Source organism: Schistocerca cancellata, chromosome 5, assembly GCF_023864275.1.
Source record: "Schistocerca cancellata isolate TAMUIC-IGC-003103 chromosome 5, iqSchCanc2.1, whole genome shotgun sequence".
Classification (NCBI taxonomy): domain Eukaryota; kingdom Metazoa; phylum Arthropoda; class Insecta; order Orthoptera; family Acrididae; genus Schistocerca; species Schistocerca cancellata.
The window spans coordinates 224120194-224264372 of NC_064630.1; positions in this window are offsets into that span (position 1 = coordinate 224120194).

The following is a 144179-nucleotide window of genomic DNA, read 5'->3' on the forward strand; positions in this document are numbered from 1 at the left end:
TGCCACCTGGATATTCGGCCCCACGACACGTTTTGCAAGAACACATATTCCATACCATGGTCGCAAAGAGAGGCGGTAGCTCAGGAGATAAAAATGATGTTGTCTTGGAATATTATTGAGACCTCGTTATCAACATACAGCCCGCTGCTCACGGCAAAACGCATATAACACAGTGAGGCTCATCCTAGACGCCAGGGAAATTAACAAAATTGTCCCAGTAACCACCCGGCCTGAAAATTTAGAGGAACAATTGCAACGACTTCATGGTGCGCAATATCTGTCCAGTGTTGACCTCCGGAGTTCTTACTGGCAGATCGCACTGTCACTTGAAAGCAGAAAGTACCCAGCCTTTATTTTTGCAGGCGGGTCTTTATAACTGCACTTTACACTGTATTAGGCCCAGATGTCCTAGATAATCTCACTGAGTACATTGATAATATATTAATCGCAACATCCGCCTGGGATTTAGAACTATCAGAGAGAATGTTACAGAGATTTTCGGCAGCTGGGGTAACGGCGAATCTAAAGAAATCAATGTCTGTTAGGAACAACATTTAATTTTTAAGTCACATAATTTCACCTGCTGGAATAAAGACCGACCTTGAAAAATAGCTGGCGATTAAGAATTTTCCTGTACCTTGCATAAAACGGCAGCTAAAAGCGTTGATGGGTTTGTGTTCTTTTTTTCCGCCGTTTTGTACTTAATCAGCTGCTAAATAATACCGCCTTGTTAGGATTGTTAAAGGACAAGCAGTGGATTTGAACACAACAGTGCCAAGCCGATTTCGAGGACATAAAACATGCTCTGTTAAACTCTAACATTCTTGGCCACCCGCACATGAGCCAGACTTTGGTATCGCTACCGATGCATCATTTTACGGTTTAGGTGCCTGCCTCTTTCAGATGACTGAATGTGGGGCCACCGAAGATTTGAAGTGATCAGTTTCGCTAGCAAGACACTTACTGAATGTGAACGCAGGTATTCAGCAAGACAGTTGGAGGCTGTCTCTATTGTGTGGGCAATTACGAAATTCCATTGTTATCTGTTAGGTACGCATATGCGAGTATACAGCGATCATCAGGCACTAAGTTTTCCCCTCACCTGTAGGTTGTTACACAATCGGACTGCAAGATGAACACTGTTCTTACAAGCCAGTGATTTTGAAATTATACATGTGAACGGTAAAGACACAGTAATTGCTGACACCTTATCACGATTGCCTCAAGGTTTACCTGAATCCGAGGAATTGGTGGAACACGATACTGAGTTTAGGATTATGCTTATAAAGGATACTAAGTTTCGAAAATATTTTTTGGATGTGTGTAATAACATGGCTAAAATTCAAGAGGAGGTTCGCCGGTGAAAAAAGTAAGATTTCAGTTAAGCAACAATCCACAGGTACCTGTGCGGCAGCACTACCAACTGTAACACGATGTGTTATTTTATAGGAGAAACCCAGACAGCGGTTTGTGGCGTGTTTGTATTCCCAAAGCGAGTGAAGAGAATTTAATTTGGCACACTCATTTTACATGGGGACACAAAAAATGGTTCAAATGGCTCTGAACACTATGGGACTAAACATCTGTGGTTATCAGTCCCCTAGAACTTAGAACTACTTAAACCTAACTAACCTAAGGACATCACACACATCCATGCCCGAGGCAGGATTCGAACCTGCGACCGTAGTAGTCGCGCGGTTCCGGACTGAGCGCCTAGAACCACTAGACCGCCGCGGCCGGCATGGGGACACAACGGTGCCTGTAAGTGGTATAAGAAGTTAAACGTTTACTGCTATTTTCCTAATATGCTCAGACACACCCAGCAAGTTTAAAAACGTATTGCTTGCCAGAAGGCTAAGCCTTCCAATCACAACTGTGAAACAGTACTTCGTCCTATACTGCCAAATAATCCACTAGAACTAGTTTGAATTGATGCTACAGGACTCCTGCCCTCTGCTCGAGATGGTGTTAAGTACATAATAGGCGTATATGATGTATTTTCCAAATATGTGAAACTGTATGTCACAAAATCTACGGCAAGCTAAGCCTATCATCAAACGTATGCTAAATGACTATTTTCCCTCTGTTTGGAAACCTGAAGTGATTTTATCTGCCAATGCAACAAAATTTACCTGCCAGGCTTCGAAATAATTTTTAAGGGAGAAGCAGATCCAGCAAATTTTTATATCAAAGCGTAGCCAGCAATTTAATCCCAGTGAAAGAAAGCTTCGTAAGCTACATAGATTGTTGAGAACGTATGTGGCCGGTAAGCAGTCAACATGGATCGAGTACTTAAACGTCTTTGAACAGTTGGTAAACACTCTACCGATACACAATACAACAGTTACACCGTCCGATCTAATTCATAACAAGAAGGACAACGAGTGGGAAAAACCCATCTGTTCCAAGAGAACAAGTAAATTTATATGATAAGGCGAGACAAGTGCTAGTTTCTATTCCAGAGAATGCCAATCGTAGGAAGAAACATTTAGACAGGAAATTACATGGTATAATCAGATTTGTTATTGGAGAGAAGATTTTGCTTAAAAATCATGTTAAATCATCTTTATTAGCTAAGAGAAACGCTAAGTGGCAAATTAAATATACTGGCCCTTATACCACTGTACATATTCCACACGACGGATGTTACCTAATTGCGTACACTCACAATGGCAAAGTCAAAGGGCTTTCCGCACATCGAGACTTAAAGAAATTTTACCATGTTTATAATCACACGTTACACTTGTTTATGCGTGTAAATACACTATGTACTCGATGATAAGAGAAAGAAAGTATGACCAAGGTAAGTTATGTTTCTACTATGCAGCAAAGCGAACTGTCAGAGTAATGCCAATTTTGTTTTCACCGTAAGTGAATGTGGACACGATACGTAATTAACGTACGACACACAGGCAGGAATTAGTGGCTAGTGAAATAATCACGGAATGTAGTTGTAAGGTTTTGATTGAATGATTTTTTTTATCACGTTGGTTTTAGTTTTAAGTTTATGAATACAGGTTCTTGGAGCGAATAGTTAGCACAGGCCTGGTATTAAATTAAAGTAGTTGTAAGTTACTTTTTTCCAACACTTGAGTATCAGGATAATAAGGATCTGGGTAAGTTACCTAAAGAAGCCGGGCCCCCTGTACATGTACATGTCCATGTCATGGTGCATAGAAACTTTAGCGACGTATCCATACCACTATTGCGACGGAACTTTGATTAGAAGTGAAGTAATTATAGCTTAATGTGTTTTACGAGTACTAAGTGATTTCGAGCTGCTGAAGAAAGTCTCTCGTGCCATCTACTATTTACTCTGCAACTAGCCCAAGTTAGGTGCATCAAGAGATAATACTTATGATAAAGGAATGGTGTGAACTGGCAAGGATACATGTGACAGGATAACTGCACTAATGAGGTACGATTTGTAAACAAGAAATAAGGTAAATACGACACCGTCTACAAATAAGTACAAGGAAAGTAACAAACGCAAATCTGGGGAGAAATACTAGCTAACACGGAATCATACACAATTATTTACGGGTGGTGTCTGTCAAAATTCTACAAGACCTCAAACGTTGAGAAAAGCGGTAAATTTATACAAACGCCACAACTATTTCAGGCAATGTTGTAAAGTTTACCACAAGCATTGGCTGCACATGCCGCTCAGTGACGCCAGTGGAAACATGAGTTTTACGTCATGAAAACATGATATGAATACTATTAATAAAAAGAAACATGTACATACTTTAAATTTTCTTATATTTTCAATATTTTACTCAACATAGGTGGGAGATATTTTATGTGGGATGAGAGTTGAGAGGTGATTCGTATTACTTGTCAGGTTAATCTTGTTTGTTTTGTATTTATATGTGATCTTAGGTCTAGAGATTTGTTCTACACTCCTGGAAATTGAAATAAGAACACCGTGAATTCATTGTCCCAGGGAGGGGAAACTTTATTGACACATTCCTGGGGTCAGATACATCACATGATCACACTGACAGAACCACAGACACATAGACGCAGGCAACAGAGCATGCACAATGTCGGCACTAGTATAGTGTATATCCACCTTTCGCAGCAATGCAGGCTGCTATTCTCCCATGGAGACGATCGTAGAGATGCTGGATGTAGTCCTGTGGAACGGCTAGCCATGCCATTTCCACCTGGCGCCTCAGTTGGACCAGCGTTCGTGCTGGACGTGCGGACCACGTGAGACGACGCTTCATCCAGTCCCAAACATGCTCAATGGGGGACAGATCCGGAGATCTTGCTGGCCAGGGTAGTTGACTTACACCTTCTAGAGCACGTTGGGTGGCACGGGATACATGCGGACGTGCATTGTCCTGTTGGAACAGCAAGTTCCCTTGCCGGTCTAGGAATGGTAGAACGATGGGTTCGATGACGGTTTGGATGTACCGTGCACTATTCAGTGTCCCCTCGACGATCACCAGTGGTGTACGGCCAGTGTAGGAGATCGCTCCCCACACCATGATGCCGGGTGTTGGCCCTGTGTGCCTCGGTCGTATGCAGTCCTGATTGTGGCGCTCACCTGCACGGCGCCAAACACGCATACGACCATCATTGGCACCAAGGCAGAAGCGACTCTCATCGCTGAAGACGACACGTCTCCATTCGTCCCTCCATTCACGCCTGTCGCGACACCACTGGAGGCGGGCTGCACGATGTTGGGGCGTGAGCGGAAGACGGCCTAACGGTGTGCGGGACCGTAGCCCAGCTTCATGGAGACGGTTGCGAATGGTCCTCGCCGATACCCCAGGAGCAACAGTGTCCCTAATTTGCTGGGAAGTGGCGGTGCGGTCCCCTACGGCACTGCGTAGGATCCTACGGTCTTGGCGTGCATCCGTGCGTCGCTGCGGTCCGGTCCCAGGTCGACGGGCACGTGCACCTTCCGCCGACCACTGGCGACAACATCGATGTACTGTGGAGACCTCACGCCCCACGTGTTGAGCAATTCGGCGGTACGTCCACCCGGCCTCCCGCATGCCCACTATACGCCCTCGCTCAAAGTCCGTCAACTGCACATACGGTTCACGTCCACGCTGTCGCGGCATGCTACCAGTGTTAAAGACTGCGATGGAGCTCCGTATGCCACGGCAAACTGGCTGACACTGACGGCGGCGGTGCACAAATGCTGCGCAGCTAGCGCCATTCGACGGCCAACACCGCGGTTCCTGGTGTGTCCGCTGTGCCGTGCGTGTGATCATTGCTTGTACAGCCCTCTCGCAGTGTCCGGAGCAAGTATGGTGGGTCTGACACACCGGTGTCAATGTGTTCTTTTTTCCATTTCCAGGAGTGTATTTGTGTGTTATTTATTATTTTCTTTCTTTGGTCCTTGTATCGTGCGTTGTTACGTAAGTTTGGGTGACGTAAACATGAGACTTACCCCACAGTAAATCACAGATTTTGCATCATTTGAAGACAATTTCTATAAGAGCTTTAGGTGCATTTATTTTATGTGTAGTCGTTTCGATGTATAAGTGCATCTGTAGCACAATTTTAAGGTTCTCGTAAAGGTGTTCTCTTATGCCCTGTGAGATGTAACATAGTATTGTGATCGGGAACTGTAGCACTAGAGGCACGCATTTTCTGAAAGCACATTTACTACCAACTTGTGTAATGAAATATTTTGAGCAATATGAATACAGATAAAGTTTTGAAAGGAGATACAGGAGCAAATAACGAACGTGGGCATAAACTACTAAAACCTAGCCAGTGGTTCCATGGGCTACAATTTTTTTGAACGGTAGAAATGAACGGAACAGTGTATAGTTACCCAATGACAGTGAGTTATTCGGTGACAGTAATTTATTTAGTGACATGTGAGTGGCAAATGAGAACACGTTTTATACCACGAGAAATAAATGAGACTTAGTGAATCGAGGGAGCCTGCTACGGTACGGGTTTTTTGTGCACTAGGACAGCGTGCCGTTGACTAGCTAAATAACAAAGTGCAGTACCTACCTTCATGCAGTGAACGTAGGAGGTGAACTGTGGTCCCTTCTTACAGCCAAGGTGTACGACGAATTGCAGCAGATGCAGCTGTTTCGTAAATGCTGCGAACGCTGCACAAAACATTTCATAAATACGCACTAACTGGCACGCTGGGTATAGCCACCCGGCGGTGGTGTGCGGCTACTGGACTCCAAACTATGCATCATGTGCTCTCAGACTAATTGTTGCGTGTGTGGTAACTTGCAACTGACGCATTATTGACTGACGGCGTGATGCAGGACAATTTGAATGGAAAGCAAAATCTATCTTCAAATGGACGCTCACCATAGCGCAAAGAGATGTAGAGACACGATATCCTGAGCCACTAATTAAAGTCTTCCCACTACAGCTCATGATCTATGTCCCATGTTACGAAATAAAGACACCCATGTTGATTGAACTTAAGGCAGAACAGTACCTGTGTTTACGTACATGTTAGTGCTAAGTTTGACTTAGCACTAATTTCTGTGAATTTTATTTGTTAGATGTGTATCTTGCCGATGATGAGACAACTATAAAACCCAGAAAAGAGATATACTGAGACGTAATGGAATAGACTCTGGTGTTAGGCGGTGGAGTGCATAAGCAAATATAAGGCAGAATTTATCACACTTTCCACTCCAGATACCCTTGTTAACCCTACAGCCTGGATCGGCACACCAAGATATACGACTTTCTTGTGAAATTTCTTTTATTTCCAAGAAAAATGTAATTGTAGAATCATAGAAAAGACTTGTAAAACGTAATTTTGTTGCCAACGTGCACTGAAAACGTTATTCCTACGCAGGAAAAATTACGCCGCAAACCAATCATAAAGAACTGAGCTATGGACTTCTATAAAATGTAATATAATATTCATGTATTTGATGTAAAGGACGATGCAGTAATCTTTGTGTGTAGTATGTAAGTTACTGTATATTTTGTGTACCCTAGTATGTATGTTTTCATTGCTAAAAAACGATAATTGTACAGTATACGAATGTTACAATAAGTGATTAGCTAAGTGCGAGGGTCGGCACCAAAACTATTTAAGCAAAGGGGTGGTGAGAAATCTCTTAAAAATGCAATTCAAATACGTGTCTAAAGTAGTAAAAGAACTACCAGTGTGTAATGTGGTTGGACTCATTGCTCGGAATTTGACATTTGTTCGGACAATTCGCCCAAGGGGTCAATGTAAAAAAACTTAATAATGTTTTCTTACTGATAAATGTATAGATAATTATTCGACTCTCATTTCAAAGTTATTTAACACTGACGGTAAAAAGAAGATTACGCTCTTCGTTTATTAGTTTTAATAATAGGTACCTTTCGTTGTACTTATATCGTGGTGATAAGACGTACAAACGAAGCGCTCTGTAATTTCAAGCGAAAGTGTGCTAAACAATGAAAGCAATTTCTGAAAAAATACGATTTTCTCATTTACGATACCATGGATCGCAGCTCCTGTAACTTTGGAAGAATATTATTATTTTTATTTTGTATGGACAATTTGGATGGAGGCGACGTACGATCTTCACGACGGCGCTGCTCAACAATAGAGGTACGTCTATGACTCTATGTGTTCATCTCGTTCCTTCATGGCCGCCAATGTCGGTTTTATTATTTATATCATATTTGCCGCGACATTCAGACCTTCACTCTTTCTTTTCATTTAATTCCGAAGTCCGATTACTTTCTTTCTCAGATGAATAAATGCATTTCAACCACAATCCTTTTTACCCAGGCCACGTGCAATGATGGTAGTATATCCCGATCGTACGGGATGACTCATTTCCCTTAAAGTATTAATTCTTATTATGAACCTCTCACTCGCGAATGCACGTGTCCTCCTGTTTTGTGTAGTCAGTCGGGTGTAACCCTTATTAACGTTACTTTTAATATTCAGTGGCTTAGTTTCCACAACTGATCTTTGCATCTGTCGCAAAGACGCTTCAAGCGAAATATTTGTTACGCGACATTCATACTAACTCTCATTTCAAAATTATGACACCAGCTGACTGAGTTTTTAACAATTTGACAAGGCGGTTACCCTGCAATTAAAACGCCGTCTTTGGTTCGTCTTCCCCACAACATTTTTTGTGTGTTCTTTCCAACTTAAGTAGTTCTTAATTGTAATTTCTAAGTATTTTTTCTTTAAATTTGCAGTCTTTAGAAGTGATTGATTTATCTCATAACCGAAGTGTAGCGGATTCCTTTTAGCAGTCATATGAATGACCTCACACTTTTCATTATTTAGGAACAATTGCCAACTTTCGCACCATACATATACCTTTTCTAAAACTTTTAGCAATTTGTGTTGATGTTCTGATGATTTTCCTAGACGATAAACGATACCACCATTGCAAACAACCTAGGACGGGTGCTCAGTTGTCTCATAAATAGTCTGTATAGATAAGGAATAACAGAGGGCCTGTAACATTACCATGGGGACCGCCGGAAATCATGTGTGTTTTACCCTGCCTTTCTGTCAGCTACTGCGAACTGTAACTGCTCTGACAGGAAATCACGAATTCAGTCGCATAACTGAAATGATATTCCATAAGTACACAATTGGATTACAATCCACTTCTCAGCCAAAGAGTCAAAAGCTTTCTAGAAATCTAGAAATACGAAGTCAATTTTAAATCCCTTGTCGATAGCACTCGACACTTCGTGTGAATAAAGAGCTAGTCGTGTTTCACAAGAACGATGTTTTCTAAATCGGTGTTGACTGCGGTCAATAGACCGTTGTATGTTCCAACTTAATGTATGTTCCATAAATCTGCTGCATATCGACGTTAATGATATGGGCTTGTAATTTGGTGGATTACTCGTATTGCCTTTCTTGAACATTTGTTGATAAGTGCAACTTTCCAGTCACTTGGTACGGATCTTTCGTCGAGCGAGCGGTTGTTTATGATTGTTAAGAATGGAGCTATTGCATCAGCGCACTCTCTGATAGGGCCCTAATTGGTACACAGTTTGGACCGCAAGACTTGCTTCTATGAAGCGATTTAAGTTGCTTCACTACTTCGACGATATCTACTTCTAAGTTACTCACATTGGCAGCTATTCATGATTCGAATTCTGGAATATTTACTTCGTCTTCTTTTGTGAAGGAATTTCGGAAGGCTGTGTTTAGTAATTCTGCTTTAGCGCCACTGTCATCGATAATATTTCCATTGCTATTGCGCAGAGAAAGCATTGTCTGTGTATTCCCGGTAGCATACTGTGAATTCGACCAGAATCTCTCTGGATTTTCTGCCAGGTTTCGAGACAAATATTATAATCGTCTCGCACTGAAGTCCCCGCTAAATTTCGAGCTTTTTTTAAAGATCGCCAGTCTTGGGGATTTTGTGTCCGTTTACATTTGGCAGGCTTTTTGCGTTGTTCTGACTTGTTTTGTGCACCGTGGGGGATCAGCTACGTCGTTTGTTAATTTATTTGGTACAAGTCTCTCAATTGCTGTCGGTACCACTTCTTTCAATTCCAGTTACATCTGGTCTACGTTTACATTGTTAATTTGGAAGGAGTGGACAGCGGAGATTGTCTCTCAGGAATGCGGCAAGTGAATTTTAATCTGCTTTTTTAAATAGATATACTTTAGTTTATTTTTGGAGGATTTGAGGGTTACGGTTTCAGTCTCGCTACGACAACCCTGTGTTCACTAATCCCTGTATTCGTTTTGCTGCTCGTTATTATCTGAGGATTATTTGTTGCTAAGAGGTCGAGCGTGTTTTCACAACCGTTTACTATTCGAGTAGTCTTATGTAGTAATTGTTCAAAATCACTTACAGAGAATGCGTTTAGCACAGGTTTGGATGATGTTTTATGTGTACCTCCCGATTTTAAACATATATTTTCCCCAACATATCGAGGGTAGATTGAAGTCGCCACCAAATATAATTTAGTGACTCGGGTATATGTTTGAAATCAGTCTCAATTTTTCTTTGAATATGTCAGTAATTGTATCATCTGCATTTGGAGATCGGTAAAAGTATCCAGTTATTATTTTATTCCAGTTGCCAAGAATACCCTCTACCCATACTAACTCACAGGAATTATCTACTTCAATTTCGCTATAAGATAACGACAAACACACCACCCCATCAATATTTAGACTATTCTTTTTAAATACCCTTAAGTTCTTCGCAAAAATTTCGGCTGAACTTATCTGCAGCTTTATCCAGCTTTCAGTGCCTATAACGATTTGAACATCACTGCTTTCTATTAGCGCTTGGGGCTCTGTACTTTCCAAACACAGCTACGACAGTTTACAACTATTATATCGATGGTTCCTTGATCTACGTTCTTCCTGTGTTCAACCATTGGATCTCTTTTTGTGTGTCTCCGAGATCATGTAACCTAAAAAATCATACCCATTGTTTATTGCGATACTTTTGATACTTCCTATTTCTTGTTGAGTTCTGTGTACTGAAGCGGAAATTTCTGGACTCTGTATAGCACTGTGTAGTGCTTGACGGAACTTTACTTCACAACAATAATTGCGAATTTCTACCTTTTCCATTCGGCTGTTGAGTAACGAAAAATGTTCACGTGTTTCTGCGTGTGTTAATTTTCTTTACACTAGTCTCGTAACAACTACACGAGATATACGATGCTAGCAGCTAAATGATTACATGACCTTCTTCGAATAACAGTTTTCTTAATTTACTCGACTATGTGAATGGGTTTGTCTTTCTAAAATCCTCAAGCATCTCTCTTATCGGTACAGTTTCGTATGGTCCACACTGACCTGATGCGATCGTAGCAACTCATCAATGAGTTCATATGGCGTCTGCTGTCATGTCTATCTGATACTAGCGATTTCCTTTAGAAATACTTACTACTGATTTCATTTGTTCATCCTATTTCATATTGCTCCTGAATAGCATTGTTAAATATGATCTAGGGGTAGCGTCTTTGACTACTAATGAAAACGTCTTCAATGCCGGAGTTGAATCTCGCCACTGCGTCGTAACTGCCGTCTACTTCACGTCTGCTTTGCAGCGAAATACCTTAATTTAAGTATTAACAGTATTTCTCTTACTTGTCACTTCTTCTTCCGTGTGTATTTGCTTTTAGGAAGCTTTAATTGTCGGGTGCTATTAATAGTGTTCCATAGATTTCGTGTTTGTTTTGAATACAGTCAGAGAGAGTCCCTTTAGTCAGCCATAGTGCCAGTAGAGTCAGTGTCGTCGTAACTGCCGTCTGCTTCACGTCTGCTGTGCAGCGAGCTACCTTAATTTAAGTATTAACTGTATTTTTCTTACTTGTCACTTCTTCTTCCGTGTGTATTTGCATTTAGGAAGCTTTAATTGTCGAGTGCTATTAATAGTTCCATAGATTTCGTGTTTGTTTTGAATACAGTCAGAGAGAGTCCCTTTAGTCAACCATAGTGCCAGTAGTGCTAGTGTTTGTTTTCAACACAGTCCAGAGATAGGTAGTGCTATTTTCATTGTTTTCTACAAGAAGTGGCTAGCAACCACAGTTTAGTGAATAAACAGCCGCCTTTAGTGAATTAGCAGTCTAGTTAAAGATTGATTAACTCTCTTCAGTAAATTGATTCCTTAGGATGGATAGGATGTGTGACTGCTGTGTACGGACGCAGGAGGAGCTGGCCACTGTTCGCGAACAGCTGAGCGTGTTGATGGCCGCAGTCAGCCGTCTTCAGGCTGCTGCCTCGGAGTGTAGCGGCAGTGGGGAGTCTGGTGCGTCGCAAGGTACACCCCAGGTGTTACATGCTTCACCCACTGTCCCTGCTGTCGAGACATCTTCGCGTGTACTGGGCGCGGTTGGGCCACCCTCCCCTCAGGGGAGTGGCGGGTTCAGCGGCGTTCGCGGCGCACGAGGCGGAGGGTCAATGTGGAGGCTGGCCGTGTGGCATCGCCCGCTCTGCCTGTGAGTGGACATGTGGCTGCTCCTTCAGCAAGGTCCGAGCAGGCACACGGGGGGAGGGGTTTATTAGTTATTGGGAGCTCCAACGTTAGGCGGGTGATGGAGCCCCTTAGGGAAATAGCGGGAAGGTCGGGGAAGAAGGCCAGTGTTCACTCTGTCTGCTTGCCGAGATGTGGAGGAGGCCCTACCGGCGGCGATAGAGAGCACTGGGTGCACCCGACTGCAAATTGTTGCTCATGTCGGCACCAATGACTCCTGCCGTCTGGGTTCAGAGGTCATCCTCAGTTCGTACAGGCGGTTGGCGGAATTGGTGAAGGCGGAAAGCCTCGCTCGCGGGGTGAAATCAGAGCTAACTATTTGTAGTATCGTTCCCAGAACCGATCGCGGTCCTCTGGTTTGGAGCCGAGTGGAAGGCTTAAACCAGAGGCTCAGACGATTCTGCGGAGATCTGGGGTGCAAATTTCTCGACCTCCGCTATCGGGTGGAGAAATGTAGGGTCCCCCTGAATAGGTCAGGCGTGCACTACACGCCGGAAGCGGCTACAAGGGTAGCGGAGTACGTGTGGAGTGCACATGGGGGTTTTTTAGGTTAGAGAATCCCCTCCCTAGGCCCGACAAGACGCCTCCTGAGACGCGGCAAGGTAGGAGTAGGCAAAATGCGACAGGGAATAACAATATTAATGTGCTAATAGTAAACTGCAGGAGCGTCTACAGAAAGGTCCCAGAACTGCTCTCATTAGTAAACGGTCACAACGCTCATATAGTACTAGGGACAGAAAGTTGGCTGAAACCAGACGTAAACAGTAATGAAATCCTAAACTCAGATTGGAATGTATACCGCAGAGACAGGCTGGACAGTGAAGGGGGAGGCGTGTTTATAGCGATAAGAAGTGCAATAGTATCGAAGGAAATTGACGGAGATCCGAAATGTGAAATGATTTGGGTGAATGTCACGGTTAAAGCAGGCTCAGACATGGTAATTGGATGTCTCTATAGGCCCCCTGGCTCAGCAGCTGTTGTGGCTGAGCACCTGAAGGATAATTTGGAAAATATTTCGAGTAGATTTCCCCACCATGTTATAGTTCTGGGTGGAGATTTTAATTTGCCGGATATAGACTGGGAGACTCAAACGTTCACAACGGGTGGCAGGGACAAAGAATCCAGTGAAATTTTTTTAAGTGCTTTATCTGAAAACTACCTTGAGCAGTTAAACAGAGAACCGACTCGTGGCGATAACATATTAGACCTTCTGGTGACAAACAGACCCGAACTATTTGAAAAAGTTAACGCAGAACAGGGAATCAGCGATCATAAAGCGGTTACGGCATCGATGATTTCAGCCGTAAATAGGAATATTAAAAAGGGTAGGAAGATTTTACTCTTTAGAAAAAGTGACAAAAAGCAGATTTCAGAGTACCTGTTGGCTCAACACAAAAGTTTTGTGTCAAGTACAGATAGTGTTGAGGATCAGTGGACAAAGTTCAAAACCGTCGTACATAATGCGTTAGATGAGTATGTGCCAAGCAAGATCGTAAGACATGGAAAAGAGCCACCGTGGTACAACAACCGAATTAGAAAACTGCTGCGGAAGCAAAGGGAACTTCACAGCAAACATAAACATAGCCAAAGCCTTGCAGACAAACAAAAATTACGAGAAGCGAAATGTAGTGTGAGGAGGGCTATGCGAGAGGCGTTCAATGAATCCGAAAGTAAAGTTCTATGTACTGACTTGGCAGAAAATCCTAAGAAATTTTGGTCTTATGTCAAAGCGGTAGGTGGATCAAAACAAAATGTCCAGACACTCTGTGACCAAAATGGTACTGAAACAGAGGATGACAGACTAAAGGCCGAAACACTAAATGTCTTTTTCCAAAGTTGTTTCACAGAGGAAGATTGCACTGTAGTTCCTTCTCTAGATTGTCGCACAGATGACAAAATGGTAGATATCGAAATAGACTACAGAGGGATAGAGAAAAAATTAAAATCGCTCAAAAGAGGAAAGGCCTCTGGACCTGATGGGATACCAGTTCAATTTTACACAGAGTACGCGAAGGAACTTGCCCCCCTTCTTGCAGCGGTGTACCGTAGGTCTCTAGAAGATCGTAGCGTCCCAAAGGATTGGAAAAGGGCACAGGTCATCTCCGTTTTCAAAAAAAATGGTTCAAATGGCTCTGAGCACTATGGGACTCAACTGCTGTGGTCATAAGTCCCCTAGAACTTAGAACTACTTAAACCTAACTAACCTAAGGACATCACACACATCCATGCCCGAGGCAGGATTCGAACCTGCGACCGTAGCGGTCGTGCGGTTCCAGACTGTAGCGCCTTTAACCGCTCGGCCACTCCGGCCTGCTCCGTTTTCAAGAAGGGACGTCGAACAGATGTGCAGAACCATAGACCTATATCTCTAACGTCGATCAGTTGTAGAATTTTGGAACACGTATTGTGTTCGAGTATAATGACTTTTCTGGAGACTAGAAATCTACTCTGTAGGAATCAGCATGGGTTTCGAAAAAGACGGTCATGTGAAACCCAACTCGCGCTATTCGTCCACGAGACTCAGAGGGCCATAGACACGGGTTCACAGGTAGATGCCGTGTTTCTTGACTTCCGCAAGGCGTTCGATACAGTTCCCCATAGTCGTTTAATGTACAAAGTAAGAGCATATGGACTATCAGACCAATTGTGTGATTGGATTGAGGAGTTCCTAGATAACAGGACGCAGCATGTCATGTTCAATGGAGAGAACTCTTCCGAAGTAAGAGTGATTTCAGGTGTGCCGCAGGGGAGTGTCATAGGACCATTGCTATTCACAATATACATAAATGACCTTGTGGATGACATCGGAAGTTCACTGAGGCTTTTTGCAGATGATGCTGTGGTGTATCGAGAGGTTGTAACAATGGAAAATTGTATTGAAATGCAGGAGGATCTGCAGCGAATTGACGCATGGTGCAGGGAATGGCAATTGAATCTCAATGTAGACAAGTGTAATGTGCTGCGAATACACAGAAAGATAGATCCTTTATCATTTAGCTACAAAATAGCAGGTCAGCAACTGGAAGCAGTTAATACCATAAATTATCTGGGAGTACGCATTAGGAGTGATTTAAAATGGAATGATCATATAAAGTTGATCGTCGGTAAAGCAGATGCCAGATTGAGATTCATTGGAAGAATCCTAAGGAAATGCAATCCGAAAACAAAGGAAGTAGGTTACAGTACGCTTGTTCGCCCACTGCTTGAATACTGCTCAGCAGTGTGGGATCCGTACCAGATAGGGTTGATAGAGGATATAGAGAAGATCCAACGGAGAGCATCGCGCTTCGTCACAGGATCATTTAGTAATCGCGAAAGCGTTACGGAGATGATAGATAAACTCCAGTGGAAGACTCTGCAGGAGAGACGCTCAGTAGCTCGGTACGGGCTTTTGACAAAGTTTCGAGAACATACCTTCACCGAAGAGTCAAGCAGTATATTGCTCCCTCCTACGTATATCTCGCGAAGAGACCATGAGGATAAAATCAGAGAGATTAGAGCCCACACAGAGGCATACCGACAATCCTTCTTTCCACGAACAATACGAGACTGGAATAGAAGGGAGAACCGATAGAGGTACTCAAGGTACCCTCCGCCACACACCGTCAGGTGGCTTGCGGAGTATGGATGTAGATGTAGATGTAGATGCTAAAATTTTGAATAAAAATCATTAGCAGTGGCGTCCGCAGACTTCCGGTATTAGAAGTCACCCTCGTTCTGCTAACGGCCTCGTCAACGGTGGTGGAGGAGCGGACAGAAATACAGTGCATTCTCTTGTCCTTGAGGCGGGAAACTGGTCCTAAAAGGCAGAAGAATCAGGAATGATCAACGGATGAGGATGCAGAAGGCACTGGAAACCACTGCATTAAAGACAAATAATGTGTATCCACAGGACATGTGGCGTGCAATTGATAAACTATCATGATGATCTCTCCATTGGCATTTATTCCGGACTAACCCCCATTCGGATTACTGGGAGGAGTTGACCCTTAGAGAGAGATTGAATAACCAAATAAAGGGTAACATTCCGTGAAATGGAGCGTGAAGTATCAGAATTCAGAACGTAGTAGGGAAGCTAGAAAATCTGAAAAGGGAAATGGTAAGGTTCAGTCTAGATATAGTGGGGGGCAGTGAGGTGAAATGGAAAGAAGAAAGGATTTCTGGTCAAACGAATATAGGGTAATATCAACAACAGTAGAAAATGGTAAAACAGGATAGAATTCGTTATGAATGAGAAGGGAGGGCAGAGAGTGAGCTACTATGAATAGTTCAGTAATAGGATCGTCCTCATCAAAATCGACAGCAAGCCAACACCGACAGCAATAGGTCAGGTACACATGCCACATGCCGACCAGGCAAGCAGAAGACGAAGAAATAGAAAAAGTATGCGAGGATATTAAAACGATAATTTAGAACATAAAGGGAGAGGAAAATCTAATAGTCATGGGAGACTGAAATGTGGTTGTAGGAGAAAGAACAGGAGAAAGGGTTACGGAGAATACGGGCTTGGTAATAAGAATGATAGAGAAGAAATACTGATTTAGTTCAGCAATAAATTTCAACTAGTAATAGCGAATACTCTGTTCAAGAATCACAAGAGAAAGAGGTATTCTTGGAAAAGTCCAGGAGGAAAAACATCATCCTCGCAATTGCGGAGATAGCAAGAGCCGATAAGTGCGATAATTATAGCGCAAATAGCTTAACAGCTCAAGCATCCAAGTTACCGACAATAATAATATACAGAAATAATACAACATTCGGAAAACTGAGCATATGTTAGATGACGATCAGTTTGGCTTTAGGAAAGGTAAAGACTCCAGAGAGGCAGTTCTGACGTTGCGGTGATGATGAAAGCTAGAGTCAAGAAAAATCGAGACACGTTCGTAGGATCTGTCGACCTGTAAAAAGCGTTCGATAGTGAAAAATACTGCAAGGTGTTCGAAATTCCGAGAAAAATAGGAGTAAGTTATAGGGAAAGACGCGTAATATGCAACTGTACAAGAACTAAGAAGAAAATAATATTAGAAGACCAAGGGCGAAGTACTCAGTTTAAAAGGGTGTGAGACTGGTTTGTAATCTTTCACCTCTACTTTTCTATCTATACACTGACGAAGCAATGACGAAAATAAAAAAAAGTTTCGAGAGTGGGATTGAAATTTATAGTGAAAAGATTTAAATGATAAGATTCGCTGATGACTTTGCTATCCTCGGTGAAAGTGAAGAAGAATTACAGAATGTGTTCAATGAAATGAACAATCTGCTGAGTACATAATATGGACTGAAAGTAAATAGAAAAAGGCGAAAGTAATAAGAATTAGCAAAAATGAGAACAGCGAGAAACTTAACATCAGAGCTGGGGATCACGAAGTCCGCGCGCGAAGGTAAGGAATTCTGCTACCTAGGCAGAAAATAACCCATGATGAACGGAGCAAGGTGGAAAAAAAACCAGATTAGCACTGGCAAAGAGAGAATTCATGGCCAAGAGATTACTTAATTTGAAGACTGGAGCACATCACTGTATGGTAGTGAAATATGGATTGTGGGAAAAGGGGAACAGAAGAAAATCGAAGCATTTGAGATGTGGTGCTACAGAAGAATGTAGAAACTTAAGTGGACTGATATGGTAAGAAATGGGGAGGTACTCCGCGAAACCGGCGAAGAAAGGAATGTATGTAAAACACTGACAAGAAGAATAGGCAGGATGATAGGACATCTGTTAAGACATCAGGGAATAACTTCCATGGTACTAGAGAGACTGCAGAGGGTAAAAACTGTAGAGCGAGACAGAGATTGGAATACATCTGCCAAATAATTGAGGACGTAAATTGCAAGCGATGTACTGAGATGTAAAGGTTGGCACAGGAGAGGAATTCATGGCGGTCCGCATCAAACCAGTCAGAAGACAGAGGTCTCGAACAACAACAAATATTTATGATACGTGACAAGAGTGTCCATAATCTTATGAACGAATGCTATTACGATCTTACTCTTTGTTATCGACATTACTTTGCATTTTTCATTTATCAGCTTCAAAGCGTGATGCCACTCTGACGCCGAATGGAATGTTTTTCCAAGCCTTTCTGCGCTTCCTTACGACCGTTTAACGGCGACAGCTTCTCGTAGATACCAACAGCGAACAATCATATGGTACCTTCGACCCTATTTGATAAATAGTTTATAGGCTCTGAAATCAACAGATTGTTATGCTTCTTTGGGAACACCGGAAGGTTTTCTCGTTTATGCTGAACATTTCAGCTTACCAAATAACGCACTAGGTTCTGTTACTTCAAATTTCGACTAGCCAGTTACATATCTGTGAAGATACGCTGTTGTTGCGGTTTTCAGTCGATGACTGGTTTAATACAGGTCTTCACGCTGCTTTATCCCGTGCAGGCTCCTTCATTTCTGAGCAGCTACAGCAATCCAATCAACTTGAATCTTCTTCTGTACTCGTCTCTTGGTCTCCCTCTGCAGTTTTTACCCAACGCACTCCCCCCCCTCCCCCCACCCCCCAGTTCTAAACTGACGACAAGCTGATGTCACAGAATGTGTCATCAATCGATCTCTTCTTTTAGTTATGCCACAAATTTCTTTTTTCCCTAATTTTGTTCAGTATCTCCTCTGTAGTTACACTATCTACTTATGTAATCTTCAGCATTCGTCCTAGCATCACATTTCAGAAGTTTTATTGTCTTCTTGTCTGCATTGCTTCTCGTTCAATTTTAACTTCCATGAAAGGCTACATTCCAGCCACAAAAAAGTAATACTTAAATTTAATAACAACCAAAATACTAATATACAGCGTATCTTCCGTAAGTGTTAGGAGTATGCCCTACACAGTCGTATTTTGATTATCAATCGATGGTGTGGTATAGTGTCAAACGCCTTGCCGAAATCTGGGAAATACCTGTCATGCTATGAGTTTCAGAAGTGATTAGACTGAAAGGGAAGCTATGTAAGGCGTGTCTGTGGCAGATTTATTGACTTGTTTTGGAATGGAAAGAGCGCGTGTGTCATAAGAGCTGAATGGCTATTTTCGTAGCGTATCTGCCGTTGTTTGAAAGTACGACAATCTGGGCCGGTTGTCTGAAACCTCTTGTGGCTGAGTCTGCTGTAGCTGAGTCTCAAGATTGCAGTTACTATAACGCGATAAATTTGCACTTGTTTTCTTTTTCCACAAATTTTTACGTTATGTGCGATGGAATATCTCGGCATTTTAGCCTTCATGAAATATTTGTATCATGCAGACAAAACGTCTTGTGAATTATCAAAAAATACGTAAAATTCTAGACTTTGTCCTAAAATTCCGCCTGATTCAAATGCAATGAAAATTAATTATACTTGAATGCTTTAATTTATATTTTTCTTGTAGACAAAAGGAACACTTATTCAGTATCTGCTGCTCCACAAATGAATTTTTGCACATGTAATAAACCGAAAGTGAGAGACTATATGTATAGGTATGGCAAAATCAGAATTCGGAGACGTTCACTAACTTCCGTCTCGGTATTCACGAACGGACACTCCATTTTTTTTCTCGTCGCCTTTTCCTGACGTAGTAGTATTCTTAGCACAGGGAAATGCCCCAAAATATGATACCATAGGACTTAACAGGATGTAAGTAAGCAAAGCAAACAGGTTTTAGTGTTTGTTTCAGTGGCGGTAGGGTTTCGTCTTATGGTGCAGACAGCAAGACTCGAATTTTGCTTAATCTCCTGAGTATGATACTTCCAAGAAAACTTTCTGTCTATACTCGTGGACGTTTCAAAAGTTCACCTTCATCGTAAATTTGATCATCATGAGATCCTGAAATGTCACTTTTAGAAGATTTTTCCCCATAAAATCTATCCACTGTACTTCGTGCTCCCACTCATAGGTATGATCGCTTCGCTTGTGGTCTATGTTTCTTCACGCACTGCGTAACTATTTTTATGATTGCTTCCTACACAAATTACGAACTTTCGCAACTTCACTTGACTGCCTCCACATTTAATTATAAAATATATTGTTGCATGAATTGACTCAGTGCATTCCATAAACGACCATTCCTTTACGTTGCTATAACTTCTAAGACTATTAAGTTATAACGTTTCTGTAGTTTAGCTACATACTAGTTTTCCCATTGATTCATTATCTCTAAATATTCCACCGCATAAACTTGTTTGCTTTCCTGTTTAAACAATCAGTTTCGTATATTTTCTTTTATCTAGTTCATACATAACTTCATACTAAAATATACGCCTTTTTTTAAAGTACTACAGATATTTATGCACTCTACAATCGGTTGTTAGGATTGTCGCTTCATCAGGGATGGCAGGTTCGGCGCTTGTGGCGGTGTAAAGATGTGCAGATTTCATACTGGTCAAGGTAGTTTCACCCTGAGTGATGCAGTGACTATAACTCTTTTCCACAACGCAAACTGCCCAGAGCAACCCTGGTGTTACGTAACCTGATGTACCGAGAGAAGGCAGAGAACGATTTAACGACCTGATGGCGACAAAGGCCCTACAGGCTATCGAGCTTACGATGATAGATTCTTAGCATACTGGCAGCTGAAACACCCAGTAACTCTGGGATAGAATGTACCATGGGGATAGATCTCCAGCCGGCCTCTGTGATCGAGCGGTTCTAGGCGCTTCAGTCCGGAACCGCGCGGCTGCTACGGTCGCAGGTTCGAATCTTGCCTCGGACATGGCTTTGAGTGATGTCCTTAGGTTAGCTAGGTTTAAGTAGTTCTAGGTCGATGGGACTGATGACTTCAGATGTTAAGTTCCATAGTGCTTAGTGCCATTAGAACCATTTGAAAGATCTCCTCATTTGTTCATCCAATTCGCATTTGTCACTTCGTGAGTCCAAGATAAGAATATATCACCCTCGCCTAACTATCCGAAGTGTTCCATTCGTAGACGTGACACGAGACTTTCCTCTGAAATATGGCAGTTATCTCCTCTTACTTGCCGATCCTTGTTGTTTTCTCTGTTGTAGAACACTAATCAGATGCGTAGGAATAAAGAGTCGACTGTTTTGCAGTCCTACAAGACGTTGGACGTGGCACCGCACTGCCGCCTAATGAACAAAAGCCGATCGTACGGACTATCAGGCCACCTGTGTGATTGGATTGAAAGGTTCGTAACAAATGGAACACTGCATATCATTCTTAACAGAGATAAATTTTCAGGCGTAGGAGTAATTCGGGCGGGCCCCGACGGAGTATTACAGACAAGTAGATATTAAAATAAATGTAAATAACCAAGAGAGTAAACGTCAGAAGGTCAACGACGCTGTTCGAGGATGATTATGTTGTATACAGAGAAGCGGCAGTGCGATAAAACTGTAGCGAAATGCAGGAAGACCTGCAGAGGTTTGACGCTGCTGCCGTGTTTGATAGCCGATTCTTATGTCCATGTAACGTATTATGCGTATACAGTGATCAGCCAGAACATTATGACAGCCTGCCTAATGGCCGGATGTCCACCTTTGGCACGGATAACAGCGGCGACGCGTCGTGGCATGAAAGCAATGAGGCCCTGGTAGGTCAACGGAGGGAGTTGACACCACATCTGCACACAAGTCGCCTAATTCCTGTAAATTCAGGGGGAGGAGGGAGCAATGAGCATTATGTTGGTGAAAAATGCGACTGCCACTGGCGTCGGGAGAAATGGTCGTCATGAAGGGTTGTACGTGGTCTACAACCAGTATGATGCTCCTTGGTCTTCATGGTGACTTGCACGAACTCACTGGACCCATGGATGCCAACGCGAATGTTCTCCAGAGCATAATGGAGCCTCCGACAGCTTGTCTCCGTCCCGCAGTACAGGTATCAAGGAACAGTTCCACTGGAAGGCGACGGATTCATGCTCTCCCAGCGGCATAATGAGGAAAGTATCGGGATTCATCAGACCATACAACGCTCTGCCACTGCGCCAACGTCCATGTGCACACTTCAATCACAGTTCCAGATGCCGTGGTTTTATCATTGGCACATGCATTGGTCGTCGGCTGCAGAGACCCATCCCTAGGAGTGGTCGGTGCACTGTGTTCACACACACTTGTACTCGCCAGCATTAAAGTCTGATGTTAGTCCCGCCACAGCTCGCCGCCTGTCCTTTTCTTACCAATTTGCCTATCGTGTGAAGTCCGACGTCTGTAATGAGGGGTGGCCGCCCAACCCCACGACGTCTGGACGCGGTTTCACCTCGGTTTCGCCACGTGTTGAAAACACTCACTACAGTACCCCTCGAACACCCAAGTCGCGCAGTTTCCGAAATGCTCTTGAGGAGCCTCCGCATTCTGCATACGGACAACGCGCTCACTGATACTGCATGCACCGTGCGTGTGTGTGACCAGCAGTCATTCCTCTCCAGGTGACACTGCTGTCTCCTGGACGAATTTATATCGATAATAGGTCTGGTTGATCAGAGCATAGACGGAAAGTCTACTTAATGGCTGATTACACGATTGAAGAACAATCACATGAGCCGACACCACGATTAAATACCTGGGACTACATTTGATTAAATGCCTGGGTGTACGTGTGCGGGAGCATTTAAAGTTCAAATGGCTCTGAGCACTATGGGACTCAACTGCTGAGGTTGTTAGTCCCCTAGAACTTAGAACTAGTTAAACCTAACTAACCTAAGGACATCACACACACCCATGCCCGAGACAGGATTCGAACCTACGACTGTAGCAGTCTCGCGGTTCCAGACTGCAGCGCCTAGAACCGCACGGCCACTTCGGCCGGCCGCATTTAAAGTGCAAGGTGCAAATACATTAACTGTAGAAAAGGCAGGTGCCGGGATAAAAATCATTTGAAGACTCTCTGGGCCCGCATCTCGTGGTCGTGCGGTAGCGTTCTCGCTTCCCACGCCCGGGTTCCCGGGTTCGATTCCCGGCGGGGTCAGGGATTTTCTCTGCCTCGTGATGGCTGGGTGTTGTGTGCTGTCCTTAGGTTAGTTAGGTTTAAGTAGTTCTAAGTTCTAGGGGACTGATGACCAAAGATGTTAAGTCCCATAGTGCTCAGAGCCATTTGAGCCAAGACTCTCTGGAAGTGTAGTCTACCTGTGAAGGAGGTATTTTGTTGTTGTTGTTGTTGTTGTGGTCTTCAGTCCTGAGACTGGTTTGATGCAGCACTCCATGCTACTCTATCCTGTGCAAGCTTCTTCATCTCCCAATACGAACTGCAACCTACATCCTTCTGAATCTGTTTAGTGTATTCATCTCTTGGTCTCCCTCTACGATTTTTACCCTCCACGCTGCCCTCCACTACTAAACTGGTGATCCCTTGATGCCTCAGAACATGCCCTACCAACCGATCCCTTCTTCTTGTCAAGTTGTGCCACAAACTCCTCCCCAATCCTATTCAATACTTCCTCATTAGTTACGTGATCTACCCATCTAATCTTCAGCATTCTTCTGTAGCACCACATTTCAAAGGCTTCTATTCCCTTCTTGTCCAAACTATTTATCGTCCATGTTTCACTTCCATACATGGCTACACTCCATACAAATACTTTCAGAAACGACTGCCTGACATTTAAATCTATACTCGATGTTAACAAATTTCTCTTGTTCAGAAACGCTTTCCTTTCCATTGCCAGTCTACATTCTATATTCTCTCTACTTCGACCATCATCATTTACTTTGCTCCCCAAATAGCAAAACTCCTTTACTACTTTAAGTGTCTCATTTCCTAAACTAATTCCCTCAGCATCACCCGACTTAATTCGACAACATTCCATTATCCTCGTTTTGCTTTTGTTGATGTTCATTTTATATCCTCCCTTCAAGACACTGTTCATTCCGTTCAGCTGCTCTTCCAAGTCCTTCGCTGTATCTGACAGAATTACAATGTCATCGGCGAACCTTAAAGTTTTTATCTCTTCTCCACGGATTTTAATACCTACTCCGAATTTTTCTTTTGTTTCCTTTACTGCTTGCTCAATATACAGATTGAATAACATCGGGGAGAGGCTACAACCCTGTCTCACTCCCTTCCCAGCCACTGCTTCCCTTTCATGTCCCTCGACTCTTATAACTGCCATCTGGTTACTGTACAAATTGTAAATAGCCTTTCGCTCCCTGTATTTTACCCCTGCCACCTACAGAATTTGAAAGAGATTATTCCAGTCAACATTGTCAAAAGCTTTCTCCAAGTCTACAAATGCTAGAAACGTAGGTTTGGCTTTTCTTAATCTAGCTTCTAAGATAAGTCGTAGGGTCAGTATTGCCTCACGTGTTCCCACATTTCTACGGAAGCCAAACAGATCTTCCCCAAGGTCGGCTTCTACCAGTTTTTCCATTCGTCTGTACAGAATTCGCGTTAGTATTCTGCAGCCGTGACTTATTAAACTGATAGTTCTGTAATTTTCACATCTGTCAACGCCTGCTTTCTTTGGGATTGGAATTATTATATTCTTCTTGAAGTCTGAGGGTATTTCGCCTGTCTCATACATTTTGCTCACCAGATGGTAGAGTTTTGTCAGGACTGGCTCTCCCAAGGCTGTCAGTAGTTCTAATGGAATGTTGTCTACTCCCGGGGCCTTGTTTCGACTTAGGTCTTTCAGTGCTGGAGGTATTTTATAAAACTAGAGTAGCGCTTCATAGTCTGAACCAGAACCAGATAGCACTGATAGAAGAGATAGAGCTCATCAAAGAAGCGTAACGGAGAAGATCATCAAATTCCAGTGGCAGACGCTACAAGAGAGGCATCGCGCATAGCCGTTTGGTTTACTGTCAAATTTCCGAGAGAGGACGCTACTAGATGAGAGTATATTGCTTCATCCTGCGTACACCTCGCAAAGAAATCATGAAGGGTAAGTGAGAGGGACAGAATTCTAACGGACCCTTACCAACAACTTGCGCGGACCGTTCTTCACTGATTCAAGAAACGGGAAGTGTGAGTGGTACAGAAAGTTCCCTTCCCCACACACTATAAGGCATCAGATATAGAAGTTTAAACAACAAATTATTCATCATAAACGATCTAGAATTCGCGTCACAATTTGTAGAACACCAGAGTTCACTCTCTGCATTACTACTAGAGAAATAAAACATAATTCTTCTCTTCATTGCCGTTGGACATGTATTATCGCTTAAGCCATGGAATATTTGTCGTGTCCCACTCATCACCTAACGCGTTTACATGAGTACAGTTTGGTCCTAGAACATCGATGACAATGAACAAGCTCTGTCTGATTTACATATCTAGTGGCTGTCGAGGACGGCTACGGCACACAGCAACTAGAGGCTGAGTACCAAGTGTTGTACCAAGTGATGTCGACAAGTTTGATCGCGCTTGTGTTGCTGATGGTTTCGCTCTCTTGTAGCACACTGCAGATTAGAGACCTGTCACAATTTGAAGGTAAACAGTCTATGCATTTTACAAGTACGGTGTGTCGATAGTTAAAATGGAGCTACTCACAGAGATCAAGTCTGCGCTGTAATTATCGTATGGCAACAATGAAATAATCTTTCCTAGTGTTGTCATTACTTACGGTTACATCATCGTCACTGTAAATGACGTCATCTTCATTATCTTCCTCTTCCATTACATCACTGTCTTTATCCTCTTCACTATCTGAGGGCAATCATTCAGGTTAGAACTACTTTCATTATCGACATCAGCATCACACCACATCTGCAAAATAATCTTATCAGCTTCATCAGCCCAAACAAGTTTTCTATCAACCCTTAACAAAAAATTAATCCTATATTTAAATTCTAACGTAGATTATAAGAAAATAGTTTTTCCTACAGTTCCAACAGTTTTCATAATTTTGAGTTACTTATGCTACAATTAACAGTCATTTCTTTCTTTTTATGAATAATATCATACATGTATGCAAAACTGTTAAGATTTGAAAACAAACGCAGTGCTTACCTATCAGAGCCAGCCATTGCCCACTTACCTCACATCAACAATGCTGTCTGAGGCTTAACAACTGAGTAACCTTCATTTACAGCAAATAAACAATGTTTTCAGCCTTCAGTTGTTTATTTGCTGTACATTTCACAGTTGCTGACACGCTGCAATATGTTAAAGATTTGTAAACCTTCATTTAAATAAGTTTTGCCAACTTCAGTCATTTTCTGGCAACACTGAGTCAGTTAAATCAGCTGAGATCTTTGAAGACCCGAAGTGCACATTTCCATTGATTCCTAAACTGTCATCATATATTAAAGAAATAGTTAATTAATGGTATTTCTGCATAGTAGTCATTTAGATCGTAACTACGAGAGATATGTCAGAGAACATGAGCATTGCAGGTTCAGTAAATAATTAAATGCAAGAAGTGTAAGTGTAAGTGCCCAGTGGACGGTTAAAAATATTTCAAACTTATGAACAACCAGTAAAAGTATTCATTTAGTTTAATCGTTATGATATCTTCCACAGTGTCTCGTTGTCTGTCTCCTATTTCATAGTATCCCATACGGTTTTAATCTTATTATTGGCATTATTAATTTCTGTTATGGTGCACATATTTCTGAATATTTTAATGGCTTCTCTTAGGATATTACAGTATTTATTATAGAATGCAAGAAACGTAAGATATCTACTTATTCTGGTTTTTATATAAAATTCCTTTTTCTCTTGTCAAGTTTTAACCCCTTTACTTACACATAGGTTACCAGTTTCTGTGATGGACTTTTTGGATAACTTATTAGCAAAGTTAACACCGTAGCTAATAGGGCTTCCTGTTTCCGATGAACGAAAGTGAAGAATTTTGAATAGATTTTTCATGGAACATCCAGTATTCAGTGTTTTCCAGTGGTTTCTTCTAAAGGTCCTCACATATTTTGAAAATGTATTAATAATATAAGAAAGGAAGTGAGATTTGAATATAACTTCAGACCTATGCCATTGTAGTTTCAGAATAAACGTTTCAATCCTAAGAAGCCTAATTGGAGAGCGATCCTAAGGAGCCTAATTGGAGAGCACTGCCGTCTCAGCTCCTACCAGCTACAAATGTTAGATGTCAAAGGACATGATAGTCATGTCTACTTTTGCTTGAAGGAGATAGCGTGGAAGACTCTAACCAGTTTCTTCCCTAATTGAGACATTGCTGGAGGTTTTCGTAATGCATTACATACCTGTATTTGCCCACCCCTTCCCCCTCTCCAGTGTCGTCATCAGCTTAGGGATGGAACCTTTGCATGGGATTAAGCACTCCAGATATAATGGTAAATTGCTGTGTCCATCATGCAGACTGTCAGAATATGCCAATTCTTCTCCCATGACATGTCTATCAGAATTACCAGAAACATCCAAAAAATTACCCAACCTTGCAGTTTCCTTACTGAATAACTATCAAAACCCTCCAATCAGCAGAGATTTTTGCATTGCATGCCGGTATAAGTTATACAGGGTGTTACAAAAAGGTACGGCCAAACTTTCAGGAAACATTCCTCACACACAAAGAAAGAAAATATGTTATGTGGACATGCTTCCGGAAACGCTTACTTTCCATGTTAGAGCTCACTTTATTACTTCTCTTCAAATCACCTTAATCATGGAATGGAAACACACAGCAACAGAACGTACCAGCGTGACTTCAAACACTTTGTTACAGGAAATGTTCAAAATGTCCTCCGTTAGCGAGGTTACATGCATCCACCCTCCGTCGCATGGAATCCCTGATGCGCTGATGCAGCCCTGGAGAATGGCGTATTGTATCACAGCCGTCCACAATACGAGCACGAAGAGTCTCTGCATTTGTTACCGGGGTTGCGTAGACAAGAGCTTTCAAATGCCCCCCATAAATGAAAGTCAAGAGGGTTGAGGTCAGGAGAGCGTGGAGGCCATGGAATTGGTCCGCCTCTACCAATCCATCGGTCACCGAATCTGTTGTTGAGAAGCGTGAGAACACTTAGACTGAAATGTGCAGGAGCTCCATCGTGCATGAACCACATGTTGTGTCGTACTTGTAAAGCCACATGTTCCAGCAGCACAGGTAGAGTATCCCGTATGAAATCATGATAACGTGCTCCATTGAGCGTAGGTGGAAGAACATGGGGCCCAATCAAGACATCACCAATACCTGCCCAAACGTTCACAGAAAATCTGTGTTGATGACGTGATTGTACAATTGCGTGCGGATTCTCGCCAGCCCACACATGTTGATTGTGAATATTTACAATTTGATCACGTTGGAATGAAGCCTCATCCGTAAAGGGAACATTTGCACAGAAATGAGGATTGACACATTGTTGGATGAACCATTCGCAGAAGTGTACCCGTGGAGGCCAATCAGCTGCTGATAGTGCCTGCACACGCTGTACACGGTACGGAAACAGCTGGTTCTCCTGTAGCACCCTCCATACAGTGACGTGGTCAACGTTACCTTGTACAGCAGCAACTTCTCTGACGCTGACATTAGGGTTATCGTCAACTGCACGAAGAATTGCCTCGTCCATTGCAGGTGTCCTCGTCGTTCTAGTCTTCCCCAGTCGCGAGTCATAGGCTGGGAAGTTCTGTGCTCCCTAAGACACCTACCATTTGCTTCGAACGTCTTCCTGTCGGGACACCTTCGTTCTGGAAATCTGACTCGATACAAATGTACCGTGCCACGGCTATTGCCCCGTGCTAATCCATACATCAAATGGGCATCTGCCAACTCCGCATTTGTAAACATTGCACTGACTGCAAAACCACGTTCGTGATTAACACTAACCTGTTGATGCTACGTACTGATGTGCTTGATGCTAGTACTGTAGAGCAATGAGTCGCATGTCAACACAAGCGCCAAAGTAAACATTACCTTCCTTCAATTTGGCCAACTGGCGGTGAATCGAGGAAGTACAGTACATACTGACGAAACTGAAATGAGCTCTAACATGGAAATTAAGCGTTTCCGGACACATGTCCACATAACATCTTTTCTTTATTTGTGTGTGAGGAATGATTCCTGAAAGTTTGGCCGTACCTTTTTGTAACACCCTGTATATGCACCCTGCGTGTGTCTGACAAGCAGTCATTCCTCTCCAGGTGAAACTGCTGTCTCCTGGACGGGTTTATATCGATAGTAGGTCGGTGACAATAATGTTCTCGTTGATCAGAGTATAGGCGGAAAGTCTACTTAATGGCTGATTACACGATTGAAGAACAATCACATGAGCCGACACCTCGATTAAATACCTGGGACTACGCTCGATTAAATACCTGGAAGTACCCGTGTGGAAGCATTTAAAGTGCAGCGTGCAAGTAAATTCATTTGAAGAATCTCTGGTAGGGTAGTCTACCTGTGAAGGAGGTATTTTACAAAACTGTAATATCGCTTCATAGTCTGGAACCAGAACTAGATAGCACTGATAGAAGAGATAGAACTCATCAAAGAAGCATAACGGAGATGCTCATCAAATTCCGGTGGGATACGCCACAAGAAAGCCATCGCGCATAGCCGTTTGGTTTACTGTCAGAATTCCGGGAGAAGACGCTGCTAGATGAGAGTATATGGCTTCATCCTGCGCACACCTCGCAACGAAATTATGAAGGGTAAGTGAGAGGGACAGAATTCTAACGGACCCTTACTAACAACTTCCGCGGACCGTTCTTGACTGTATCAGGAACCGGGAAGTGTGAGTGGTACAGAAAGTACCCTTCCCCACACACTATAAGGCATCAGATATAGAGGTTTAAACAACAAATTATTCATCATAAACGATCTAGAATTCGCGTCACAATTTGTAGAACACCAGAGTTCACTCTCTGTATTACTTCTTCAGAGAAATAAAACATAATTCTTCTATCCATTGCCGTTGGACATGTATTATCGCTTAATCCGTGGAATATTTGTCGTCTCCCACTCATCACCTACCGCGCTTACATGAGTACAGGTTGGTCCTAGAAAATCGATGGCAGTGATAAGCTCTGTTTGATTTATGTATCTAGTGGCTGTCGAGAACAACTACGGCATACAGCAACTAGAGGCTGAGTACCAAGTGCTGTATCACGTGACATCGACAAGATTAATCGCGCCTGTGTTGCAGATGGTTTCGCTCTCGTGTAGCATACTGCAGATTAGAGACCTGTCATAGTTTGAAGGCCAACAGTCTATGCATTTTAGAAGTACGAGGTGTCGATAATTAAAACGCAGCTACTCGCAGAGGTCAAGTCTGCGCTGCAATTATCGTATGGCAACAAAACTTGTTGGGTATTGTAATGCATTGATGCGTATCCGGTTTACAACGGAAAAAATTAGTTCCAAGTTTGGCCAGCAGAAGCAAATCTGGCGTTGTGATTGCAAGAAGGATGAATAGAAATATTTCCATGTGTAATGCATTAGGAACGGGATGTGGGCAGGCCAGGTAAAAAATGTGAGAAAGGTATAATGTTGATTTTATTATTTACCGGCGCTTACACAGTTTGTGCAACATGAGTAGTCAACGAAATGTTGCGTCCGTAAAACGATGTGAGAAATAGTTGCTCGCAGCGGTTACAGTGGAATGTGAGCAACATCTTCCTTTGTACTGACCTTTAGATGAGGCTGATACCGAACATGTCCCTGTAAACGGGTTCTTTTAGGCACCCGCAGTGCCAGCGTCACATGTATTCAGATCAGCTGATTTTGCAGGTCACGCACATTAAAAAAATCTGGATGTAACACAGTCGTGGAAAGTTGCTCTGAGTATATTTTTCACTAGGTGAGCGTCAAGAGGTGTTGTCCCGTCTTGCATTAAAATAGTGGTTTTCACGCAGTTGAGCTTTTCCAAAGTAGGGATCACATGCTGTACAAGAAGGTCTCGATAGTGCGGCGACGTCACTGTACACCTCATAGGCCCTCTGGTGTATTCCCTTAAAGAAGAACGGATCAAGAACAAAAGTGCTTGTTCAAAATGGTTCAAATGGCTCTGAGCACTATGGGACTTAACATCTGAGGTCATAAGTCCCCTAGACTTAGAACTACTTAAAACTAACTAACCTAAGGACATCACACACACCCATGCCCGAGGCAGGATTCGAACCTGCGACCGTAGCGGTCGCGCGGTTCCAGACTGAAGCGCCTAGAACCGCTCGACCACACCGGCCGGCAAAAGTGCTTGTTAATTCACACCACATAGTCACATACACTATGTGATCAAAAGTATCCGGACAATCCCAACACATACGTTTTTCTTAGTAGGAGCACTGTGCTGCCACCTACTGCCAGGTACTCCATATCAGCGACCTCAGTAGTCAGTAGACATCGTGAGAGAGCAGAATACGGCGCTCCGCGGAACTCACGGACTTCGAACGTGGTCAGGTGATTGGGTGTCACTCGTGTCATACGTCTGTACGCGAGATTTCCAAACTCATAAACATCCCTGAGTCCACTGTTTCCGATGTGATGGTGAAGTGGAAACGTGAAGGGACACGTACAGCACAGCACAAAATCGTACAGACCGACCTCAAAAAATGGTTCAAATGGCTCTGAGTACTAGGCGACTTAACTTCTGAGGTCATCAGTCGCCTAGAACTTAGAACTAATTAAACCTAACTAACCTAAGGACATCACACACATCAATGCCCGAGGCAGGATTCGAACCTGCGACAGTAGCGGTCGCTCGGTTCCAGACTGTAGCGCCTAGAACCGCACGGCCACTGCGGCCGGCACAGACCGACCTGTTGACTGACAGAGACCGCCGACAGTTGAAGAGAGTCGTAATGTGTAATAAGCAGACATCTATCCAGACCATCACACAGGGATTCCAAACTGCATCAGGATCCACTGCAAGTACTATGACAGTTAGGTGGGACGTGAGAAAACTTGGATTTCATGGTCGAGCGGCTGCTCATAAGCCACACATAACGCCGGTCAATGCCAAACGACGCCTCGCTTGGTGTAAGGAGCGTAAACATTGGACGGTTAAACAGTGTAAAAACGTTGTGTGGAGAGATGAATCACGGTACACAATGTGGCGATCCGATGGCAGGTTGTGGGTATGGCGAATTCCCGGTGAACGTCATCTGCCAGCGTGTGTAGTGCCAATAGTAAAATTCGGAGGCGGTGATGTTATGGTGTGGTCATGTTTTTCATGGAGGGAACTTGCACCCTTTTTTTGCATGGCACTATCGCAGCACAGGCCTACATTGATATTTTAAGTACCTTCTTGCTTCCCACTGTTGAAGAGTGATTGGGGGATGGCGATTGCATCTTTCAACACGATCGAGCATCTGTTCATAATGCGCGGCCCGTGGCAGACAATAACATTCTTGTAATGGACTGGTCTGCACAGAGTGCTGAGCTGAATCTTATAGAACACCTTTGGGATGTTTTAGAATGTCGACTTCGTAACAGGCTTCACCGACCGACATCGGTACCTCTCCTCAGTGCAGCACTTCGTGAAGAATGGGCTGCCATTCCCCAAGAAACCTTCCAGAACCTGACTGAACATATGCCTACGAGAGTGGAAGCCGTCATCAAGGGTAAGGGTGGGCCAACACAATATTGAATTATAGCATTTCCGATGGAGGGTCCCACGATTTTGTAAGTCATTTTCAGCCAGGTGTCCGGATACTTTTGATCACATAGTGTACGACGAGTGCAATCGTTCGTGCACAGCACGTGGTTTAACACTATACCAAATTAGGTAGTTTTGTGTATTCACTGTCCCATGCAGTACAAAACGTGCCTCGTCACTCCATAGAATATTGCCCAGTCACATGTCTTTAGCTTCAGTCCATGCCAGATACTGAACAGCAAGTTCAGAACTTGGCTGCAGATCGTAAGGTTTCAGATGCCGCACCGTCATGATCTTGTATGGGTACCAGTGTAAAACAGAGCGCAAAACTTTTCGTGATGTTGACCGTGGGATGAACAACTCCCGTGACGCTGCACTTGCACTTCTCGGCACGTCCTGCATGGTCAGTTACAGCAATAACTTCCTCCGGGATAGGACGCCTTCGTCTCCCAGGTACCACACCAAGCTTACCTGTGTTTTGTAATTTCATTATCATCTTCTTTAAAACATTTAATGACATTGAGCCTCTCCCCAGATATTTCAGTCGGTGGTACTCTCTCAATGTAGCACTGTAATTGGTGCCGTTCACGTAACACAATTTCACTAAAAGCCCACGGCCTTCTTCTCGATAGCCATACTGTTCACTCACATTATGCATTATCAAGTAACAGCGTAGATGTCATACCGTCATACAGGGTACAGCGCCAGATTTGCACCTAAAGGCCACAACTAGAACTAATTTTTTTCCATCGTAAATCAGTTTCGCCTAAATACATTAGCATGTCTACCAAGTTTCGCTACCATGCGCCGATTACAGAGCATAGTGGACCTCCATGAATAACCGCACTTTCATTATAACTAACTGGTACAATAGCTGATGTAATAAACAAAACTAAATGTGGATGGCTGCAGTCTCATTAGGCCACGATCCTTCCGCTGTCGAATTCTGACACGTAGTGTCTGAAGTTTCTCCTATTTACACGAGACATTATACGATTCTCCTACAAACAGCAAATATTAAAATGTGATTTCTGAATGAGAAATTGTATGCGTAATCCTTTCCTTAGTTACAGAATGTAGATGGCATTTCTCGTGCCTGCTTTGTGTGATTTCGTTAAAATTCCTATCATTTGCATATCCAAACACGTCATATACTCCATGGTAATTTGTTGTTTGTTGTATGCCACCTTTATGGTTCAAAAGGGTTCAAATGGCTCTGAGCACTATGGGACTTAACTGCTACGGTCATCAGTCCCCTAGAACTTAGAACTACTTAAACCTAACTAACCTAAGGACAGCACACAACACCCAGCCATCACGAGGCAGAGAAAATCCCTGACCCTGCCGGGAATCGATCCCGGGAACCCGGGCGTGGGAAGCGAGAACGCTACCGCACGACCACGAGATGCGGGCACCACCTTTATGTTGTTGTGATTTTAATGCCTAGGAGCAATACATATTACTGTTCTTGAGGATTCTAGTAACAGTACTTAAATAGAAACGATTGTGGCAAGACACTTCGTAATGTTGGTAAATTAATAGTGAACACGTACCGGGTGTTAAAAAAGTCAGTATAAATTTGAAAACTTAATAAACCACGGAATACTATAGGTCCCCAGACCTCAGTCCGTGCGATTATTGGCGTTGGGGCTACCTGAAGTCTCAAGTGTATCGTGATCGACCGACATCTCTAGGGATGCTGAAAGACAACATCCGACGCCAATGCCTCACCATAACTCCGGACATGCTTTACAGTGATGTTCACAACATTATTCCTCGTCTACAGCTATTGTTGAGAAATGATGGTGGATATATTGAGCATTTCCTGTAAAGAACATCATCTTTGCATTGTCTTACTTTGTTATGCTAATTATTGCTATTCTGATCAGATGAAGCGCCATCTGCCGGACATTTTTTGAACGTTTGTATTTTTTTGGTTCTAATAAAACCCCATGTCATTCCAAGCATGTGTGTCAATTTGTACCTTTCTATCTACATTACTCCGTGATTCATTCAGTTTTCAAATTTATACTGACTTTTTGATCAGCCGGTGGTTTCACATTTGCTCGGAGATTAACACCACCTATGAGAAAATGTATCCCCTTTTCTTCATAACGTCACAGTTTTTACATTTAAATGTGGTGTCGTTCGCAACAGACACCATTCCGTCATGTCTATTCGTATTTCATAGGTTGTCACCAGACCGTACTAGACTCCCAGAAGGCTCTATATAGCAACCATTGCCGCCAACTGACGACCACCCCACTGTCACATGCCCGTCTCGGCTGGCACACGCTGCTCCGATATGGAAATGGATAAGAGCAGCCATAGGTTCCGTTCTGTCGCGTGAACGGGGCTTGCGCGTATACAACCTTTCTCTAACAGTGACTACAGTATAACGTGCTCGGCTACAGAACAGGACACTCTGAAGTGGCCTTTGGATCTGACTGTATTTGTATCTGGTGACTCATTGAGTCAAATAAAAGCTTTTCACATAATTGTTGTTGTGTCTCTCATTCTCTGCTTCCTGCCTTTAGAACCCGCGCATCGCTACAGGATACAGCAGTTAATATTACTAGTTCCTTCTCTTACACTGTACAAAGTGTTGTGTAGGATGTTTTATAGTTCTTGGATATTTACATACATGTATCAGTGATCTCCGATTGTAGAACAAAGGTTTTCAGAAGAAAATAAATAGGAGAAGAATATTTCTCATCGTCAAGACGATCTCTCACAAGTTTTTATGCGGAATTTGAATACTGAATGTCATGTTTATTTGAATAAGTTCGATAACATTCCAAGCATGCATTTTGTAAGCAGCAGTAGGAGAAGCCGAAAGAAGGAATTATGAATCTTACGTGGAAGGTCATTCACATATGTAAGGAATGGGAGCGGACATTGTGAGATTTATTTGTGATTTCTCCCCTATCAGTAAAAATTTCTCTTCTTCTAACAATGTACTCAACACAACTTTCTTCATTCTGTCTATTACCTGTCATTCAAACCACTTGCATGTAAAGCCATGAGGTCCATAAAACTTCAGATTTTTCCTCAGAGTAACACTATCCACAGTGTCAAACGGCCTAGAAACATTTAAAAAAATCAAGTGGCGATATTTTATTATTTAAGTCTTGCTAGATTTCGTGAATGAACGTAAATAGCAGGTTGAGCAATCTTTCTGGAATGCAAAATGTGGTTTGCTAAGAAAATGTTTTCTACAGAAATGTGAGACTACTGTTCAGTACATTACATTTTCGAATATTTTGGGAAAAGATATCAGTAAGGAAACTGAAAAATTACTCTCAACTTTCTTACAAATAGGTTTAACAGTTGCATACTTTAATCAGTCTGGAAAAAATTCCCTGTGCCAGTTATGTATTACATATATCACTAAGGGTATCACCTATTGAGTTAGAACAAATTTTCAGATTTCAGTTCGAAATTCCTTCAACACCAGACAGGCGTGTTAATTAAAAAAAATGTATTATTGTCTTAATTTCAGCGAAGGATGTTGGAGCTACTTCAAATGGCTTAAAGATCTGTGAACTGACATTGTTAATGTATTCTTTTGCTTCTTCAACGGAATAATTTAATCCTATTTTTGCTGTTAGAATGCCACTTAATCCTCCTCTGGGCACGTTGGAAAATTTACATAGCTTGGCACTTGGGATGTTTCAAGGTCCCATGGAGCACTTCATTTATTGTGGGATTTAGCCATTATTTACTTGTAACATCAAATTGTTATATTCCACACTGAAAGGATGGATTAAATACAGTTGGTGGTGGAGTATTTATTTCTGTCAGAAGGAGTTTATCTTGTTGTGAAGTTGAGGAAGATAATTCCTGTGAAATAGTATCGGTAAAGTTTATACTTGACAATCGGAGTAAACTATTAACTGGATTGTTTTACCGACTCCCTGACTCAGAAGTTACAGTTGCTGAACACTTCAAAGAAAACTTGAGTCTCATTTCAAATAGGTACCCCACTCATAAAATTATAGTCGGTGGTGACATCAAACTACCCTAGATATGCTGGAAAAATTATATGTTTAAGGGAAGGTTTACTATCTTTTGGTTAAAAAAATCGATTTTTTAAATTGCATTTTTGAATCTAAAAAAGTGTTTAGAATCCCCCCCTGAAACGGTTTTTCCGAATACGGAACGGAAATGTTTGTTATTCGCGGTTGAACAAAAAAATGCACCTTCCTAAAATCGGCCTTTTTCAAGTACTAGTTTTTTTCTTTCGGAGGACGGGTTATTGTACCGGTGCTTGGGAGGAAACACACAAAATTCAAATGAAAGTTTGAACGCGTGTGTTTGGACGTTAGCCCCCAAGCATTTGCATTCTGGTGCGAAGACTGTGGAGATTGCGACTTTCCTGGCAGTGAGCAGCTTCAACTAAGGGTATTCGGCAATCCTAAAGACCATGACAACGATGCCCGTCACCCTGGGACTCTATTCGATGCAGTTCGCCAAGCATTCGGGCGACCACTGGACTCAAGCGGCCGTACGAGCGGCTTTGGAGCAGCGCAGGATGGCCCAGATCTAGTAGAACGCCCTCTATGAGGAAGAAGAAGGACTATTTTACGGACACGGAATAGCAGACTGAACGTAAGTTGCATAATATTGCAATTATATGTAGTCAAGACTGCAAACGCCTTTTTCTCGAAATGACTTTTTTTCATCGCGCTGTATGGTAACTTCTACTGAACCGATTGGCATGATTCTTCGTTTATGAAGACGCTAACTAAATTGCCTAGGAGCTGTACCACTTTTATTCCCATCCATTAATTACAAATATTTTTACTTGGGCCACGAAGTCGAAAAGTAGATGAAAAAACACTATTTTTTTCAAATGGCCGCCATTTTGTTTCCTATGGTCCAAATAACTTAAGCGAGGTGCAACTCCTAAAGAATCTTATATACTTCGCTAACGCCAACTCAAATTCGATTTCAGACGAGCCGGCTGACCTGTGACATACCGTGCGTGGAGGTCTACATCGAAATTTTGTTTCATTCCGACGACACTTTCGCCTTTGATCTTCGACATTTCCGGTCGAAAAAATTCCCTTTTGTAGAGGTAATATCAATAAACATTTAGACCAGATTTGACATTGGAATCTATAATACATCCCGAAAAAAAATTCTGCAAGAACATGCTTTTTTCGGGCCAAAGATAGTAAACGTCCCCTTAAAGCCGGCGACAGGCATGAAACGTCATCCGAAATTGTATTGATTGCTTTCTTAGAAAATTAATTTTAACAATTAGTTCATGAGCCTACTCGAAGTGTAAATGGTTGCAAAAGCATACTTGACCTCTTAGCAACAAATAATCCTGGAGAAATTGGGAGCATCATGACGGTTACAGGAATTAGTGACTACAAGGCAGTTGCTGCTAGGCTGAATACCATAACATCCACAACCATCAAAAGGAAACGCAAAGTACATCTATTTAAAAAAGCTGACAAAAATGCTCTTAACGCCTTTTTAAGAGACAGTCCCTACACCTTCCGATCTGATTATGTAAACGTAGAAAAGATGGATTTTGAAGAGATAGTATCGACGGCAATTGAGCGATATATACCACATAAATTAATGAGTGAAGGTCCCCGATGGTACACAAAAAGGGTCAGATCGCTGTTGCAGAAGCAACGAAAAAGGCGCCCCAAATTTAAAAGAACGCAAAATCCCCAAGATTGGCAAAGTTTTTCAGAAGTTCGAAATATAGCGCGTGCTTCAATGCGAGATGCTTTTAATAATTTCCACAAGGACACTCGGAATCTGGCAGAAAACCCAAAGAGATTCTGGTCATACATAAAGCACACCAGTGCGCGGTAACAAAGGTGAAGTCACTGATGACAGTGTCACTAAAGCAGTGTTATTAAACACTGTATTCCGAAACTCATTCACCAAATAAGACGAAGTAAATACTTCTGATTCCAATCAGGAACAACAGGCAAGATAAGAAACATAGAAGTATATATCCTCGGTGTAGCAAAGCAGCTAAAATCGCTTAATAAAGGCAAGGCCTCCGGTCAATATTTTATACCAGTCAGGTTGCTTTCACCCAGACTATGCTGATACAATAGCTCCATATTCAGCATCTGTACCACTGCTCGCTCATAGGAAGATCAGTACCTAAAGACTGGAAAATTGCCCGGGTCACGCCAATACCCAAAACGGAAAACAGTAGTAATCAGCCGAATTACAGGCCCATATTACTAATGTGGATTTGCAGTAGGGTTTTGGAACATATACTGTGTTCGGACAGTATGAATTACCTCGAAGAAAACGATTTATTGACACACAGTCAGCACGGATGCAGAAAAGATCGTTCTTGTGAAACGCAACTATCTCTTCATACACATGAAGTAATGAGCGCCGTGCACAGGGGATGTCAAATTAATTCCATATGTTTAGATTTCCAGAAGGCTTTCGACATCGTTCTTCACAAGCGTCTTCTAACCAAACGGCGTGCCTATGGAGTATCGCCCGGCCAGCCAGGTCGCCTCCCCCCCCCCCCCCCCAGCGGCAGCAGAGTGGGGCTTCGGCCCCAGTCTCCTTCGTCATTTCTCCGTCTCTTGTACTCTGTGTTTCTCGTCGCCTTGTCCTTCCCTCGTTTGCTTCTTTGTCCTGTCCTGTGCTTTTCCCCTTGTCACCATGTCAGCCCCCACCACCACCACTACAGCCACCACCACTGCCATTGTATATACATCCCCCTCCGCCGCCGCCACCACCATCACGTGGTGTGCCCAATCCCCCCTGTCAATCCATCCCCCCTCTCCTCACTCTCCCATCTCCCTCACTCTTTGTTGCTCCATCCCCAGCTCCTCCCTGCCTCACCTCCTCTGATCCCTTCCCTCCAATCCTCCCCTCCGCTCCTTCCGTTTCCGCGGCCCCTGCTAGGGTGGTGGCCCAGAGGGCCACGGCTCATGCTCAACTTTCCCCTTCGCCCTCTTCATCGTCTTCACTGCTGTCGCCCTCACCATCTCTGGCACTGACTCCAGCACCGGGACCTGCCCCTCCACGCCACCTTCCAGTTGCTCCCGTCCCACACACCTCCTCTGCCGCCGTCAACGCCCTAGCGCCACCCCTGCCTCCTCTGCATCAAAAAAGGCTCCTCCTCATCCCCCTTCCCCTGTCCAGGATGCCATGGATGTCTCGCCGCCTGTCCCTGCCCCCTCCTCCTCCTCCTCCTCCTCCCCCTCCTCCTACTGTTGATCCTTCCCTTCTTGAGGCCCGGAACCTCACCCTTTTCCTTCGCCAACATTTTCCCAGTGCCCTCATCTCCCTCCTCACTCCTCGCTGTGATTCGGTCCTCATCTCCTCCACCAGCCCCACCCTTCACACAGATTTCCTTTCCCGCATTACTGTCACCCGCTGTGGCCCTCATGCCTCCCTCACCCCTGCCTGTTCCCCGCCTCCCTCCCGCCAACCCCAACCCCCGCATCGCCCGCCGACCCTCACTGCCGTGATCACTCAGGGTAGTCCGACAATCACGGAGGAGGAGGAGTTGGCGGAGCTCAAGGCGCAGCCCCATCTGGAGGTGCGTGCTGTTCGCCGCATCCACAACCCAGTCGGCCCTACCCGCCTTATGCGGGTCTTTTCCGAACATGCCCCCTCCATAGACTGTCTCCTAAAGGAGGGTGCCCTTCTTTTTCACCAACGCTACCAAGTTGACCCTTCCCGTTCCCCTCCTCAATCCCTCTGCTGCCAGAGGTGCTTGCAGTATAATGCACACACGACATCTGAGTGCTGCGAGGCCCCCACCTGCCCGCACTGTACACAAGCCCACTTCTTACGGCAGTGGCCCGATCTCCAGTCCCCCCTCCTGTAATACCTGTAACCTCCCTCATTCTACTTACTCCCAGAAATGTAAGGCCCGACCCCCTCCTACCACAACTGAACTCACAGTTCCTGTCCGCCCTCTGGACGCCCCCATCCTTCCTGGCAATTCCCTTCGCCCACCCCCTACCGCTGAGGACATCATCAGATTCCTCACCATCGTCCTTCAGAATGTTCATCCTTTTCAGCGCCCCCACACCCTCCACCAGATATCCCTCGCCACCTGTTCCGTTTTCCACCTAAAAATGTACGCCACCTACTCCAACAACCAAGCCCCTTTCACCTTCTCCCATCTTGACACCCTTGTCTAAATCCCTGTCATGGCACGACAGCACCGTATCCTTTTCAACAACATCCGCTCCCTTCCCGCCAACAAGAACCTCTTCCTGCACACCCTTGCCACTCTCCGCGTGGATGCCTTCCTCCTCAATGAAACCTTCCTCAAACCCCACCACACCGTCCACACTTCGCCCTTCCTCCTTCACTGCTCCGATAATCCTCTCCCGATTGCGCGTGGCGGAGTTGCCATTGGTCACCACCACCAGATCCCCATTCGGCTCCAACCTCTCCTTCCCGACCTCACCGAACACCTAATCCTTACTCTCTTCTTCCCCAGCCTTACCGCCACCTTCGCCACCATCTATGTCCGCCCTAACGCCCCTATTCCCTTCGACTTCCTCTCCCACGTTGGCCGTACATTCTCCACCTACGTGATTGCTGCTGACCTCAACATCCATAGTCGTTCCGCCGCCCAGTTTCGGCGGTGGCATCAGTTCCTCTCCCCCCTTCAAGGCAACCTCATCCCCAGCCCCCAGCACACCTGTCCTGAATCCAACTCCACTCCCAATGTTATCCTTTCCTTGCCTAACCTCCTTGGCCACATAACGGTGGATGTCCTGGAGCCTATTGGTAGCGACCATCTCCCTGTCCTCCTCACCGTTTCAGACGGTCGTCGCCCCCACCCCGACCCTTGTAATGACCCTCCCCCAAAGTACGTCCATGACTATTCCCGTGCCAACTGGAATGCCTACTGGGATACCCTCTCCCCCCAGGTCGATAGCCACCCCTTCACCTACCACCACCCTGACGATGTAACCCATGCCGCCTCCTTTCTCCAGCAGACCTTGTCTGAGGCCGTCGAGGCTCACGTCCCTACTGTTGCCATCCACCCTCACCATCCTACCCTACCCCGATGGGCCGTCCTCCTCCTCCGTGAATCCCATCGTCTCTACTGTGCCTTTCTCCACACGCATGACCCGGACACACTACGACGCCACCGGCAACTACAGCAACACATTCGTAATTTGCTCATGGCTAAGAAACCCCGGGACTGGCGACAGACATGCACCCATTTAAATGCTACCCTACCTATAAACTCTTCCACGTTCTGGTCAGCCTTCCATCGCCTTACCAGAACTAAACCCTCCCCCTACTATCCTCCATGATGATCACCCCTTCCCTGACACCCTTAGTAAGGCCAATCACTTTGCCTCTTACCTCCCCGATGTCTTTTCCATCCCCGATGATCCCCAGCTCGATTACTCCCTCTTCCCGGATGTCTGCGATCAAACTGACACCTCTGTCCCTCCCCTCACGCCTGGTTTCCCGTACTTGGACCACATTGCACACACAGAACTCAATGCCCCTATCACTACACAGGATCTCATTACTACACTCCGCACGAAATGCAACACTGCTCCTGGTCACGATCGTGTCACCTACCATCACCTTTGTGAAGCTCCTGTCTCTTTCCTCTCCACCCTGGCCAGGCTCTACAATGTAGTCCTGTCCACCCGTTACTACCCCGACCTGTGGAAAACCTCCCGTATCCTGTTGTTCCTTAAACCTGGCAAACTGCTGTCCGCCATCTCCTCGTACCGTCCCATCAGCCTTACCTCAGTCTTCAGCAAGGTCCTGGAATCTATCCTCACCTGACGCATCCACCAGAATCTCCGCCAGCACTGCCTCCTTCCCGTTACCCAATGTGGCTTTTGGCCGTCCTTCTCTTCTGACAACCTTCTCATTCACCTCACTCATCTCCTTTCCGAACAGCGTAATTCCCGTCGCTCCGCAATCTTCCTCTCCCTGGACCTCGAACGTGCTTATGACCACATCTGGCATTCTGGTCTCCTCTTCAAGCTCCAAACCTTTGCCCTTCCCATTAACTACGTCCGTCTGATCGGCTCCTTTCTCTCCCACCGTCCTTCCTACGTCACCATCCATAACACGGATTTCCTACACCTTTTTTCCATCCACCGGTGTGCCCCAAGGCTCCATCCTCTCCCCCCTTCTGTACCTTTTATATACGGCGGACATGCCACAGCCGTCACCCCCCGTCCACCTTCACCAGTTTGCCGATGACACTACCTTCCTTGCCCCTGACACCACCCTGCAGCGCTCCCAACACCTTCTCCAATCCCATCTTGACCGGTTCACCGCTTGGTGCAACCAGTGGTTGCTCAAGGTCAATCCCTCCAAAACCCAGGCGATCATTGTAGGCAAAACCACCCCTTCCTTCTGCCTCCTTGCTTTCTATCTCACCATCTATGGCCGTCCTATCGCCCTCACCCCCACCCTTAAGTACCTTGGCGGCACCCTCGACCGTCGCCTCTCCTGGACCCCCCATCTCTGGACAATCCAAGCCAAGGCACGCTCCCGACTCTGTCTCCTCAAGCTCCTTTCCGGCCATACGTGGGGTCTGGACTCCTCCACCATACTCCACACCTATAAATCCCTCATCCGCCCTATCCTTTGTTACGCCCATCCGGCCTGGATCTCTGCCCCCCCCCCCTACCTTTTATAAATCCCTTCAAATCCTTGTACGCCATGCTCTCCGCCTCGCCTGTCGCATCCAACTCCCCTCCCCCACACGGATCCTGTACGATCTCATTCCGTTCCCCCACCTCCTCCTTTTCCTTGAAAGGATACGGATCCTGTACACCTCCCGCAACCTCAATCCTCCTCGCCCTCTTGTCTCGCCCATCCTCTCCCGCCCCCACCCGCTGCCGTGCCTGTATTCCCACGTCCCACCTGGTCTCCATCTCTCCACCTTCCTTACCCTCTTCCAAGGTGGCTTCCGCCAGCTCCCCCTTCCAGGTGATGTCCTCCTCCCCTCCATCTACCCCTCCTATCAACTTTGATCCTCCCCCCCACTTCCTGTGTCCTTTCCTTTAGGCACCCTCCCTCCCTTCTCTCTCCTTTTCCACCCCTCCCCCTTCCTCCCTTCCCCCTATCTCCCCTGCCCATGGCATCTCTGCTCTCCCCTCTCCATCACCCCCTCCTCTCTTGGCAGGTCCCCGGACTCGTACATGCTCAGTGGACTTTCGCGCGCCGGAGATCATCGCCATCAGTGTCTCGTGTGTGTGCCTTCGTTTTGTGTTTAGTGTTCTTTCGCCGTCACGCCACCACTGTTCACGTATGCCGTCGCAGTCATCCATGTTATGTGCGCCGTGTCAACAAGTGTTTTTTCTCGTCCAGCGTGAATGGCTTCATGTTTATTGTTTTTCGTATCTCCATTTTTTGCCCGCCGTTTTTATTGTATTATCTGTGCCACCTATAAGTCATATTATTGTACCACTCAAGGCTGAAGAGCAGCGTAATATGCTGATGACAGCCCGCCTTGTATGGGGTGATTAAAATTGCAATAAAGAAAAGAAAAAAAAAGTGCTAGTCAGGCAAGCACTCCTGAACAAAAGCAAGTAGGGGATACCGTTAATATGGAGGTATTAAGTAACGATGTGCCTCAGATGTCTCCAGTTGTAAAGATGGAAGTGGAACATAATGTTCCGACCGATTCTGGTATGGGTGACAGTTTCAGTCTTGACGATAGTTGAACGATTTCAGTATTAATAGTTTGTTTGATGTCAGTAGTGTTAATGTGAGTGAGGAGGCTGACAGAACAGATATCAAATTTGGTATTGTGCCTGTACAATTAGCTGAACAAAAAATTGTACAACAGGAAAACAAACCAGTAAATTTACAAGATATGTTTGCAGCTTAAATGACGAATATGAATCAAAATTTCAGTAATATTAATCAGAATTTCACTGAGGTAAAACAAAATTTTGCGAAGTTAGAACAGAAAGTTGAACAACAGTCTGGTAGTATTATCTAGCTAACTAATGATCTGAAACAGTTTAAGACTGAAATTAATGAGAAAATAGAACAACAGGCTGTTGAGCTTAAGAAGATGTGTAGGACGGATTTACAGGAGTTTGATACTCATGTAAATATGAGAATTTCTGATGCAGAGAGTAGGTGTAAAAAGTCTTCAGAAAATGTAAAAAGTTAATTAACAGAGCTGGTTAGCAAGGTTGCTATTGGAAGCAAACAGAATATAGATCAGATAAGAAAAGAAGTAGGTCAAGTCAAGTCAAATCTGATATCAGTACAATCTATGTGTCAAATTGGAAATTTAAATAAAAAAATTGATTCTGTGAATGAAAATTGTTTGGGCAGTGTTTAAGTTGTGTCTGAACGAGTGAATGCGGTTGTGAGTGGTGTAGAACAAATTACTAACAAAACTGAACAAATAACCCTTAAATTAAATGAGCATGACAGTAGACTAAACAAAGTGGAACGTAATATTAGATTGGGTGCTAACGGTGTGAACTGTAGTATGGTGACGAAAACTGCTGAAGCGTCTTACATTACAAACAGACAGTTTTTTCGTTTTGATCCAGCTGGAAATGTTCATCCGAAAGAGTTCTGGAACGATTTTGAAAATGTTTTACCTAGTTTGTGGAGTGACCGACAGAAGATTGGTTTCGTAACATCGAAGCTTTTGGGTGTGGCTAGGATATGGGGAACGACTGCAACGCAACAATATGAGACGTTAGAGCAGTTTAAAGAAGCGTTTTTCAAAGAATATTGGGGCAAGAAAAAGCAAATAGAATTGCAAAACAGTTTCTGGGCTGGGGTAAAGTTCAATCCCAGGAAGGAGAATATAAAAAGATTTGCTTTAAGATGGGTGACTAATTTGTCATATTTGACTAACAAATTAGAGCCTGAGCAAACAATTATGGGGTTAGAAAGTTACCTCTAAGCTGGAGAAATAAAATAGTTGCTACTCCTAGGGACAATGTTGATAAGTTTATTAACTATTTGGAAAGGGTGGAGAAGCTTATGCAGGAAGAGGAGCAGACAAATCGCAGTTTTAGGCCTCAGAATACAGTTGAGAGAGTTCAGAATGTTAATGTAAACAGAATGGGTGTGTCACATAATAGCTGAGGAAGGAGAGGAAGGGGTTGGCGCTATTCTCCACTTCCAAGGACAATTGATCAGGGGCACGCTTACAGATCGCGATCGCCAATTCATGATGACAATGATTTTCAGGAGAGAGATCAGGTGGGGGTGCGAGGCAGAAATGAAGCACAATCACAGGGCACGGGAAATTGGATCCCGTCTGTGAAGGGGTTGGCATTTTCAGAACAGGTAGCAGTAATTTGAGTCCGCTCGCCATAGCTTTTGTATACAATAAGAATAAAGTAACTAAAGTCCAAATTATTGACAATAATTATACAATTAAAAGTAGTAAAGCGAAGGATGATAGAATAGGCATGCTACAAGGTGGCTATGTAGGTGGGAGCAGGCAAAAGGAGCACTGTGCTGCAGGTTGTTTGGTAGGAAAAGATGTTGAAAGTGATGTAAAATCTAGCAGTGAGGGAGAAGTGTACAGTAGAGCGAATGAGGAGTCTTGCCAGGGAGAAGGAGGAGATACGAATATACAGGAATTGCAGGAGCTAGATGAGAAGTGGGTAGAAGCATTATTGATGTCAGTAAATACGGACTTAGAGGAAGCTATGGAAGCCTTTCATGCCAGTGATGACCAGAATGGGGGTCAGTCGAGTAAAAATAATGTAGAAGGAGAAGACGACGCAGAAGAATTAGTGGAGAAACTAATTAATGTAGAAAAGTGAGCTGCAGATTTGCAGAAGTGTTTTAATCTATCCATAGTGGACAGGCTAAATAATGTAGGAAGGGAGAGTAGTGAAAGCAATCCTGTAGATATTTGTATAATCTCTGGGCACAAGGAAGGTTTCGAAAGGCGTGAAAGTGTACACGACTTGCTGGAGAAGGATGAAGTCACTGTTAAGGAAGAAAAGAAAGTTCGGCCAGTAATCAATCTGTTAGTGCAAGGGGAAGAAGTACAGTGCCTGGCTGATAGTGGCAGTGATTTGTGTGCTGTTAGTCAGCAATGGTTAGATGCTTTGCCTAATAAAAGAGAGCTAGTAATTACGCCTGTCATGGGAATCCAGGTAATTGTAGCCACAGGAAAAGTGAAGAAGCATATAAAGTATGAAGTGAAGCTGCCTATCAGTATAAATGGTAACCAGTTGTATCATAACTTTCTAGTTATTGAAGGCTTAAATATAGATATGTTAGTGGGAATTAATTTCTTAATGAAGTACAAGGGGAGGCTGGACTTTGAAAATGACAGTATAAGCCTGGAAATGAGTGGGAAAAACATTATAGTGCCTTTCTCTAAGAAAAGAAAGCTTACAAAGAGGGAAGGTGAGCAGATTCCGATTAGATATTGTAGGAAGAGAACAGATCTGAAAGGGCATAACTTGTTGTAGAAGGGAGTGTTATCCTGTTGGAAAATGGTAAAAAAATTGTGGAGTGTTGTTACAAAAGTTAATGTTTGGAAAAAAAGGTTGTTAGCATTTGATTACTAATGAAAAGCGAGTAAGATTGTTTGCATGACGATGCATGGACATAATGGAAAATGAATCTATCCCATAAATGACATGAAATTTGCTGGAGGTGACTAATAAAATAAACCGATAGAGACGACAACCAAAATATTACTAATACTAATGCTACCAGGTGTGAAAGGTAAGAGTGAACGGGCATATATAATGGATTTTGTAAATAGTTATATGAATTTAATATCTTATGTGATTTTGAAGTCATGCTCAAGTTTTGAATTTTGTGTATTGTTTGCTATTGTAAAAGACTTCATAAAAATTTTTGAAGAAGAAATCATAAAGTTAAGCATATTTATGGAACCTGGTAAAAGCTGTCATAAAGACTTTGCCCTAGTTGTCAAGTTTTGAGAAAAGATTTAGTGGATAGGGAATAATCAAAATTTAACCTAATTAAGTGTATGCCTCCAATAGCAATGCATAATTTTGCTGAAGTAGTTAAACACTTTAAAAGAAAATGCAAATTTTCTTGCAGTTTTAGAGTTGAATGTTCTGTTAATTTGCTTTGAATAGTTAAAATACAATTAATTAAAGAGTATAGCATAGGGAGAACAATTTTATACTATGTGTTGAGACGGTTATGTATATTAGTAGTCTTAGACGAAACTATGTTTTGTAGGTAAAAACCACTCTACAGTAAATACCGGCCTGAGAGTGGACCAATGTGCAATATTATGGACGCCAACCAACCGAGGTGTTGTGACATGCTAAGAAAAAATCGTGAGGTACAGGACACTTATGCAGTGCAACGTGTAAGGTAGGAGTAATTTCAAAATTACTCCAGGACACCAACCAAAATGCAGGTGGAGATTCAATGAAATATTGAGTTCATGTAAATAAGAGGAGGTAAAAGGCGAGAAATTAGATTGTAATGGACAATAACTATTTTATGTAAAGTCACAATTTGTGGAAATTTTGGTTTTGAAGGAAAAATTTAATTAGTTCAGTTGTAAAGTTTTGTAAAAAATCCCTAAAAAATCAGAAAGTTTTGTAAAATATTAGACTTTCCTTAATCTAGCTTCTAAGATAAGTCGTAGGGTCAGTATTGCCTCACGTGTTCCTATATTCCTATGGAATCACAACTGATCTCCCTGAGGTCGGCTTCTACTAGTTTTTCCATTCTTCTGTAAAGAATTCGGGTTAGTATTTTGCATCCGTGACTTATTAAACTGATTGTTCGGTAATTTTCACATCTGTCAGCATTTGCTTTCTTTGGGATTGGAATTATTATATTCTTCTTGAAGTCTGAGGGTATTTCGCCTGTCTCATTCATCTTGCTCACCAGATGGTAGAGTTTTGTCAGAACTGGCTCTCCCAAGGCCGTCAGCAGTATCATATCTCCTATATCATCTTCATCTACATTCTCTTCCATTTCTATAATATTGTCTTCAAGAACATCGCCCTTGTATAGACCCTCTATATACTCCTTCCACCTCCTTCCTGCTTTCCCTTCTTTGCTTAGAACTGGGTTTCCATCTGAGCTCTTGATATTCATACAAGTGGTTCTCTTTTCTCCAAAGGTCTCTTTAATTTTCCTGTGGGCAGTATCTATCTTACCCCTGGTGAGATAAGCCTCTACATCCTTACATTTGTCCTCTATCCATCCCTGCTTAGCCTTTTTGCACTTCTGTCAATCTCATTTTTGAGACGTTTGTATTCCTTTTTGCCTGCTTCATTTACTGCATTTTTATATTTTCTCCTTTCATCAATTAAATTCAGCATTTCTTCTGTTACCCAAGGATTTCTACTAGCCCTCCTCTTTTTACCTATTTGATCCACTGCTGCCTTCACTACCTCATCTCTCAAAGCACCCCATTCTTCTTCTACTGTATTTCTTTCCCCCATTCCTGTCAATTGTTCCCTTATGCTCTCCCTGAAACCCTGTACAACCTCTGGTTTAGTCAGTTTATCCAGGTCCCATCTCCTTAAATTCCCACCTTTTTGCAGTTTCTTCAGTTTTAATCTACAGTTCATAACCAATAGATTGTGGTCAGAGTCCACATCTGCCCCTGGAAATGTCTTACAATTTAAAACCTGGTTTCTAAATCTCTGTCTTACCATCTATCTGAAACCTGTCAGTATCTCCAGGCTTCTTCCATGTATACAACCTTCTTTTATGATTCTTGAACCAAGTGTTAGCTATGATTAAGTTGTGCTCTGTGCAAAATTCTACCAGGCGGCTTCCTCTTTTATTTCTTAGTCCCAATGCATATTCACCTACTACATTTCCTTCTCTCCCTTTTCCTACTACCGAATTCCAGTCACCCATGACTATTAAAGTTTCATCTCCCTTCACTATCTGAATAATTTCTTTTATTTCATCATACATTTCTCCAATTTCTTCGTCATCTGCAGAGCTAGTTGGCATATAAACTTGTACTACTGTAGTAGGCGTGGGCTTCGTGTCTATCATGGCCACAAAATGCGTTCGCTATGCTGTTTGTAGTAGCTTACCCGCACTCCTATCTTTTTATCCATTATTAAATCGACTGCTGTATTACCCCTTTTTGATTTTGTATTTATAACCCTGTATTCGCCTGACCAAAAGTCTTGTTCCTCCTGCCAGCAAACTTCACTAATTCCTACTATATCTAACTTTAACCTATCCATTTCCATTTTTAAATTTTCTAACCTACCTACTCGATTAAGGGATCTGACATTCCACGCTCCAATCCGTAGAACGCCAGTTTTCTTTCTCCTGATAACGACGTCCTCCTGAGTAGTCCCCGCCCGGAGATCCGAACGGGGGACTATTTTACCTCTGGAATATTTTACCCAACAGGACGCCATCATCATTAAACCATACAGTAAAGCCGAATGCCCTCGGGAAAAGTTACGGCTGTAGTTTCCCCTTGCTTTCGCCCGTTCGCAGTACCAGCACAGCAAGGCCGTTTTGGCTAGTGTTACAAGGACAGATCAGTCAATCATCCAGACTGTTGCCCCTGCAACTACTGAAAAGGCTGCTGCCCCTCTTCAGGAACCACACGTTTGTCTGGCCTCTCAACAGATACCCCTCCGTTGTGGTTGTACCTACGGTACGGCTATCTGTATCGCAAGCCTCCCCACCAACGGCAAGGTCCATGGTTCATGGGGGGTCAACATAATTACACAAATGAAATTCAAGTATTGATAGTAGTTTGTCACTTTTGCAATCACCATTCAACTTCTGAGCCAAAGTAGTGGCATCTGTGCAGCAGAAAAGTCTGATGCAAATTCCACACCATCAGCAAGGGATAACCATGGCCTAGCGGCTCTGTGGCCATTGGCGACAACACACTAGGATAGACAATGTTTAAACTATAATACCTAGCATGACTGAAGTCAACGGCATGCATCCTCCCAGGGCGATGTAGGATCGTACAGGAGCCCTGGACTTTGCATCAAGGACCGACAGCGGTGTGGCTGACCAACATAGATGACCCAGTGGAGTGAAAGCACCAAAGTGACCATACGCATACCTCAGATAGAAGCCTCCAGCCACTGGCGTTGAGGTTTGTGGATGATAGATAGCTGTGTGATCTTGTACTGCAAGTGACCCCCAACTTGTAGTCATAATCTGGTGCAGACTGATTCGCATGACAATGTTTGCAGCTGGATAATGCTGCATATAACAAACATCTAACCATGAGTATTTCATTTGAGGGTACAAATCTGAGCTGGTTAGTATATCTCCAATGACAGGGCGTCGGTGGTGACTTCGTTTATCCTGGTTTTCTTGTACAGTCAACTCCTCTAGCAACCTTGTTGGAGGCATGCAATGGAGCTAGTTGCCGTCTTCTAATTTGTCAACTGAATGTGTGCTGTTGCACTCACTCTGAATATGCCATCTTTTGTAACGATGCCTAGCCTTCATGTTGATGAACACTTCCATCTCTTGTTGCATTCCAACATACGTGAATAAACAGGCATATAGGCTCATTCCATCCCAACATCGCACGTTCACCTCGAACAGTGGTCGACAGTCTCGGGTCATCATGCAGACTGCTACTTGCTGCGAGGACTAGTCAGAGCCGGCAATCTTAATAGACACACTCTGAAAACATTTTATATAACTTGTCTCTTACTTACATTTTATATTATCCTAGAATGTCTCTATCAAAATACTGATACGGAATATCTTTTCTCACGTATACTGTAGCGTAATTCTGTGCGACAACATAAGAGTACATCGTTTAGCGATATGTTTACACGTTATTGAATCTTGTGACTCTCGGAACTGACATTACACTTTCGAGAGAGCGCTTTCCCTTGTTTTAATATCAAAGCAAGTGGAGCATTCAGAGATAGGGTGTGCCATGAAACTTGGAACTGCAGTCAGCTGAAACAAATAATGCTCATCGCGTCTTTAACGCGCCGCCAGTGTCGACGAAATTTGTCGAATTTTTCTCGTAAAGAACAAAGTGATTTATATATGCCCATTCGTTTGCGTGATACGTTTAATAAATGCCCGTTAACAAGGACATTAAAAACTCTAAGAACAGACAGTCCTCCATGTCAGCTAAGTACCACATGAGACTGAATGCGTAACATACACTCCTGGAAATGAAAAAAAGAACACATTGACACCGGTGTGTCAGACCCACCATACTTGCTCCGGACACTGCGAGAGGGCTGTACAACCAATGATCACACGCACGGCATAGCGGACACACCAGAAACCGCGGTGTTGGCCGTCGAATGGCGCTAGCTGCGCAGCATTTGTGCACCGCCGCCGTCAGTGTCAGCCAGTTTGCCGTGGCATACGGAGCTCCATCGCAGTCTTTAACACTGGTAACATGCCGCGACAGCGTGGACGTCAACCGTATGTGCAGCTGACGGACTTTGAGCGAGGGCGTATAGTGGGCATGCGGGAGGCCGGGTGGACGTACCGCCGAATTGCTCAACACGTGGGGCGTGAGGTCTCCACAGTACATCGATGTTGGAAATTGAAATAAGAACACCGTGAATTCATTGTCCCATTGTGTATACACTCCTGGAAATTGAAATAAGAACACCGTGAATTCATTGTCCCAGGAAGGGGAAACTTTATTGACACATTCCTGGGGTCAGATACATCACATGATCACACTGACAGAACCACAGGCACATAGACACAGGCAACAGAGCATGCACAATGTCGGCACTAGTACAGTGTATATCCACCTTTCGCAACAATGCAGGCTGCTATTCTCCCATGGAGACGATCGTAGAGATGCTGGATGTAGTCCTGTGGAACGGCTTGCCATGCCATTTCCACCTGGCGCCTCAGTTGGACCAGCGTTCGTGCTGGACGTGCAGACCGCGTGAGACGACGCTTCATCCAGTCCCAAACATGCTCAATGGGGGACAGATCCGGAGATCTTGCTGGCCAGGGTAGTTGACTTACACCTTCTAGAGCACGTTGGGTGGCACGGGATACATGCGGACGTGCATTGTCCTGTAGGAACAGCAAGTTCCCTTGCCGGTCTAGGAATGGTAGAACGATGGGTTCGATGACGGTTTGGATGTACCGTGCACTATTCAGTGTCCCCTCGACGATCACCAGTGGTGTACGGCCTGTGTAGGAGATCGCTCCCCACACCATGAAGCCGGGTGTTGGCCCTGTGTGCCTCGGTCGTATGCAGTCCTGATTGTGGCGCTCACCTGCACGGCGCCAAACACGCATACGACCATCATTGGCACCAAGGCAGAAGCGACTCTCATCGCTGAAGACGACACGACTCCATTCGTCCCTCCATTCACGCCTGTCGCGACACCACTGGAGGCGGGCTGCACGATGTTGGGGCGTGAGCGGAAGACGGCCTAACGGTGTGCGGAACCGTAGCCCAGCGTCATGGAGACGGTTGCGAATGGTCCTCGCCGATACCCCAGGAGCAACAGTGTCCCTAATTTGCTGGGAAGTGGCGGTGCGGTCCCCTACGGCACTGCGTAGGATCCTACGGTCTTGGCGTGCATCCGTGCGTCGCTGCGGTCCGGTCCCAGGTCGACGGGCACGTGCACCTTCCGCCGACCACTGGCGACAACATCGATGTACTGTGGAGACCTCACGCCCCACGTGTTGAGCAATTCGGCGGTACGTCCACCCGGCCTCCCGCATGCCCACTATACGCCCTCGCTCAAAGTCCGTCAACTGCACATACGGTTCACGTCCACGCTGTCGCGGCATGCTACCAGTGTTAAAGACTGCGATGGAGCTCCGTATGCCACGGCAAACTGGCTGACACTGACGGCGACGGTGAACAAATGCTGCGCAGCTAGCGCCATTCGACGGCCAACACCGCTGTTCCTGGTGTGTCCGCTGTGCCGTGCGTGTGATCATTGCTTGTACAGCCCTCTCGCAGTGTCCGGAGCAAGTATGGTGGGTCTGACACACCGGTGTCAATGTGTTCTTTTTTCCATTTCCAGGAGTGTATTTCAGCCAGGCTATTAAAAGTTTATCCACTATCTGATCAAGAGTATTCAGACTCCTACCAGTGAACATCAATACTTGGTGTGTCTTCCATTTGAAACAGATATCATATTTAACAAGTAATATAATGGTCACAACATACTTCCTCCGATGCTTGCAACAGTAAACCACTCCTCTATGTGCAGTATCTCTCCTTCTGCGTGAACCGCTCTATTTTGTTCAATATCTTGCGCAAACTCAGTAATTCCTTGACAAAACGTACCGCTCTTCTCTATATTTCCTATTAACCTGACCTGGTAAGGGTCCCAGTCTAACAATACCACCACTTGCAAAGTAGGTTAGAAATCAGATTAATAATGTTGCTCACGTAGCATATGTTCGCTTTATCGGGCAACAACAAAGTTATTGACTGTGGATGGTATCGTCAGAATGGAAATAATGAAGTCACTGTAAAAAAGTCATTAATTTTGGCACTTATCGTGAATGGATTCCCACGTAGATTTCGTCGAAGTTGTTATGGCTCATCTTGTTGATTCTAGGGTGATTCCACTTTGACTGCTAGAAGGTCCAGATTCTTAATGATCAAACAATCCCAGATCAGAACAATGGTATGGTAGAAATAATTTTTGACTTGGTATTCACGATCCACATGTTTATTAAACTTCTTGCAAATTCACATGTACTTCTTCTTAATTGTCACATCATCAAGAAAACAGTTTTGTATGAATCTTCATATATTTAATTTCCACTTTAACCAAACACAAGACTCGACTGTTCTTTTACAAAGCGAAATGACAACTTAACTTCTGCAAAGTGAAACAAAGACTACTCTGTGCGCATTCGCGCCAAAACGGTTACAAGTAAGTCAAACATTATGACAGTCTCACAGAAATGAATACACACAAGAACCATATCACTGTAATATATCGATACATCGGAGTACCTATACATTAATAAAACCAAATGTGAATATTGTCACAAAAATATGTCTGTTACTTCGCAGAAAAGTAGTACGATATTACTGGTATCGAGAACTGGGGTTGGAGTGCCGTAATGGTCACGTAAATAAAGAACCATTACACCAGGCACGTATTTAGAACTCGGTCCGACAAGTGTTTCGTAAGAAACTGTTTCGTGGATAATGTCCACCTTGAGCAAGGCATTTGCTTTTCCTTTTTTTCCTTTGCTTTTCCTTTTTTTTCCTTATTTTCAGTCACATTAATGCAATGACCTGTCAAAAGCCTGCATAATCTCTTTTTGCAGCATGGACCGCTGCGGAACTTGGAGACAGAGAGTCAGCGAAGCTGTAGAATGCACTGAAATGGATGTGGAGCCGTGACAACTCGAGTGACGTGGCCAGTTGCGTTTTCTTTCTCGGCTTGGAGTGAACAGTCCCACGTATTCTCGATTGTGTTTAAATCCCGGGGGGGGGGGGGGGGGGGGAGGGGGGGTTAGGGGCCAGGGGAGTACGGTAAACCCATTCTGGTGCTCTTTGAACCACGCACGTCCACTGCGAGCAGTGAGACATGTTGAACTCTCTTGCTGATAGATGCCGTCGTGCCACGGAGAAACAATCTGCATGCAGGGGTGGACACGGTACCTACCACTTTTGGTGATCGATTGTGCCTTCCAGAATGACGAAATCAACCAGGGAATGCGACGGAAACGTTCCCCAGACCATAAATCCCCTTCCTGTCCCAGACGTTTCATGGCGTACGCGCCTCGGCCGTCCATTCGATGGACCATAAAATTCAATTCATCTGGAAGGGCCACCTGACGCCACCCGCGGACGTCCTGTTGCGTATTAGCGTGCAAATTACATCCGTCGTCGCCGACGAAAAGCAGTCAGCATGGGTGCATGAACCAGGCACCTACTGCAGAGGCCAAGACGCAGCGACGTCCGCTGAACGGTCATTTAAGAGACACTATTGATGGACTTTGGTTTATCTGAGCTGTCAGTTGCTCAAAAGCTGCACGTCCATTCCGCAGCCGTCTGTCACAACTGTAATCTATGGCTCGGCGCCGCGTTTGAATAGCGCCAGTTTGTCATGCACGTTATACTTTAACTACGGCGGCACGTAAACAAACTTAGCCGCTTCGGAAATGTTTCCACCTCTGGCCCGAAAGCCAATGGAGATGCCCTTTTGGACATGAGAAAAATCACTCCGTTCTCACATTACGACGAGTACTTGTCTGTTTGGTACGTCCCCCCGACATTCTTCCTACACGCCCTACTGTTAGTGGTGTCACTTGTCGTCTGTGAGTGATCACTCTTGATCCCTATTTTTACGATTGTCTATACAGGGTGGTCCATCGATCGTGAACGGGCCAAATATCTCACGAAATAAGCATCAAACGAAAAAACCACAAAGAACGAAACTAGTCTAGCTTGAAGGGGGAAACCAGATGGCGCTATGGTTGGCCCGCTAGATGGCGCTGCCATAGGTCAAACGGATATCAACTGCGTTTTTTTAAATAGGAACCCCCATTTTTATTACATATTCGTGTAGCACGTAAAGAAGTATGAATGTTTTAGTTGAACCACTTTTTTCGCTTTATGATAGATGGCGCTGTAATAGTCACAAACGTATAAGTACGTGGTATCACGTAACATTCCGCCAGTGCGGACGGTATTTGCATCGTGATACATTACCCGTGTCAAAATGGACCGTTTACCAATTGCGGGAAAGGTCGATATCGCGTTGATGTATGGCTATTGTGATCAAAATGCCCAACGGGCGTGTGCTATGTATGCCGCTCGGTATCCTGGACGACATCATCCAAGTGTCCGGACCGTTCGACGGATAGTTACGTTATTTAAGGAAACAGGAAGTGTTCGGCCACATGTGAAACGTCAACCACGACCTGCAACAAATGATGACGCCCAAGCAGGTCTTTTAGCTGCTGTCGCGGCTAATCCGCACATCAGTAGCAGACAAATTGCGCGAGAATCGGGAATCTCAAACACGTCGGTGTTGAGAATGCTACATCAACATCGATTGCACCCGTACCATATTTCTATGCACCAGGAATTGCATGTCGACGACTTTCAACGTCGTGTACAGTTCTCCCACTAGGCACAAGAGAAATTACGGGACGATGACAAATTTTTTGCACGCGTTCTGTTTAGCGACGAAGCGTCATTCACCAACAGCGGTAACGTAAAACGGCTTAATATGCACTATTGGGCAACAGAAAATCCACGATGTCTGCGACAAGTGGATCATCAGCGACCTTGACGGGTTAATGTATGGTGCGGCATTATGGGAGGAAGGATAATTGGCCCCCATTTTATCGATGGCACTTTAAATGGTGCAACGTATGCTGATTTCCTACGTAATGTTCTACCGATGTTACTACAAGATGTTTCACGGCATGACAGAATGGCGATGTACTTCCAACAAGACGCATGTCCGGGACATAGCTCGCGTGCGGTTGGAGCGGTATTGAATAACATCCACTCCTGGAAATTGAAATAAGAACACCGTGAATTCATTGTCCCAGGAAGGGGAAACTTTATTGACACATTCCTGGGGTCAGATACATCACATGATCACACTGACAGAACCACAGGCACATAGACACAGGCAACAGAGCATGAACAATGTCGGCACTAGTACAGTGTATATCCACCTTTCGCAGCAATGCACGCTGCTATTCTCCCATGGAGACGATCGTAGAGATGCTGGATGTAGTCCTGTGGAACGGCTTGCCATGCCATTTCCACCTGGCGCCTCAGTTGGACCAGCGTTCGTGCTGGACGTGCAGACCGCGTGAGACGACGCTTCATCCAGTCCCAAACATGCTCAATGGGGGACAGATCCGGAGATCTTGCTGGCCAGGGTAGTTGACTTACACCTTCTAGAGCACGTTGGGTGGCACGGGATACATGCGGACGTGCATTGTCCTGTTGGAACAGCAAGTTCCCTTGCCGGTCTAGGAATGGTAGAACGATGGGTTCGATGACGGTTTGGATGTACCGTGCACTATTCAGTGTCCCCTCGACGATCACCAGTGGTGTACGGCCTGTGTAGGAGATCGCTCCCCACACCATGAAGCCGGGTGTTGGCCCTGTGTGCCTCGGTCGTATGCAGTCCTGATTGTGGCGCTCACCTGCACGGCGCCAAACACGCATACGACCATTATTGGCACCAAGGCAGAAGCGACTCTCATCGCTGAAGACGACACGTCTCCATTCGTCCCTCCATTCACGCCTGTCGCGACACCACTGGAGGCGGGCTGCACGATGTTGGGGCGTGAGCGGAAGACGGCCTAACGGTGTGCGGAACCGTAGCCCAGCGTCATGGAGACGGTTGCGAATGGTCCTCGCCGATACCCCAGGAGCAACAGTGTCCCTAATTTGCTGGGAAGTGGCGGTGCGGTCCCCTACGGCACTGCGTAGGATCCTACGGTCTTGGCGTGCATCCGTGCGTCGCTGCGGTCCGGTCCCAGGTCGACAAGCACGTGCACCTTCCGCCGACCACTGGCGACAACATCGATGTACTGTGGAGACCTCACGCCCCACGTGTTGAGCAATTCGGCGGTACGTCCACCCGGCCTCCCGCATGCCCACTATACGCCCTCGTTCAAAGTCCGTCAACTGTACATACGGTTCACGTCCACGCTGTCGCGGCATGCTACCAGTGTTAAAGACTGCGATGGAGCTCCGTATGCCACGGCAAAGTGGCTGACACTGACGGCGACGGTGCACAAATGCTGCGCAGCTAGCGCCATTCGACGGCCAACACCGCGGTTCCTGGTGTGTCCGCTGTGCCGTTGGTGTGTCCGCTGTGCCGTGCGTGTGATCATTGCTTGTACAGCCCTCTCGCAGTGTCCGGAGCAAGTATGGTGGTTCTGACACACCGGTGTCAATGTGTTCTTTTTTCCATTTCCAGGAGTGTATTTCATGACAGGCGGATTGGTCGTCGAAGCACCATACCATGGCCCGCATGTTCACCGGATCTGACATCCCCGGATTTCTTTCTGTGGGAAAGTTGAATGATATTTGCTATCGTGATCCACCGACAACGCCTCACAACTTGCGTCAGCGCATCGTTAATGCATGTGCGAACATTACGGAAGGCGAACTACTCGCTGTTGAGAGGAATGACGTTACACGTGTTGCCAAATGCATTGAGGTTGACGGACATCATTTTAAGCATTTATTGCATTAATGTGGTATTTACAGGTAATCACGCTGTAACAGCATTCGTTCTCAGAATTGATAAGTTCACAAAGGTACATATATCACATTGGAACAACCGAAATAAAATGTTCAAACGTACCTACGTTCTGTATTTTAATTTAAAAAACCTACCTGTTACCAACTATTCGTCTAAAATTGTGAGCCATATGTTTGTGACTATGACAGCGCCATCTATGCCAAAGCGAAAAAAGTGATCCAACTAAAACATTCATATTTCTTTACGTACTACACGAATATGTAATAAAAATGGGGGTTCCTAGTTTTAAAAAACGCAGTTGATATCCGTTTGACCTATGGCAGCGCCATCTAGCGGGCCAGCCATAGCGCCATCTGTTTTCCTCCTCGAAGCTAGACGAGTTTCGTTCTTTGTAGTATTTTCGTTTGATGCTTATTTCGTGAGATATTTGGCCAGGTCACTATGAATGGACCACCCTGTATACCTCCGTACAAGCCGTAACGTTCCTTTCGATCGCTATCCAAGATACAATATTTTAATTGAGATTATGTACGGGAAAGTAGCTTAATAGTTCTCCAGTGCAATGTTCAAATGTTCCTTGCTGCTGAACCTGTAATCATACAATGCTTAGTACGGTATGCACATGGTGTACGATTTCGACTAGGGTGGAATACATCTCATCCCCACATGGGTACTATGCATGCTCGAACTCGTCTCCTCTTAGTTGCCTGATAGTGTTCTGCGTGATTTATAATATGTGTACACTACTTGATCCAAAGTATCTAGACATTTGCTAGTCGACATTAATCTTGGATGCGTCTTCAAGTCGAAACGCAGGTCACATTTAAAAAAGATTTTCCTACAAGTTGTATTATGTGATCATTCCACCTTTACTAGTCAGGACGGATACTCCTAGGTGCTATATGGTAGTTGCTAACTACAGTGACTTGTTACTAATAGCATAATCGAACAGTAATGGATCTCTTTGCCTATTTTCTCACAATATGTTACATTTGCGAGTATTTACGTCCAATTTCTGCACCAAGCATCAGTCCTCTGCAATTCACTGCCACCAACCGATTATCTATGTTTGTCTCAGTAGGTGTCATAATTAATTTTATCGTCTTCTTATGATCGCTACGTTAGATATACGATGGTGTGGTAGGTGTCCTAATCTCTTTTTTCGTAGTGTTCTGATCACAGCGTTAGATTTGCGATGGTGTGGACAAGATGGTAATGGTATCCTAAGGCATCAAGAAATCGTGAATGAGGGGAATGGTGGAGAGGGAAGGGGGGAGCGTAACTTGTTGACGGTGACCAAGTCTTGCCTACAGTGTCAAAGTTCATGTGTACGTAGGTTGCAGTAGCTCTTGAATAGGTATGTGGAAATGGATTAATAATTACTTAAATAATTGGAAAAATTGATTAGAAAGAATAGTTAAGAAAATTTTCTCAAGGTAACTTATGGATCTGTGCACAATCTTGGGTGAACTTTAATAATCACCGCAACCATTCAAATTGTCGATCTGTCCGTAAGTTCTTAAACACATGGAGCAGAATATTTTTAGTATAAGTAAACCAAGTTCAGTAGTGCGTATCAAGTCTGAGTCATTACCTTCATATTAATTCCATTGTGTTTAGTCTTGAGCGTCACAATGTCGATGCAGGAACGCTCCTCGAGATACGCTATTAATTATTCTTGTCTGCACCGAACCTCTTGATGCAGGAGCCGGCCGCGATGACAGAGCGATTCTAGGCGCTTCAGTCCGGAACCGAGCGACTGCTACGGTCGCAGGTTCGAATTCTGCCTCGGGCATGGATGTGTGTGATGTCCTTAGGTTAGTTAGGTTTAAGTAGTTCTACGTTCTAGGGGATAAATGACCTCAGATGTTAAGTCCCATGGTGCTCAGAGACATTTGAACCATTCGATGCAGGATCTCGGCGGTGAGTGACACGATGAACAGACAGGAGACGAACTTACAATCGTGCGAATAAATATTCCCTTTCTAATAACTTTTTATAATAATTTTAATTAACGGTTAAAATACACATTTTTAACAATGCTGGTGCGACAGATTCAAGCATACGTCCGTACGGTAACACTTCCCGAAACAAAAGGTGAAGATACATGAATTAATAAATTGAAGAGCATATTTCTTACACATATTTAACGATATATCAAAACATTATAATTGCCACAAAGAAAACTCGTTAATTTACTTTTGGCGGTTTCTTTGGTTTATTGCTCATTCAGTTTACATATAACTTATATATAAGAAATGAAAAGAAAGAAAAATAATATGATTCGAAACACTATGCAGAAATAAAGACGCTTGCGTGGGACAGACTAGTTGATTTCGTAAAATATCTTGGAATCTATCTAGAGAAACGTCTTACTCTTAACAAACATAACCGACGTTGCGAACAAAGTACACAGTGCATTAGCTGCCTGATATCCTTTAATAAAGATACGATCAACTCTAAACAAGAGAAACAGTCTTGTACTTTATAAATTGGTGACATCTTTATAAATCGTTAACATGATCCTTGGGGCATGCCGCGTCTACGCATCTCCACAAACTTCAGGTTGTTCGAAGTAATGTCCTATGTCTCATATTAAATGCGCCATGCTTCGTTAGGGTCACGATTCGTAATGACTTACAAATTGCCCAGAGAAGATCTGATCTTTATCTGAAAGCTTATATGATGATCTTCCTCTCTCAACCAATACACTCATTGACCAGTTATACAAGTATGATTTCAGTGACATACAGAAACATAAACGTCCTAGACTGGTTCTGTTACCGCACTGGTATTCTAAATTGAGGGTGAAATCCACCATACAATTTCCTAACAATTGTTCGCACATATTCACGTATGTTAGCAATCGGACATCACTGTAAACAATGTTTTGTAATATTGTAAAACATAATGTCTCACTGAAGTATTGTACATTGTAAATAATGTTTTGCTCTGTGTATTTCACAATCTATCTTATATTTATGTATAAGGCTATTTGTAGATCTGCCATTAATTACATTTAATAATGATGTAGTAAGTGTAATAGCAAATTTGAAATTTCAATACGCATTTTTATTTTATCATGCTGTGAGGTTTTTATTGCCTCCACGGCTAATGTGTTGCCCCATTATTATTATGTTCTACTAGTTATACGAAATGTTGTGTAGTTGGGTGTAAGGGACCTACAGGTCGGAACCCTACAAAATAAATCAATAAAAAAGTATAGACTAGGGGGGATAGCTAAAAATGGTTCGAATGGCTCTAAGCACTATGGGACTTAACATCTGAGGTCATCAGTCTCCTAGACTTAGAACTACTTAAGCGTAACTAACCTAAGGACATTACACACATCCATGTCCGAGGCAGGATTCGAACCTGCGACCGTAGTAGCAGCGCGGTTCCGGACTTTCATGTTACACACTTCTCGAGCTGTAGTGGGACTTAGATCAAGTTTTACGTAATAGCCCATACCCGGAAACGTCATCCAAAGACACTTCAGAAGGTCATAGTTAAAGACGTCGGGTCTGTAAATGTATGCTTATACAGGGTAACTCCGTTATGATGTTACAAATCCGGCCGATGTGGCCGAGCGGTTCTAGGCACTTCAGTCTGGAACCGCGCGACCGCTACGCTCGCAGGTTCGAATCCTGCCTCGGGCATGGATGTGTGTGATGTCCTTAGGTTAGTTAGGTTTAAGTAGTTCTAAGTTCTATGGGACTGATGACCTCAGATGTTAAGTCCCATAGTGCTTAGAGCCATTTGAACCATTTTTTCATGTTACAGACTTTCGAGGATGGTGGAGACGGATAAATAAATCAATCTGAGGTATGGGTCCCTGTACCGGGAAACGAACGAGTCGAAAACAAGCGAAAATCATTCCGATATCTCTGACAATGGAACACATGTACTGTTGTTGCTAACCATGCAGGGTCTGCAACTTTCAAAGGTGGCAGTATGGACCGAAACAAGAAAAAATATCCGGTAAACATGGGTTCTAAAATGCATACCTGAGGAGCTATGAGCACTTGTCCATCTTCGCTTCTGTGAAACCCATCGTCTCTATTGAACAGTGATGTGCCTGTAACTTTGATCCTCTACAGCGCCGTTGGATGACGTTACAGGACGTGTATTGCTACCTGAAACATGGTCTACTAAGTCCCCTCTCCAATTCGTAGAAGTTTGTAACAAGAACTGTGAACTACTCTCTATATCAACACCGAAACGAAACGTACGGCCTAATTTTTTCTCACAGTGTCTCAAAATCAATGCACGAAATCTTCTGGAAACGAAACCTACGGCCTACGGCATCCAGGTAAAGGAACTGATATGCCATCGACGTTTTTCGCGGGGGCATCTCTGTATAAAAGAAGGCAGACTTCGGCAGACAGTCATCTCCTAACGAAGAAGACGCTGACTATTCGAAAGCTCGAGTATGAATTCAGATGTGGCATGATGTGAATACCGAGAAGATTTTTATGTTTCAAAAATTTATTTTTCGCGCTTCTGAATAACGTTCAACCCCTCACTTTTTGTTTCAAGGGTCAGTGGCGTTGTATCTTCTACTGCTGCAACCAGTGTCGTTATCTTCAGGAGTGTTGACAAAACAAACAATTTGCGTCATTAATTACAAGGCAAACTCAGGACAGAGCGACATCTGGTCATCATTTCTCGTACTTGGTGGTGTCCACCTCACAGGAGGACAAGAGTAACGTCAGAAACAAAGATATCCTCCAAAGTTGTCTTCTTGTATCCCAGACACAAATGAACATGGTAGCAGAATATCTCTGGAGAACGTCATACATTAAATCTAAGCAAGGAAACGAATGTGGGCGGTGACGCACCGCAGTGGTAGTGAGTTGCAGAGGGGCGCTGGCAGCTGTCGTGCAGCGCGAGTAATTAGATGACAGAAGGTTGCGCCGCGCCGATCCGGTCTCGTGTCGTCGACGGTCGCACCCCGTGTCCTGTGGCCTGCGGGCTATTGTCTGTCGTAATTAACTGCGCGGTGGCCACTGCACGCCGCGGACAAGCTAGCGGGCTTTCTCTCGTTAACGGCCACTCTCCTGTTGACACTGAAGCCGACTCGCTAATTGGACAACTAACCTTCGTAATTAGGCGAAGAGCACCTGGTACTCCTTCACTTTTACTTTTTACATTTTTGCTCTATTTGCTTTTTTAACAGCCGCTGGGCGTATATTTATTTCTGTAAGGCTGCTGTGATTCATCGTGGTGATTTCTTTCACGCGTCCGCTTAACGACCGACACAGAGGGGAAGAGCTAACTCGGCATCTCATCACTCAAGGGCAGTCTCGCAGTCGTTGCTCACCTCACAGCAGCCTATCCCTTCTTAAATTCTGTTCGACTACTTGCTAGCTCGCTGCTCTGAAGGCTGGCATAAATTAATAAAATCTTGGGAGGAGGTAGGGTACAACTACACTACTGGCCATTAAAATTGCTACACCCCAAAAATTACGTGCTACAGACGCGAAATTTTAACCGACAGGAAGAAGATGCTGTGATATGCAAATGATTAGCTTTTCAGAGCATTCACACAAGGTTGGCGCCGGTGGCGACACCTACAACGTGCTGACGTGAGGAAAGTTTCCAACCGATTTCTCATATACAAACAGCAGTTGACCGGCGTTGCCTGGTGAAACGTTGTTGTGATGCCTCGTGTAAGGAGAAGAAATGCGTACCATCACTTTTCCGACTTTGATAAAGGTCGGATTGTAGCCTATCGCGATTGTGGTTTATCGTATCGCGACATTGCTGCTCGCGTTGCTCGAGATCCAATGACTGTTAGCAGAATATGGAATCGGTGGGTTCAGGAGGGTAATACGGAACGCCGTGCTGGACCCCAACGGCCTCGTATCGCTAGCAGTCGAGATTACAGGCATCTTATCCGCATGGCTCTAACGGATCGTGCAGCCACGTCTCGATCCCTGAGTCAACAGATGGGAACGTTTGCAAGACAACAACCATCTGCACGAACAGTTCAACGACGTTGACTCACCTCGGAAGATGTTCTCCGTAGTTGAGAACGAAACGTCAGGGAGAAGAAGTTCTACAGATCGACCACGGCAACTTAGCCCGGAAGTGTTTACTGATGAAGACGCCGGCCGTGAAAGCCTATATGGAATGAGTTCAACGACGTTTGCAGCAGCATGGACCATCAGCTCGGAGACCATGCCTGCGGTTACCCTTGACGCTGCATCACAGACAGGAGTGCCTGCGACGGTGTACTCAACGACGAACCTGGGTGCACGAATGGCAAAACGTCATTTTTTCGGATGAATCCTGGTTCTGTTTACACCATCATGATGGTCGCATCCGTGTTTGATGACATCGCGGTGAACGCACATTGTAAGCGTATATTCGTCATCGCCATACTGGAGTATCACCTGGCGTGATGGTATGGGGTGCCATTGGTTACACACCTCGGTCACCTCTTGTTTGCACTGACGGCACTTTGAACAGTGGACGTTACATTTCAGATGTGTTACGACCCGTGGCTCTACCCTTCATTCGATCCCTGCGAAACCAAACATTTCAGCAGGATAATGCACGACCGCATGTTGCGGGTCCTGTACGGGCCTTTCTGGATACAGAAAATGTTCGACTGTTGTCCTGGCCAGCACATTCTTCAGATCTCTCACCAATTGAAAATGTCTGCTCAATGGTGGCCGAGCAACTGGCTCGTCACAATACGCCAGTCACTACTTTTCATGAACTGTGGTATCGTGTTGAAGCTGCATGGGCAGCTGTATCTGTACACGCCATCCAAGCTCTGTCTGACTCAATGCCCAGGCGTATCAAGGCCGTTATTACGGCCAGACATGGTTATTCTGAGTACTTAATGCTCAGGATCTATGCACCCAAATTGCATGGATACCGATAAGCGTATATCGAAAGGACGGGTTAATACAACATGAAGGTGGAGCATTAGTGCTAAAAGACAAGAAACTAAAATCCACCTAAATACAAATTGAAGCCACATGCGAGATTGTTCAGGCAAGACTCGGCATCAATAGTGGTCATTACCTCGCATCTGGATCTTTCTATTGAACACCAGACTCACCACCAATATAATGGAATACTTTAGGAGAAGACCTCAGCTCACATCTACGTACGCCCCCAGTAATTCTGTCGTCTTTGAAGGAGATTTAAATCATATGACTCTGATATTTAGAGTTTTGCAAGTCGTAAGCATGACAAGGCTTTCTACGAAACAATACAAAATGTCTACCCTCAAAGCTACCCAAATAAAATTGGTTTCGAAGACCACTCATAAAGCAGTTATATTAGATCTAATAGCAATAAATAAAACTTATCTATTTGAGGATGTCCACGTTGAAGCCAGTAACCATGCAGTAGCTGTTGCAACAATGATTACCAAAGTACAAATAGTAACTAAAACAAGTAGAAAGAATTTCATGTTTCTCAAACTAGATAAAGAGACAGCAGTGTTATATTTCAGTGATAAAATTGAAATATTGAACTGCTGGCAGCAGCATGTTGGGGAAATGTGGCTGAAGTTTGGAAGAATAATTGACCAAGCAGTGGCCATAATTGTACTTGTACTTACTAGAACAGTTCATAATCGGAGGAACACCCCATGCCATACATTCTCTGTAAACAATCTTCTAGATAAATAGCGACCATTGCACAACAGGTGCTTGATGAAAGGCGTTTAGTTGTCAAAAGGGTAATCCTATAAGCCTTCAACGATTACTGAAGCAGAATCTTATTAAAAAAACACTCATGGATGAAACAGAAATTAAATTGAGGGCTGTTGTTGTTGTTGTGGTTTTCAGTCCTGAGACTGGTTTGATGCAGCTCTCCGTGCTAGCCGGCCGCGGTGGCCGTGCGGTTCTAGGCGCTTCAGTCTGGAACCGAGCGACCGCTACGGTCGGTGGTTCAAATCGTGCCTCGGGCATGGATGTGTGTGATGTCCTTAGGCTAGTTATGTTTAAGTAGTTCTAAGTTCTAGGGGACTGATGAGCTCAGATGTAAGTCCCATAGTGCTCAGAGCCATTTGAACCATTTTTTTCTCCGTGCTACTCTGTCCTGTGCAAGTTGCTTCATCTCCCAGTACAGCGAAGAAAAATCGTAAATCCGTTTTCACATCTTCCTTTTCGAAGAAAGTCCAGTCCCAGTTTAACTCTCGCACCACTGACAACATTAGTGCCAGCGGCGCTGAGAAGCAAGTGATATTGAACGAAGTTCCACGGACCGAAGGAATCCGTATCTGATTCTGTATGCAATTATCGTCTGAGTTAGCCCTTATTTTATACCTCTATTATATCATAAAACCCTCGGAAAAAACTATACCCTATAGTTGGAGGGCCGGCCGGAGTGGCCGAGCGGTTCTAGGCGCTACAGTGTGGAACCGCGCGACCGCTACGGTCGCAGGTTCGAATCCTGCCTGGGGCATGGATGTGTGTGATATCCTTAGGTTAGTTAGGTTTAAGTAGTTGTAAGTTCTAGGTGACTGATGACCTCAGAAGTCCCATAGTGCTCAGAACCATTTGAAGTTTTATAGTTGGCATCTCAGACATCCATCTGTTGCTGAACCTTGAATATATATTGTGATGCCAAAAGTAATAAAGTGTCTCGAAAAGAATGAACTCATCTATGCAAACGAGCCTCACATGAAAGTCAACTCGTGCTTTCCCCACATTACATCCTGAAGGTAACCGATCAAGGCAGTCAGGTAGACGCAGCATTTCTTGAGCTGTGAAGAGCATTTGACTCAGCACTACCTCAGCGTTCATGAAAGGACATAACATGACTTAGTGAACCAAGCGAAATTTGTGACTAGTTCGAGCATTTCTTGGTAGGATGGACGCGCATGTTCTGCATCTACATTTACACTACATCTATGCTCCGCAAGCCATTTTGCAGTGTGTGGCGGTGTGTCTTTTTGTGCCAGTATCACTCCCCCCGTTTTCCTGTTGCAGTCGTGTATGATTCACGGGGAGAACGATTGCCAGTAAGCCTCCTTGTGGGCTCGAATCACTCTGATTTTATATTCATGCTCTTTTCGGGTTGTATGCGTAGGAGGAAGGAACATAGTGGTGGACTCATCTAGGAACGCACGCTCTCGGAACTTCAACACTAGATAATAACGTGATACAGAACGCCTCTCTTGCAGCGGCTGCCACTACAATTGCTAAGCATCTCTGTGACGCTTTCGCGCTTGCTAAGTGAACCTGTAACGAAACATGCTGCTCTTCTTTCGATCTTCCCTATTTCCTCTGTCAGTCATATCTGGTACGGATCCCACACCGTCGATCAGTATTCAAATACTTGTGAAACGAGTATTTTATAAGCTATTTCTTTGTAGATGGACTAAATTTCTTAAGGATTCTTTTAGTTAATCTCAGTCTCGGAATTAATGTTATGTGGTCGTCCCACTTCAGATCGCTCCATACGTATAATCTTAGGTATCTTATGGAAGAAATAACATCTAGTCATTTTTTGCGATTTTGTAAACATACAATAAAGATTCTTTATGTCTATATATTCTCAATACGTTACACTTCCTTATGTTGAGGGTTGAGTGGCACTTCCTGCACTTTCGTCAATCCTCTGCAAGTTCTCCTGGATTTCGCTACAGTTTTCCAGCGTTGTGACTTCGCTGTGTACAATAGCGTCATCCGTAGAAAAGTCTCGTGGAACTTCCGACGTTATCTGTTAGGTCATTTATACACATCGTGCAAAACAATGTACTTGTAACAATCCGTTGAGCACACTCTAAGGTACTTTTACTTCTGAAGACTTCTCTCTCTTCAGAATGAGATAGTGCAGGCTGTTCCAGCTCTCCGACTCTGTTGTGAGCTGCGGAGCGCTCCCTGCTCCATGGGGCCGACTCGCTCGCTGTGACCATTCAAGTGGGCCGGCACGCTGGCACGTGGCACGGCTGGCTGAGGCAGGCGGCAAGGCAAACGTTTTGATGTGCCAGCCGCGTCTTACAAGATCGACAGCTTTATACTCTTAGCTGCTAAGACGTGGTGACATCCTACAACAGGAAATACAATGTTCAGGAAATAAATAAGAAACAACTGTTTTACAAGAAATTGCGTACTAAATTTATTGGGACTCTGTAGCTTGGCATTTTCTTTTCATTACAAGATCGAAAATATCAGGCGTCAAAGTGTTCGCAGCGTTAATGTTGAGGATGGCCATCGTTGTTGCATCCTGAAGAAACGATCGTACCTTACTTTTTACTCTTTTCATTGCTGAGAAAAGCTGCTCACAACAATACGTAGATCCAAACATGCGCATGATCTGAGCGGCATTGTCGTGAAGCTTGGGAAATGTTTTTTGCTGTAATGGACGATACCATCGTGACAAATTCAACGTGTTGTAGTACCTCTCTTTCAACAAAGTTGAATTTTGCAAATTTTGAAGAGACGTTGACAATTCATTGGGGGAAATTGAAAAAGGAGTACTGAACACCTTTAAGTTCCGTTTCTAAACTAGTGAGGTATCGGAATCGTGTTTCAAACGACGTGATGAGCTGCTTTAACTTTGCTTGGTAATCGCCGAAAGTAGTACCTTCCGGTAATTTTAAAGAAGCAGGACGATTGAAGAACGTTGAATGTCCATTACTCATCTGCCTCTCAAACAAACGTAACTTTCCACGAACGCTTTGATCTGGTCGTGCATGTCAACGATTAGCTGCCCTTTGCCCTGCAATGACAGATTTAAATAATTCAGATTTATAGTTATGTCAGTTAGGAACGCCAGGTCTGATATCCATTTTATATCTTTCAGACAACGCATTTCTTCCCCTTGCATTTCGAGAAAAAGGGATATTTCCTCACGAATGGCAAAGAAAACATCAAGAACTTTTCCCCGAGTCAGCCAACGAACTGTACTGTGGTAAGGTATATCCCCATACTCCGCTTCCATACCTTTCAGGAATCCTTTGAATTGGCGATGATTCATACCGTGACGCCGCACAGAATTCACACACTTCACGACATCTTTCATTACCCCACCTACCTCTACTGTTTCAGCACACAGTGCCTCTTGGTGAATAAAACAATGAAGAGTCAAAATGTCTTTCCCGAATTCGTCCCTGAGTTTATTTTTCAAACGAAAAGCAAAACCTTGGTGACGCCCGATCATTTGTGGTGCACCATTTGTCGCTACAAAATGGAGCTTATGCCACGGCAAATTCATATTGTGCACTGATTCACAAACAGCTTCAAAAATGTCACGTCCTGTTCCGGTGTAATCGAGTGGTACCACATCCAAGAGTTCTTCAGTTACTTGCAGCTCCATGTCGACACCACGCACAAAGACTGCAAGCTGAGCGCCGGCCGGAGTGGCCGAGAGGTTCTAGGCGCTACAGTCTGGACCGCTACGGTCGCAGGTTCGAATCCTGCCTCGGGCATGGATGTGTGTGATGTCCTTAGGTTAGTTAGGTTTAGGTAGTTCTAAGTTCTAGGGGATTGATGACCTCAGAAGTTATGTCCCATAGTGCTCAGAGCCATTTTTTTGCAAGCTGAGCACAGTTCGAAATGTCGGTGCTTTCGTCAAGCGCTAGCGAAAATGCAACAAAGCTCACCGCCTTTTTCCTGAGCTGTGTCTAAATCCGCTGCCATGTCCAGGATTCGACGAGACATTGTTTGCTTCGACAGGCAAACCCCTTCAATTGCCTGCACCTCCCTTGGAAACAAACATTCTGCAACGGCTACCATGCACGATTTTACGAGTGGTCCCACCGAAAACCGCTTGCCATTCATCGTAATGATATGAGCGACCCTGTAGCTTGCTCGAATGCAGATTCAGTAGTGTTTTCTCCGCTCTCATTCACCTGAAAATTATAAACGCATTACAGAACACGAACTATGTTGCATGTTTTGATACCCTCCGTATTACGAAACCGTTTTTAAACTTACGTCTCGTGGTACGTCGTTCTGAAGCCTGGTTACCAGTTCTCTGCATGCAACGCCTACTACCTGATCGTAGTGCGCTGCTTGAACACGTGTGTTATGTCGTTGTATATTGTACCTTTTCGCAGAATTAAATACTTTATGACATACAAGACACTGCGGACGACCATCCCTCTCAATGAATAGAAAGGTATCCTCCAATAGAGGTGCAGGGTTCCCGCGACTAGTCATAGCTGTCATTGAACACGGATTATTGCGTCAGTTGCGGCCGCATGCGGCCAGGGGGCAGTGAGTTCGCTTTCCCCCTCCACGAGGGGCTCTGAGCTGCCGCAGTGAGCACTCCGGAGCGCTCCGGCAAGACCACCTACAATAAATCAGACCTTAAGGCAGATATCGATAGTTGACAATATGGCGGCAATCGTGGGGGAAACAAACCAGCGTGCTTGTGTTTTCATAACGCGTGTGTGTAACATTGTATACGTGACGTTCAAGAGAAGCGATAGCATTTATTACTAGCTGTGAATGTCGTCAAAAGTGCTACGCTAGTATTTATTTTCTAGATTCTGTAGTAAGTTCGGCATAATTTAAAGTGTAAACTGTTCTTGCGATGGGTTGTAGCTGTTGTGTACCAGGATGTAAATCCAATTACTGCAAAACATACGATACCTCAACATTTAAGTTTCCCAAGGAAACAGCATTGAGGAACAAATGGATTAAACTAATTCATAGAGATAATTTTGAAGTGAACGATAAAGCTGTGGTATGCATTAAGCATTTTGAACCTAAGTTTGTGGTTAGGGAAGACTTTTCCCTGTGGAAAATAGTGAACCAATACGTGTGCCACGAAAAATACTAAAACTAACAAATGATGCATTTCCAACCATCTTTCCTAATCAACCTTCTTATCACACAGTACCAGTTCCTAAGCACAGGAAGAATCCTGAAGATCGTGTTCAACAGCTACTGGAACGTGATGAATGTAGTTTCAGTAAGTGGTGCGAAAATGACAATACACCTGACTTTCAGCATTTTAAAAGCCAAGTGCAGAAAAGGAATGTTTGTCCATTTACAATTTTAGTAAAGGATGACTACGTATCTTTCCTTAAATAAAGGATGATTCAGTCAGTGATGTGCCATTAGTTTCAGTGTGCTTCAAGATATCAAGTTCCTTGGAAGTAAAAGTGTTTCACAAAAATGTGTGTTTGCCTACAGAAACCTCTAAATGGATACTACAGTCTGGGGAGGAAGAGAACTTGAAATGTGACAAGTGGACGAAATTTGATAATCTGGTGAGTCACCTAAATGGTTTCACAGATAACTCTACTGGCACCATTGACAAGATTATAATTTTAGTCAATGTTTTCAAACAAGCACTAAAAGCTGGTAGTGATTTTGATGCTGAAATAGCACCTAAAATAGAATTTGTTTTGGAGCAATTACAACTAGCAATAACAAAGCAATGTAGATATTCTCCTGAGCTTTTGATATGGGCAGCAACCATTTGCTTTTCATTTCCTGGAGCCTACCATCACTTGAGAAAAACAAATGTGTTAACATTACCTCATCCTGTCTATTTAAGGCAGTTTCTATGCAAAATGGGTCCAAATAAACCTTTTATTGGTCCATCACAGGTAGCTTTTTTGAGGGAAAAAAAATTTCTTCAGGGAAGTGAGAAGGTAATTTCAGTGATGCTAGATGAAGTTTATGTTCATTCAAAATTCTCTTATAAGGCAGGAAAGATACTTGGTGTTGCTGAGAATACTTCAGATACTACAACAACAGGTACAATGAAGGTTTTCATGGTATCATCTTTACATTCTGATTATAAAGAAGTGATAGCTCTCTTTCCTGTAAGAAATGTTAATGCTGATACTCTACTGAAAATGACAACTGATGTATTAAAGTTAATGCATGAGCTTCAGTATGATGTTAAATGCCTGGTAACAGATAACCATAGCACTCATAGAAAAACGTATCAGCTTATGTGTGGTGGCACTTTACAGCCATGTATTACAAATCCAGTCACTCCATCCAAATTTCTCTTTCTTCTGTTTGACAATGTGCACTTGCTTAAGTGTATCAGAAATAACTGGTTGAATGGAAAAAATGAATCCTTCATAATGCCAAATATTGAGGATACATTTGCTTTCATCAATACCTTTCTACACAGTGATGAAGGGAATGCTGCATGTGAATATACTGTCAGTGAAGCAAAGTTTTCAGATTTGAGGAACCTGTTTCATTCTGAGAATAATAAACTGTTGAAACTTGCCCCAAAGCTAGTGAGAAAGGCAGTATATCCAACTTCTATTGAGAGACAGAATGTTACCCTTGCTCTCAGTGTTTTTGGTTCTAAAAACGTGGCAGCACTAGAAATTTTGAAAAGTCAAGGGATTGAGATTTCTGATGGCACTATTCAGTTTTTGAAATTAATCATTAAATGGTGGACAGTTTCTAATGTACAGCATCCCATGGAAGGCAAATACACATCAGATGATAATTCTAGCCCAATCACTGGACCTACTGACTCCGAACTTGTGTTTCTTGAAAATTTGAAAACATTTCTTGATATTGGCATGCATTGCCTACTCATGGAAAATTAACCAATGAAACATATACTGCTTTCTCTCACACACTTGTAACAACAGTTCAGTTATGCAGATACATTTTTACACTTACAACTGGTCCTATATTCTTACAGCAAAATTACAAACTGATGCTTTGGAAGCAAGATTTGGAGCTTATAGAAGGCTAAGTGGCTGCACATATAATGTTTCAGTTGAGAAAATCTTGGAATCTGAGAGGAAACTGAAAGTAATAAGTCTACTAAAGCTCAGATCTACTAAACATGGTGAATTTACATTAAATGATTTTGCAGCAAAAATAAATTACAGCATAAAACGCCAAACGTATGAAAATTTAGATAAATTAGAACCTGCTCTAGAGGAACTAGCAAACATTCCCATGATGGATGAAGACTTGAAAGTCTTGGTTTGTATTGCTAGCTACACCAGCAAAACAGTGCTTGAGAAGCTGCAAAAAGGTGGAAAATGTTCAGGCTGTGAAGAAATGTTACAGACACAGGATAAAATTTTGTTGCAGTGTGAAACCAAAGAACTCCTTTCCTATTTCAACCAACTGAATCGTGGGGGATTGAAGTGTCCTTCTTCTACAATGATTTCCTTGTGTTGTAATATATATAAACTTTTTCAAGTTCTGATTAGCAGCACATATGAACCAGAATTCCTAAAACTTGAAAATCAGAGAGATGCAGTACTTGCCTTAGGAACTGAATTGTGTGAAAATGCCGTTAGTAACCTCAGTGATGTGTACAAATGTGGCATTCCTTTAACGAAAATAATCAAGAAAAGTATTAAAGTGCTTTCAAATATTTTTATTAATTATCACACAAAACTGTTGAATGAAAAGTGTGTTTCAAAGGAAATTGCTCGAACACTAGTCAAACAAAAAAGAGGAACTCATGAAGACATTGCAGCAAAAACAACAAAAAGCAAAGCGGCCAAGCTGAGCAGCAAATAAATCCAACAGGTACTCAAAATCAAACACTTCTAACATATTACATGACAATGACTAGAATTAACTGCATATTGTTTAATACAATTTTGAGCTTTAGTTACACGCTTCATTTATTATTGCTATGTAGCTTCTATTGTGCAAATTATTATTAGTGTCCAAATATGCCATTTACATGTGTTTTGTAGTAGTTTTTTGGATCTGATTTTAAGTTGCATCTCATAATTTTACTTTGTCATAGTTCTTATTACATAATTTGTGGCTTTAGTGACAACTTTTTATTTAAGTTTGAAGATAGAAAAATACATAACAATACATTTCTTACGCAATTTAGAATCTACTTTCCATTTATGAAGTTTGTAAATTATTCGTATTAGGGTAGCGCTGAAGTACTTGGCCTAAGACTGTCGCCATCTTGGTTTCTGTGTTGTGGTCTGATGTATTGTAGGTGGTCTTGGCTCCGGCTCCCTGGAGCGCGGTTGGAACAGCCTGACATAGTGTGTTCCGTCTGCAAGAAACTTTTCCCTGCAATCACACAATTGGCCTGATATTCCATACGCTCGTATTTTGTTCGTTAGACAGCAGTGGAGAACTGCATCGAATGCCCTACGGAAGTCGAGGAACACGGCATCTACCTGGCCACCTACATCTGCTGCTTGCTAAGTCTCGTGGACGAAAAGAGCGAGCTGGGTTTCACATGAACGATGTTTTCGGAGCCCATGTTGATTCCTACAGAAGAGTTTGTTTCCAGAAGTTTCCGATACGCTAGCATAAAACGAGTTCAAAAGATCTTCAACAGACCGACATCAAGGATATGACCATTCATCTACAGACTTAGAACTATCAAGAAAGTGTGTTTGGACCTTTTCTGTTCATGTTGTATGTTAATGTCCTAGTAGACAATATTGATGGTAACGTCAAACTGTTCGCAGATGTGTGTGATGTCCTTAGGTTAGTTAGGTTTAAGTAGTTCTAAGTCTAGGGGACTGATGACCTCAGATGTTAAGTTCCATAGTGCTCAGAGCCATTTGAACCAGTTGTTCGCAGATGACAGATATGTATAAAGATGTGCTGTCTGAAAAAACTGCATGAGTACTGAGTCAGATCAAGATAAGTGATGCAAAGACTGGCGACTTGCTTTAAATGTTCATAAATGTAAAATTGTGGACTTCACAGCAAGGAAAAAGTTATATCCTATGACTGGAACGCTAAGCACTCATGAGTGGAAACAGTCAACTCATACAAATATCTGGTCCTAAGAATTTGTGGGGGCGTGAAATGGAACGATCACATTGGCTCAGTCGTAGGTGAAGCAGGTGACAGACTCCTGTTCATTGGTAGAATACTGGGAAGAGGCAATTAGTCTGCAAAGGAGCTCACTTAAATCCTGTATATTGATCAAGTGTGTGGAATCGCTACCAAAAAAGACTAACGGGTCATTCTGAACGTATAAAAATAAGGACTGCAAGAATGGTCCCGATTTTCATCACGCAATCGGAGAGCGTCGCGTAGGTGATAAAAAACTTGAACTGGCAAACCCTTGAAGACAGATGTGAACTGTCTCGCGAGCTAAGCCTACTTATAAAGCCTCGAGAATCAGATTTATACGATGAGTGTACGAATATACAGTCCGATACGTCTCGCTCCCTAGTGATAGCGAAGACGACATGTTACAAGAGCTCAGACCCGTTTAAGCACTCAATCTTCCGTGCTTCATTCGTGAATTGAATGGGAACGAGCATTAATAACTGATGCCATGGAAAGTACACTCTGTTACATATTTCACAGTGGTTACCAAGGTACCGGCGTAAATGTATATATAAAAATAATTCGTTAAACAACGGGAATTATATTTCAAACGCGTCTTATGCGTCTTGTCACGGTTCGCGCGGCTCCCCCCGTTGGAGATTCGAGTCCTCCTAGACCTATGATCTCAGCAGTTTGGTCCCATAGTCCTTCCCACAAATTTCCAAATATTCCAAAAGCATCGCGCATAGTAAAACTTGTGCAAATGAAGACATTGGTTGGGAGCGTCAGAATGATCTGTTGTTATCTGCATTTATGATAACTGACTCGAGATACTCGTTATTATTGATCGCTTCGGCACAATACTAAAACCGTTCGCAACACAAATTTTGCGCACAAAAATACTGTTAATTCTGTTGTGGAGAAGTGGCAACACCGAAACGCCAGCATTGACTGATCTACTTAAGCACGACAATTTCTATGTTTAATACTTCTTAATAACTGCTTTAACTCGTCCGTCTTTGTCCGCATAAAAGTATTTCGTTTGCTTAATAATGATTGTAAGTAAAATCACAAAAGGGCTATCATGTAAAAAGTAAAGAATCCAGAGGTTCTTGCTAATAGTCCTGTTGAGGGAAGTTAGCATTCAACAAGGAAATTAGTACTCGCAGAACTAGTTTTGACACGTATATTCGCTCGCTATACGTAGCTGAGAGAGAAAGTGTTTGCAGTGTTCAAACCACGACTGAACCCAAGCATATCAAGTAACCGATTATATGGTTTTCAGACTGTCTTTGCAAGCAAACAACATACGATGGAAGTTTTTTTTTTAAAAAAAAAATCACGAATCACGGGAAGAGGAAGCGTTAGAGAGAGAGAAAAAATAGAAATAGAGAAAACAGTTAAATAAATCAAGAAAAATAAATGATGTGGCAAAGCTTTCAGAATGCAGCAGATTACTTTCTGAAATCCCGATGTCCCTCAGGTGTTATTCTCCACTCTTATAGCCTTCATCACTCTTACGTTTTGTTTTTCGAGAAAGGAATTATGTGTTCATTTGAGGAACTAAATTTTCATGTTTCTCTTATTTAATTTCATATTGCTTACGTCCTTTGTAGGCACTAGAGAACAGTTACGCTGTAGTTCCAGTAAAACATAAATGCGTCAGCTCGAGGGAGAGACTACGGCCAGAGAAGCCCAGCAGACCAATCAGCATTGATTATTAGAGTGGCGCGATTCTCTTGTTCGCATACAGAAGTAGAGGTTGACAAACGTTGGGCGAGGTCAGTGTCCTTCACTTTGCTGTATTTATAAAAGTCTCCTCTGAGTTAATAAAATTTTATATTTAACGAATAGCGCTGACTACTGAGACGTCCCTTGTGGGGCTTGAATAATGCGCTTGGGGGGTATTTCGTGACACTAATGAGATCGTAAAAAGTATGTATTCTCTAAATTATCTGTTCTTTCTATGAAAGGATGTGCTTAATTGGTTTTAGAAGAGTTCAAAGAAACCCTTCCCCAAACACATCTTCGTTCGCGTTCACACACACACAAGACAAACACACACACACACACACACAACACACACACACAAACGCGCGCTCGCAGCAGAGATGAGTGACTAACGAGTAGTATATTTAATTAACTCTTGAAATTCCTATAAGAGTGACATCTTTCCAGTGTAGCCCGTACACCAGCTACTAGACATAAATGTTTCAATGCAGTATTAATGTCAGGGCTGAGTGGTAAACTTGATGCTTAACCGAATTTATTTGCAAATTCCTGTTGAGTGATTTTGTCCACAGATAGTTTTCAGCACACACGAACCAGTCTTTAGAATTTGGAGTCTATTTCGCTCCCTTAATCTCGTAAAATGGGCTATATACTTTGCATAGTAGAATTTTACAAATGTTGGTCGACGAGTGAAATTCCAGATGGCATGAAGTCAACCATTATGACAGACAGAACTCACGTAATAATCTTATGGACTTTTTTCGTTTCATTACAGATTACAAAGTATGTACAACAAAGATAACACGAAAATTCACTGTCATTACAGAAGATACTCTCTTTAAACTACAAGCCGTGTTATGTATAGGATAAAGTTTGTACACACTAAATTTTTGTCCTGTGGTAGGCAAATGAAAAACTTCGACGGTTTTAAAGAAAATCGCTCGCTGTTTGTTCATTCTGTGATGTGGTGTTTCAGGTCGCACTGGTTATTTTGTCAGCTGCATTAAGTGATCGTGAGAAAGATGAAGTGTTTGTTTAGTACCATCGCCGTTCCCGCACTCTCGGAGCCGTAGCCTATGAGTAGCCGACCATCAATCAATAGTTTCTGTTTACAGTCAGGCGCTGGTGAAGCTAAGTATCGTCTGTGAGAGTCTGTGTCAACGGTACATACATACGACTAGTGGGGAGTATCAGTGCCTGATTCGTTTGGAAATGGCTGCTAATGGGAACTTAAGTTTCACAAAACCCAAAGTTCAAATGAGAACGAATAAGGGTATTACTCCAACTTTTACGAAGGAAAATTATAGAAATTCGATCGTATGAAGACGCGCCGACGTAAAGGGTGTCCCAGGACGAATTGTCAACACCCAGGGACGTCATAGGAACGATCATTCGAAGAAAAACATTGTAGTAAACTTGGACTCTAAAATGAATACCTTAAGAACCATGAGCACTTCATTTTCTATAGGGTGAAGTATATCTCTTCTGCTGTGAGCTCTCTGCTTTCCATATTTTGGGAGGAGATAGTATAAAGGAATGGAAGAACCAATGGTCTAGGAAACTTGGGCTCTAAAACGCATACTTTAAGAACTATGAGCACTTGTTGAACAGATTAACAAGTACGCGGTTTAGAGCCCATGTTTTTTGCTTCTAATGTTCGTTCCTGAGATAACCCTGAACATTGACAATTCCTTCTGGGATACCCTGTATTTGCTTCTCTTGCTTCATCCATTAACGGAGTAAGAAGGAAAGGAGATGACTGATTCACCATGCACTTACCGTCACAAGCAAAGTGTAGATGAATGTCTCTAGACGTCGTAGCTATAATTCTCATGACTTACTATGTTCATATTATTAAAAAAATAAATACACAAAAGCATCTGAGATGAACTGTCTGAAGTACACTATAGGCTAATTTAATACACTGATGGAAATGGAACATTACACCATGAACTCTTGGAGCGAATAGTACTGGATTGATACTCCAGTACTTCAATGCCTTTGGGATATAATGATTCAATTTTTATCCTTATGCGAGCTTATTGTCTTTGTTTTCAGTACAGAAAAAAAAACATTCCTACAGATGAAGAGAGTTTAAGGACAGCTGTGCCTTTACGGGACACACACTTCCAGAATGGTGCGAGTATATAATTGTTACAGATGCGTCTTCATTACTGAAAATTTTCATGTGGAGATCGCAATAAAGCCCGTCCAGAGGCTGTGCATGTGTAACTTACCCTCATCTTTATGACCTTGAGAAAGGTCGAATCACTGGGCCGCATCATACTGACAGATCGTTCAGGTACTTGTGTACTGCTAAGACTGCCCAACGAGTGATGACGTAATGAACGCATGGTGGCTAGAAGAGTCATCAGCACGAGACGATCGTGTGCATGACAAGTGCACCAAATGGCACATACCCCCTCCGAGTCCAGGGGTTAGAATAGGCACGAGGTATTCCTGCCTGTCGTAAGAGGCGACTAAAAGGAGTCTCACACTTTTCGGCCCTATGAGTCCAGGTTCCATTCTATGATTTGACCTGCCACTTTCAAAATTCTACAGAAGTGTGGGTCGTATGGGAAAGGACGCTTTATGTGGTGCACGAGTTATCCATAGTTCCATAGTGCCCTTAGATTCGATCTCCTGGATCCCTTGTCATGGCTTTGCATCTCCATCTTCTTCCGTTGTCTTCTGTCGTCTTCCGTCCCCATGACAGTATTGGATTTCTCTGCACCCAATATCCAGCACGGTAGCCAGTCCATTGTTGGGGTCGTCATGTACCCATTTGGTGGTAGCCCCCTGACAACACTTGGATCGCACTGATGCCTGAGCTGTAAACTCCCCTTGTATCCCAAGGAGTAGATGCGTGTCTTCCTGCAACATCAGGACTCCCCGCAACGGCCATCATGCCAGTTGGCCTTTGCTGTGGCTGGGTGGCACCTGTGGGGAGAGGCCTTGATGGGAGTGGGTGGCATCAAGGTAGATGACCCGCAATGAAACAGACTAAGTCTTCTCTTGCTAGTGACCTTAAGGTGCCAGCAGTCTCTAAGAAGGGCAAGATCGAGTACAATGCTGACTGATATGACCCTAAATCGTTTCCCTCCCTCACTAGACCATGGGAGGAACGTAGGACTACAGAGCGGAGAGAGCCATATTCGCATCAGTTTTTAGTCTGTAGCAGAACTGATGGGGACTCCTTTCTACCTACGAAGCCTCAGTTTTTCGTTGAACACCTTGAGGATAAGTTTGGAGAAGTGAGAGCGCTGTCCAAGATGCGAAACGCCGCAGTTTTGATTCAGACAGCACCCCCCAGTCCAAACCCGAGCATTACTCGCCTGTGACAAGCTGGGTGATATTCCTGTTTCCGTCACTCCCCATAAAAGCCTCAACATGGTCCAGGGGATCGTTTTCCATCGCGATCTTCTCTTACAGTCTGACGACGAGCTCCGCGCCTATTTGGAACGCTGGGGTGTTCATTTCATCTGGTGCGTTTACAGGGGACCCAAAGACAACAGGGTTGCTACTGGTGCCGTCATGTTGGCCTTTGAAGGTGATTCATTGCCTGAAAAGGTCAAGGTGATGGTTTACCGCTATGACGTTAAACCATACACACCTGACCCTATGTGGTGCTTTGAGTGCTGGAAGTTCAGGCACATGTCTTCCTGCTACACTTCCAGCGCCACATGTCGAGACTGTGGACATCCACTGCACCCAGATACTCCATGTGTGCCTCCTCCCACTTGCATCAGCTGTGGAGAGCACCACTCCTCCTGCTCACCAGACTGCCCAGTACTCCAAAAGGAGCGGAAAATCATGGAGTACAAGACCCTAGACCGGTTGGCTTACACAGTCTAAACGTAAATTTGAAAGATTATACCCCATTTGGTTGACGTCGACATATGCTGCAGCTACGTCAGCATTGCCGTCCCAAGTGCCAGTGGTTCCTCACTCAGTGCCATGAACAGTGGGCCCCCTGGGCCACCAGAACACATCCGCCTACTTCAGGAGCAATGCCCACCCAAATGCAGGGGACATCAATCCCTCCCCCCTGCCAGAGAAGCAACAGCCTACTCTGGCTCCTCTCGTGTGGAAGGGGTCCCTTGGGACCCTCTCTCCCAAGGTCTCCACTAATGCCGCAGTGGACACTCGCCAGTGGCTCAAGGAGCCAAAAACTACTGGATGAAGAGCCTGACGGTCTTCCTCCATGCATGAAGCTACTTCAGAGAAGTGCTCCCAGCAAACTCCTAACGAGAAGCGAGAGGGCAATCAAAAAAAAGAGATCTGCGAAGAAAAAGGACCCTCTGGTGGCCCCAACACCTCCACTCCCTGCCAATTCTGCATCTGAGGATGTGGTGGACATCTTAGCGTCCCCTGTGGACCTGGAGCCCACTGATGCCTCATCCACCATAGAAATGGCTACAAATACTCAATCGGTGGCAGCAGGTGACCCTGAGGCACAACCTGCCGCCTTGTGTGCTTCATGCCGTCACAGCCTCACGATAACATCATCCTCCCGTGGAATTGCGGCAGTTTTTTCCACCACCTGACTGAGCTATGGCAACTCTTAAGCTTTACACCTGCTTTCTACATTGCCCTCCAGGAAACCCAGTTCCGAGCAATGTGGACCCTGCCCTCCATGGCTATAGGCGATATTACAAGAACTGTAGTGACTATAATAGTGTCATTTTTGTCTATGTCCCAAACTCAGTATGCAGTGAACCTGTGCCCCTTCAAACCCATCTTGAAGCTCTGGCTATCAGGATAAGGGTGATGCAGGAAATAACTGTCTGCAACATAGATCTACATCCAGATGGGCAGTACCCCTGAATGCATTGGCTGCATTGATTGATCAACTCCCTAAACCTTTACTACTAGTCAGATATTCTAACGCTCATAACCCCTTGTAGGGTGGCATTGTGCTTACTGGCTGAGGCAGAGATATCGAAAATTTACTGTCACAACTTGATCTCTGCCTCTTAAATACAGGTGCCCCCACACATTTCAGTGTGGCACATGACATTTATTCGGCCATTGACCTCTCGGCTTGTAGTCCTGGACTTCTCCCATCTGAGAGCATATGGCGATCTGTGTGGTGGTGACCACTTCCCCAACTTCCTATCACTGCCCCGGCGTCAGGCTCATGGACGCCTGCCCACATGAGCTTTAAGCAAGGCAGACTGGGACCTTTACACCTCTGCTGTCATCGTTGAAGCTCTCCCAAATGCTAACATCGATGTAGTGGTTGAGCAGGTAACTACAACGATCGTTTCTGTAGTGGAAAACGCGATCCCTCTTTTTTTTAGGGTGCTCCCGGCGAAAGGCAGTCCCTTGGGGGTCTCCGGATGTCGCCAAGGCAATTAAGGAGCGTCAGCGAACTCTACAGCAGCATAAGCAGTACCCTTCTCTGGAGCAGCTCATAGCCTTTAAACGGCTCCGTACCCGCGTTCGCCAGCTTATCAAAAGATGGAAACAGGAGTGTTGGGAGAAATACGTGTCGACCATTGGATGCAATGTATCACCTTCCCAAGTCTGGGCAAAGATCAAACGTGTTTCTGAGTGCCTGACCCCAACAGGTGTTACCGGTGTTAACATAAATGTCGTGTTATCTACTAACGCAATCGCGATGGCCGAGCACTTAGCTGAAAACTATGCTCAAGCCAATGCGTCGGAGACTTACCCCCAAGCCTACGTATAACGCCCCATTTACAGAGTGGGAGCTCCTCAGTGCCCTTGCACATTGCCCCGACACAGCTCCTGGGCCAGATCGAATCCACAGTCAGATGATTAAACATCTCTCTTCTGACTACAAGCGACATCTCCTCGTGATCTTCAACAGATCTACTGCGATGGCGTCTTTCAATTGCACTAGCAGGAGAACATCATCATACCAGTTCTCAAACCCGGCAAAAACCCGCTTGACGTGGACAGCTATCGGCCTATCAGCCTCACCAACGTTATCTGTAAGCTGCTGTAACATATGGTGTGTCTGTGGTTGGGTTGGGTGCTGGAGTCACGTGGCCTACCAGCTCCATGTCATGGTGGCTTCTGCCAGCGTCGCTCTACCACTGATAATCTTGTGTCCCTCGAGGCTGCCATCCGAACAGCCTTTTCCAGATGCCAACGCCAGGTTGCTATCTTTTTTGACTTACGTAAAGCATATGACACAATCTGGTGACATCAAATCCTTGCCACATTGTATGAGTGGGGTCTCTGGGGCCAGTCGCTTCGAACTTCCTGTATCCAGGTTGGTGCCTCCCAAATTTTCCCCCTTTTCCAGGACAATGGGGTCCCGCAGGGCTCTGTATTGAGTTTGTCTCTATTTTTAGTGGCCATTAACAGTCTAGCAGCAGCTGCAGTGTCACCCTCTATGTATGCAGACGACTTCTTCATTCCGTACTGCTCCACCAGTGTTGGTGTTGCTGAGAGGCACCTACAGGGAGCCATCTATAGCACGCAGTCATGGTCTCTAGCCCAAGACTTACAGTTTTCAGCCACGAAATTGTCTGTCATGCACTTCTATGAGCATCGTACCATTCATCCAGAACCAGATCTTTACCTTACTGACGATCCAATCGCTGCAGTGCAGACATACACTACTGGCCATTAAAATTGCTACACGAAGAAGAAATGCAGGTGATAAACGGGTATTCATTGGACAAACATATTATACTAGATCTGACATGTGATTACATTTACACCCAATTTGGGTGCATAGATCCTAAGAAATCAGTACCCAGAACAACCACCTCTGGCTGTAATAACGGCCTTGTACCCCTGGGCATTGAGTCAGACAGAGCTTGGATGGCGTTTACAGGTACAGCTGCCCGTGCAGCTTCAACACGAATCCACAGTTCATCAAGAGTAGTGACTGGCGTATTGTGACGAGCCAGTTGCTCAGCCACCATTGACCAAACGTTTTCAATTGGTGAGAGATCTGGAGAATGTGCTGGCCAGGGCAGCAGTAGAACATTTTCTGTATCTGGAAAGGCCTGTACAGGACCTGCAACATGCGGTCGTGCATTATCCTGCTGAAATGTAGGGTTTCGCAAGGATTGAATGAAGGGTAGAGCCACGGGTCGTAACACATCTGAAGTGTAACGTCCACTGTTCAAAGTGCGAACAAGAGGTGACCGAGACATTTAAACAGTGGCACCCCATAACATAACGCCGGGTGATACGCCAGTATAACGATGATGAATACACGCTTCCAATGCGCGTTCACCGCGATGTCGCCAAACACGGATGCGATCATCATGATGCTGTTAACAGAACCTGGATTCATCCGAAAAAATTACGTTTTGCCATTCGTGCACCCATGTTCGTCGTTGAGTACACCATCGCAGGCGCTCCTGTCTGTGATGCATCGTCAAGGGGAACCGTAGCCATGGTCTCCGAGCTGATAGTCCATGCTGCTACAAACGTCGTCGAACTGTTCGCGCAGATGGTTGTTGTCTTGCAAACGTCCCCATCTGTTGACTCAGGGATCGAGACGTGGCTGCACGATCCGTTACGGCTATGCAGATAAGATGCTTCTCAACTCGACTGCTAGTGATATGAGGCCGTTGGGATCCAGCACGGCGTTCCGTATTACCCTCCTGAACCCACCGTTTCCATATTCTGCTAACGGTCATTGGATCTCGACCAACGCGAGCAGCAATGTCGCGATACGATAAACCGCAATCGCGATTGGCTGCATTCCGACCTTTATCAAAGTCGGAAACGTGATGGTACGCATTTCTCCTCCTTACACGAGGCATCACAACAACGTTTCACCAGGCAACGCCGGTCAACTGCTGTTTGTGCATGAGAAATCGGTTGGAAACTTTCCTCATGTCAGCACGTTGTAGGTGTCGCCACCGGCGCCAACCTTGTGTGAATGCTCTGAAAAGCTAATCATTTGCTTATCACAGTATCTTCTTTCTGTCGGTTAAATTTCGCGTCTGTAGCACGTCATCTTCGTGGTGTGGCAATTTTAATGGCCAGTAGTGTATCTGTTCTCAGGACTGGGTTCTGACGCCCAAGTGACTTGGCTTCCTCAACCTCGTCAGCTTAAGCGGAAGTGCTGGCAGCACCTTAATGTCCTCCGCTGTCTGAGCAACACCAGTTGCGGTGCTGATCTCTCTACGCTGACGCATCTCTACAAAGTCCTTGTTGAATCCCGCCTTGACTATGAGAGTCTGGTTTATGGTTCGGTGCCGCCCTCAGCGTTGCGTTTACTCGAGCCAGTGCATCGCTGTGGTGTTCGACTAGTGACGGGAGCTGTTTTTACGAGTCCGGTGACCGGCGTCCTGGCGGAGGCTACAGTCCCTCCATTGCAGGTCAGGCGTACGCAACTGCTCGCCAGTTATGTTGCACACATTCGTAGTTCTTCTGCGCACCCGAATTATTGTCTCTTTTTCCCACCCACGGCGGTGCATCTCCCACACTGTCGGCCTAGGTCAGGGCTTAAAATTGCAGTTCGGATCTGATCCCTTCTATCTGAACTGAAGTCCTTGCCTTTACCACCTATACTCGAGGTTCATTCGCGTTCACCTCCATGGTGTACACCTAGGCCGTGGCTTCGCTTGGACCTTGCACATGGCCCTAAGAACTCAGTTCACCCCATGGTTCTCTGCAGTCACTTCCTCTCGATTCTTGACATGTACCGAGGCGTTGAAGTGAAGTGGTTTATACTGACAGCTCGATGGCTGATGGTCACTTTGTCTTCAGGTATGTCCATGGAGGACATATTGAACTGGATTCCTTGCCCGATGGGTGCAGTGTTTTCACTGCCGACCTGGTGGCTATATCTCGTGCTCATGAGCACATCTGTTCATGCTTTGGGGGTCGTTTCTTCTGTGTACTGACTCCTTCAGCAGCCTACAAGCTATCGACCAGTGCTACCCTTGTGATCCTTTGGTAGCGACCATCCAGGAGTCCATCTATGCCCTGGAATGTTCTGGTCGTACAGTGGTGTATGTGTGGACCCCAGGACACGTCGGAGTCCCAGGCAACAAACTCGCTGACAGGCTGGCCAAACAGGCTACATGGAAACCGCTTATGGAGATCGGCATTCCAATAACTGGCCTGCATTCGTTTCTACACCACCAGGTTTTTCGGCTTTGGGAGACGGAATGGCATAGTATCAGTACGCACAAAAAACTGTGTGCCATTAAGGAGACTGCAAATGTTTGGCTGTACTCCATGCGGGCCCCTCGCAGGGATTCTGTGGTTCTCTGTCGGCTGCGCATTGGCCACGCTTGGGCGACCCACGGCTACCTCCTGCGCCATGAAGACCCGCCTCAGTGTAGGTGCAGCACCCGGTTGACAGTGGCCCATATTCTGGTGAACTGTCCAACTTTGACTGCCGTGCGACGAAATCTTTGGTTACAGTACTCGTTGCCGCTAATTTTATCTGACAACGCCTCATCGGTTAATTTAGTTTTACGTTTTATTCGTGAGGGTGGGTTTTATCATTTGATCTAAGTTTTAGCGCATGTCCTTTGTCCCTCTGTGTCCTCCACCCTAGGGCTTTTATGGTGGAGGTTTTACTGTGTTGCAGAGTGGCTGGCTTCTCCTCTTTATTCTCATGGTCAGCCAGCCATGTAATCTGTTTTGTCGTTTTGACCTCGTCTACCTGTTTCTTGCGTTTCTGTGGTTTTCTTGTCCTTTTTTGTCCATGTAAATGTTTGTTGCCCTTCAGTCGTTCTTGCCGTTTTTCATTTCTCTCCGTTTTGTGTTGTCAGTCGCGTTTGTTTTATTCTCACCCTTGTGGCATTGCTTTATTCGAAACAAGGGACCGATGACCTAGCAAATTGGCAAATGGCATATTGTAGCAAGATAATGTAATACCCTACACTGCAGTTTCCACCACAAAATTCTTTATGATTGTACGGACCTTTGATTGGCCTGATCAGTTCTCTGATTTGCCATCCACATAACATGTCTGCGGTGTGATAGGAAGACATATACATTCATACCAGGCTCCAGTGAGCAATCTTCATGAACTCGTAAGGTATATACCTGAAGCATACCAAGAAATTCCTCAGCAGCGAATACTGGGTGGTTATAATTACAGTACAGCTACCCACAGAGGTCCATTGTGGGCGGTAATTATCGTATGGCAGCGAAACTTGGTAAAATTCTAATACATCAATGCGGAACCGAGTTATGCGGGGAAAAATTAGTTCATATTTTGGCCACCAGGTACAAATCTGTCAACAAAGACGTATATGTATGTTTCCGTGTGTTGTGCATTTGGAACGCGACGTGGTCAGAAAAGGTCAAACAAGTGATAAAGACTTAATGTTGATTTTATTATTAACCGTCCTTACACACTTCGTTCAATATGAGCACTGGATAAGTCGACGAGGCGCTGCATTCGTAAAACGAGGTGATCAACACTTGCTCGCAGCAGTTCTGGTGGAACATGAGCAACGTGTTCCTGTACACTGGCCTTCAGATCAAATAGAGACCAAACGTGTCCCTGGTAAACATATTCTTCTAGATATCCCAGAGCCAAAAGTCACATACATTCATATCAGGTGATTCGCAGACCATCGACTCCTGTGGCCGAACTGAAACGGAAAGCATTGGACGGGCGGCCGGGACTGTGACTGCTGCTGGACAGGCGTGCCTCGGGTGATACTTGGATGTCTTGTCGAAACTAGCGGGCACTCCTACACTGCAAGTCAACTGGAATCGTGATGCAACTGCAGGCTACTCACGAGGAATATTCAGAAGAGCTTCGTTTAACAAGATGTTGAATGCGGCCTATGAGATTGTATAGATGCGTGTCGACTGAGATCTGATCCCAATGATCACTTTCTAACAAGACAACCTCACTGATTAGATGCGACGGCCAAAATTTTAAAACTACATTAAAACTGCGGTTTACACCGCTGCTAAACGCAACTAAACAACCAAGTTTAATTGTGTTTAGCAGCGGTGTAAACCGCAGTTTTAATGTAGTTTAAAAATTTTGGCCTTTGCATCTAATCAGTGAGGTTGTCTTGTTAGAAAGTGATAATTGGGATCAGATCCCCGTGCTTGTTGTATTTCTTTTATAATTGGCCTTATGCCTACGTATCTTAGACTGGGCTCCTTTTTTTCTTTTATTATTCCCGTTGGAAGAACTCTTGCGCTACTTTGTTCATTCTAATAAATATTGTTAAGAATAACACAATCAACCAGCCCTTCAGCTCTCCTGTCAATCTGTTACACAAAGGTATGTGGATCTGCAGTAGACCAGCGGATAATCATCTACTGCGTAATACTGAAAAAGTTCAGAATATGCTGCTACGTTTCCATATACAGCGAAAAGCCAAAGAAACTGGTACCTGCCTAATATTGTGTAGAGTCCCCCGAGATGCTCGCAGAAGTGCCAGAACACGACGTGGCATGGACTCGACTAATGTCTGAAGTATTGCTGGAGGGAATTGACACCAAGAATGCAACAGCGCTGCGTAAGAGTACGAGGGTGTTGTAACCTCCCCCTCACTTATTTACCTTAATGACAGTGAAAAATTAAACCGCGTGTACCTAATGGAAATTTGGGAAAAGCAATCGTCACCGAAGTTAAACTGTCGGTAAAGAGGGAGGAAAGGGTTACATCTAAATGAAAGGAAAAATGTAAATGAAACTGGTGGAAATTAATTTTGAAAAGCAGTAAAGTTAATAAAGAAAGTAAATTACGGCCGTTACGTTAACAATTAACTAGCGGTAATTAGATATTTGAGATTTGGGGGAAATTACAGTCGCCAGTCCTAAGGACAATTACTATAGTAACTGAAAAAGAAAGGTTGTTACACATATAATTAGCACTAGAAGCGTGGCAGCTGAAGGTTGACACGTGCAGTGTGAAAACTGAAAGTTTGTCAGAAGTAATAAATTTCGCTACACTCTGACTTAATTTAGTAAAAGAATTAATAAAACCGGAAAATCGAAAGTTAATTTAGTGACTGAAGTTAATAGTGAGCTTTCTTTCTGAAGCAAATCGAAATTCAGTAAAATACAGTTAGTCTTGGACTACCTCAACAATCATCTCAAAAGCTACTTGAATCTACGCAATTTAGAAAGAAGAGATTTAACTTTGAACTTGAATTAAATGATTCTGAACAATTAACAATAGTAAAATTTAGTACGTACCAAGCTGAGCTGCAGTCACAGGTAAGCTAAAATACAGTAACAAAACTCGCACTCTTAATTCGTGCTTGCGTAATCTAAATATTGTAGCCAGCTATGAATACTTTAACTGAACTTTAAAATTAAAGCAATGAAATATTATATTATTATCTTAATGCTGGCGTTTGAATTTCAACGACACTCGGGTTCATTCCGGAAAAGGAAGGGACCCTGCTTGGTAATGCAATTGGGACAATGAGCAACAAATGTTCACGCTAAGTTGCTGTAATTATAGTTACGAAAATGGTACAGTTTGAAAAGCTGAGGTCTGCCATACAGTTCTAAAACTTTACGTGCTTCCAGTCTTCCTTGTTGGTTGATTGAAGGTTTGAAGCCGTCGATCGAGGAGGTGGCGACAGTCACTCATTGTCGGCCGTCGCTGTTGCAGAAGCTGGATGTTGGCGCGCCTTCTTCTCGACACGGTCACCAGGCGAAACGGGCTCTTGATGTGCGCCAGGTAATGCTTCCCGTCCGCGACACCATGTCAGAAACTATCATCGCGAGTCGAGCGCAATTACATGCTGCCAAACCCCGAAAGCACGGCAACTCGCGGGAGCGTCACACAACACACCTGCTCCACTGCACTACCCCAGCCAGACTCCCTCTGCTCTGCCCGCGCTCCACGCAGCAGAGTTAACACTACCAAAGATCCTACACACTTTGATTCTTCACACGACCTATCGATGTAATCGTCCGATAGCAGTTTCCCTAGGCAAGACCCAGCGTAAAAATACAAATAATATTTACGAAACAAACCAATTATACATCGACATAAATGCATACACAAATAGTAAAACAATTACAATATACGAAGACACAGAAATGTTATATATTCAGGTAACAAAAATAAGGAAAACAAATTTATAGTACAATAAATGGAAATAGGAGGATACGCATTTCCGGCGTTACAGTGTGGAGATCTCTTCTAAACAGCACGTTGCAAGGCATACCAAATAAGCTCTATAATATTCATGTCTGGGGAGTTGTATGGCTAGCGGATTGTTTAAACTGAGAAAAGTGTTCCTGGAGCCAGTCTGTAGCAATTCTGAACGTGTGGGGTGTCGTATTGTCCTGGTGGAATTGCCCAATTCCGTCGGAATGGACATAAATGGATGCAGGTGATCAGACAGGATGCTTACGTACGTGTCATCGTCAGAGTCGTATCCAGACGCATCAGCGGTCCCATATCACACCAACTGCACGCGCCCCACACCATTACAGAGTCTCCGCCAACTTGAACAGTCTCCTGCTGTCACGCAGGATTTACGGATTCATGAGGTTGTCTCCATATCCATACATGTTCATTTTCTCGATACAATTTGAAACGAGACTCGTCCGACCAGGCAACATATTTCCAGTCCTCAACAGTCCAATGTCGGTGTTGACAGGCCCAGGCGAGGCGTAAAGTTTTGCGTCGTGCAGTCATGAAAGGTACACCAGTGGGCCTTCGACTCCGAAAGCCCATATCGATGGTATTTCGTTGAATGATTTACACGCTGACAGTTGTTGATGGCCCAGCATTGAAATCTGCAGCAGTTTGCGGAAGTGTTGCACTTCTGTCACGGCGACCGATTCTTTTCAGTCCCGTTCTTGTTGGATCTCTTTCCGGCTGCAGCGATGTCAGAGATTTCATGTTTTACCGGATTCCTGATATTCACGGTACAATCGTGAAATTGTCGTACGCTAAAATCATCATTTCATCGCTACCTCGGAGATGCTGTGTCCCATCGATCGTGTGCCGACTATAACACCACGTTCAAACTTACTTAAATCTTGATAACCTGCCACTGTAGCAGCAGTAACCGATCTAACAACTGTGCCAGACACTTGTTGTCTTATATAGGCCTTGGAGACCGCAGAGCGCTGTTCTGTCTGTTTACATATTTCTGTATTTGGATACGCATACCTATACCAGTTTCTTTGGTGCTTCAGTGTATATGACGTACGTAACAAGCATACCGAAGAAATCTCATCACGGATGATTGAAATCAAAGATATTTGTTACTGTAAGTGGCAGTTATATAGTTCGCGGTCTTAAAATTAGTAATACATGCTACAGCTTCAGATCATTATCGTGCCAATGTCTGCTGTTCTCAGTTTCCAGTTTGATAAAGTTGGATCGGTTCCGTCGGTTTCGAGTCCTGGGTGCTTCACCAGCATTATTGAGGGTGTTGTAGTTGTGATATTAATTTCCTCGATATGATTAATGTCGACCATAATGGCACAAAATTTAGTCTCGCAAAGGACGCCTATCCAGCCTAGGGCATTGGGATTAAACAAGAAATATTTCATTAAACATCTAATTTTTCTTTCGTGTTTGAAGTCGCCATCAAGCTACCATCCTGTGTTCCCACGGTAAAATACATGCCGACTGCACCCTGGCGGGGGTAGACGGGAGCGGAGCCCAGAAGACACAGTAGAGGCTCTCTCTTGGATTCCAGTTTTCAGACACTGTCTCTGCTCTACTCGACCGGCCGCTATCTTGCACGGATGTGATCCACCTTCTCTACTTATTTCTATTCCTGTACTCAGCTGTCACACAGAGTGGCGAACGCCCTCGCAGTAGGGCCTGAATGTACTCTCATGTAACCCACAGTTTCAGAATATTCGAACTCTCCCATTCTTGACCATGACACCATTTCTCACGCCTGTATAGTCTATTTTATAATTCAAAATTGTTAAGGCTTTCGTGGCCACTTGTTGACAAACTGCCTATTGGCTTCTGTTTCGGGTTCTTCGGCCGACGTTCATCTAATGATTTTTCTGACGTTCCGCCAGCACGAGTGGCTGGCATTGTCAAAGCTTCACCCTCCATTGCCGGTGGTGAACTGGAGGCGAGCTCGCGGCCGCAGACTATACATATGTACCTGGCGCGCCAACGTCCGAGGGCTTCTCCGCGGTCATTTCCGGTGCGGTTCTCCTCTTGCTACCTGCGACGGTCGTTCGCTGCAGTACGGGAAGCCAGGATCCGTTTACCTTAAGGCTTTCCTCTTTCTTTATGTCTTCATGTCAATAAACTACAATTAATTTTTTATTATTCATTGTGACTCTCACGTCTTATCGATATTTGAAGCCATTCAGCTAATAGAAAACCGATGTTACCTTGCAGTCCAGCGCTAAAATGCTAGTGTCCAAGAACGTAAGACAAAGATGTACGAAGAATAATGACCTCTCAGCAACGTAGTTCACCGGCCAATTTTTATAAATTCTCTTAAAAGGCCACACTGGTCGCTTTGGAATGGTGTAGATGGCGGTCATGTGACCATCTACCGCTGACATAAGCCATGGCAGTCAAGCGATCTTTAAGTACCGATCGGTTGTATGGAAGCAGTGCATTAAGAACGGGTGACGAGGAGACGTGGCACAGTGGTAGAAAGGACCTACCGTGTTTGGACCTGCTCATGGCCACACCTTGAATTAGAATGGCCGATTTGTTGCTGTAGCAAAACGGGCTGTCCAACATGTCTACAAGTAACGGTGTACCACTGGTAGCCACATAACATGGCAAAATAACAGTGGTCATAAAAAGGTACTGACCGATAAAAACCTGCAAAGAGTGTCAGGCCTTGTCAGTGACAGTTGGTTTCAGACTCAACAGCAGTTATTGTTGCCATCAGTGAATACAGATTCAGATCAATCATTTTTTTGGGTAAACATTATGAGGGAATTTCATGTATTGGACATTTGGAGTCGGGTACCTCACAAAAGACCAAACATCACCGAGGACTTAGCAGCTGCGTGTCTTCAGTGGACACAACAACTCACAAACAGGACAGTAGCTGACTCGAGGCGTGCAATGTGCTCTTATGAGTCACCATTTTGTCCCTTTTCAAATGATGCAAGACGCCCGCTGCACCAATGGCCCAATGAGGCATTTAGTCTGCAGTATGTGGAGGATATAGTTCGTGCAGGAGGTGGTCCTTTAATGTTTTGGGGGCGTTGTTTCGTACCAAGACTTGGGCTCACTTATTTATGTTACCACGAATATAAATGTGGATGTTATTTTGTCCATTTGGGATCTTGTGAACTCCGCGGCTGTTAATGATAGTTGGTGAATGAAGCAACCAGACACTGAAAAAAAAAACATTAAAAATTTATTTGTGGCTGGTTGCATCATTCACCAACTACAAGTGTGCATGCTTATTTCACCATTACCGGTGACCAAATTTAGCTCTTTGTTTTACATCTTTGTGATGGGTATGCAGTGGACATTCCAGACTTTCAAGACAACGGCAGCTGTGTTCGTAGGACTGCACTGATACAATCCTGGTTTGAAGAGCATTCACGCACCCTTGGCACTATCGCATTTAGACTAGCCTACTAAATCACTGAATCCAGCACAAAATAGTTGGAGCTATTTGGAACAGTGGGAGAAAAGTGACAATCAACATATCCTCAACTTGGTGGCTCTGCGGGATATAATCGTCAATGTGTAGCTTCGAACTGACATGCCATACCTGAAGAACTAGTCTATGCTCCGGGCATCCGCACTGTCGTAATAAATCTTGCAAAAGGAACACCGCGTACAGTTTAATGACAACCTTTAACGGGACACTACCGGTTTCGTGGCCTACAGCCGCATCCTCAGGTGTACGTCTAAACAGAAAAAAAATATTAATGGTTATCCATATGGTCCAAATAAAAATGGTTCAAATGGCTCTGAGCAGTATGGGACTTAACATCTGTGGTCATCAGTCCCCTAGAACTTAGAACTACTTAAACCTAACTAACCTAAGGACGTCACACACATCCATGCCCGAGGCAGGATTCGAACCTGCGACCGTAGGATCCATATGGTCCACCACACCTACGCCATAACATTACAATCAAAAACTCTAACAATAACAATCACTAAACATACTCACAATGCTTTAAGTCATTAAAGATATCGATGTGGGAAAGAAGGGAGACCCAACCTTCACTGGAAAAACGGAATTACTGGCCAAATGCAGTTAGTCAGTTAGAAAAGAGGCCGAATGTTTCGAACATCATCATCCATAACAGCGAGGAAGAACGTACTACCAACAATTAAAAAAATAAGGAATAGGAGGGACCTTGGACAACTTCCGGTATCAGACCAACAGTTAGAATACTTAGAGACTGCGCCGCGCGGGATTAGCAGAGCGGTCTGAGGCGTTGCAGTCGTGGACTGTGCGGCTGATCCCGGCGGAGGTTCGAGTCCTCCCTCGGACATGGATGTGTGTGTTTGTCCTTAGGACAATTTAGGTTATGTAGTGTGTAAGCTTAGGGACTGATGACCTTAGCAGTTAAGTCCTATAAGATTTCACACACACACACATTTGATTAGCCGAGCGGCCTATGGCGCTGGAGTCATGGACTATGCGGCTGGTTCCGGCGGAGGTTCGAGTCCTCCCTCGGGTATGGGTGTGTGTGTTTGTCCTTAGGATAATTTAGGTTAGGTAGTGTGTAAGCTTAGGGACTGATGACCTTAGCAGTTAAGTCCCATAAGATTTCACACACATTTCAAATTTTTTTGAACTTAGAGACTACGCAGCGCATCCCAGTGGCACCCCCCGCGAGCAGCAAGAACACAGGACACAGTGAGCGCGCAACAAAGCATTGCTACTCACAGCATAGTGTTTGCGTGGCAGTGGGGGGCCATCTCGAGTTGGGACGAGCAGTAAATTAACCGCATCCAGCGCGCTTATACGCAACCACGAAAAAGTCTTCTTTCCAACGTCGACGTCTTAAATTACTTAAAATACTGTATGTTTAATGATTGTAATTATTAGGCTCTTCTGATCGTAACGTTACGACGTAGGTCCGGTGGACCATGTGGATAGTCATTCAGATTTTTTTTTTCTTTTTACACCACGAAACCTGTTGTGTCTAATTAGAGGTTATCACACTGCCGAAGGTGGAGTTATTTTTGCAACATACCTGAAGAAACTTGTTGACTCTCTCCCTCATCCTGTTGAGGTTTTGATCAAAACTGCATATGATCTCAATTGGTATTAGCATGATATCTCCAGGGGAGAGTAGTTTTTGTGTCGTGAGCTTACCATTAACACAGAAGTTGTGCTTCCTCCTCCCCACACAAAGAAAAACGACAAATTCATGTTATTCCACTCTATAAAGACTTCACCGTGGCTTATGGCAAAGAGCTCAGTAGTGCATTTGTAGTCTGTGGACCCAATTTCCCAAAGCGCTCCTCAGAAACGATGCCTCTGGTGGAACGGTTATCGGTAAAATGGTTGCCGAGAGGCACAGGTGCTCCAAACGATACGGCGTCTGCTAAGCTGCACAGTTTGCTGGGGATTAATTTTTTGAGTCGGTTAAATGTGTAGTTTCAGCCAGACTCTAAAAGGAGTTTGGTTGTCCGGCTCCGTCGTTAAAGCTAAGCACATGCTTATGTCGGCCACAGCAGTTCGCTATCCGTACACACGTTGTTTATGGCTGAAGGACAACATTCAGGGTGAGCGCCTCCATAGCATCCAATATGTGGTGTAACGAGGTGCTCTAAAGCGCTTAAGCTTCATCGAAATAAATATTTGGTAATGCCTAAGCACTTTACAATTTCACCTTCTTCAATTGTACATAACGTCTTGCTTTCTATTGTAAAGTTTTTCGTGGAAAACCTACTAGATCAGATACAATGTTTACCTGTCAACTGGTTGACGAAAATTTCATTACAATATCACGAATATTGTAAGAGTTCTTTGTCTCTTACTTTTACACTCTTTGCTTATAGATATCACAGATATTAGGAGCCGTAGCAGACCCGAAAGTATCTGTTTAAGAACCAAAGAAATGCATCCCAAAGGCGAGAATACTAAAATCCGAGTCGTGAGCTGCGCATTCGCAACAAAGTGTCGAAGTTTGAAGCGTCCCTAAAAAGTAGTGAAGGACACATAATACGAGGTACAAAGTTCGTTAAAACCAGAAATTCACTGCAGAGAGATTTTTTGGAAAAATTTAAGCACACATCGAAACGATAGGATAATGGAAAATTGAGGTGGTGTATTTATCACAGTGGAATAGAAACTCATATCCACCGAGATAAAAACTGAGACTGCATCCAAGACAGTTTGGTCAAAACTCAGTACCAGGCTTGGGCATAAATTTGTAATTGGATCCTCTGATCTTCTTATGTGACCGAAAACGTTAGAGGAAAACTCGGTTCACTAGTATGTAAGTTATCCAAACACATTGTAATAATCGAAGAAGACTTTAAGCATCCACCAATCAATTGGAACAATTAAAGTTTTGTTAGTGGTGCCATAACAAGACATCCCGTAAAACATTATTAAATGCCTTCTCTGGAAACTGCCTGGAACAGATGGTTCGGAATCCAACCCATGATGGAAATCTATTAGATCTAATAGCGACCGACAGACCCGACGTCTTTGAGGATTGCCATATCAGTGACCGTGAGGCAGTTGTAAAAACAATGATTACCGAAAGTACAAAGGGCAACTAAAACGAGTGGAATGATTTATATGTTGAGTAAATTCGGTAAAGAAGAAGTAGCGTCATATCTCAATGAGGAACTTGAAACTTTTAGTTCTGGACAGGAGTATGTAGAGGAGCTATGGCTGGCTGGATATGTACTGAGTAGGATAGTTTTGGGTGGAAGGAACCCTCCATAGTATACAGTCACTGTAACGAAACGAAACTTCTAAAGAAACAGAGACTACTGCATAATAGATGTAAAATAAAGCAGAGGGTTGAATGAAACTTGTTTGGCTGTCAAAAGAGCAATGCGTGTAGCCTTCGATGACTAATGCAGGAGAAATATCTTTCAGAAAACCCAAAGAAATTCCGATTGTACATAAAGGCTGTTATTGGCACCAAAGCTAGTCCTGAGTCACTCAGGAATGAGACGGGAACTGAAACTGAGGGAAGAGAAGCGAAACAGAAATGCTTTAATTGGTTTTCAAATGTTTCGTTATAAAATAAAACCCAGGAGTACTGCCCCAATTTAATTCCAGTGGCACTATAAAGATGAGCGAAAGAGAAATTAGTGTCTGTGATGATTAGAAGCAGCTGAAATGGTTGAAACTGATCAAAGCTCCAGGACCCGATGGAATACCTGTACCCAATTTGCAGCTGAGTTTGCCCATTTTTTAACTAGAACCAAACGTGGATCCCTCGAACAAAAAGCTGTGCTCAGTACTTGCAAGAAAGCACAGGTCACACCCGTCTATAAGGGTCATATATGTGGTCCACAAAACTACCGTCAAATATCCTTTATATCCTTTTGTTGCAGAATCTTAGAACATATTCTGGATTCAAGGGTAATGAGATATCTCCAAGAGACTGACCTCATCCATGCCAATCAAAATGAGTTGCGATAACATCGATCATGTGAAACTCAGCTCGGATTTTTCTGACGTGACATACCGAAAGCCATGGGTCAAGACACTCTGGTAAATGCAGTAGTTCTTGATTTCCGAAAAGCATATGACACCGTACAGCACTTACGCTTATTGTGAACGGTAGGATCACATGCGGTATCAAGCGAAATTTGTGAGTGAACTGAGGAGTTTTTGTAGGTAGGACGAGGCAGGTTATGTCATCGACAGATGCAGAGATGAATTCCTGTGCGCCCCAGGGAAGTGTGTTGACATCACTGCTGTTCATGTCGTATACTAATGCCTTGCGGACAATATGAACAGTAACGTCAAATTTGTCGCAGATGGAAGAGTTATTTGTAATGAAGTAGTGACTGAAAGAAAAATGTTCAGTCAGATCTTGATGAAATTACAAAATGGTGCAATATTGGCAAATTGCATCAGACGTTCAGAAATGTAAAACTGAGTACATCACAAAATGAAAAAAAAGAAAAGAAAAGAAACGTGGAATCCTATGACTGTAATATCAGCGAGACACATTGGAATCGGCCAACTCATACAAGTACATGGGTGTAACGATTTTTAGCGATTTGAAATGGAAGGATCAATAGACTCAGTTCTAAGTAAAACAGGTGGCACATTACGACTGAACTAGCAAAATGCAATCAGCATAAAAAGAGACTACATCAAAACACTCGTGCGACCAATCCTAAAATATTTCGCAAGTTTGTGAGACCTGTAGCAAACAGGACTAACAGGGGATGCCGGATGGACATGTAAAGGGCGGCACGAATGCTCACAGGTTTATTCAACTCATACGAGAGTGTCACACAGATGCTCAACAGGCAGACGCTTCAAGAGAGACGCAGACTATCCGGAGAAAACCTACTTTAAAAGTTTTCAGAACCAACTTTTAGAGATGAATCCAGGTATGTATTACAGCCCCCTACGTATCGCTCCCATAGAGATTGCAAAGACAAGATTAGACTAACTAAAGCCCGAACAGAGACATTTAATCGTTCATTCTCCCACATTCCATAAGTGAATGGAACGGAAACAGTCCTAAAAACTGGTACAATGGGAGGTACCCTCCACCATGTACATCACAGTTGTTTCCAGACTGTCGATGTACACTCATGCCCATAAATTAAGGATAATTGCAGAACGTAGTGCCACACAACGTGGCACTACACAAAACTGGCGCTAATAGCATAGACACATAGGGAACACACACGACACAGATCTATTAAATCCACGGCACTCGTGATAAGTTGAGAAAATCATCCTGAAACACATGTTCTACAAAACGACACTGTTTCATGTGCATCTACTCTGACAACAATATGGGATATGATCACCATGCACACGTACACAGGCCGCAAAACAGGTTGGCATACTCTGGATCAGGTAGTCGAGCAGCTGCTGTGGTGTAGCCTCCCATTCTTGCACCAGTGCCTTTCGGGCTCCTGAAGTGACCTAGGGGTTTCACGACGTCGATCTGGAGCATCCCAGACGTGCTCGATGGGGTTTAGGTCTGGAGAACAGACAAGCCATTCCATTCGCCTGATATCTTCTGTTTCAAGGTACTCCTCCACGATGGCATCTCGGTGGGGACGTGCGTTATCATCCATCAGGAGGAAGGTGGGACCCACTGCACCCCTGAAAAGGCGGACATACTGGTGCAAAATGACGTACCGATACAGCTGACCTGTTACAGTACCTCTGTCAAAGACATGTAGCGGTTTACGCGCACCAATCATAATCCCATCCCACACCATCAAACTACGACCTCCATACAGGTCTCTTTCAAGGACATTAAGGGGCTGGTATCTGGTACCTGGTTCACGCCAGATGAAAACCTGCTGAGAATCACTGTTCAGACTATACGTGGACTCGCCCGTGAACATAACCTGGGACCCCTGTTCCAATGACCATGTTTTGTGTTCTTGACACCAGGCTTTACGGGCTCTCCTGTGACCAGCGGTCAGTGGAATGCACCTTGCAGGTCTCCAGGTGAATAAACCATGTCTGTTCAGTCGTTTGTAGACTGTGTGTCTGGAGACAACTGTTCCAGTGGCTGCAGTAAGGTCCCGAGCAAGGCTACCTGCAGTACTCCGTGGCCGTCTGCGGGCATTGATGGTGAGATATCGGACTTCTTGTGGTGTTGTACATCGTGGACGTCCCGTTCTGTAGTGCCTGGACACGTTTCTTGTCTGCTGGAATCGTTGCCATAATCTTGAGATCACGCTTCGTGGAACACAGAGGACCCGTGCCACCACCTGCTGTGCTTGACCAGCCTCCAGTCGCCCTAGTATTCTACCCCCCATAACGTCATCAATATCTGTTCTTTGATACATTTTCAACACACACTCACCATTAGCACGTCTGAAAAACCTCTGCACAATTACTCGCTGCACCATATTCTGACATGCACCAACACACCTCTGCGTATGTGGACTGCTGCCAGCGCCACCATGCGACGACCGCAGGTCAAATGCACCACATGGTCATACCCCAAGGTGATTTAAACCCGCAAACCGCCCACCAGAGCGTTGTTTCACCATGTATCAGCATTATCCTTAATTTATGAGCACGAGTGTAGATGTAGACATAGGGTATTGGAGATAGCTGGGCAGCGCTGACACTAAATTATTTCATCGAGGGCATTGTCTAAGTCAGTGATCGTCAAATTGTGGCCCGCGGCCCGTATGCGGACCGAATGAAAAATTCGTGCATCCCGCGGTTTTTAGCCGTGTTTTATAATAATATGCACCTATATAGCAACAAACAGCCAAATACAAAAACGGCAACTAACGTTAAGAGCATCTTAAGGGTATAGTTTTTTCTTTTCAGTAACAGATAAAAATACTTACAGAGACAGTAATATTTTAAGATGTGCTACTTAATTTAAATTGAAGTTGGTAAATTCGGCCTTGAGCTAAGTAAAGTTGGCCGCTTACCTCAGGGACAGAGGTGTACGTAGCGCGGCCACTACGCGGTTAGAGGACGTAATTTGGGGGGGGGGGGGGAGATATTTTATTGTTCGTTGTTCTCCAGTGTTGTGATCTGTCTCATACTGCATAATGCACTTAAATGTAAGTTCAATTACTGTTATTGAACGATTAACCATCCGCTCATACAGACAATACATCACTTCGTCAATGCAACAGCTTTGGGGTCATTGAGGGAGGCAGCAATCTGAAACAGAAAACAGTCCACATGAAATGTTCCGAGTAGGATCGACTTTTAATGATCAGTGCTTAGAAGCCGGTGGTCAACTTATCACGCTCTTAGTACGCTTAGTCTATTGGTGGCTCATAATGCACTAATTCACGAAAAAAAAAGAAACAAAACGTAAACTCCGTTCACAGGTCCTGAAGGTAATTCAACTGCCATCACGAGTTTCGGTGTAACCCACTAATTTATGTAGGTTATCAATTAATAATAAGATTGACACATATGCTACCCAATGTGCTGTCCCATAATGCCAGTATTGGCTCTTGAGAAAGAGTTTGACGACCACTCGTCTAGCTGGTCAACAACCCTGTAGTTGAGCTAGCACGGTTAGGAATATGCGGGGAGGGCGGGATTACTCGAGAGTGATCAAATTGCAAGGGCTCGTTGGTATGTACAGGATATAAAAAAAGGTACAGCTAAGCTTTCAAGGTGCATTCCACTCACATTGTTCTAGATATTGTTGTGGTCTTCTCCCCGAAGACTGTGAGCAAGCCTCTTCATCTCTGCGAACTTCTGCAATCTAGATCAATTTGAGCTTGCTTAATATAGTCAAGCTTTTGTCTACCTCTGTAATTTATATCTCCCACACTTCCATGCATTACCAGATAGACGATTCAGTCAACCGATCCATTCTTTTAGTCAAGTTGTGCCACAGCTTCATATTAACGAAAATGTTGATAATTACACAGGCCCGGATCTATGGGGCAGAAGAGCAAACTGGGCTATCTGCCCCGGGTGGCAACTTCAGGGGGCGCCAAATTCATATATTCTTGAAGGAAGAAACCTTGTTTCACAAAGCGTCTAGCATCCAGCGCACGTTGGTGTGTCGATTACTTGTATGATGTTTAAACGCATCCCAGTTGTTTTTTGAACATTTTTGAACGCATTCTAAGTTGACTTGATTGAATCATAAGCTGATTTATGAATGCATGCTTAATGTACATGATGTCTCTGCCAGAGAGTCCCCGTCGTTTCTATAAATAAAAAACTTCCCCGCAGACAAAAGTGGATGAGCCGAATAAACCCGAACGGGTGAATGACAATCGCTGTTTGTCTATGTTGTTGACTGAGTGTGCGAATAATCAGCGTTCTTATAATTATTAGCCATATCCATAGATTCAGATTACCAGAGTGGAAATAAACGATTAACAACAATGATAGGTAAGAAAGATCGTATTTATCTTCACGGTGTATCCAAGAAAGTAAAAATATTGTTAGAAAATTCTTTACCTGATCGCTACACTACCAGTTGTATACTCCCCAGTTAGCAGCCGCTTTAAGTTCTGTTCTCGGAACAGCGCGACAAGCACGTTGTATGAACACGTAAAAATGGCAGAGAATAAACGCGGGATAACTGTACATGTGATTATGGCAAGTTAGTGACGTTAACTGGAGAATAAGTTTTGACGACGGCAGGAATAGTTACATAAATAGTGATGACGAGATTTTTTTTTAGAACGAGGAAGGAGAAGAAACGGGGACATCACACAAAATATATCGAAGAATATGACTATTTCCAATTTATATAAAAGTTTCGTACTACTACTTTTCTATCTCATGCTTCAGAAACTGGAGAGTATGAACGAAATGTGAAACTATTTCCAACACAAAACTTTTTCGTTGTAGTGGGCCTAACAGGTATTTGATATTGGTATTTCGTGAATTATGTTCTGTCGTGTTATTTATGTAAATGAGATTCATAAAAATGACAGTTTGTGCCAAAACAGTCTCGCTTATTTGCCCCGTGTGTTACAACTGCTGCAAAATTAGAAAGGCCTATTTCGTTTTATCTAACAGACAGCGACAAAATAGACGTAATCAAATCGAGAACCCACACCAGCCTTGGGTACTATTCGTATTAACAGCTTTTTCAGTATTAGACGACATTTTGATTTTTCATGTAGCAAACCGTTTGACGAACTTTGATGAGGTAATAAACTCTTTCGCAGAACGGAAAGCACTCCATGTAAAGCTGTAGCAATATTGAAATACATTGAACTGGGAAAGAAGAATGCTGTAAGAAGAGGCATGGCACTGCACTTCGGCACACTAAAGACCGAATAACATGTCTTACGTTTCCTCTAACATATATGTTTTATATATTGTCACGTAGAAAAGGTGAAGAAGGTGTAAGTAGATGAATGACGAACGCTAACTTCACTTAACGTAGGTTTATTCAGCACTTGCACAACATGCAAGAGCGCGGAGTTAACTCCCTCCGGCCAAAACACATACAGCGTATATATAGCTACAGAACTTTCCAGTCCAATGATGCCTCACATTTGTGGATGCTTTTGGAATGTACTCGAACCGAATATAGAATTTAAAATTTTACAATTCAGATGAATTTTGAACTCACGAACCTCCATGCAACAGTCTGGTATCATAACCAATACACATCCGTTCAAGTTGGTCGTTGATGCCTTGATTCAGGTGGTTTTTTTTTTTTTTTTTTTTTTTTTTTTTTTTTCCAGACAACACGCAGCCCTCTGTCTGAACAGGCTGAGCTGCCGTGCCGGCACACTACGGTGCTACTGAGCTTCTGCGACATTGCTTCCTCCTTAAGACAATACCGTCTCGGTGTTACGTCGTCCTAGTCCGGGAACGAGCCATTGGTCCTGCATACTCCGACTCACGATGACTGATTCTCGCCCTGGCGGTGATCTTCTTAGAACTTCCTTTGCCGCTACACTCTTCGTCACCCTTCCGCTTGTTGCCTGTCGCTGGAGCTAAGAATTTACCCAGGCTTGCAGGATTCTTATAGGGCTTCATTCGAAGGAAGTGGGCCGTATCTCTGATCCTTCGTCGTCTTGTATCGGGGTCGAAATCTTCAACTTTATAAGTAACATCAGACAACTGTCTTACAACCTTATAAGGTCCAAAGTAGCGCCTGAGGAGCTTCTCAGAGAGACCAACCTTCCGAGCAGGAGTGAAGATCCAGACGAGGTCACCAGGCTGTTAGACAACAGGGCGGTGGCTCGCGCCGTACCTTCGGCGATCGTTTTCCTGAGCCTGCAACGTGTGGAGTCGAGCTAACTGCCGAGCTTCCTCAGCTCTGGTTAGCACCTGGCCGATGTAGTCGTCGTCCACGTCATCAGGATGTAACGGAAACACAGTGTCCATCGTCGTCGTCGCCTCACGCCCATGGACCAGGAAAAACGGCGTAAATCCTGTGGTGTCTTGTTTGGAGGTGTTGTAGGCAAACGTCACGAAAGGTAGCACCTCATCCCAGTTGCTCTGCTCAACACTGACTAACATTCATAGCATGTCGGTCAAGGTCTTATTAAGGCGTTCAGAAAGCCCGTTATTTTGCGGCTGGTAGGCAGTCGTCATGTGATGAGTAATGTTGCACCGACGGTTTATCTCTGTCACAAGATTCGATTGAAAATCTTTTCCTCGATCCGTAATTAACGGCATTGGGGCACCATGTTTTAATACAATGTCTACTACGATGAATTTGGCTACCTCGAATGCTTCGGCTGTTTTCACGGCTTTTGTAATGTCATAGCATGTCAGATAATCAGTGCCAACAATAATCCATCTATTGTCATTAGCAGACGTTGGAAATCGTCCGAGGAGGTCAATCCCAACACGCTGGAAAGGCGTTTCGGCTGGTGGAATTGGTATGAGTCGGTCAGGTGGTTTCTGGAGAACTGCCTTTCTTCTCTAGCACTCTCGACAGTGCGACACATAGTGACGGACACTCCTCAATAAACCTGGCCAGAAAATCTCTTGCGGATCCAATCGTATGTCTGAATAAATCCTAAATGTCCGGCCCAGGTGTGTCATGGAATTTCTGTAGAACATCTAAGCGCATGTGATTAGGAATCATAGTCACCTCTTTCCAAACGGATCAAAGTTTTTCTTGCAAAGTAATCCATTAACTACCTTAAATTGTCGTTTCACGTCCTCTGACCGATTTAAGGCAAGCATAATTTGAGATATCTTGGCGTCCTTCTTCTGCTCAGCAGAGAGATCCTGGAGTGCAGCGAGACAGTCACTATCTTCATCAAAGTCTTGATGGTCTTGCACAGGGTTTCTTGAGAGAAAGTCGGCACCTTGGTGTTTTCTTCCACTTTTGTACACTATGCTAATGTCATACTCTTGAAGACGTAGTGTCCACCTGGGGAGTCGTCCTGTTGGATCCTTAAGACCTGTCAACCAACAAAGTGAATGATCGACTGTAACAACTGTGAATGGCCTTCCATTGAGATGTTGTCGAAATATGCACATGACCCAGATCACAGCAAGACATTCTCTTTCTGTAGGTGAGTAGTTTCTCTCGGCTCTTGTAAGTTTCCTAGAAGCATAGGCTATAGCCTTCTCTTTTCCATCCGAAATCCGCACCAGAACAGCACCGATCCCATACCCACTGGGATATATGTGTAGTCCTGTAGGTGCTCTCTCATCATACAGACCAAGTACAAGGTCAGTTGTCAGAGCTTTTCGCAGCACATCGAAAGAATCTTGTTAAGCACTACCCCAGATAAATTTAGCATCGGCTTTTAACAACTCTTGGAGTGGCCTCGCTTTGATACAAAAGTCTTCGGTAAAACGACGGTAATAAGAACATAATCCGAGGAATCTTTTAACATCTCTAATACTTTTAGGAATAGGAAATTCCGTTACAGATCTCACCTTTTCTGGGTCTGGCCGCACACCTTTGTTTGACACAAGGTGCCCAAGTATTTTGATTTCTTTTGCTCCAAAGAGACACTTTCTTCGATTAAGTTTCAGTCCGGCTTGTTGGAGACACTCAATAACGGCCCTCAGTCTAAGTGTTCATCAAATTTCTATGAGAACACTATAATGTCATCTAAACAACGTAGACACATCGTCCACTTCAGGTGACTTAGAAGAGTATCCATCATCCGTTCAAAAGTTGCTGGTGCGTTACACAAACGAAACGGCATTACCTTAAACTCATACAAGCCCTCGGGGGTGATGAATGCAGTTTTCTCACGATCAGCCTCATTTACTTCGAACTGCTAGTATCCCGAGCACGTGTCCATGGTTAAGAAAAACTTAGCCCTCTTCAGACAATCTAGTGTATCGTCAATTCGTGGAAGAGAGTAAACGTCCTTTTTAGTTATCTTATTAAGCTTCCTGTAACCAACACAAAGCGCCAACTGCCATCCTTCTTCCTGACGACAACCACTGGTGACGACCTTGGGCTCCGCGAAGGCTGAATAATGTCATTCTTCATCATTTTCTCTAACTCGTCGCGAATTATTTGACGTCCTGTTGCTGACACACGGTATGCTCTCTGGCTTATTGGTTGATGGTCTCCAGTGCTAATCCGGTTCTTCACCATAGATTTGTCTAATTTGCTCTTCACCTGTGGATTGAAGCATTCAGAGAACTCTTGAAGAATGGCAAGTAGCTTCTTCTGTTGTTCCTTAGTGAGATCTGGTGATAGTCGAGCTAGAAGGTCTTGAGTCATAGTGGTAGCGCTAATTTCGCGCACAGACTGGGCATGGGAGGTTTCTATGAAGCTCAGCTGTTCTGCAATTAACGGCTCAGATTTTGCTACGCACATGTGTCTTCGGAGGATCTGAGGATCTGCGGTTCTTGGCGACAGTTAACTATCCACAATTCACCGAATCCGCTCTTAAACGAGACGACAGTGGCTGGGATGACCAAGTTTTTCTTCAGTAGTATGCTTCTCTTACATTCTACTACAAGATCCATGGGTTGATGCATGGCATGACACATGACAGTTACCTTTCTAGCAATGACTGCAGGAATGATCACTTCATCCAGCACACATAGTCTCCACACACCCGGATGCGCATCTTCCTGTCCATAGTATCTCATCTCGTCTAGCATAATCTTCGAGTGACCACAATCTATAATTGTCTGAGAAGCTTTCAAAAGGTCCCACCCGAGAATGACATCATGACTACTCTCATGTAAGATGATGAATTCTAAGGGCTGTGTATGGCCCTATATACCCACACGAATGACACATCTTCCTGTAGGTTTTACGAATTTCCCATTAGCCACCTTCAGCAGAGATTTTTTGCTGTCGCCGAATACGGTTTTCTGCAACTGACAACGGTACTTCTCTGAAATAACTGAATATGATGCTCCAGAGTCCACAAGAGGTTGGGCTGGTCGGCCATCCATGAGGATATCGATGTAGATTCCTATCATTTTTGTAGTGATCGGTGGTGGAGGATTTTTCTCTTCGGTGGCCTCACCTTCAAGGAAGGTCGCACTCTTTAGTTTTCCAGGTTGCGGCGGCTAGGTGATCGGCTGGAGCTTCTAAACGGCGATGGAGACCTTGATCGGCATGCTGGGGAGCGTCCTCTCCAGCGGCTAGCTTGCGGCTATGGTGACCTACGTCGTCCTGCACCCGCATCTTCGTATCCACCTTCGTCGTCAGGAGTTGGCGTCGGATAAAATCGGTCTGCTGTCTTCTGGCATGGGCGTCATCAAATATCCGCCGTCTTTCTCGACAATAGCGCACCACATGTCCTGGTCGTCCGCAGTGGAAACATACTGGCTGGTTATCATGGGTCCTCCAGACATCAGTATTCCTTGATGCCCAAATAGGTTCCTCATGCAGCATTGTAGGAACGTAACTTCGCCTAGGTCTTGACTTTTTTACCGTTTTCAAGGGAAATGAAGGGCGAGAGGTTGGGTTCCATGTCTGCTCCACTTCCTCCCTTATGACCTCTTGAAGCGTTTCTGTTTTTTGCTCGCTGTGCAATCCAGGTGCCTTCTGAACTTCCTCTCTCACTATCTGACGAAGAACACTTGTGAAATCAGTTTCTTCCACCATCACAGACATCGATACGACGTTTGGAAGCCGTTCAAACTTCTTGCTTGTAATTCTTTTTTGATGCATTGTCTCAATATACTGGCACCATTTTATGAAGTCGTCTGCTGTCGAAACCTCCTTCAGAAGTAGAGCTTGATACATGCCCTCAGCAATACCATTCATGAGATGTGCAACCTTATCTTCCTCCTTCATTCTAGGATCCACTATTTTACACAGCTCCAAGACGTCTTGAATGTAGGATGCTGTCGTTTCGCCTGGACGCTGTACCCTGCACTTAAATTTATCTCGAACCTTGCACTTCTGTCGCTGTGTGTCGCCGAAATACTTGCGCAGTTCCGCCTGGAATACTTCCCAACTTATGAACTTCTCCTCGTTGCTCTCGTACCATTGCTGGGCAGTGCTCTCGGTGTAGAAAAACACGTTAGTCAAATACACGGTGTCATCCCATTTGTTAACTTTGGCTATACGCTCATTTACCTTCAGCCACTTGTTTGGATCTTGGCCATCGTCACCAGAGAACCCGGAAGGATGTCTGATGTGGTGGCACACAGTTGCTGTCATCGTAACGTCCTCTTCTTCTTCTGTCTCCGATAGATTGCGATCTTTTGAATATGGCTCGAACTCGGGTTTCTCGCCACGTAAACGGTGGCTCTGTCGTGGCCTGATGGGAGCCACTGTGTCGCCGATAATGTGCGCTATCACAAGTGCCAATACCCAGGTTCTCCGCCAGAATAATGTCACGGAGAAGAAGGTGTAAGTAGATGAATGACGAATGCTAACTTCACCTAACTAAGGTTTATTCAGCACTTGCACATACATACATGTTTATATACAGCTACAGAACATTCCAGTCCAATGATTTTTCACATTTGTGGATACTTCTAGAATGTCCTCGAACCGAATATAGAAATTGAAATTGTACAGTCCAGGTGAGTTTTGAATTCACAACCCTTCATGCAACAGTTTAGTATCATAACCTCCACACCACAGTGCTACTGAGCTACTTCTGTGACAATATCATACTCTTCGGAATGATGTGCTCTGTAAAATGAACATATTTTTGAAAAATCTATTTTCTTTTAATTTTTGACGTCCTATCTCAAACGATCGAGAGGAGGAAGGGGGGGGGGGGGCACTATCTGGTTTTTGCCCTGGTTCGGAAATATCATAGATCCGGGCCTGTAATTATAATGCATGGGTAAAATTCCGCACTGCGCAGCACAGTTTTATTCCACCTCCAACACGCAAACTTGACGCATATTTTATTACACGACTGCAAGTTTCGCTTGTACATGGAAACACTTTGTACTCTTTGTAGAAATGTAAATTTGTCAGTATATCACAAGACTGACAATACATTGTAGTACATGATGGTATAAAGTCAAACTTCATAAGCTCATTATTGCCTCAGTTATACTTATTTTCACAACACAGAATTTTATATTAAAACGATGTGAAACAGTTCTTATGGCATTTCATAGCTGTTAGCTCCAGGATGACAACCAGACTACGCAACAAAGAGTCAGCCATAGAGCCTGTTTCGTGTCCAGTCTAGTAACCTTATGCTGTATTATCAAAACTGAAATATAGGCATTACATCCGCTGCCAGACTTACCCCGCTCTATTCTACATACCTAGCAGCAATAAGACATAGAGAATGAGAGGATCATATTGATAGGATAGTTTTTGAATTGACTGCAAACCCTCTTTTTGAAGAACCATCTCAGTGAATATCTTTCTTTGTGCTACAAGGGGATTCATTGTTCAAAGTGGATGACAAAAACCATTTATGTAATGAAAAAGTTTCTCTTCTGTGATCAGCTTGAAGTAGACTACAAAAATGGGCCATAATTTGGTCTATTTGTATTTTCCTTAACAGTGGGTATGTCAAAGTGTGATCCTGTGGCCCTTCAGAAGGCAAAACATCATATTCAGAATGCTTCTTTTACAACTGGATATATAATGTTTCTGGAAATATCCCTCTGGGGGCATATTTTCTTTGTAAATCATGAGCAAAGTGAACATAAGATCTGCTGACCATGTAGAATTTTCTTCAGTTTTTATTTTCTGAGCCTGCATCTTCTGTCTATACTTTTTTTTCTTTCCTATCCAAATAATTGATGCCTAATGTCCAGTTTCAGTCAGCATTCTCTCATGCATGCAATGTAACACTCTAGTCCTAACATAAGTATATATAACAAGCAGTCATAGTACATTAATACCTACCAGCACATAAAGCATTATTGTTGTAACATCAGTGATGTAAAGTATTAGTGTTTCAATGACGTATCCTGCTAAGATTGGGATCAGTGAAATGTCTAACAACATACAAGACAGTGTCATGAAAATAAGAATACAAGTATTACAAATACAGATAACATTTACATAACTTCCAAATACTAAGCAATTTTACATTCATTCTGATCATAAACCATTATCATAGTTCATTAAATTCAAAATATCTTTATTGCAGTTCCACTTGACAAATGTTACATTACATTTTGTAATGATGTGGAACATGTCAGTTTAACATAAGGTTTCTCTACACAATATAATTGTTTTTTTTTCAGTTACTACTTAACATCTAAAAATTCATCTTTTGAGCAGAAGGAGTTATCATTCAGAAATTCTTTCCATTTGTTTTTAAACGCTGGTTGGCTATCTGTAAGACTTTTAATGCTATTTGGTAAATGAGCAAAGATTTTTGTGGTACCATAATTAACACCTTTCGGTGCCAAAGTCAGGTTTAAGCCAATATAGAGAAGATCGACTTTTCTTCTTGTGTTGTAGCTATGAAGTTTTCTGTTATATTTGAACTGCAATGGGTCATTAACAACAAATTTCATATGTGAATTATATATTGTCAAGGTACTGTGAATATCCATAGTTCCTTAAATGAAAGCCTCCAGGGTGGTCTTTGGAGGGCTCCAGCTATTATTCTGATTCCTTACATTTGTGCAATGAATACTTTCTCTCTTAATGACGGATTACCCCAAAATATGATGATGCCATATGAAAGCAGTGAAGCAGGCTAATTTACTGATATGTTTATCACAAAAATTTACAGTAACCCTAGTAACATAAGTAGCTGAACTCGTATGTTTCAGCAGATCATCAATGTGTTTCTTCCAACACAATTTCTCATCAATGTACACACCCAGAAATTTTGAAAATTCTGCCTCAGCAACAGACTTCTCTTCAAAGCTAGTATTTATCAATCGTTTTATGACATTTACTGTACATAACTGTATGCACTGTGTTTTCTCAGAATTTAGTGAGAGACCATTTGCAGAGAACCATTTAATAATTTTCCGAAAGACATTATTTACAATTTCCTCATCTAACTCTTGTTTGTTGGGTGTGATCACTATTCTTGTATCATCAGCAAAAAGAAGGAACTTTGCATCTTCATTAATATAGTGTGGCAATTATTTCTTTGTGCCAGAACATTTAGTTTGTTCATCAACATATGGTACATATTGCATGGGAAAGATAAAATGACAATATTATTAAACAACAAATTTTCTTATACTGTATATAACCGGCTGCTCACAAAACATTTTGGCAGTTCACAAAACAAACACTACTAAACAAATCAGTCTAACTGGGTAATGAAAGTGACTACAGATAAACTTTGATGCTCCATGAAAGAAACATATTTTTGTTACATTATTATTTGGCTGCTAGTGGTTACTTTGTGCAGTCAGTAAGGGAAATTACTTTCTCCTTTTGTATAAATCCAGCTTCAAAGCAGCCTTTTATTTTTACACTCTCATTCTTTCCTTAATATGGAACATGTAAGTATGAATTTACACATTTTTACAAACATTAATCCTATAAAAAAATATTCATATTTATGGTTAACCTCACAATACTGGGTGATTCAAAAAGAATACCACAACCTTAAAAATGTGTATTTAATGAAAGAAACATAATATAACCTTCTGTTATACATCATTACAAAGAGTATTTAAAAAGGTTTTTTTTCACTCAAAAACAAGTTCAGAGATGTTCAATATGGCCCCCTCCAGACACTCGAGTAATGTCAACCCAATACTCCAACTCGTTCCACACTCTCTGTTGCATATCAGGTGTAACAGTTTGGATAGCTGCTGTTATTTCTCGTTTCAAATCATCAATGGTGGCCGAAACACCATATCCTTAACATACCCCCATAAGAAAAAATCGCAGGGGGTAAGATCAGGGCTTCTTGGAGGCCAGTGATGAAGTGCTCTGTCACGGGCTGCCTGGCGGCCGATCCATCGCCTCGGGTAGTTGACGTTCAGGTTTCATAACTAACCTTTTTCGTAGGACTCTCCATACAGTTGATTGTGGAATTTGCAGCTCTCTGCTAGCTCTGCAAGTCGATTTTCCTGGGCTGCGAACAAATGCTTGCTGGATGCGTGCTACATTTTCATCACTCGTTCTCGGCCGTCCAGAACTTTTCCCTTTGCACAAACACCCATTCTCTGTAAACTGTTTATACCAACATTTAATACACCACCTATCAGGAGGTTTAACACCATACTTCGTTCGAAATGCACGCTGAACAACTGTTGTCGATTCACTTCTGCCATACTCAATAACACAAAAAGCTTTCTGTTGAGCGGTCGCCATCTTAGCATCAACTGACGCTGACGCCTAGTCAACAGCGCCTCAAGCAAACAAATGTACAACTAAATGAAACTTTATAGCTCCCTTAATTCGCCGAAAGATAGTGCTTAGCTCTGCCTTTTGTCGTTGCAGAGTTTTAAATTCCTAAAGTTGTGGTATTCTTTTTGAATCACCCTGTATTTTACACATTGTAGTATTTTGTGTTTTCAGTCAGCAGCAATTTTTATTCTCCTCTAGGCATACATGTTTTTAGATCAACAACATTACAGATATAAAGTGGTTTTCCAGACATTTGATAAAACAAATGGTAAGCATCACTTTGAGAAGTTCCTTGAATTTTAAATCGTTAATTGTACACATTTTAAACTTCGAAATTTTGTGACTGATTCTGCCAGGTTTCTCATGCGTTTTCACTTAATTAAATTTTTCTATCTTCAGATTTTTGTCATGCTATTTGATCCTGGCTTCCATTCATTTACCCATTTTTTTCACTTGACAATTACCTCTTCTTTTTACTAAGTTTAAACCTCTTATTAGATGGAAAAATCGAAAATTTCTTCTACCAAATTTTCAAATTTAATTCCCAAAAAAGTTTCTCCTGGACTAAGCCTAGTGGATTTGTGCATTAATGAAATCATGATGTTCTCAACTTCAGATATATGTTTGCCCCACCCCCCAAGGATTATGATAGCAATATGTCTTACATAAGGTGCCTATATCTATGACTGATCTTGTCTGGAAGCTTTTTTAGTTTCTTGATCGCTGCTGCTTAACTTACTTTCAACCAGTGCTGTAGATGTACTGCTTCATCAGTTCACTGATTGTCATCTCCTGTGTGATTTTATTGGATGTTGAATGTTTATATACACATCAAATGATTTTCGTTATGCTGGATCAGTCTCATTTACTAGCTTTTGTATGGATAGTAAACTGAGTGACACTGCATTATTGTTCTTTACTGCATTAGGCTTTTCAACTGTGCTTTCATCTGAAACAACTTTTAAGATGTCAACATTGCTTCTAACCTTTGCGTAGATTGTAAGTTCATTTGGAACAGTCAAACATTCCTGAAAATTCATTTTCACTAAAGTCCTTTGACTGAATTCTAGATCAACTGCTTTTGTTATTTCTTTCTTCAGTTATTCTCATATGTTCATTCATGAATGGTACTGTAGCTCTATTCTATAAAATGAGTTCTACAGTGATTTTTGTGAAATCATCCCTAGGCTTTGTCACCGTAGACCTTCCATTTGCATAGTCAGTTGATCTGTCCATTCAACCCATTGACTGCTGTGCTACTGATTTTGTGTCAGTACGCTCATGATCACCTGTCTGCAATCACTCATTGCTACATGCACCTGATGTTACAACTGTGTAGTCTGTTATGATTTCATGTGCAGTAATTCCTTCTTGCATTGTCTTCATGTTCATTATTTCTGGGCCAAGAAAGCTTTTCTTCATTATTCTGTCCCACAATATGCACGGCCTTTAGTTTTCCTGTTTGCCTACACTAACATTACATGGATTGAATCCTCTCCTGCATCTTTCAGAATTAAATCTACAACATCCACTACCTAAATGTAATCACATTAGCATGGTATCTTTCATTATCGTTGAAGTTACTAAACTGGTGGAAATCACAAGTCCCCTTCCAATCGTCTTCATCAACAGGACATTACTCGAAACATACTAAAATTATTGTGGTTGTTACCTACATATAGTTTAGAGTCTTCTTGGCATTATTTCCAAAGTTCTCAGACTATTCTGTATTATGAGCACCTATTTCTGAGATGTGCTTATGTTTGGATACAATTCTCACATAATTCTTTCATACTGTTCCTTCCTCGTTGTAATACATCATGGTCATAATAGACTTCTGCTACAAATAGTCCTGTTTTTGTTCATACCAGTGTTAATTAAGACACTGATGTTTAAATTCATTAAAAATCATGAAATGTGTACTTGAATTCAGACCACAACATTTTGTATTTCCTGCAAGGGCACTTATTAGAACATTAATATTTTTCTGATCAATCATGTCTTCAGGAAATATTCTTCCACAATTGTTTAAAAATGCTCTAGTGTGCCATCCATTTTGTCTTAAAATTTTTCTTCACCATACAAAAATTTTTATATTACCATTTCCAATTATCACACAGTTCGGTTTACCTTTAATTTTCTTTTCAGGGTCGCAAATTTTACCTTGAATGACAGGAGTCTTTTTGACACACTTCTGTTCACAGATAACACCTACTTATTACATTTGATGTCCGCCCCCGGTAGCTGAGTGGTCAGCGCAACAGAATGTCAATCCTAAGGGCCCGGGTTCGATTCCCGGCTGGGTCAGAGATTTTCCCCACTCAGGGACTGGGTGTTGTGTTGTCCTAATCATCATCATTTCATCTCCATCGACGTGCAAATCACCAAAGTGGCATCAAATCGAAAGACTTGCACCCGGCGAACGGTCTACCCAACGGTAGGCCCTAGTCACATGACATAGTAATAGTATTACATTCGATTTCAGTATCAAAAACAACTTTTCTCAAATTTGAGATTTTTGTCTTTTTTCTTCCACTATTTATGCTCTTAAAATAGACATTTTAACATTCAAATTTGTTTCAATAATAGGTTCAACACTCTCCTGGATTTTCTCTCTCTGATTAAAATCTATGGTTAATAGTTATCTAAATTTGCTTATATGCAAAGTTTCCATTCAAATTGTCCATTTCTACTGTAATTCAATTTCAACAGTAAAATTACTGATATCAAATATGGAGTGCCTCGAGGTTCTGTCTTGGGACCCCTACTTTTCTTGATTTATGTTAATGATACACAGTCTTGTTCTCCTAACTGTACAAAAATATTGTATGCAGATGACACATCAATAGTGTGTAAACACAAAGACTATGAGAGTCTGGAGGTGCTGTGCAACACTGTAACTAATGAAATAGTCATGTATTTTAATGAAAGCTGTCTAAATGTAAGTGCTTCAAAGACTGCAATGATGAAATTTATCACAAGGAAACAAATAGAACTTGATATGAAATTATCCATAGGAAATGACAGTGTAAAAAAGGAAAAATGGACAAAGTTCTTGGAAATTACAATCCAGGACAGCCCCAAATGGGACATGCATATTGATTCCTTAGCATGTAAGATGTTGAAGAATGTGTTTGCTATAAATATGATTAGCAAATATTCTAAGGACATGTGTGTACTAAAAACTGCTTATCAGGCCCTATTATCATCAAATTTAAACTATGCTATAGAAATATGGGGTGCAACAACTCAAGCCAACCTAAGCACATTATTAATACTACAGAAAAAAGTTATGAGAATTATTTGTGGTGCCAAACCTCGAGAATCAAGTTGGAATCTGTTCCCAAAATTAGGTGTGCTTACCATTATAGGTGTATACATATTGAAAGTTATATTGCTTGTGAAAACAATAAATCCAAATTTCAACTGTGATCTGCACCAGTATGATACAGGGCAAAAGTTCAGATACCATGTAAATAGCCACAGAACAGCTTTATATGAAAAAAATGCACTTCATGCTGGGCTGAAGCTAGCCAATGCCCTACCAAAAAGTCTCACAACCCTTCCTACCAACAAATTAAAAGCTCAGCTAAAAAGAATTCTAATTGACAACCCTTTTTATTCCTTAGACAAGTATCATATCTGTATGAAAAGTGATTTATAAGTATGTCAAGCCCATAGTTTTAAGTAACCTACAACCAATATAATGTTTATAACAACAATATTTGTAATATTTTGATTGTATACTACCAAATGTAAAATGCATCAAAATGTAAAATTTATTAATACAAACAAATCTTTAGTTTGTAATTTATAAACTGTCGTATTCAGAAGAATAATCTGTATGATGTCCTGAAACTGTATTATTTCTAGGGATTGTATTTGATTATTCGATGGTGAATAAATATTATTATTATTACTATTATTATTATTATTATTATCATTATCTTAAAATTACTTATAATCATCCGGTGATATCTTGATAAACCTTCTCTATCCAGTGAAATGTATACCTCTCGATACAGTGATCACTATCCAATGCAACATTCACCTTTCACTATCATCTCTCTCTCCTTGTTGAAATGATTACATATTGACAGTATTTTCACTCATTAATATATCTTTTAGAAATCTGTGCAGTGCTCATTTCTTAATATCATGTTACTTCCTGAGTTTAGTGTTGCCACTTGGATGTTATGCATACTCCTTTATACACTGATGACTCTTTAGTACAGCATTTGATTCAACTCACATTCATAAATTCTGAAGCCACAAATACATGTGACGTTCAGAATTTTCATCTTGTATGTTTTGTGACTATCAAACTGTCTTATGTCATGCTCCACTCTGTGTGGATAACAACACTGACAGTGCTGCTGAGATATGTAAGCATCACTGGGCAGAGAGAGTAGGGTTGTTGAACAGGAATATCTGTGCAATAAACAAAGATTTCAGTGTATTGTGAGACATGTGACTGTGCAAGCACACTTTTGTTTTGTCCAATCTCAGTATAGTATTGTTCACTCACAACAGTCTCGTTTCCATTATTGGAACTTTTCTGACACCCAAGAGGGAAATCTTCCATACTAGTGACCCCATGTTCATTTTGTATTGGTTACCACATTAACAATGTGGCCTACCATATTACCAGCCCATACTGACTCTGCAGCTCAAATGAATGCAAGTGAATGATTTCAGCAGTGCAGTCAGTGTGAAAATCATCCAACCAGTAGTGAAATATGAGTGTACGATGACTACTAGCTCTGTGTTATGTAATGGACCTGGCCCAAAACCCCTCAACAATTGCAATAGGCAGATATTCTATTAGATTTTGTACATTACTTTCCTCAAAGTGCATCAGTGTGAAGCAGTGCAACAGAACTGCTTTCGAATTCCAGAGCATTTTACAGAACACCTGTGCCAACCGTACTACGGACATACAATCACTTTCCATTTGGCTCCAAAACTTCCCACTCACTGCCATGAAATGGTTACCAGTTCACAGTGGTGCCACAAGTACCACAGGTCATCTTGAGTCTGATACCGTTTCACAAGGCTGCAATTACACCATTACCACATGCCCATCATGACACATTCCAACTGGCCTCTCTTTAAACACAGTTTAACTCATTACAGAGAAATTCATGTGGCCAAGCATAAAAGAACCTGCCACAGCTGGGCACGAGCATGAATAGCATGCCATAGCAGCAAAGCCAGCAGGCACATACAACCACAGTTAGGAACAATTTGTGATACCATGGGCATGCTTCTGCCATGTTCATCTCAACCTTGTTGGTCTCCTTCCAGAATCAAAGGGATATAAATAGTTGTCAGAAATTGACAGAGTGTTCCAATGGGTTGAAGCAATACTGCTGAAGGATATCACAAGTGAATCAAAAGCTCACACACTAATTGAAAATTTGATAGTCCGATTGGCCTCACCCAAGTCAACAGCAACCAGTCAAGGTCAACAGTTCAAATAAGTGCTATTTGAAGCTCTCTGCAACCTATGTGTCATTGAGCACAACTGCATAATAGCATACCATCTGCAGGGCAACGTGTTGGTCGATGGTGGCACTTAAAGCCACTCATATGTGCCATGAGGCATTGTAAACAGAGGCTTTTACCATGGGCATTGTTAGGAGTACAAGCAGTATTCAAGGAGGATCTGCAAGCATAATTAGCCAGAATTCTATATCCCAGGTCACCAACATTATGTAAAGATTTTGTCTTACTGACTCAGCCTCTGAAGAGGCGGATCTTTCCACTTTGGTTCAATGTGTGAAAGACCACATCACACATAAACAGGTGCTGCCACTCACACTCACTCAACCCCTAAGGCGTTCACTCACAAAGCATTGCATTCCTGTGATTATGTCATGTTGCATGATGACATGGTTCAACCAGCTCTGCAATGAACTTACACAGGACCATTCAAAATCATCAAGGTACACATTAATTCCATATCCTGCCCAATTGCAAGTGATGACTGTTTACCACTTGAAGGCTGCATAGGTCCTACAAGATGATGATAAAGTGAGTGCCGATGGGTCCACAGCAATGGACAGTGACAGTGATGACCAAGTATTATCCAGTGTGAGGTCAACCTCTTTGGACTCAGAAGAACCACTCATTAGCAATATAGAGCTTAAGGACATTGACCCAGAAAACAAAATCACAACCATCAATAATACTTTGGTGACGAGCACCAATAGGGACATTGCACTGACTTTGAATGTAACCTGCATGCACCGAATTGAACACACATATTCACTACCATACGATGTCAACTTTGCTTCTATTTCATCCCATTTATCAACAGATGGTACCCTCACAATCATCCTTCTAAAGGTTCCACCACAACAGACACCACTCAATAGTCTTCAAGCTAACACAGATGCACTTGTTGATGCAGCACCTCCTCCACTCTCTGTCATTGCCCGCAGCCCTGTTCACCCAGTCTGAGTACTGCTATGGCTGCACCAGACAGATCCCACACCACCTGTTACAGCACTGCATTTGACACCTCTCTGAGAAAAGGTTCAGTTGTGCCTCACTCATGTATCTGCCACTGCATGACTGGTTGGGTGCACCTGCACAATGCTTCTATGAGGAGCAGTCCAGTTTAGTCCTACACATATGCTTGCTATAGCATGACCACTCTGTTGCATCTGCACAATGCTTCTCCAGTTCTCCAAGAAATGGTCAGGTCATGTCTCGCACATGCACCTGCTACAGCATTACCAGTCAGGCACACCTGTGTAATGCTTCTATAAGAAATGGTCCAGCCACAGCACAGCTGGTCACGCATATCTGTACACTCTGCACCAGATGGTCAATGATAGCCACACATACTATTGGTGGGGAGGGGAGGAGGGGGGAAGGAGGGGGGGGAGGGCTCTCTGTGTGAATATCAACATTGACAGTGCTGCTCAGATATGTATGCATCACTGGGCAGAGAGAGCAGGGACACTAAACAGGAATATCTGTGCAAGAAACAAATTCTTCAGTGTGCAGTGAGACATCTGACTGTGCAGCCACACTTTTGTATCACCCAGTTGCAGTGAAGTATTATTTGCTCACGACCATCCTACTTTCCATCTCCAATGAATCTATTGAAAGATCACATACATTTTATATTTTATGACATTCATTTTAGTAATGTTTTGGTAGTCATTTGCATCCTGTCTCCATATTTGTATCCTCTTGTCAATTTATATACCTCAGTTTATGTACCACTTATTAACTCCCTTTCATATAGCACATTCAAATATTTGATTTTCCAACTTATTTACAACCTCCTTGATGGTTCTTGATATCATGTACCACAACAGGATTACTTAAAGACACTGCAGAACATCCATTTATCGGCATTTTATTACATGTTTAACTTGCAATTTAATGTATATACGTAACATCTCAACATACACTACTGTTAGCCCTTACAACTTTGTATTGAAAGTGTTACATGGGGATACCTGTCATCAATATATACACATCTCAGATGAAGAACATAAGAAAATTTCTATGATGTGTTTAACTTCTGGGTTGTTGAATAATCACGTCCTGACATCACCTCTGATGTGCACAAACTTGTTCTGGCATTTGGTGAGTTAACTAGTTACATGTTCCATAGATTATCTGAACAAGTCTTTCAACAAAATGAGACTCACAACTATCTTACTACTCTGATTTATTGAGTTCATCTGTTATCTTCTATGGTCCTGCATGTTTTAATGACCTCTCTGTGTTACTGTTGATGACTGTTCGTACTGTCTTGCTTACTCCTTTAACTCAAGTTTAGCTAATAACATAAACATTGCAGTTTCATGCATCTTAGTATGAATATTGTTTCAGAATACCATTTCTGCCTACCCAGACATTATCCAAGCTGTCATGTACTCATTCAATCTTAAAAGAACTTACAGAATGTCTTATAAATGTATTTAATATTTGTTTATAATTCTTGTGTGTATTTACTGCTTAGATAGTTATGTCATGCTCTGAAAATTTCATAGACCACTACCTAGCTGCCAACCTAGCTAGCTGGTGAGATATGCTACAAGTGTGCACATCATTTATTGTTATGATTTCTAACTACCCTAACTGTGAATAATTAAATGGTATACCATAACATATAACAACAATTTATTTGCAAAATACTCTTTGAAAGAGACGCTGGTAACATAAGCAGATTACAAACACAAAAGAAACCAGAGAAGTATCACTTTGCACCACACTGCACAACGCACTTTGATCAATCAATCTCATAGTTCATAGTCACCACAGTACAGTTGTGTCCCTCACCCCCCCCCCCCCCCTTTCAAAAGATGAAAGAGCCTACAGCTAGAACAAATTTTGTGTTGTGCATCAACTTTCTTCTGCCCTCCCTGAGTATTTTGGAGTAGACAGCCAACACATGGGCGTGGTAGGCTGCTGGAGAAAGTACATGGCTGGGCTTTTTCACAGTGAGTCAAGGGCAGAAGAGGGGAATGATCACCAGAAAATGCAGAAATATTGGTAGGAATCTTGGTCATCTCAACAACATTGTTCTGCCACTCTCTGTCCACACAACAGCCTGCTGTGCCTGGAATGTCCAGCATGAGTCATTACAGGAGGAGTATGGGGGTGGGAGCAGGAGAATATAACTGACCTGGCATAGGTGTCGCCAGATGTAAAGTGGAGAGGGGCATGACCACTGTGTGTCGTTCTTGTGCTGGTGCCAACATCAAAGAAATGCTTTTATGCTTGTTTCTTGAAATGTTGAGGAAAGCAGGTTTAACTCACTCAGTGGATTCCTCTCAATATTATTCGATATGGTCGAATATGGAGAAGTAAGAGATGAACATACAGACTCATCATGCAGCCAAACATGTGTTGAGGTTTTCAAATCTTTGAAAAATATAGTTGTTCCAAACTCCGAAATTGACGTTCAACCTGGAGTCAGGAAGCATCAATTGCATACACACCTAAACAACTTCTTAAACTCAAGAGAGAATGCAGCAGATAAGCATAGCAGAAATCCAAAAGATGTTTTTATCCATGTGGGAACAAATTCGTTTCAAAAAAGAAATTGTAAACCACACAGTGAACCTCATCCAAACTGCCAGAAGACTCTATTCAAATTCCAGAAAAACAGTAAGTGGCATTGCATGCAGGAGATTGGTGGCTGACAGCTATGTGCAGAGAATAAACGGCAATATGAAAGAACAGTGCAATAAACTAGCAGTTATTTTCATTGATCCCAACAAATTTCTAAGTGCAAAGTGTCTTGCCAAAGATGATTTACATCTGAGTAGGTTGGGCTCAAAAATGTTCAGTAAGATGTTCATAGATACTTGCCAGGTCATAGGAAATAAGGGAAACTGATAAGTGGTGATGGGGATGGAAAAACTTGTGTAGCATTAAGAAAGACAAAACCAAATCATTATCTGGCAAGAAATGTTCTGAAGCCCATAACTAATAGTCAAAGTAGGTATGTTATCCACTGGAATATAAATGGCTTAAACATTGATGCTTCAAACAACAAAAGCTCTAAAATAGATGAGTTGGAAATCATTCTGTCAGAATGTGCAAATATTGTTTGCTTAAATGAGCACTGGTTTACTGAGGACACAAAATTCTAAACAAAATATGGAGTAGCTTTTGTAGAAGAAACAAGTCACATGGAGGCTTATCTATATTTTTACATAGTGATATAAATTATGAGACCAGAAACTGTTTTAATAATTTAAATGAAAAATGTAGTTTGAGAGCTGTTATGTAGAAATAGTGGACTCACTAGCAAATGTTATAATAATCTCAATATACAGAATTCCTGGGATGTCAACAACAGGACCATTCTTACCTAAGCTTCAAATTATGCTAGAGGACCTTCATAGAGAAAAAAAAAAAACATTGTAACAGCTGCTGATTTTAATATTGAAACCACATGTGATAGTAGCTACACTTCAAGATTCGCTAACTTAGTAAAGAAATATGTTTTCAAATTGAATTTCTTTGAATCTACCAGAGACAATGGGTGATCAGCAACATGAACTGACACTGTTCTAACTAATTAAGTATATGAAGATGTGTATAAATTTTGTTATTAAAAGTATCAGTTCACCTGGCTGAAAATGACTTACAAGTTTGTGGCGCCCTCCATCGGTATTGCTGGAATTCAATATGGTGATGGCCAAACCTTAGCCTTCATGACAGCTTCCATTCTCACAGACATACATTCAGTCAAGCGCTGAAAGGTTTCTTGGAGAATGGCAGCCCATTCTTCATGGACTGCTGCACTGAGGAGAGGTATTGACGTCAGTCAGTGAGGCCTGGCACAAAGTCGACGTTCCAAAACATTCCAAAGGTGTTCTATAGGATTCAGATCTTGACTCTGTGCAGGCCAGTCCATTACGGGGATGTTACTGTCATGTAATCACTCTGCCATGGGCCGTGCATTATGAACAGGTGCTCGATCATGTTGGAAGATGCAATCGCCATGCCTGAATTGCTCTTCAACAGTGGGAAGCAAGAAGGTGCTTAAAACATAAATGTAGGCCTGTGCTGTGATAGTGCCATGCCAAAGAGCAAGGGGTACAAGCCCCCTACATGAAAAACGCGACCACACCATAACACCACTGCCTCCAAATTTTACTGTTGGCACTACACACGCTGACAGATGACGTTCACCGGGCACTGGCCATATCCACACCCTGCCATCGGATCACCACATTGTGTACCTTGATTCGTCACATCACACAATGATTTCCATTTTTAAGTCATCAAATATTTGACACTTACTGGTGTGATGTGTGGCTTATGAGCAGCTGCTCAACCATGGAATTCATGTTTCCCCACCTCCCACCTAACTGTCATAATACTTGCATTGGATCCTGATGCAGTATGTGATTCCTGTGTGATGGTGTGGGTAGGTATCTGCCTATTACACATTACAACCCTCTTCAACTGTCTGTCAGTCAACAGATGAGGTAAGCCTGTATGCTTTTGTGCTGTATGTGTCCCTTCACATTTCCGCTTCCCTATCACATCGGAAACAGCGGACCTAGGGATGTTTAGGAGTGTGGAAATCTAGCATACAGATGTATGACACATAACACCCAATCACCTGACCATGTTCGAAGTCCATCAGTTCCGTGGAGTGCCCATTCTGCTCTCTCATGATGTCTAATGATTACTGAGGTCGCTGATATGGAGTACCTGGCAGTAGGTGGCAGTAAAATGCACCTAATATGGAAAACGTATAGTTTTGGGGGTGTCTGGATACTTTTGATCACATAGTGTATTTCAGATCACTGTGCATTGTTCATTGAGCTGCCACCAACAGACAGGAACATTTCATGTATGAGAACCCATAAGAGCAGGAACTTCAGCAAAGAAAACTTGCTAATATATAGTGTGAAGGTAAAAGAGAAAACATGGCCTTTTGATCATGTAACTCAAGTGATGAAAACTTTGAGAAATTCCTAAATAGTTTTCTTGGCGTCTTTAATGAAACATTTCCACCTAGACTCTGCAGCAATAAAATAGCAAATAAAGTAAAGTGGATTACCCAGGGCATAAAAATTTCCAGTGTAAGGAAAAGGCAACTTCAAAGAGAACTAAAATACAATAAAGATATTGATTTCATTATATATGTTAGACTCTATAAAACCATATTTAAAAGAGTTGTCAGGGCAGCAAAACAACTGGCAAATAACAAGCTAATTTTAAATCATAAAAATAAGGCAAAGCCTGTGTGGTCAGTCATTAAACTGAGTTAGGTATTAAAGCCTGTAACCAAGAAATTTCAAAAATTCACATTGGAGGAAATACTACTGTAAATCCAACACAAATACCAGAGTACTTTAATGAATTCTTTATAAATGTAGCAAAGTCTGATGTAGATGCAACAGATTATCACAAAAAAGTAAATACCTTTGGCTTAGGTGAAAACTCTGGACACTTTACAAAATTCCTGAAAGTTTCTGGGGAGGATGTAGAAAATGCTATTCTAACATTAAGAAACAAGAAATCTGCATGTTGAAATGAAATACCCACCAAAGTTATTAAAGTGATACACAATAGAATTGCAGATCCACTAGCTCAAATAATAAATCAATGTTTTGAAGAGGGCTGTTTCCCAGAGGTACTGAAGTATGCTGAAGTCAAAGCACTCTTCAAGAAGGGATCAAGAGAGACCATGGAAAATTACCATCCCATCTTGATTCTCCCAGTCCTATCTAAAACATTTGAAAATTTTTCTGTTGCACAAATCCAAAACTTCATTCCAAAATATTCTGTTATTCTAAGCAATCACTTTGGTTTCTAGCAGGAGAAAAACTCATAAATGCAGTAAACAGCTTCATTGGGAAAATAAATACATCATTAGAGAAGAGAAATAAGGTGACAGGAATTTTCTGCGACCAACAGAGGCGTTTGATTCTTTGCTTGTTTACAAACTTGAAAAGTATTGCATTAGTGGCAGTGCCCTACAATGGCTTAAATCCTTCTTATCCAACATAAAGTAAAGAATTAGTGTCCCTTCAAATGGTGCATATTATTTTTCTGACTGAAAAACCATGCATCTCAGGGCGTTCCACAAGGCACTATATTAGGCCCAGTCCTATTTCTCTTCTACGTTAATGACTTACCATTAAATATCAGCTCCCTATCAGTTCTGTTCACAGATGATACTTGTGCCTCAGTTGAAAATCATGATTTGGAAAAAATCCCCAGATCTGTGATCAGTACCCTCAATGCCATAGGAACTTGGTTTTCAGCTAAATGGATTGAATCTAAACATATCTGAGACTCACATGATGCAGTTCAAAACCAAACAGTCAAAATGTGAGCAGATTTAGATTGTACACAACAACCAAGATATAGAAGAAGTTCACTTAGTCTAATTCTTAGGCTCAAATATTGATAAAAATTTGAGCTGGCAGGCACACATTGAATACCTGGCAAATGAACTGAGCAGCTATGCATTTTCAGAGCAAATATTATCAACTGCAACTGACATGGACACACTAAAAGTTGCGTATACAAGCTACTTTGAATCCATTATTAGGTATGGTATTGTTTCATGGGGTAACTTGACAAACATAGTGCGGATACTAAAAATACAGAAAAAAATCATTCAAAATATGTGCACTGCAAATCACAAAGAACCATGTCAACCATTATTTAGAAAACTTAAAATATTAACTCTGCCATCCTTATACATATATAAGATTATTATATTTTTGTACACCAGACATGAATTATTTGAGGGAAACCATTTTGTCCATTCACTTGATACTAGAAAGAAATAAAATTTTGTGCTCCCCACCTCAGACTGTATGCCCAGGGACCTCAACATATGGGAATGAAAATTTGTAATAAATTAAAAGGGAACAAGTTGATGCAGATGAATTTAGGTTCACTTAAAGGAAAGCTATATGAGGTACTGAACCTGAATTGTTATTACTCAGTGGATGAATTCATGCAGGACAAACTGGAAATTTGAGCTGTATACAATCTTTTACATATCTCAAGAAATACCCATATAGTGTTATAATTTATTGTAGTGCTATTATTTATTTATGTAAAAATCATTGTAACTGTATTATAAGTTTTTGACATGTCTCCTGTATGCAAACCAAATGGATTGCAAATGTCTGTCATGAGATGAATAAAACACAATTCACAATCCACAATGGCGAATTATGCTGTGACATTGTAGGTTACATGGCCAAAGTTCTTGTAAGAGCAACTCAAATTTTGATAAAAATCTTGTGTGGCCACAGGACAGTTGAGCTGTGGGGAGTGTGGTGTGATAAAGTTACCAGGAACATGCAGCTGCTCACTGAATAATACCTATTCTGCTGGTTAGCAAGACAAATCATCCTTTACAGCTGTCTTTAGTCCAAGCAGATCCCATGACAATGAATTGATCTAAGCATCTTTGTGGCACATGAGAATAGATTTCAGGGAGCAGTGCATGTGCTCTATCTTTCAGTTACTGGTGGGGTCATAGCATGTGGTATGATTGTGATGACTGCCACAAAGATTAAGTAGCTCACTGAACAGAGAAACTTCATACTAGCGGCTGGGGCTCATGGTGAGTTTAGAGGAATTCTGTGGCAAGAAAAGCAGGTACCCACAAGTGCTTTTGCAATGAATTAAGCTGTGATGTCTGTTACTGTCATTGCCTCTGACCATCTGGAACAATGATTAATAATAATAAGTAAGTAAGTACTGGTGACCATCAATACAGGGTAATGAGTCAATGAGATCCAGATGAATATGTGTAAAACATGTCATTGGGAAAGGAAAAACCTGAACTGTTGCAAGCACATGCTGTGAAACTTTTGTTTTTCTGACACAAAATGCAGGAGTGCTTACATACATGGTGGTCTTCTTTAATACCAGGTCAGGCCATCTTACTTGACACAAGTTTCACCATGGCTTCGATGCCAGCATCAGACAAGTTGTGAGTGGCATTAAAGAATTTATGGTGGTGTTTTTGTGGCATTAAAGGACTTAGCTGGCCACAGCGGCCATCATGTTATTTATTGTTTGCAGATCCATCCACCAGCATACAACTCAAATGAAATGATGAAAAAACACTGTCACAGATTAAATGCTGTATGAATGCATCTGTCAGCTGGTCATCTGCAACTTTAGCTTAATCAACCTTGTTACAATTGTGATACTCCTTGAAAGGCAATCCACCACAGTGTTGTCCTTGCCCTTGATGTGGCGCACATCTGTAATTAACTGAATTACAAATTTGGCATCATGGCATTAACATGGTGAACAAGTTCAGTTGGCCACTGTAAAAGAGGAGCAAGTGGTAGGCACTCTGTAAAGACAGAAAAATTTTGGCCCTCAAAAATAGGATGTAATGTTTGACAGCCTGGTAACAGCGATGAGTTCCCTATGTATAGCATTCTATTTACTTTGCACCCTAAGATGCCAATAAAAAAATGCCTTGGGTTGCCGAGATAGATCTATCTTTTGCTGTAAGGCTGCACCCACTGTTACCTGCTTGGTGTTGATGGAAAGTCCAAAAGGGGTGTTGGGTTTTGGATGTGTGAGCAGTGTTGCATTTGCCTGTGCTATCTTCAGTGTCTTCAAATCCTTTAGATGATTGTGCAGATCACACAATTATTTTGTTGCCAGAAGTGTTTTTACCAGAAAGAAGCAGATTAAGAAGCTGCTGCACAACTGCAATTTTTAGTAAATTGTTCTTTAGTAACTAGTTCTCTTGTAGAAACTACAATTCACAGTTTTTTGACCAGACTGGAATTAGTTTCCCATTACCAATTTGGCAAAGAAGAAACTTTTGCTGATCTGTATTGGATTGAGAATTATATTGCAAGGTTGTGGTTGAAGTTGCAGTGGCTAGTGGGTAGATAGTAAAGGGTTGTTGGTGTTAGATACAGTGGAAGGTATATCCAGAAGAACATTTATTGTTTATGATGACAAAAATGATGACTCCATTTGTAAATACTTTGTGTGAAATAGTTGGAAAGTCACCAAAGTAGGATCATGGCTTTACTACAACCGCAAATAATGAAATGGTATATGGTAACATATAATAGCAATTTATTCAGAAAATACACTTTGAGATAGACACTGGTAACAGAAGCACATTACAAACACAAAAGTCAAAAGACATTAGACAAGTAAATATATCACTTCACAACAAGCTGCACAATGCACTTCTATCAATTGATCTCATGGTCACATTACTCGAATACCGTAATCGTATACTGTATGTGTGCAATCTTTTCAGATGTTGTGACGCATTGAGATATAATATTTTGTTACTGACTTTATGTCACTCATAAAAACAATGAACATTTTCTTAATAGTATATACTAATCCTATGCAAGGCTTCACTATATCTGAATCTTATTGAAATTGAGTGTATACTTCAAGCAGAACTTGTGTCCTGTCACCTTTCTACAAATCAGACTGTGAATCTTATAAGTATTCTGTGTCACATTCATTTATACACTGTCCAACTAACTTAACTGCTTGTTCTGGCAATTAATTAACTATACTTACTTATTGACTGAGTAACCATTACACTTACTGATTCCTGAACACTTACATCAGTGATGTATTCTGTACTAAGAAATAATAAGTACTATACTTTAACAGTCTTGTTAATCATCCAAAATGTCATCAAAATAAATTCATATGCCATATATAAAAAACACACTTATGTTACCATGATTATAGGTGACTAACAAGAATATGGCTGCATGAAGAAAGTTGCTAAAAGTTTATGCTACTGTAAAATTACTTATATTTTCTTTTTATGTGTTACACTCTTTAGTGACTCTTCAATAACTACAATCCACTACTGTATTATCCAGTTTCATTTTGTCTGTAAAAAAGATTCCAATAAGTAGATAAAATTTTGAGTAAGGTCCTGTAGTGTAAAAACTATATGGCTACACTAATTTTTCGTATGTTTCTGTGGATAATTGTACACTACCAATCTTTGTCAAGAAAATTTGATGTGCGATAGCCATAATGAATACATTAACATATTGGGATTTTCTAGGGATTTATTTTGCCATGATTAACAAAGTCCTAACTATACTGGAAAACATTAGGATAAACATAAGGGTCAGATTTAATATTTCTCCTAGCAAGTACTAAACAATCAAAATCAGTGCATTAACTGTACAGATACTAAAGTAGAAATTTTATCAGCTGTGATTAATTTTATACACATGGAAAATATTTAGTACTTATTACTTGTAAAGGGACATCTTCCTCTACAATTACTTTCCCTCATGAGAAGTAGTTGATACCAAAATATTTTTTTTTTTACTTTTTAAATAAGTTAATATTATCTCAACTGTGTTTCTAAAAGAATTTGGTATGATTTTGTGCATGATGTGTTATAATTCAAGTAAAAATCTGTAAAAAGAATTTATTTTCTTTATTACAATCAATATTTTCTTTTAGAAACATTAGGAATATTGTTAGCACCACAGAGAGTGAACCCAGTAGTGGACATGCCTCTGATGTGATTGGACATGTATCTATTTTTGGGAAGAACAATGTAACTTTTGGCTTTGTTGTTGTGGAAATTGTAAAGACAGTGTGATACAGAAAAATGTGAGAGAATAAAATTCTGAGTAAAACAAAAAATACAGTGCAGGCTCACTTCAAATTTATTACATCAGCTGTAACAACGAGAACCTATAACGTCAAAAATTTCACCTTCAAGAGTCAGCCCCTAGACATGAAGAACTGGAGCCAACTATGAGGAAAGAATATAAATAAAAAGTTTATTAAAAATCTCACTCCTCTTGAAACTTATTAAAAAAAATTCAACAAATGATATGAGGGAGGGGTAGATTACATACTTCACTTTGAGTGTGAAGGAACTGGTTGTGAGGAACAATGAAGTAAGTATTGTGTGGGGCAGAAACAGGTAATATAACAGTATAAAATTGTGAGAGTTGATTAGGTGGTAAAAATTGAAAATTGTGCTATCTTTTCTAAAGTTGTTGTATAATGAATGTTTATACTAATTCTATGTTCTAAAAATTAAGTGACAAATAATAATGCAGCCAATAATAATATAGAAAATTGTTAGGATATAATCAGGATTATACTGATGATGAAGATAATGAAGTTGACAATGTTGTTTTTGCATTTGTTGTTGTTGTTGAAGATGGTGATGGTGATGATGATGATGATGATGATGTTAGAGACTACTTATGAGAAATAATAACATATTATAGGATGTACAATAATGAACTTACAGTTCTGCTATTATGAAATGAAGTGAAGTATATTCATGGGCTCATAAGAAAATTTTGAAATGGCTTATAAAATGGATTTTAATGTGACGAAGAAACAGTCATGTTTGAGGTGTTCTGCGAACTTGGTTATGACTGAGAACAAGTGGAATAATGATTATTTCCTAACTTAACTAGTCTGGTTATAGAATGTGGTAACTTAAACATTTGGAATGAGAAGCACACTGGGCCTCATAAAAACACACTTATACAGCCATAATTGATATAAATTAGTGGAAAATTGTGTGAAAGATTGAGTAAAGGGAGTTGAAAGTCATTGTTGTAAGAGGTGTAGAAAATCCTGCTTAAAAAATAAAATATTGAAAGTGTTTCTGTTACCACTGCCTTTTCAAAGCACTCTCAATTTGTACATATTAGCACTAAGATGTTTAATTTTAAAAACAAATTATGCCTGAATTTGATTTTGTTTTGATGAAAGAATTTCTTTCAGTTCTGTAACCACAACAGTAGTGCTGAAATCCATGAAATTTACTTGTGATGTAGCCATTTCCAGGAATTTTGTCATTCTAATGTTGATATGTATAATTATGATGAAATTTTCTTGGTTTTCCATCTGAGTGGCTGTGATGAGCCTTCATTACAGTTTGATGAGTGTCATTCTCATCATCTACAACAGAAGAAATTAGGTATTTAAGTTAAATGTTATACTTCTCCTTCAATACTTCTCCATAATGATAAGTAAAATGTTTAGTGTTAAACCTTTACTTTACTATCCATCATGCATTTTGTGCAATTGCAGTCCTGTCAATGTTTGAGCATAGTTTTTGATCTTTTTTTTTTCATGCTGGTTGTTTCTTGATACTGACTATACTATGTATTCTTACCAAAAATATCTACTATGAATTGAATCTGGCCCTTGTCATCAAACATGGGCCTGAATGATGAAACTGAAATCATATGCAGTAATGAAAATGATCAATGATATGAACACAAAAGAGAAAAAGGAAAGAAAAAGAAGGAAACTTGCATCAAAACAAGTGTGATGCTGACCATAGGATAAAGATAGTTTGTTCAAAAAGTTTCAAAGATTGTGACAGAATTTTTGTCATCTTTACTTATTGATGTCATAACTGTAAGTGATAAATATTATTATCACACAACGTTTAAGCCTTGAGTAACTGTTTTTGAAACGAACATTGTTGCTTGCAAAACAAGTGTATTTCAATTTATTTTACTCATATATAAAAATAATTATGACATATTACATAATTATATTTGATCATTTATCTCATGAAACAGAATTTCTTTTTAAATAAAAGGAAAAGGAAGCATTAAATATTGAATGAAAATGACACAATTTCAGAGACTTTACTGGTCTCATACAAATATGATTTTATATATAGACTGAAGTGGTGAATGAAAATTGGTGCAAAGACCAGGAATTGAATCTATGTCTCCTGCTTACTAGGCTGGTGCACAGCAATTCACACAAGTGCGCAGGTTATTCCGACATGCCTCCCTCCTCGATCCAAAATCTCACTGCCATCTCAGTCTACTTTAAATTTCCCCTTCCACAAGAACAGAATTGCCGAGGCTCTTCATGTTCTGAAATAGCACCTCAGCATCAAACATAAATGAAAAATCCAACCCGAAACCCACGTGCAAGTGCTCATACAAATGAATATGGATTGAAGAGGCAGGCACACCAGGGTCATCCATGCAGTGGCTCAGTGACTAGCGCACAGGTTTGATACCCAGTCTTGGTACCAATTTTCACTCGCTGTTTCTGTCTATATACACTCCTGGAAATTGAAATAAGAACACCGTGAATTCATTGTCCCAGGAAGGGGAAACTTTATTGACACATTCCTGGGGTCAGATACATCACATGATCACACTGACAGAACCACAGGCACATAGACACAGGCAACAGAGCATGCACAATGTCGGCACTAGTACAGTGTATATCCACCTTTCGCAGCAATGCAGGCTGCTATTCTCCCATGGAGACGATCGTAGAGATGCTGGATGTAGTCCTGTGGAACGGCTTGCCATGCCATTTCCACCTGGCGCCTCAGTTGGACCAGCGTTCGTGCTGGACGTGCAGACCGCGTGAGACGACGCTTCATCCAGTCCCAAACATGCTCAATGGGGGACAGATCCAGAGATCTTGCTGGCCAGGGTAGTTGACTTACACCTTCTAGAGCACGTTGGGTGGCACGGGATACATGCGGACGTGCATTGTCCTGTTGGAACAGCAAGTTCCCTTGCCGGTCTAGGAATGGTAGAACGATGGGTTCGATGACGGGTTGGATGTACCGTGCACTATTCAGTGTCCCCTCAATGATCACCAGTGGTGTACGGCCAGTGTACGAGATCGCTCCCCACACCATGACGCCGGGTGTTGGCCCTATGTGCCTCGGTCGTATGCAGTCCTGATTGTGGCGCTCACCTGCACGGCACCAAACATGCATACGACCATCATTGGCACCAAGGCAGAAGCGACTCTCATCGCTGAAGACGACACGTCTCCATTCGTCCCTCCATTCACGCCTGTCGCGACACCACTGGAGGCGGACTGCACGATGTTGGGGCATGAGCGGAAGACGGCCTAACGGTGTGTGGGACCATAGCCCAGCTTCATGGAGACGGTTGCGAATGGTCCTCGCCGATACCCCAGGAGCAACAGTGTCTCTAATTTGCTGGGAAGTGGCAGTGCGGTCCCCTACGGCACTGCATAGGATCCTACGGTCTTGGCATGCATCTGTGCGTCGCTACGGTCCGGTCCCAGGTCGACAGGCACGTGCACCTTCCGCCGACCACTGGCGACAACATCGATGTACTGTGGAGACCTCACGCCCCATGTGTTGAGCAATTCGGCGGTACGTCCACCCGGCCTCCCGCATGCCTACTATACACCCTCACTCAAAGTCCGTCAACTGCACATACGGTTCACGTCCACGCTGTCGCGGCATGCTACCAGTGTTAAAGACTGCGATGGAGCTCCGTATGCCACGGCAAACTGGCTGACACTGATGGCGGCGGTGCACAAATGCTGCGCAGCTAGCGCCATTAGACGGCCAACACCGCGGTTCCTGGTGTGTCCGTTGTGCCGTGCGTATGATCATTGCTTGTACAGCCCTCTCGCAGTGTCTGGAGCAAGTATGGTGGGTCTGACACACCGGTGTCAATGTGTTCTTTTTTCCATTTTCAGGAGTGTACATAAAATACTTAATTGAGTTAGAGCAATTTGTTGCAGAACAGATTATTATTGTTGTTATTATTAGTATTAGTATTAGTAGTATTTGTTGTTGTTGTTGTTGTTGTTGTAGTAGTAGTAGTAGTAGTAGTAGTAGTAGTAGCAGTAGTACTAATAGTAATAGTAGTAGTGTCAACATTTCATAACTTTTTACTTATTGTGTTTCCTCACTGCTGAAACTCAGTATAATTAAATACTAGTCACAACATAGTCTTCCTTAACAACACTGACAACAACACTTTCCAAGAGTGTTTGTAAATGAGTATGAGACAAGTTGAACTCTAATCTCAGCAGAATCTCATGTATACAGAGTGCATGATATTTCAGGGGGAGTGGAATGTAATGTACCAGATCAGGATTCCTTTAGTTTACCACTCCACAGATGATGCACTTGATACTAGACTGCAACTGAGGAAATGTTTAATTTTACTACAGTCTGCACTTTGTCATTTGTTATTTAATGTTATATGCATGTACTACTGTCATTAACATTAGAAGTATAATTACTTTGATGTTATAGCACAGTTGAAGCCATGTAACGTTAATGTCTCAAAAACAATGTAATGTTAATTCTCACCATGTATCGGAGATGCTGAGCCACAATAGGCACAATAAAAAGATTCACACAATCATAGCTTTCGGCCATTAAGGCCTTTGTCAGCAGTAGACACACATACACACACGCACACACACACTCACGCAAGCGCAACTTGCCCACACATCTGCAGTCTCACAGAGCTGAAACTACACTGCGAGCAGCAGCACCAGTGCATGATGGGAGTGGCGTCTGGGTGGGGGTAAGGAGGAGGCTGGGGCAGGGAGGGGGAGGGGTAGTATGGTGGGAGTGGTGGACAGTGATGTTTCAGTTTAGACGGAGGGTAGGAAAGAAGGTGCAGAGGGGGGAGGGGTAAGTGGCGGAAAGGAGAGAAATAAAAATAAAAATAAAAGAAATTAAAAGACAGGGTGTGGTGGTGAAATGACAGCTGTGTAGTACTGGAATGGGAACAGGGAGGGGGCTGGATGGGTGAGGACAGTGACTAACAAAGGTTGAGGCCAGGAGGTTACAGAAACGTAGGGAAAGTTCCCACCTGTGCAATTCAGAAAAGCTGGTGTTGGTGGGAAGGAACCATATGGCACAGGCTGTGAAGCAGTCATTGATATGAGAGGAATCATGTTTGGCAGCGTGCTCAGCTACAGGGTGGTCCACTTGTTTTTTGGCCACAGTTTGTCAGTGGCCATTCATGCGGACAGACAGCTTGTTGGTTGTTATGCCTACATAGAATGCAGCACAGTGGTTGCAGCTTAGCTTGTAGACCACATGACTGGTTTCACAGGTAGCCCTGCCTTTGATGTGATAGGTAATGTTGTGACCAGACTGGAGTAGGTGGTGGTAGGAGGATGTATGGGACAGGTCATGCATCTAGGTCTACTACAGAGGTATGAGCCATGAGGTAAGGGATTGGGAGCAGGGGCTGTGTAAGGATGGACGATTATATTGTGTAGGTTTGGTGGACGGCTGAATACCACGGTAGGAGGGGTGGGAAGGATAGTGGGTAGGACATTTCTCTTTTCAGGGCATGACGAGAGATAATAGAAACCCTGGCGGAGAATCTAATTGAGTTGCTCCAATCCCAGATGGTACTGAGTTATGAGGGGAATTCTCCTCTGGGAGGTGGTGTGAGATTGGAAAGGTAAGGCACGGGAGATTTGTTTTTGTAGTAGGATGGGAGGATAATTACAGCCAGTGAAGGTTTCAGTGACACCCTCAGTATATTTAGAGAGGGACTACTCTTCACTGCAGATGCGACGACCATGGGTGGCTAGGCTGTACGGAAGGGACTTCTTGGTATGAAACGGGTGGCAGCTGTTGAAGTGGAGGTATTGCTGATAGTTAGTAGGTTTGATATGGACAGAGGTACTGATGTAGCCATCTCTGAAGTGGAGGTCAACATCTAGGAAGGTGGCTTGTTGGGTTGAGTAGGACCAGATGAAGCAAATGGAGGAGAAGTTGTTGAGGTTCTGGAGGAATGTGAATAAGGTGTCCTCACCTTCAATCCAGATAGCAAAGATGTCATCAATGAATCTGAACCAGGTGAGGGGCTTAGGATTCTGGGTTTTTAGGAAGGATTCCTCCAGATGGTCCATGAATAGATTACATGTTACATTCAATCCTGCATTTTCCATTGTTTGATTAATGTTAATTCTGTTTTATATTATACTAGCTGTTGCCAGCAGAAGCACTTGCTTGTCAGTAGTTTTGTTATGATGAGTGATGTTGAATAAGTAAGCTAGTAATTTATAAAAATCTGAGTTTGTAGTGGCATAGATATGTATGTGTGTATGTATAACTATAGGTAGTACCAGTACGTGGATACATTATGAATATTTTTCCATTATTTTCCCATATGTTGAATTTTAATTAAAAATATAAAGTACTACAATTTTTTTATCAGTTATTTGTTGTGTGATATTAACTCAGCACAGTTCTAGAAAAAATGTTTTTGGTTTTGCCTTCTTTTTCAAGGATGTAAACATTTTATGGGTTGGATACATGTAAGCACTACGTGTAAAGCTGCAGTTCAGTGCAGTGTACACTTTATAATATTTTATATGCAATAATATCATTTGCTCTCACATGTCTGATTCTGTAGGCACAGCTCATGATGGGTCCACAGATTGGATATGTGTGTACCAAGTTCACAAATCAGGCTATTGAGGTATCTTCATTCGTTGAAGCCCATGTATGCTTACCCGACAGAACTTCATTGAATATACAGTTGTCTATATCATTTATTACAGAACCTGGAACTGGCCCTACTATTCAGTTGCAGCCTCTCTTCTTCCTCGTGGCATAATCGATTCCACTTCTTGGAAAATTCAAGGAATTTGCTTAATGGGAGCTTAGCTCTTGATTTAGTTACCAAAGCATATAAAACACCACTTTCCATTTAAAACTCATATTCTCCCTTCAGTTAATAATAGAAATTGGTTATATTACATCATCCAGCCTTGTGAACCTCAACTCAAACATTTGCCTTTAACTCAAGTTGTACTTCCATAGCAAGTTCAAGAACAAGAAAAAAACAAGGACAATTTTACAGTGTTACTTAAAGTATTGTGTCTTTGGCATGAACACTTTTCATGGTGCTTTCCATTCATGTCTTCATGGAAAAACACATGCCAACTACAGCAAATGGAGATGAATGCTGAACGTTCACTTCCTTTAGGCTAGCAGCTCTGTGCAAACAGAAAGTGTAGCAGCAGTCTACTGCTCTTTATCATTCTCCCTTAACTTAAAAGCCTCCTCTTTCCTCAGATGGATATTTTCCATCTCTCACAAGGCCTAAGAGGTGTACAGTGCCATTTTCCACTCTAAATGACATGTAACACCTCAGTGTAGCAGGATGTAGTGACCATAAAGCATAATGAATGTACAGAGAACACTTTCCTGATATGCATCATCCATATTGGAAGAAATTTATTTCTGCGGATAGCAACTTATGAGAGACAGGGTCATTCATGCCACAGACAGATGGCCAAGGTTCCCACCAAAGACATGTCCAAACATGACCAGTCCTGATCTATGTGTGTTTTTGAGTCCAGTCTGTAATGTAGAAACATTGCTTAATTAAATCAAAACGTTATTGTTAATGAAAAACAGGGTTCATCATTTAGTAGAGTGCTCAGAGGAGATCCTAAATGTTAAAAACTTCAGACATATATTTCTTTAAATGCATTGAAGAGATCAGCAGCAACTCAACAATACAAATTTGAATATCAGGAATGTGACTATCTTAGTCAAGTGTAGAAGACATAGGAGTATTGTGCAAGGGTTTTACAAAGAAGGATCATGTTTTGATTATGGGTGGAGCAGGAAAAAGGACTGAAAGGGATCAGGCCTACAATATTTAGTTTGACATGATAAAAATAGCATCTGCAAAGAACCAAACAAATGTTGGCATGGTTCCTGCCTTCTTGTGGTATGATCAGCCCCAATTGAACGGCTCTGTCGGGAGGGACAATATGAAGTTAGGTCAGCGGCTTCGGCTTGCTACTTTGTCTGGTATGGGTTGGTTCTCATTGATACTGTTGGTAGGTGGGACTCCACAAGGCATGGCCTGTGTCTCAGAAGGAAAGGGAGGGGTTAATTGGTTGGGATGACGGCAAAATCTTTACGGGTTGGTGGTGGGGGGGGGGGGGGGGGGGTGATGAGGGCACTGGGACTCAAGGGAGTACCTCTTCTTTTACACTAAAATCAACGTCCAGTGATTCAATGTAGAATAAAATTAAGCTTAATGAGAAGCTCAGACAGGCACGTGCTAGAGATGTTAAAATATCACAGGATTCTCAAAAAAGGACAGTGAAAAATAATGTTAACATACTGCATCAGAATATCAGGGGATCAAAAACAAAGAAGGTGAGCTTCTTGTTTATTTAGAAGATTTAGAAACTGAGGGTAGAATAGATGTTCTATGTCTGTCTAAACATCATACAGTTGCAGATATGGCAAATGTAACTGTTGATGGATATAAACTTTCACCACATGTAACTAGAGATATTAAGGAGAGAGGAACAGTTGCCGTATGTTAAAATTTATTATAGAATTAAAAATTTAGAAACTAAAATTTTTTGAGTAGAGCAACACACATGTGCCTGTGAGCTGAAAATAAATAATGGCACTTTTCTAACTGTACCTGTGTATGGGTCCCCATTGGGAAATTTTCAGCTGTTTCTGAAAAACTTGGATCCTTTGTTGTACTGTTTGTCAGACAGAAGGATGACAATTATTGTTTGTGGCGATTTAAATGTAGATTTTCTGAAAGAGTGAGATAGAAAGAAGATCTTGAAGTATTACTTGGTACTTTCAGCTCGACATCCATTACTGATTTTCCTACTCACGTAGTAAAGGAAAATAGCATACTGATAGATAATGTTTTTATAGACAAGGATAAATTTAATCAAATAAAAACTTTTCCTATTAAGAATGATCTTTCTGATCATGATGCATAGCTAGTTACAGTATATGGCATAGCTCCATACAGTAATGCAAAACAGTCCTCGAAAATAGTGTGTTCAGTTAACAATTCAACAATTGCAAATTTTATGGAAAAGTAGCAACAGTTAGACTGGAATGAGCTGAACAGGGAACCTGATGCTAATTTAAAATTTAACCTATTCATGATACCTTTGTGAATATACCTGAAAACAGTTACCATGAGAAAACAGTGAAACACAATTGTAAGAAACCATGTAAAAACCCACGGCTTACTAAAGAGATAAAAATATCTTGTAAACACTAAAGGCATATGTATCTTATAGCTAAAAGAAGTAATTATACAGAAAGAAAGAAACATTATAAAGACTACTGCATTGTATTAAGAAAATTTATTAAAAAGTCCAGAAGTATGTGCCATTATGACTGAGATTAGAACATCTGATAATAAAATTGAAACAATTTGGAAGATTGTTAAAAGCAAAACAAGGCAACTGAGAGCACAGGAAGACTGTATTTCTGCCAAAATCAATGAAAAGTTTGTTAACAAGAAATCAGAAGTAGAAAAAAATTTTAATAGTAATTTTTTAAGTGTTGCAGAGAAAATAGGATTCAGTTATTCATTAGAAAATGAAAAGCTGAAGGCTGTATATGGAAGAGACAATACCTATGCAATTTGATAAAAATAAAAATTCAGCCCACCTCTCCTACTGAAATTAGGAAAATGATAAATTCACTCAAAAGTAAAGGCTCACATGGAATTGATCACATTTTCGACAGAGTGCTAAAAGTTTGTGCCCAACAGATACGAGGCATATTCAGAAAGCAGGGAATGTTTTAGCATTAAAAAAAAAGGTACATTTTATTATATACATCTGAAAGAGTGACTGACAAAGTACTTTTCCACATAGTCACCAAACATATTGAGGCAGTTATCATAATGGTGGACAAGCTTTGAAAGACCTTCGTCGTAAAATTCTGCCACATGAGACCTCAGCCAGTGAGTCATGCCAGCCTGGGCTTCCACATTGTCATCAAAGCACTGTGTTGCAAGCCAGTTCTTCATCTTGGGAAACAAGTGGAAGTCACTTGGTGCAAGATTGGGGCTGTAGGGTGGAGGAGGGAAAATTTCTCATTTGAATGAATTAAGGAGTTCTTTAGTGTGGTTTGCCATGTGTAGTCAGGCATTGTCATGCAAAAACAAAATTGTGGACGTCAGCTTTCCTCGGCATTTGTTTTGAACTGCTCTTCTAAGGCTGTGCAAAGTTTGACAGTAAAGGGCAGAATTTATGGTTGCTCCATGTTTGAGGAAATCAATAAGAAGCACACCTTGCCTATCCCAAAACATTGTCACCATCAACTTCCTTACTGACAAGATTTGCAAACATTTTCTTGGTTTTGTGGAAAAGAAAGCGAAGCTCCCTTATTGTGAAGTGACAGTTTTCACAAATCGTTTCATCAACTTAAGTGACAAGATCATCAGTCACAATGCTCAGGTGTCCCCTCTTCTCTTCATCATGAATGTTGGTTTGGCCATTTTTAAACCGAATGCACCATTTCTGGATGGAACATTCACTCATTACATTGTTTCCGTACACTTTGCAAAGTTTACAATAAATTTCTATAGGTTTTGGGTTTTTGCCAGCAAAAACCATATCACAGACCACACCTCACAACTGGTGGGATTTTCAATTGCAGCGCACATTTCAAACTCGAATATCGAAAAAACCAGACATGCAGAGATGTTCCCGTTGTTATGGATGGATGCCAACTGAGCTGCTGAGCACGCACATACAAAAATATACATGATCAGCATGCACCTAGTGGTGTCAGATATATATGTTCCCTACTTTCTGAATAGCCCTCTAAGTAGGATTCTCAGCCACACATATAGTAGCTCACTGAAACATACGGTAGTATTTTTATGGACAGACTGGAATATGCTGTTGTTAAACCATTGCATAAAAAGGGGGATAGGTCTGTGCTAACAACTACTGCTCACTCTCACTTCTGTCAGATTTACTCAAAATTAAGAGTAGCTTCATATATTTGTAAAAATGAAGTATTAACAAAATGTCAATTTGGTTTTCAGAAGGACTTTTCAATACAAAATGCTATATATGCTTTCACTGATCAAACATTAAATGCTTTGAATAACCAGACATCACCCACTGTCAAAGACTTGACTGTGTAGATCATGAAATTCTTCTCAATAAGCTTAAATCTTGTGGTATGAGTGGAACAGTGCGCAATTTCGTATTTAACTTGAAAATGCAGAAGTTTGTAATTAACAGAACAGATAATCTGTAAAAATCATTAGAGTCTTCTAACTGGGAGGTATCAAGAAGAGTGTCCCACAGGGATCAGTCTGGGGTCCCTTATTATTCTTAATGTATATTAATGCCTTGCCACTCTATATTCATGAAGATGCAAAGCTGGTTGTTTGCTGATGATATAAAAGTACAGTAACCACACCAAACAAAAAATAATTAGCTGATGAAATTGTAAATAATGCTTTTCAGAAAATTACCAAGTGGTTCTCTGTGAACTGCTTCTCACTAAATTTTGAGAAAAAATGGTATATACAGTTACATGCAGTAAATGTCATATCACAAATGATACATATACACTTTGAAGAGAAGTCTGTTGCTAAGGCTGAATATTCAAAATTTCTGGATGGGTGCATTGTTGAGAAATTGAATTGGAAGAAACACATTGATGGTCTGCTGAAACATTTTAGATCAGTTACTTACACTGTTAGGGTTATTGCAAATTTTGGTGATAAACATATCATTCAATTAGCCTACTATGCCCATTTTCATTCACTGCTTTCATTTTCCATCATGTTTTTAGGTAATTCATCATAATAGAAAAAGAACTCATTGAACAAAAGTCTGTAATTATAATAATAGCTGGAGCCCACCCAAGACCACCTTGCAGACTGTTATTTATGGAACTCAGGCTATTCACAGTAATGTTACAATACATATATTCACTTATGAAATTTGTTATTAATAACCCACCCCAGTTCAAAAACAATAGCAAAGTGCATAGTTACAATGGATGGTCTTCACTATTCTGGGTTATATTTGACTTTGGCACAGAATGGAGTGAACTATGCTGCCACAAAAGTCATTGGTCATTTACCAAATAGAGAGATAGAGACAGAGTCAACCAACATTTAAAAACAAATTAAAAGAATTTATGAATAGTAACTTCTACTCAACAGATGAATTTTTAGGTATGAAGTAAAAAATAATAATCACATCATGTAAAGAAACCTTATGTCCAACTGACACATTCCACATGATTGCTAAATGTTGTAGTCATGATCTGTGGAACAAGTATTGATGTAACGTAATGTAACACAAAATTTCCTAAGGCAGTCTGTAACAAGCTCAGAAAGTTATCTGAAGCAAAATACAAAGTTACCATACAATGTTTAATTAAATTCTTAGTAGCTGTTGTAGCAGATCATGCCAACATGCTCCACCTCCTCAAAAATCTCCTCATTATGGATCTATGGAATGGTGTACCTAGTCATCTAACCTAACATAACCAAACCCAGCATTTGACTCTAATATACTAATGATTTCATCACAAAAAATTATTGAAAAAAATATGACATGTATATGAGAATGAGGATTTTAAAAATGTCTTGACCTTACCTTAAAATACCTTTTACTTTAGTAATAATCATTTAGTATCTGACCTATGAATACTTCTGAAAATCCTTTCAAGGCTCACGAGAAGATGGAAACTCCTAATTGTGAGGCATGAAAGATAAAATATGCATTTCACTGTAACATCTGTCTTCGCCTAGATTGCCTGATAATGTTCATTTACATATGTCATATTTTTCCTGTTACCTGTAGGTTTCAAATGTTGCAATTCCTCTCCCATATACACATGTGTTAGCAGTACTATCTTTAGCCGTAAGATAAGTTGCTGTTTAGCCTTGTTAATGTCACAGTAAGAACAGTTCTGTATTTAGAATGTCATATTCATCTATTTATTATGCCACAAGACAGCTTTCAAACTGCTTAAGATACCATCCATAATTACATACATAACTGTTAAGTGTTTTCAAATACATGTTGTACTGACAGTGTGCAATTGTACAATTTTTTAATCACACTAGGTTACACTACCTATTAAAAATTGTACTCTGCACACTCCTAAGAACAATATGCATGGAAGCTATTTGCTTATAATTCAATTAACAGGTAATACAGATAGCAGCAATTTGTTCATAATTAACATTTAAATAAGTGTCCAAGGAATAGAAAAGCAACTGAAATCACTCAACAGAGGAAAGTCCACTGGACCTGATGGGATACCAATTCGATTCTACACAGAGTATGCGACAGAACTTGCCCCCCTTCTAACAGTCATGTACCACAAGTCTCTTGAGAAACAGAAGGTTCCAAATGATGGGAACAGAGCACAGGTATTTCCAGTTTTCAAGAAGGGTCATCAAGCAGATGCGCAAAACTATAAGCCTATATCTTTGACATCGAGCTGTTGTAGAATTTTAGAACATGTTTTTTGATCACATATCATGTCATTTCTGGAAACCCAGAATCTACTTTGTAGGAATCAACATGGATTCCAGAAACAGCGATCATGTGAGACCCAACTCACTTCATTTGTTCATGAGACCCAGAAAATATTAGATACAGGCTCCCAGGTAGATGCCATTTTCCTTGACTTCTGGAAGGTGTTCGATACAGTTCTGCACTGTCGTCTGATAAACAAAGTAAGAGCTTATGGAATATCAGACCAGCTGTGTGGCTGGATTGAAGAGTTTTTAGCAAACAGAACACAGCATGTTGTTCTGAATGGAAAGACGTCTACAGATGTTAAAGTAACCTCTGGCATGCCACAGGGGAGTGTTATGGGACCATTGCTTTTCACAATATATATAAATGACCTAGTAGATAGTGTCAGAAGTTCCATGTGGCTTTTTGCGGATGATGCTGTAGTATACAGAGAAGTTGCAGCATTAGAAAATTGCAGCAAAATGCAGGAAGATCTGCAGTGGATAGGCACTTAGTGCAGGGAATGGCAACTGACTCTTAACATAGACAAATGTAATGTATTGTGAATGCATAGAAAGAAGGATTCTTTATTGTATGATTATATGATAGCTGAACAAACACTGGTAGCAGTTACTTCTGTAAAATATCTGTGAGTATGCATACAGAACAATTTGAAGTGGAATGCTCATGTAAAATTAATTGTTGTAAGGTGGGTGCCAGCTTGAGATTCATTGGGAGAGTCCTTAGAAAATGTAGTCCATCAGCAAAGGAGGTGGCTTACAAAACAGTCGTTTGACCTATACTTGAGTATTGCTCAGCAGTGTGGAATCCATACCAGGTCGGGTTGACAGAGGAGATGGAGAAAATCCAAAGAAGAGCGGCGTGTTTCGTCACAGGGTTATTTGGTAAGCATGATAGCACTACAGAGATGTTTAGCAAACTCAAGTGGCAGACTCTGCAAGAGAGGTGCTCTGCATCGTGGTGTAGCTTGCTGTCCAGGTTTCGAGAGAGTGCGTTTCTGGATGAGGTATCGAATATATTACTTCTCCCTACTTATACCTCCCGAGGAGATCACGAATGTAAGATTAGAGAGATTTGAGCACATACAGAAGCTTTCTGGCAGTTGTTCTTCCCGCAAACCATACGCGACTGGAACAGGAAAGGGAGGTAATGACAGTGGCACGTAAAGTGCCCTCCGCCACACACCGTTGGGTGGCTTGTGGAGTATAAATGTAGATGTAGATGAAATTGATAGATACTCACATCACTATTTACAAATTCATCAAGATTGTCGATAGCTTTTTATTTCAGCCAGGATTCTATAATCTTTATGAATTTATTAGTGTTTAACTTCCTCAACCCAGTTGCTGATTTGTTAAAAAAAAGACCTTTTTGTGTGCAGAAAGTTTCTTCTAGTGCAATTAATATTCAAAGAGTCCCTTTTCCTGTAAAAGTTCTGTAAAAGTGAACATTTGATCTCGTATCATGTTAACCCCAATTGTTCTTGGTGTGCTCCAGCAGAGTTGCCCCACATCATTATTGCAGTTGAGCGCCCCACAAAC